The sequence below is a fragment of the Lampris incognitus genome, chromosome 14 (genome assembly GCF_029633865.1).
Source record: "Lampris incognitus isolate fLamInc1 chromosome 14, fLamInc1.hap2, whole genome shotgun sequence".
NCBI classification, from domain to species: domain Eukaryota; kingdom Metazoa; phylum Chordata; class Actinopteri; order Lampriformes; family Lampridae; genus Lampris; species Lampris incognitus.
The window spans coordinates 27,471,855-27,616,033 of record NC_079224.1 but is presented as its reverse complement, the minus strand read 5'-3'; the positions used below and the strand labels follow the sequence as shown (position 1 = coordinate 27,616,033).

The window sequence follows — 144,179 nt, the reverse complement described above, 5'->3', positions numbered from 1 at the left end:
AAGCAAGTCAGGTTTAACTGTCATGTGCATTTCTTTCACCTCACTGCTAATGCGCTCACACTGTGTGTGTGTGTGTGTGTGTGTGTGTGTGTGTGTGTGTGTGTGTGTGTGTGTGTGTGTGTGTGTGTGTGTCTGTGTGTTACAGCATTTATTAAAAATGTGTACGTCACAACTGCAAAATAAGCCCTGATCTTGAACATAGGAGATTGCAGTCAGTAGGTAAGTCATTTGAAATGCTTCGAGTAGCTATTGCAGTTAGAAAAGTGCTATATAAAGTACAACTTGATTGATTGATTGATTTTGAGTTTTGATTCGGATTTAGGCTGTTACCAGGCTTTGTTGGGCTGACCACTTGCTAGTTTCACTCTCTGAGCTTCAACAGGTGGGTCAGCTGACGTGGGTCGCGCCCTCTATTGCTTCCTTTGTTGGGCTGAGCACTTGTTAGTTTCACTCTGAGCTTCAATAGGTGGGTCGGTTGATGCGGGTCGCGCCCTCTATTGCTTCCTTAGTTGTGAATATTAGACAGGGGTAGTATCTTCACTAAAAGCTTTTAAGAGAGCTTGAACTAAACCCAGCAGAACAAGCTCTGATCTTGAACATAGGAGATTTCTCGGTTGGTGAGTGATTTGAAACTTGTTTTGAGTTTTGATTCGGATTTAGGCTGTAATCAGGCTTTGTTGGGCTGACCACTTGCTGGTTTCACTCTCTGAGCTTCAATAGGTGGGTCAGCTGATGTAGGTTGCTTCCTTTGTTGTGAAAATCAGACGGGGGTGGGTTCAGCTGTGGTACTTCCTGGTATTTAAACACACCGCTGTGCTGTAGCGTCAGCCCTCATTGTGTTAAGACCAAATTGGGTAAAGACCTGCGTGTCTACCTGTGCGATTCTATCGAGCAAGGACACTGACTGGTAATTCCCTTTTCTACTATTTTCTCTCATTGCCTCATTGCCTGCCTCACCCACCATGTGCTACAAAGACATCCCTGTCATTCAAGAAAAAAAAATCGAATCTTTGCAGACAATGCAATCCTGAGTACCTCTATTTACTCAGGAAAGCCTCTTCTACTCACTCCTCCTTTACTTTTGGCTTATTGAATTGCCGATTGGCTGTAAATAAAACAGAATTTATCCCAGCACGTGCGCATCTGTCAAACATTCAGGTACTAGGCCCAGACCGAAACCTGGATACATCCAGAAAACACTGCCACACCAGCCGCACTCTCTGTTGAAGCTGATTTCTCACACACAGCCCGTTCTGGTGGGCATGGAAGTGGTACAGGTGTCCTCATTTCCAAAGACTGGAAATTCACTAGGCTTTTGCCGCTAAGCAACTCCTCCTTTGAATACCATGCAATCATGGTTACTATTTGTGGTTATTATATACCACCCACCAGGGTGTGAACTGGGGAATTTTGTAGTCGAATTTGACATGTTACTCTCATCCATTCCTGATGATGACACACCACTGATTGTCATGGGAGACATGATTATCCATACTGACGAAACTAGGGATCGACCAATTATCGGTACAGCCGATTATCGGCTTAAATATTCATAATTTTTCATATTATTGTTATCGGCACATTTTTATCGGCCAGCCAATTAAAAAAAGTCTGCTATGCAACATGCGTGCTTCTGGTGCAGCCTTCACTCTCCCAAAGCACAGCATGACACTCGCTCCAACAACACACAGAAGAGAAGCATGGAGGAGTCAGACCACTTCTCTAAGGTAAGAGGAACATGGCAGATGCAGTGGTGGCTGGCCAGTACAGGGCGCTGGGGCGCCGCCCCTTTCAAATATCTAGAGATGAAAATCTACTGAAACATGTTAAATATAACTGTTGTATAATGCAAATAATTAAGAGATAAAATTGTTTTTCAGTCTGTGAGCGCCTGTCAGCAGCCATTAAATATTGGTTCCAAATGGTATTTGGTTGATTTCCATCTGAATACATATATCTCCTGGATGAGGGGTGCCGGCCAAACGATACCTTATGTAAGCCCATAAACTTTTGGCGAGCAGATGACCTGAGGCTGCTGTCTAATTAGTTTCTTCAGATTTTCTATAGGGTGCAGTTCTGTGCGCCCCAGACACTCCCACTTTTACTGGCAGCGAATTGGTATTGTTTTAATGTTTTTTGATCTAATGTGATTGGACAATTCTCGTGGCTGTCAATCATGTTCACACCTACCACGGTGCCTCGTCTTGACTGTCAATCATCCACCGTCTACAAACCCTGACAAAATCTATAGGCTACATTGTGCTTCTTAATAACTCTGTGACTGTGTGGACATTAAAACAGCTGTCAGGTGTGCTGTGCCAAGGTAAATTGCGCCCCCCCCCCCAAAAAAAAAAAAAATTAGCAGCAGCCACCACTGGCCAGATGACATAAAACCCACTCGGTTGTTAAGAAAAGCATGCCATAACGTAGTTACAAAACTCACTTAGTAACATTAGTGTCTCCGTCTCTCTCCCCCTCCCACACACATCAAAGAGCATAACGTCGGTCCGACATGAACTAGACAACAAATTCAAACAGAGAACACAATTTCCACTGCTGTGCTTAACCTTCAAATTTAACTAGGCTAAAAGGGAAAAAAAAGCTAATGTGTGATATTTTAGTTACATAGTGTTATTGTCAGTGTTTTGCATGAACGCGCTAAAAGAGTGGACATCATATGACATCATTTTGATGTCATATACAACATTGTTAATCCCAGACGACGAGGTCAGGTGGTAACGCATTGCTAAAAGAGCAGCAGTCATTGCTACCCTCAGGGATGAATAAAGTTTGACTGCCACAAATGTTATTTGTGTCACTGTTTGATGTGTTTTGTTTGTATATAATGTTTACGTAGTTTATTTTCATGAATATTGGTTCATTTTGTGTTAGAACTACGCAGGAAGTACGTTTACGTTCTATGTTGTACAGGGACACATCTAGTTGTTGCAATTTCCTCCAAGAAGAAACATGAAGCGGGAGAAGTTTTTATACTCCGCTTAAAAGTTTGAGTTTAAAAGTGATATGGCATTGCCCGTTTGAAGATTTTATGTTTGTTCAAGTGGACTGATTGCCTCTTGGTTGTGTGCAGCCAGCGAGGTATGTGTATTTAGTGTTTTAAGTTTCGTCGTGCATATTGATAGTTAGGTTTCTACAGTTTGTGTGTCACATGAAGGCGTGCTTATTCTGTACATTGTCATGTATTTGAACAGTTCAACGGTGGATTTGATGACGATGATGTTGAATGAAGTACAATTAAGATTAATAAATCCATCAGTAACAGAAGAACCATGGTGTCATATATTTCCTGGAGGGAGTGATATAAAGTATTTCTGGTTCTGATTAAATGCGGTATCATGTACAACATATTTTGATGTCATATACAACATCATTAACCCAGACGACGACATCGGGTGGTAATGCGTTGCTAAAAGAGTGGTGGTCATTAAACGTGGTATCATGTACAACATATTTTGATGTCATATACAACATCATTAATCCAAGACGACAAAGTCAGGTGTTAACGTCAAAATCCTATTAGGGATACATTGTTACTTATGCACTGGTGGCAATGATTGCAGGCTGGGGACGGATGGGTAGGAGGAGGCTCTTAAAGCTCAGAGCAGTTCATTTAAAAAAAAAAAAGAAAAAAAGAAATGAACGTGAACATAGTTTAAAATTCAAAATAATGAACGTGAACATGAACTAGTTCATTTTAATCTCCATCACGCTAGCTTCTCCGTCTTCCTCCCCCTCCCACACACACGCCAAAGAGCATAACGTCAATCCGACATGAATTCAACAACAGAGAACACAGTTTCCACTGCTGAGCTTCATCTTCAAATGTAGCTAGCCTAAAAGAAAAAAAAGCTAATGTGTGATAGTTTAGTTACATAGAGTGTTATTGTCAGTGTTGTGCATGAATGTGTCAGACGGCCCTTTCACGTGGAACTACATTGTCTCAACCGCAGAGCATCCACCTGATTCTGCTGCTCTGCGGCGTAATAACGTGCACTGCATAGGTGCACTTATGCGAAGGAATACAGACATTCTGCGGTTGAGAGAATATAGTTCCACATGAAAGGGCCATCTGATGGCAAGATAAAGCGGTGAAAATATTCAAAACATAGCGTATACTTCAATGGATTTTATTTTTTAGGTGAGCCTTTTCATAAGTGGCTAAAATGCGTTTTGCACGTGTCCCATTCCTCAACTTCTGTGCCGGCTACTACTGCTGAATCCCCAAACTGGGAGCTCACAGACTCCCATCTACTGCACTGACTATCAATAAGTACCTCATACAACCCCTCTTAAAAAAAACAAAAACCGAACTATCACTTTAAAGATAAGAGAATGGGAAAATAATGACACTAATGTACATTTTTCCATTCAGTTCAGTCGAAGCCTGCTGGGAGCGCTTTAACCAATTCATGTGTAGTTATTTTAATATTATAATTATTCAGTTTGATCAAAGTTTACTTCCTGCTTTCCATGCAATTTAGCCATTCCATTTTTATGTTTTGGAAGTTCTTTATTTTTAATCAAAAAAGAATTCAACTCAGATGTTATGTAGTGCCTTGAACATGCATGCACTTTATTTTTTTCAAATATTTCTGTTTTACACCAAATTCAATCAAACGTATGTTAATTTAAGGGCAGCCTTGTGTTGGGGTTTGTGTTAATGTAAATTTTGGCACATTTTTTACATTTACTGCAACTGAGTATCAGCCCCAAATATTGGCTATCGGCCTCCATAACTTATCAATAATCAGTATCGGCCCTGAAAAAAAAAACATATCGGTTGATCCCTAGACAAAACCCAAGCGACTGACTTCCTGTCTTTTCTGTCATCTTTGACCTCAAACAGGTCCCCACCCCTCCCACACACAAAGTGGGCAATACTCTTGATCTATTTTTGACTCATAACTGCTCCACAGCAAATCTGACTGGCACCCCCCTACATCTGTCAGACAACTTCTTTATTCAATTCACAGCCTCCTTACTGGAATACCCTCACGTTCCTCCACAAATGGTCTCCTTCCGCCGAAACATTCGGTCTCTTACACCGACCCAGCTTTCCAATGAGGTCTTGGTTTCCATACCTCCTCATAATGAATTCTCTTCATTCCCAGTCAACGAGGCTACAGACACATTCTGTTCCTCACTAGCCTCCTCTCTTAACATTTTCTGCCCTCTAGCATCCAAACCTGCTCGTAACGCCCCCCCCCCCCCAGTCCATGGCTCACTGAGGTCATCAGAGAAAAAAAGGGCGGGGCTCAGAGCGGCAGAGAGAAAATGATGTAAAACCAGAGTCCACTGACCTCAGTGATCAGTGTCTCCTATCATCATTCTACTTGAGCTTAAAAACAGCTAAGATGCCTCTTGACTCGAATCAGGAACGGCCCAACTAATACAGACTAGACTGTAAACCGCGTGTATAGGTGAACCATGCTGATTATTTATTTTTCTTGCACTTTTTTTTTGTCTTCAATTTAGTTGTATGTAATTTCATTATTTCTTTAATCTTCATTTCTCCTTGAGGATCTGGGAATGTCCAGAGAGGGGTGGGGGGAGGTGAGGGGTTTATTGTGTTAAATTATTCAATATGTAACTTGTATATACTAAAATTGTAAATGCCAATAAAAATATTTTTTTAAAAACAGCTAAGACCAATTACTATCAGAACAAGGTCTGATGCTTGAAAAATGTTTTTTGCTTTTAACTCACTCCTCAATCCGCCTCCTCCTCTGACCTCCATTCTGCTCACTCCAGACATGTTCGCCTCATACTTCCCTGATAAGGTTTCTGCCATCAGTAACCAGTTCTCTGAGCCTGACCAACTCTGTCTGCCGCTGCCAGCTAACAGTGCCTCACTCACTTCATTCTCTCACCTCACCGTGGAGCAAGTCTCCAAGCTTCTGCTAGACTCTCATCCCCACTACCTGTCTGCTGGACCCGATACCATCCAACCTCCTACAGACCATTTCCCCTGCACTTAACCCCACAGTCACCTACTTCATCAACTCTTCGCTTACAATGGGTGTGTTCCCCACTGCATTTAAGCAAGCTCAGGTCACTCTGCTGCTCAAAAAAACCTACACTCAACCCAACCCAGATTGAAAACTACAGACCGGTTTCACTCCTACCCTTTCCACAGTCTTTAACCAAGTCTCTGAATTCCTTTCTGAGAACAATCTGTACATTCCGAATCAGGCTGGCTTTAAGCAGGTTCACTCTACCGAGACTGCACTCCTGTCGGTTATAAAATCACTGCATTTGGCTAGAGCTTGGTATCTCAGGATCTGCCCTCCGCTGGTTCATGTCCTACCTCTGAGGGAGATCTTTCAGAGTATCTTGGAGGGGAGAAGTGTCCAAACTGCACAGCTTATCCACAGTGGCTACTCAAGGGTAAGTGCTTGGTCCCCCTCTCTTCTCAATATACACCACCTCACTTGGTGCAATCATCCACTCCCATGGTTTCTCATACCATTGCTATGCTGACAATACCCAGCTCTTCCTATCATTCCCATCAGGTGACCTCACAGTCTCGGCATGGATATCATCATGCCTTGCTGATATCGCTGTATGGATAAAAGAACGCCAACTTCAGCTTACCCTATCTAAGACTGAGCTCCTTGTCATCCTAGCCAGTCCATCCTTACAACAACAGACCAATATCCAGCTCAGATCAACCCAACTCATGCCAACAAAGTCTGCCCGAAACCTGGGTGTCATGATAAATGGCCAACTAACCTTTAAGGTTCACGTGGCATCGATTGCTCGGTTGTGCCGATTTGCCCTGTACAGGATCAGGAAAATTAGACCGTACCTGTCTGAGCATGCAGCACAAGTCCTGGTACAGGCTCTTGTAATATCACCCACTGACTACTGAAACTCCTTACTGGCAGGTCTCCCAACATGCACTTTCAAACCTCTGCAAATGATCCAGAACACGGCAGCGCATCTGATCTTCAACCAACCCAAAACAGCACGTCACTCCACTGTTCATATCCCCCATTGGCTCCCAGTTGCTGCTCGCATCAAATTCAAAACCTTGACGCTCGCTTACAAAACAGCAACTAAAACGGCTCCTGCCTACCTGAATTCCCTCATTCAGGTCTATGCTCAGTCCTACTCACTACGCTCTGCCAATGAAAGGCGCCTGGCACTTCCATCACAACAGGGCCCTAAGTCACTAGCCAGAATCCTCTCTTCTGTAGTTCCCCAGTGGTGGAACGAGTTACCAAACTCCACTCGATCCACTGAATCCCTCTCCATCTTTAAGAAGAGGCTAAAGACCCAACTCTTTCATGAACACCTCCACACCTGATGGCATTGATAGAAATACAACAACAACAAAATCGTTTCTATACACCCTATGCATTGCCCTTGAGCACTGCCTGTTGACACCTATGTACTATCAGACTTGAACCTAGTTTTTTGGCACTTACTTGCATTGTTGTCCCCTGACTAGATCCTTGCTTATGTTGTATTAACACTCAGATGTAGGTTGCTTTGGATAAAAGTGTCTGCTAAATAAAATTGTAACATTGTAACTGGAATCCAACAATGCTGGCCAACTACTGTTGGACACTGACACGAGAGGCACCAGATGTACAAACAAAAATCAGCTGCAAAACATTTTAAGATCAGTTGAACAAACACAATGTGTCAGCAGCACCATGCGAATAAACATGCTAAATTCAATAAGTTATTTTAATATTTCTCAAAATTTCTACATGATACAGCAAATCTGACATTATTTTTTGTGTCCAGCTTGACATTGTCTATCATAATCTCTGCCTTTTTTTTTCAGGAAACAAAACGTCTGAAAAAAATTGTTGTCCAGTGATTTGTGTATAATTATAACTATACACACATCACGTAGGTGCAAGGCTATAAGAACATCACCAATGTGCGCAGGAGTTGTCCCTTTCTAATAATGAGGGGCAGTCCATTATATTGGGGGTCCCTGGGAAGCTTTTGAAGTATCGCTGGTGTTGACAGCTTTATGTTCAGATAATATGAATTAATGATTAGTTCATGAAATTATTTTTGAAGGATCTGGAAAGGCAAATAATGATAAAAAATTAGGGCTACTTTGAATCAACAATTTTAAACACTGTGCCTTACTTGTAGCTGTTGTCAGACTATTCTCTACTGCAAATAAGCATTCTAAACCAAGTGGTGTTGTATGGGGGACAAGGGTTGGCTAATCAGAATCTAAATTGCACACAAACATCAGGATGTATAGCCCAGGTTTAATATTTCTGAAATAAATAGTATGTATCTGTTGGTTGAAACAGGGAATGAAATTAGCACGTGCCAAATAAAGGGTAACGTTAAATGTCCGTGGCAAGTAAAATTTTCAGGTAACCTGCCTGTCATCACGGCAGACAGGTTTTTCTTATACTAATAATATTTTAAAAAGAATGCTTAAGTTAAGAATAGTCAGGGATAGTCAGATTCTGAAAACTGAAAAAAACGTGGTGTAAACAAAGCTAGCAAACCAGTCGACATCACATTAACTTACCTGTTTCTGTGACATGATGAGTCCTGATGAGTCGGCGTCTCTTTTACTCAGGTGCCCTCTCGTAACCCAGAAAACGTGTTGGGTAAGGGTTACCCAGCGTTGGCTTCTTGTCAACAAAGTGAAAAGAGCAAACATAAAGAGTTTGAGGGGGCTAATTTTAAGTTTAAGTTCTTTAGCCAGTTTCTTTTTGCCTCGTCGTCTTGTGGGGGGGCGATGGAAAGTGTACCATCGCTGACAGGAACAGTCTGGTGTAGCTTTAGGCTTATGGTCCAAGCACTCCCGTTGAAGCCACTCATTAAGGTTTGTCTGGTTGTACGTACAACCACGAACAGCACATGTTGTCCCCGAGCTCCGTAATATCATTTTATATGCAGGTTAGCAACTTTTATCGTCTTTTTTTAAACACGAACAGCAATAGCTAACACTTCCTCAGCCAAATCTGCCGCTGATCTGTGATAGTGCTTCCGCCGAACACCGGAAGTATTACCCATAATCGTCCCCCCCCCCCCGGGAAACTCGAGGATATAGTCCCTCGCATGCGTGTCCCCGTGACAAATCAACTCTCATTACCTCAAAGAATCCGTCGAGGATCCAACAGCTGAACATCTCCGGAGACTCGACAACAGTTTAATAATCACTCACGACGGTAACCGTGAGTCGGCGACAGCCGGCCGGGTGACCCTTTGTTGTAATATTCTCTAGAACAGTGATTCTCAATCTTTTTGGGGTCCTGGACCCCCTGCGTATTTTTGATCTACCCTGAGGACCCCTCCACCTGATCTTGGGGGAGGGGGGTTGCAATTTGATTGAAACAGTAGAAACTGCATTTTAAATTGCATTATAGCATTTATTCACTCTTTGGGGCAAAAATAAGAGCTTTCAGTTGTAACTTAGATATAGTTAACAAAACAGGATTCTTATGCAGTAACTTTCAGATATATGTAACAACAGAATTTTTATGCAGTAACTTTTAACAATGCAAACGGGAGCGAGATCTCTTATTAAAATACAATAGATTACACTTGTGAAACAGATGTAATTAGAGAAAAAAGTCCTGTTACCCTTTATAGTTTAGGTAGATAAAGGTCTCAGTCACATTTGAGTAAAATCATCCTATTTCTATAAATGTCATAGGGTCTTTTTTTTAAAGATATTTTATTTTCACGGACCCCTTGCAATTACACCACGGACCACTAGGGGTCCGCGGACCCCCAGATGAGAAACACTGCTCTAGAATATAATAGCCCGTTTGGCTATAAGGATGTGATACAAGCACTCCTATTGGCTGTTAAGTTAGCTGCAAGCTGATTGGTCCATCTGACGCATGAGGACGCAGGTGAACCACATAATCGTCAGTCTATGTTTAGCACTCAGACGAGTTACTAATGCGGAGCTAGCTACTGTATGAATATAACCGTCACTGTTGAAATAAAGACACTGAACTATAAAGTCGTCGTCGGATTCCTCCAAACTGACAGAAAGTCAGACATGGTGTCAGAGTAAAAGCGTGAAAAGGAGAAGAAAGAAGAAACAGAAAAGTCAGAATGGACGTCGCTGGAGTTCCTGCACCCCGCATGGACTGGGAAGCCAGCAGTCTGCCCGAAGCATGGCGCAAGTTTAAACTGCACGTCGAGTTGATGTTTTCTGGCTCTTTAAAGAGGAAATCGGAGGAAGAAAAATGAAGCTACCTACTGATTTGGGTAGGAGAAAATGGACGGGACATTTACAATACATGGACGCTCTCAGAAGCGGAAGGAAAGTTGCTGGAAACATACTACGGTCGTTTTGAACGGTATGTAAAACCCAAAGCAAATGTGATCTTCGCGCGCTATAAGTTCCATGGAAGGGCACAGGCAGCTAGCGAGCCTTTCGAACAGTTTGTGACTGATTTGAGACTGCTTGTGAAGGACTGTAATTATAGAGAGAGTGAAGAGGAGATCAGAGACCGTATCGTTGTCGGAGTTCATTCACCGAGAGTGAGAGAAAAACTGCTGAACATTGGTTCCGAGCTAACATTGGAAAAAGCAATAGACGTTGCTAGGTCTCATGAACTATCACAAGCACAGCTCAAAACCATTGCTAGCACCAGCACGGGCACGCGCGAACAGGCTGTGCATGCAATCGGTCGGAATGCAACAAAGAAGAAGCATTGGAAAAGGCGCGAGGACGACACAAAATGGCGCGCAGCGTCAGACAATGCCTCATGGAGAGCGAGAGACAACAACCGCAGTAAAGGATGCAAATACTGTGGGAACAAGACTCACAGTGGAAACGAAACCTGCCCACAAAAGGCAAGCAATGCAACAGCTGCAGCAAATGGAACCATTTCACTAAAGTGTGTCTCTCCAGACCAGGAAAAGGCGTACACACTGTGGAGAAAAATGAGTCTGACAGATGCTCAGACAATGAAGAACTGTTCATCGACGCATTGACACAAGGTAAAGACAGTAAAAATATGGATCAAGTTTTCGCTGATATGCAAGTAGGTCCAAACAAAAACACAGTCAGTTTTAAAGTAGACACTGGGTCCTCAGCTAATGTCATTCCCACACAAGCTTTCAGAAGACTGGGAATACAGAGTGCATTGCAGCCCTCCACTCGCTCACTATATGGCTATGGTGGTGAGCAGCTCGACATTCCAGGTAAATGTGACCTGAAATGCCAGTACAAAGGCACCCAGTCAATGTTGAAGTTCTATGTTGTTGACACACAGGCACCACCTGTGCTAGGATTAAAAGCATGCCTAGACTTTGGACTGATCAAGCTCATACTGTCTGTATCCAACACACCCGAGGTATCACTCATTGAGGAGTACTCAGATGTTTTCAAAGGAATAGGACTATTTCCTGGTGAATGCATAATCCACGTTGACCCAAATGTAACACCTGTGGTCCACCCACCGAGGCGCGTTCCAGTAGCCTTATGCGACCGTCTCAAAGAGGAGCTACAGAACATGGAGAAGCAACAGATTATTGTGAAAGTCACCGAACCGACTGAATGGGTCAACTCAATGGTGGCAGCAGAAAAGCCACGCACAGGAAAGCTCAGAGTGTGCCTCGACCCGAAGGACCTGAACAAGGCTGTGAAACGACCTCATTATCCTCTACCTACCCTCGACGGCATCACCTCCAAACTGGCAGGGGCCTGCTATTTCAGTGTCATGGATGCTCGCTCAGGGTACTGGGCAATAAAACTCGCAGAAGAGTCGTCCAAGTTGACAACATTCAACACGGTGTTCGGAAGATACCGTTTCCTTCGTCTACCTTTTGGGTTGATCTCCGCCCAGGACGAGTTTCAACGGAAGGTTGATGAGACTATGAAGGTCTACATGGAGTCACAGCCATAGTGGATGATGTCCTCGTATATGGAAAGAGCAAGGAGGAGCATGACAGCAATCTCCGAGCCATGTTGCAGCGCTCCAGAGAGCGAGGAGAGGAACTCAACCCGGAGAAGAGCACGATCTGTGCCAACGAGGTCAGCTATTTTGGGCATCGCATCACAAAGGATGGAGTCAAGCCTGACCCAGCCAAGATTGCAGCTGTGAAAGACAGGAAGCCACCCAAGGACAAGGGTGAGTTGGAGACAATCCTCAGTATGGTTAACTATCTGTCCAAGTTTGCCCCGATGCTCTCAGACATCAACGCACCCATGCGTCACCTGCTGAAGGAGTCAAGTGAATTCAGATGGGATGCGCAGCATGACGAAGCTTTCAGGAAGATGAAAGAAGTGATCACACGTGAACCAGGACCAGTCTTAGCCTACTATGACCCTGGTAAAGAGCTCAGACTACAAGTCGACGCATCGAAGTACGGACTAGGTGCAGCCCTGCTACAGGAAGAAAAGCCCATCGGATATGCATCCAAATCGCTAAATGACAGTGAAGTCAATTACGCACAAATAGAGAAAGAGCTATATGCTATTCTGTTCGGATGCAAGCGTTTTCACCAATACATCTATGGTCGTCATGTCATCGTGGAGAGTGACCACAAACCGCTTGATTCCATTATGAGAAAACCACTCGCAGCAGTGCCTCCGAGACTACAGCGGATGATCCTCCAGCTACAGCGGTATGACTTCACCATCGTGCACAGACCAGGCAAGGAGATCCATGTGGTAGACACACTGTCCCGCAAGTCGCTCACAGACCAAGATGACAGCCTCAGAGAAGGCATGGGCATGCAGGTACGTACAGTGGCCTGCCGGTCAGTGACACAAAACTGACAAAGATCAGAGCTGCAACTGCCGCAGACACACAGCTCACAATGCTGAGAGAGACAATCAGAGAAGGATGGCCTGAGGAGAGGAGAAGATGCCCTCAGAGAGTTGCAGAATACTGGAACCACTGAGATGAACTGTCAGAGATGAATAACTTTTTGTTTAAAGGCGAGAAAATCATCATACCTACCTCGCTCCACGCAGAGATGTTATCCCGGATACACACAGGACACAGGGGCATGGAGAAATGCAAGCAGAGAGCCCGTGACATAGTGTTCTGGCCTGGTATGAACAAGCAGATCGAGGAGATGGTTGGACAGTGCCCCACCTGTCTCACCAACAGACCGTCAAACACTAAAAAGCCCATGATCAGCCACAAGATCCCGGACAGGCCATGGCAAGTAGTCGCTACTGACTTGTTCACCTGGAATCATGACAATTACATTGTCACAGTGGACTATTACAGCAGATACTCCGAACTTGACAAGCTACACAGCACAACATCCTCAGCTGTGATACGCAAGCTGAAGGCAACCTTCGCCAGACACGGCGTACCTGAGACTATTATTTCGGATAATGGACCTCAGTACTCAAGTATGGAGTTTGAGACCTTTGCGAAGACTTGGGAGTTCACCCACACGACTACCAGTCCGCATTATCCCCCAAAGCAACGGCCTTGCCGAAAAAGCAGTACAGATCGCCAAGTTGCTGATGGAAAAGGCCAAGGCTGACCAGAGAGACCCCTACCTGAGTCTGCTTGAGTATCGGAACACACCTGTCGACAGCTTCAGATCACCAGCCCAGCTGCTCATGAGTCGTCGTCTACGCTCAATTCTACCCAACACACACCAGCAGCTTCAGCCCAAGGTCGTCAGTCACAGAGACACGCACACCAGGAGAGTCCAACGTCAGCTGCAGCAGAAAAGGTACTACGACAGGTCAGCGAAGCCGATGTCACAGCTGCACAACAGACAACACATCAGACTCCAGGAGCACGGCTGTTGGAAACCAGCAGTTGTCATCCAGCCAGCGGATACCAACAGATCCTACCACGTTCGCACAGCTGAAGGACAGGAGTACAGACGAAACAGACGTCACCTCCTGGACACAAAAGAAACACACACTGACACTTACACCAACACAGGCACTGACGAGAACTATGGTCAACTCACAATTCACAACACACCACACGTCTCACATGCAGCGGCTGAGACAGCCTCAGAGACTGTCCCCTACCAGACAAGGTATGGACGAGCAGTGAAGCCCAGAGAGGTTCTGGACCTGTAATGTACAAGGGTGTAGGCGGACCGCTGCCCTTATCTAAAAAAAATATATATATTGTAAAATGTTCTTGTGATTTGTAGTACCTCTTAAGTGTTTGATATAGGACATGTGCTACTAATGTTGGGAGTCTAACGTTTGATTTCAATTTCTTAAGAAGGGGGATGTAATATTCTCTAGAATATAATAGCCCGTTTAGCTATAAGGATGTGATACAAGCACTCCTATTGGCTGTTAAGTTAGCTGCAAGCTGATTGGTCCATCTGACGCATGAGGACGCAGGGGAACCACATAATCGTCAGTCTATGTTTAGCACTCAGACGAGTCACTAATGCGGAGCTAGCTGCTGTATGAATATAACCGTCACTGTTGAAATAAAGACACTGAATTATAAAGTCGTCATCGGATCCCTCCATAGAGACAGAAAGTCAGACATTTGTCGTCTTCTTTCTTTTTTGCTTTTTTTTTTTTGCTTTTTTTTTTGGTGCCCTTTTTCCTCTTGACTAAAGGGTGGGGGGTTGCGAATGTTTTGTTTTTGGGCTAACTGAATTGAGAGGTACGGCGGTTGGGAATACGTCCTCGTTTTGAATTTGTTGGATAACCGTGAAATCCCGAAGTGGAGCATTTTTGTTAAGTGAACTGAGCTAAATTAAACTGATATTGATAACCAGGAAATCACATATTTCTGCAAAGAAATATTATACTGAAAATAAAATATAAACTAAACTGAATTATGTGGAATTTTTTGCTTTCTCTTTTGCTCTTTTATAACTTTTGAAAGCCCTGTGATGGACCGGCGGCCTGTCCAGGGTGTCTCCCTGCCGGTCGCCCAGTGACTGCTGGGATAGACTCCAACATCCCGCGACCCTACATAGGATAAGCGGTTTGGATAATGGATGGATGGCTAACCTATGAAATTGACTGATGGTGTGGTTGAGTTTATTTAAATTGAGGGTTTTATTTCCCGGCCTTGCAATTAATTATAGATTCATTTGTGTTGTAAAAATATAACCAGGGATCATGTGTATTCTGAAGGCATGTATAATTTGTGGAGTCTGACATTGACTCAGAGTGGTTTAAACTTGGCCAAAAGCTACACTAGCACTAGCTAGCTACTACCGCGGTGCGTGGCTACTACTGCCGCGCAAAAAAAAATTTTTCATGACAAATGAAGAGGAAATTTTTATGTAAGGACATGGGTCAGTGGACATTAAATCACTGTATATCAGAGTGGTTAGTTGTCAGCTTGTTGTCTCACATGCAAACTCTCTTTCTGCTGCTCCCCACAAGTGATTTTGTATAAGTGAATACTTCCATTGGTCACCATCCCTTGTGCAAAAAAAGGTTAATCTATATAAGGAGGAATAATTATGAATGAAGTTAGTGAGAAGCCACTCCCATGTTGCCATGTTAAAGATTTGTTCAGAAAACCTCAGCATGCTGAGGAGGTCGTCAGAAATTACTGTGAATCATTTTCTCCTCACATTTTTCCACTGCCATGAGCTCATTTAAATCTGTCATGGTCAAATCAACATTCATATTGACTTTGGTCTCATGCATTAATAACCTGTGATGATGGTAGCCCGTGGCCTGCAGGAGAACAGAGAAATGTAGACTTTTTCTCCATTTATTACAAATCTATGGCTGCTGCCTTGTCTATTTCCTGGCCAGCTGGTTTCTCCATTAAATAGGCATTAACAATGTTGATTACTATGCATTGGGCATGCTACAGGGCATATTTGACAAGGCCAGCTTTTGTTATTAGGATTTTAGTAGAGCTTAGGTCTTGTTGCTGAACTTGTAACCACTTTCTCTTAAGAAGGACAGTTTTGTGAAATAGTTTCAATTGCTTCCATTTAAGCCACACTGGAGCCTTCATCCTGTTTAACCTGTTTCCACTACAGGGCTACAGCCTTCTAAAAGGGTTGGGTCTTCTTTTTTTTTTTTTAACCAAAAACATGGATCTCTTTATACTTACCACAGGATACCTTTTGCCATCTAGCCTTTTAACTACTATGGCTACAAACATACTATACTTAATATTATTCTAAAACTTATAATTTGGGGGTGTCTGGGTGGCGTGGTAGTCTATCCCGTTGCCTACCAACATGGGGATCTCCAGTTTGAATCCCCGTGTTTCTTCCGGCTTGGTTGGGCGTCCCTACAGACATAATTGGCTGTGTCTGCGGGTGGGAAGCCGGAAGTGGGTATGTGTCTTGGTCGCTGCACTAGCGCCTACTCTGGTCGGTCAGGGCACCTGTTCGGGAGGGAGGGGGGACTGGGGGGAATAGCGTGATCCTCCCACGCGCTACGTCCCCCTGGCGAAACTACTCACTGTCAGGTGAAAAAAAGCGACTGGTGACTCCACATGTATCGGAAGCGTTATTATGAATCCTACGGCACTTCTAGGCGCTAGGATTCTAGGAAGACCCCACCCCTACTCTGCCTCTGATTAGCTAACTTCGGAGCCCTAGAAAGAGAGAGTTGCGTCAACTCCGTAGACGTCAGTGGGCCAATTATTTAACAGCAATGGTGGATCATGGGAGCCCCGGATAGTTCCAAACAGTGCGACCCGGGGCAATAGGATTTCTATGGCGAAGGTATGTTTCTCGCATTAATCAAATGTTAATTTACAGGTAAGAAGCTACAGTTGACATTTTAATGATGACCATTTTACAAGCACGTTTGAATCAAATTAACGATGTAATTTAAAGCGTGACAGCTCGTCAATTCCTACACATGCGCATAGAATATGTGTCACGTTGGAATATATCTATATATAAATGTAAAAATCTGAAAATATTGGTTACTAGTTACCAGAAATCGCGGCTAAGCAGTTCATTTAAATGACCCGCCAAGCTTCGTTTGGAACTATTCGGCGGCTACATGAACCACGTGACCCTCTCGCGTTCTGACCCCTCATTGACGCACCTCTCTCTTTCTAGGGCTCTGACGGAGACAACAAGTACTGGCCAATCCTAGCGCTTGAATGCTACGCGGGGCGTGTCTTGCCCAGAAGTGCCGTGGGATTCATAATAACGCATATCAGGGGACATGTGGTAGTCTGCAGCCCTCCCCAGATCGGCAGAGGGGGTGGAGCAGCGACCGGGACAGCTCGAAAGAGGGGGGTAATTGGCCGGATACCATTGAGGAGAAAAAGGGGGGGATTATAATGAAAAGCATAATTTCGTGGAAAGATCGCCAAATAATTGATATTTCAGGCTTAAAAAACATCATATGGCAGTGACTGTGAGCTTATTTTGCGCCTAAAGTAAATGCTGTTTGGTTTCATGAAATAAAATCAAGTCAGACTTTTTGAACCTTTGAACCGTTTGTTGGGGTACAGTGAACTCAACCAACCCACCTGTGAAGGCGATGTTTCTGCCATATAATCATATACAGTGCATCCGGAAAGTATTCACACCCCTTCACTTTCCCCACATTTTGTTATGTTACAGCCTTATTCCAAAATGGATTAAATTCCTTTTTTCTCATCAATCTACATACAATACCCCATAATGGCAAAGTGAAAAAGGTTTTGTAGAATTTTTGCAAATTTATTAAAAATGAAAAACTGAAATATTGCATGTACGTAAGTATTCACACCTTTTGCTATGACACTCAAAATTGAGCTCAGGTTCATCCTGTTTCCACTGATCATCCTCGAGATGTTTCTACATCTTGATTGGAGTCCACCTGTAGTAAATTCAATTGATTGGACATGATTTGGAAAGGCACACACCTGTCTATATAAGGTCCCACTGTTGACAGTGCATGTCACAGCAGAAACCAAGCCATGAAATCAAAGGAATTGTCTGTGGACCTCCGAGACAGGATTGTATCGAGGCACAGATCTGGGGAAGGGTACAAAAAAAATTCTACAGCCTTGAAGGTCCCGAAGAGCACAGTGGTCTCCATCATTCGTAAATGGAAGAAGTTTGGATCTACCAGGACTCTTCCTAGAGCTGTCCGCCCAGCCAAACTGAGCAATCGGGGGAGAAGGGCCTCGGTCAGGGAGGTGACCAAGAACCCGATGGTCACTCTGACAGAGCTCCACCGTTTCTCTGTGGAGATGGGAGAACCTTCCAGAAGGGCAACCATCTCTGCAGCACTCCACCAATCAGGCCTTTATGGTAAAGTGGCCAGACGGAAACCTCTACTCAGTAAAAGGCACATGACAGCCCGCTTGGAGTTTGCCAGAAAGCACCTAAAGGACTCTCAGACCATGAGAAGCAAGATTCTCTGGTCTGATGAAACCAAGATGTAACTCTTTGGCCTGAATGCCAAACGTCACGTTTGGAAGAAACCAGGCACCTCTCATCACCTTGTTAATACCATCCCTACAGTGAAGCATGGTGGTGGCAGCATCATGCTGTGGGGATGTTCTTCAGCGGCAGGAACTGGGAGACTAGTCAGGATCGAGGGAAAGATGAATGGAGCAAAGTACAGAGAGATCCTTGATGAAAACCTGCTCCAGAGAGCTCAGGACCTCAGACTGGGGCGAAGGTTTACCTTTGAACACGACAATGACCCTCAGCACACAGCCAAGACAATGAAGGAGTGGCTTCGGGACAAGTCTGTGAATGTCCTTGAGTGGCCCAGCCAGAGCCCAGACTTGAACCCCATTGAACATCTCTGGAAAGACCTGAAAATAGCTGCTCAGCAACGCTCCCCATCTAACCTTACAGAGCTCGAGAGGATCTGCAGAGAAGAATGGGAGGAATACCCCAAATATAGGTGTGCCAAGCTTGTAGCTTCATACCAAAGAAGACTTGAGGCTGTAATCGCTGCCAAGGGTGCCTCAACCAAGTACTGAGTAAAGGGTGTGAATACTTATGTACATGCAATATTTCAGTTTTTTATTTTTAATAAATTTCCAAAATTTCTACAAAACCTTTTTCACTTTGTCATTGTGGGGTATTGTGTGTAGATTGCTGAGAAAACAAAGGAATTTAATCCATTTTGGAATAAGGCTGTAACATAACAAAATGTGGGGAAAGTGAAGGGGTGTGAATACTTTCCGGATGCACTGTATATGTTTGCTTAATTTTAATCTTTGACCATGTTTAACTTTAGCCTATATTGCTTAGAGAGATGCTTAAAGTTCGTGTGTAACAGAAAAAAAGGTAGTGTTATAAAAGTGTTTTCTCCATGTGAACAAAAAAGGCCTATTGTTAACTGTACTGATCAGCACACTAGACTATGCTTTGTGTGTCTGGTCATGAGCATATTAGTGTTACAATACTGTAAGAGATTTTTATCTTGCTCCTCATTTATTGTCAGAGTAGAATTAAGTAATTGCCATGACACCACCCTTACCTACAAAATTTGTTGATGGTGTGGAAGTTATGAAACTGACTGAGATAGAGACACTGAGAGGGAAAATGAGACAAAATAGAGTCGACCACACTTATCTTCTTCCATCTAGTGAGAGGTGCCAGCAGGTCCCTGCAGAGAAAGGAGCAGGGAACCGGAGAGGTCCCTGTAGAGTCCGAGACAGTTAGTCAGTCGGACTGTTTCACGCCTCCTCATGGCTTGGCTCTCTGCCAGCCCAGGACCCATTCTCCTCCTTCAGACCTCTTTATTCTGCAGCTCGGAGGAAGAAGACTATCGCTTACATCAGTGGATACCTATTCAGCTTGATACCCAGAGTCACCTGAGCAGCCCTCCCAGTCTCCACAACTCTCTAACAAACTGGCAGAGCAGAGAAGAGTACCGTCAGCCCAAGTCCTAGCTCCAATAACAAACTTAAGACAATGATTCCTTATCATTCTTTTGACATCGAAGTCACATAACAGTTGTGCGTCACATCTATGACATAATGTGTCCTGGTTAAAAACAAGTTATTTCTTATTCTCTTACCCTGGCAGGCAGAACATTGCTGACTTGTAGTTTACACTTGAGGTATTTAGCTGACATGCTTTCCCAGAGCGTCTGATATTACCCAAATTAAACCAACCAAAAATCCAGAGGTAGAAGAGTTGAGACAAGGTGGAGGATGAACAGGCCAGCATGAAGAAAGGGAGAGCCAAGTGTCTGATAGAGGCAGCACTCAGTCTGATGTTTAAGTGCAGACCTTGTCCTGGAGCTACTGCAGTGCTAATCCCTTGGTTAGCTATGCCCAGAGTCTTTCTTTTCCTTCTTTATCTAGAAATGTCTCTTTAAACAATATTCTGACCTTAAAGATAAAAACAGGCTGATTTTTTTTTTGAGGTGCCAATGTCATGGCACCGTTTATTTCAGAAAAAGAAGATGAGGTTATGTTCCAGTACTGGTGCTTTTTTGGCCTGGCCCGGCTGTGAGGTGTCTGGCTGACACCTGAAATGAAGGCTGAGTACCAGATTTGGGCCACAGTGGAGACAGGACCAGTCTCGGACACAGTGCTCCTGGTTTCAGTCTATTGGCCTTCATCTTGGGGCCAGCTTCCTGTCTATTGGTCCCAGCATTCGGACTGACCCGTCAGTGTTGCTCTAACTGTGGCTTAGTTGGGGTGCTCTTATATGCATTATGCAAGGTGCAGGAAAACAAAAGTGACATTTAAAAAAAAAAACTTATCTTATCGACACTGCAGACAAAGACTTGAGGTAAAGGCTTCTCTTCCATCTTACCACTCCTCTTCCTGGCTCATGAGATGAATCCTCCAGCAGACCTCTTCCCTTTTCCCAGTCCCTCACCCTTTCTTTCTTTCACTCTTCAGCGTTGACCGCTGGGTTTGGCTGGTTAGTTGAGGCTGGCCGGGTGGTGTGTGAGGTCGGTGGAGGCATTGTGGTACCACTGAGAATAACACATAGAAAAAGCTTGTTTCACCCACTATTTTCCTATGTATGTGAATGGTGTGATGTGAGTCTCCCCTGTGTGCATGTGTAGTCTGTCCTCCTGTCAGGTCTACATGGTGATGGTGGTCACATGGCTCAGGTCCTAGGCTGTTCTGGTAGCATCTGGACACTGTTTGGCATCCTTCTCATCATATTCTTCAAATATCTTATAATTCCATTGTAATTCTGTTATCCTCTTTCAATGTGGTTTTTAATGTTGTATTCTGTAAATTGTGTACACACAACATCCACTGCATGTTGTCTGTCTTGGAAGAGATCTCTCTCCTCTGTTGCTTTCCTTGAGGTTTCTTCCTATGTTTTCTCTCTGTTAAAGGATGTTTTTAGGGAGTTGTTCCTTATCTGATGTGAGGGTCTAAGGACACGATGTTATATTGCTGTAAAGCCCCCTCAGGCAAATTTTTATATGTGATAATGGGCTACACAAATAAAATTGACTTGAATATGAGACATCAACCTTCCAGTTTCAATCTACCCAAAATCTAAACCTGAAAATTATCATCTAAGGTTAGGACAATAAACTTTTCTTAAACAAAAGAAAGGGCATCCGGGTAGCGTAGTCATCTACTCCGTTGCCTACCAACATGGGGATCACTGGTTCGAATCCGGGTGTTACCTCCGGCTTGGTGGGGTGTCCCTACAAACACAATTGGCTGGGTAAAGGTATATGTCCTGGTCGCTGCACTTGCGCCTCCTCTGCTCAGTCAGGTGTCTGTTCGGGGGGGGGAGGGGGAACTGGGGGGAATAGCGTGATCCCCCATGTGCTATGTCGTCCTGGTAAAACTCCTCACTGTCAGGTGAAAAGAAGTGGCTGGCGATTCCACATGTATCAGAGGAGGCATGTGATAGTCTGCAGCCCTTCCCGGGTCGGTAAAGGTGGTGGAGCAGCGACTGGGACGACTCGGAAGAGTGAGTTAATTGGCCGGGTACGACTGGGGAGAAAAGGGGGGGTGGGGAAATTCAAAAAAAATATATATATATATGTGTGTGTGTGTTGAAACTGCATTTCACATAATGATAAAGATGGAATTTAAAATGACTTTTTTTTCCTAAAAATTTTAATTCCCAAACCTTAAAAATTCCCTTCTTGTACTGATTGCATAGTGAATTGTCTCCCACAGTGAGGTGAGCGACAGGCGGCCCTTACCTGTGCCTGTCCTCACTATGGCCGATCCTGGACCTGATCCCCTGGACTGGTCTCTGCAGGGCTGCTCCTGTGATCAAATGTTATTTAAAGGTTACTCAAAGTTATCAAAGTAACAAGGTTACTCTCTTGATTTTCAACAATGCAAAACAAAGAGAGGATACAACACAACACCTACCTGTTGCCAACCTCTCCAGGCTTATCCTCATCCCTCTCCCTCTCCACAGACCTGACCTGGGCCACGTCCCTGTTCACGGGTCTATTATTACTCCTTTGTGATGGAGGCCGGTCAGCAGAAACCAACACAAGCTCTGCAGATTTCCCGGCTGGCAGTGGCTTTGATGCGCCCTTGTTGATGGCAGAGGGTTGTGGGTTGGTCCCCTGGTGGAGAGGCTGTCTCTAGGTACTCTAACCTCTTTCTGAGCTCTATCAAACCCCTGCTGGGCCCAGCTGGGAGTGCTGGAGGGAACACTCTGCTGGTGGGTGGATGGAGGCACGTCCCTGCCAGTGTGAGAGGCCGGGCTCTGCCTTCTGTGGACGTCAGTCTGAGAGCAGGTCTGGACACTGAGGATGATCAAAGAATTAAGATGTCGAGCTCATTTACACAGCTTAGTATCATAGAGACACACAGCACCAGGCGTTTCAGAGACACACAGGAGACTGCTCAGCATAATGACTGATAATTATACAGTGGATATAAAAAGTCGACACACCCGTTAAAATGGCAGGTTTTTGTGATGTAAAAGAAAAAATCAAGATAAATCATGTCAGAATTTTTTCCACCGTGTAAAATTGTTTTTCCTCTTGAACTTTACAGGCTGCAATCAGAAACATTTTAGGGGAAAAAACGTACAATGACCTGGTTGCATAAATGTGCACACCCCTTCACTAATACTTTGTTGAAGCACCTTTTGATTTTATTACAACACTCAGTCTTTTTGGGAAGAGTCTTTCAGCTTGACTTGATTTTCTGTTGGATTCACGCCTGGGCTCTGGCTGGGCCTTTCCAAAACGCTGATCTTCTTCTGGTGAAGCCATCCCTTTGTTAATTTTGATGTATGGTTTGGGTCGTTGTTACACTGAAAGGTGAAATTCCTCTTCATCTTCAGCCTCCTACCAGATGCCTGAAGGTTTTGCACCAAAATCTACTGGTACATGGAGCTACTTGTGATTCCCTCCACCTTGACTAAAGCCCCAGTTCCGGCTGAAGAAAAGCAGCCCCAAAGCCTGATGCTGCCACCACCATGCTTCACCTTGGGTTTGATGTGCTTTTGGTGATGTGCTGTGTTGCTTTTGTGCCAAACAAACCTTTTTGGAATCATGGCCAAAAAGTTCAGCGTTGGTCTCGTCAGACCAAAACACATTTTCCACATGATTTTGGGTGACTGGATGTATTTTTTTTCGCGCAAAATTTAGCCAGGCTTGGATGGTTTTTTTGTTTTTATTTTCATGTGAAAAGGCTTGCCACCCTACCCCATGCATATGAAAAGTACAGGAGATTGTTGTCATGTACGGTGCAAACAGTACTTGGCAGAAACTCCTGCAGCTCCTTTAAAGTTGCCACAGGCAAAAAAAACCCCCAAAAAACAAAACTCCAGCCCCAGCCCGATAAAGTCAGCCCAAGACCGACACCAATATCGATTTAAGGTCTCTGTATTTATCCAATTACCCCACTCCCGAGCCGTCCCGGTCACTGCTCCTTCACCCCCTCTGCCGATCTGGGGAGGGCTGCAGACTGACGTCTCCTACGATACATGAGGAGTCGCCAGACGCTTCTTTTCACCTGATAGTGAGGAGGTTCGCCAGGGGGACGTAGGGCGTGGGAGGATCACGCTACCCCCCCCCCCCCCCCCGTTTCCAGCGCTGTGTTAACTCCGGCTTGGTCGGGCGTCTCTATAGACACTTGGCTGTATCTGCGGGAGGGAAGCCGGATGCAGGTATGTGTCCTGGTCGCTGCACTAGCGCCTCCTCTGGTCGGTTGGGGCACCTGTTAAGGGGGGAGGGGGAACTGGCAGAAATAGCGTTATCTTCCCCTGGCGAAACTCCCCCCTGCCCGGTGTAAAGAAGCGGCTGACGACTCCGCATGTGGCATGTGTCGGAGGAGGCATGTCCCATGTGGTGGTCTGCAACCCTCCCTGGATCGGCAGAGGGGGTGGAACAGCGACCGGGACGGCTCGGAAAAATAGGGTAATTGGCCAAGTACAACTGGGGAGAAAAGGGGGGGATCAAAAAAAAGAGAGAAGTTAATATTGCTGGTGTTAGAAGACTAGACTAATACTTTATGTCTATCTCTGCGCAGATGAAGTGGATTATTAAACCGTTATAAAGAATCGTACTGACTACCGAACTTCTGCCGGAGGAAAAAAATGCAGCCTTCGTTTATTCGGTCGTTTTGGGAGAAGAAGAAAATGAACAGCGTCTCAGTGACGTAATCAATCCGCGCATGCAAGCGCAACACCGCCCACTTGTGGACAAACAAAGTCGTAAACAAAATAATAGTACACTAACACAGCCATACAAATACACTGGTGTCATATCTCAACACTCCCACTTATGAATCATGTGCTTACTGTATACCTTTTCATATTCATAGAACAAAATAAAAAAAAAACTTGGTATAACCCATACCACTCACATTTCACATACCAAACATTGCCTTAGCAAATGTCTTCAGTTTTACCTTGGATGCAGGCTTCGTCATTACATCCGCAACCATTTCGTCTGTAGGGCAATACACCAATGACATCCTTTCCTCTCTTATGGTAGACCTTATAAAGTGGTATTTGATATCCACATGTTTGCAGCGTTGTCTACACACCGGGTTCTTCGCTAAAGCTATTGTCCCCTGGTTGTCCTCATAAACCACTGTTCTCTTGTATTCATATGAATCAATACCTCCCAGTAACTGTTCAACATAAATACATTCCTGGATGGCTAAAGCCAGAGCCATATACTCCGCCTCGCACATAGAAAGTGCCACAGTAGCTTGTTTCTTGGCTTTCCAAGAGATAAGTGCACTTCCCCTGCTCATGCTCACACAGTAACCTGATGTGCTGCGTCTATCCACAGTATCTGAAGCCCAGTCGGCATCACTATATGCCTGTAAGCCAAGCTTCTCGTCGCTCTTCCTGTAACAGAGCTGTTTGTCTGTGGTGCCCTTAAGGTAACGAAACACATGTTTTACTGTCACCCATTGCTCTTCAGTAGGCTCTGCAAAATGCTGAGATAGCTTGCTCACAACAAAACATAAATCTGGACGTGTGCATGTAGCTAAGTATATTAGACTCCCGACCACCTCGCTGTACTTTTTCACATCTAACATTTTTGGTGCATCTTCTGAGTAGTCTAATTTCTGCTCACATGGGGTTTCTCTTACCCTCCACTCCTGCATATCAAAACGCTCCGATATTTTCTCAGAGTACCTTTGTTGTGAAACTGTTACACAGTTGGCGGACTGAGTGAAGTCCATCCCAAGAAAGCACTTTAACCTGCCCAGATCTTTCATCCTGAATTTTGTGGACAGCATCTTTTTCACTTTACTCAGCATCTCTGTGCTGCTTGATGCTATGATAAGATCATCTACCCAGGTTATAATGATTGTTTTCCCTTCCTTTGACTCCTTCGAGTACACACAATGGTCTGATTGGTTTTGTGTAAAACCATCACCTGTCAAACACTCGTGTAACAGTAAGTTCCAATTGAAGCCAGACTGCTTGAGGCCGTAGATTGACTTCTCTAGTTTACACACTAGTTTTTCTCCCTTCTCAATATAACCCTCAGGTTGTTGCATGTATATGTCATAGTCTATGGGGGCATGAAGATAGGCCGTCTTTACATCCATCTGGTGTAAAATCAAGTCATATTGAGCCGCCTTCTGTAGAAGCACTCGAACACTTGTTAGGTTGGCTGTTGGCGAAAATGTCTCCCCATAATCCACCCCAGCTCTCTGGCTATATCCCTTTGCGACAAATCTAGCCTTGTACTTGTCGTGTCCGTCTATATCTGTCTTTATCGCATACACCCACCTTCCTCCCACTGTTTTCTTGCCCTCTGGCAATTTCGTAAGGGTGAATGTTTTGTTGTCTCTTAGAGACTCCATTTCCTCGTCCATTGCCCTGGACCACTTTTCTGATTCTGGCGATTCCATGGCCTCTTTAAAGGTCAGAGGGACACCGCACACTGCCCTGTATGCATAATCTATAGTAGTGAGTGAGCTGTCATCACTGTCGCCCTGACTATAGTCAATCAGGTATCTTGGAGGGTTGCGTTCCCTTTCGGGGTACCTCCCACTGGCTGAGGCTTGTGACGTCACCCTTGGGTGCTCCTCGTCATCATCCTCGGGTGCTGACTGTTTTCCGTCAGTCTGTACATTTTTCTGTACTCTAGGCTGAGTTGCAGCTGTCTCAACAGACTTTCTCTCTCTTACCCAGTCTTCTGGGTGTAGACCTGGTGTCTGAGTCTCATTTTCACTAGTTGCCTTGTGTACAAACTTAACTAGTCTGTGTTTCTGTACTTTCTCTTGGTCAGGGTAGTAGACTAGGTAGGCCGAGCTGTTCTTGTCGTGTCCTACAAAACGCCCCCTCTCACATCTAGAATCTAACTTTCCCTTGTCCTGCTGGTAAGCATAGCATTCTGTCCCGAACTTTTGCATTCTAGCCATGTTGCACTTTTTTCCTGTCATTGCCGTGTATGGCGTAGTGCCTGTGTGCTTGTTGAAGCATCTGTTTCTGGTGTGGGCTGCCTCCTGTACAGCATAATGCCAGAGGCTCTTTGGTAGACCACTATCTATTAGCATACACCTTGCCATCTCGAATAGTGTGCGTCCTTCTCTCTCTGCAACACCATTTTGATGGGGAGAGTATGGGCAGGACGTCTAATGTCTTATTTTGTTCCGTCTCAACAGGGTTTGAAACTCCTTGCCTGTAAACTCAGTTCCATTATCCGACCTTATGCATTTCACTGGCCCATAGGGAGCTACATCTGCCAGAAATTTCTCGGTCGCTTGCACTGTGTCACTCTTTGTTTTTAAGAAATAAACACACACAGCCCCTGTGCACACATCTGTAAATGATTGCATGTACTAGAGCTGTGAACGAATGCCAAAAATAGGCCTCGAACGAATAACGAATATTACACACTGAGGTTCGAATGGCATTCGAATACCTTGAATTTGCATATCACCCCCAAAAATCAATACAGAGAGAGTAAGTCTATTGTAGCCCGTGTTTTTATTAACAGCATATTTATGACAACATACAACTCCAGCACATTGTCCGCACATATTAGTCCAAAAACTGTTGTTGAGCACCCCTAAACATAAAATAAATCTGACTAGGAAAAGGCCAGATGATGTTAACTAGGGCCTACTCTAAGTAACATACAAGTAAAATAAATCTGACTAGGAAAAGGCCAGATGGTGTTAACGAATTTACCGTAAGTAACATAGGCATAGTAAATTATCCATGACCCACGGGGCTTAAAAAAATAAAATCAAGAGTCCTACTCACTGTAGTAGTATAAGAAGTTGTGCTAATAGTGGTTTGCGAGAAAAACCAAAGCGTCCACGTGTTCAGACTCGAGAGCGCTCCTTTTTTTGGTGACTATGTTTCCCGCATCAGAAAAGACACGCTCAGAGCGCACGGATGTCCCTGGCACGGCGAGGTATCTCTGAGCCATCTTCCCGAGGTGTGGATATATTCTCTCTTCGATTTTCCCATTAACAGCCCAAAACCCAAAGAATTTCCATACGTAACTTCTCAGATGTTGTGGAGTATGAATGACTCTCGCAGGAGATGTGCTAGTGCTAGTGCTAGCGCTTGGGTCACAGCCAACGTTCTTCTCGGATTCCGCCATTTCCTGTGTTCTATGAGCCCGCCCGCTCGGCGTGGGAACTGACAAGAGCTTTTTAATTTCCGGTTTTACTACGGATGTAGGCTATGCTTATTTTCATAAAATACGTTTCACGAAACCATCATTTATTTCCATTTAAACGTGTGTGCATTAATAATAATAATATTAATAAGGGGGAAAAATATATTAAAAAAATATATTACAAAAAATCGAATTTCATATTTTCATATTCAAATTCGAATATTATTACCATAATTCGAATGTACATTCGAATTTCAAATGCTATCTGACAGGCCTAGCATGTACCTGAAACCATTAATGGACTCGTTTGCCACAGGACCGGCTAAATCAGTGTTTACCAACTCCAGTGGTGTCTTGGCTTTGTCTGTAGATTTCCTGTTCCTGTTTTGGGTAAACTTCCCTTCTATGCATACTGCACACTCTTTGTCAGGTTTACACACTTTACCCTTTATATGTATACCATCAGTGATATCCTGCAGCTTTGTGATATCATCATAGTTGCAGTGGCCCATTATCTCATGCCAAGTTTCTATATCATGGCTCACATGGCACTTTTCAACAACACATTCAGTTTGCAAATAGTACATTTTCCCCTGTACAAAAATGTCAAACCTGGTACCATCCGGTAACATCAGGGCATCTCTGCCCTCTTCGAAGAACACACTGGCTCCGTGTGCTGTCGCAGACTTCACAGAGAAGAGCTCTTAGGGGTACGATGGAATATATAGTGCGTTCCGCAGTGTCACTCTACACCGTCGCCCCTCACTGTCGAGCAGACATACCGTAGCATCTCCCCTGCCCTGCACCACACCAAAGGTGCGCTTACCGTCCGCCAGCTCCATGCAGTGTGTGGTGTAGTTTCTCTGGCTCGAACGAGCTGTCAAAGCTCTTCAACTTCTTCTTATCATTGACTATGTGGGAAGAAGCCCCACAGTCCACAATCAATCCTGGTTTGAACTGTTGCCGTCGTCCTGGTCCTGCTGAGCTGGTCTCTCCAGCCTGCACTCTGAAGATGTAGTTCTCTTCTTCCGCAGCATTCCCCGGTCCCTGACCTCGACCTGCTCCGTGACCACCACCTTGCTCGCGTGCACACCTGGCTCCATCAGCGCGGTCCTTCTTCTTGCACACTTTGTCCGTGTGACCCTTGACCCGGCAGAAGCTGCACCACACGCTGCGTGAACAGTCCGTTTTCCGATGGCCTTTGTCACCGCATCGCCAGCGCACCGTTTGTTCATCATCTCCCTCACAGCGTTTCACTGGCTTTTTCTTAGGCGCTGCGTGGGCCTTCATCACCCTCTCGGACGTCTCGTCCGATGCTGTAGCATTAGCTACATCTTCAGCCGCCTCAACGTTTCTCAATTTGGCCTTAAATTGTCCCAATGTCAACTCACTGTCGCCATGTGTCACCATTAGAGTGAATGGCTTACATCTCTCGGGCAACCCCCTCATCACCATGGCCATCATTAGTCCCTCACTCAGTGCTTCTCCCGCCCCTTTGAGAGCCGTAATGATTTGTTCAACTCGGATAATGTATTCGGTTATCGTCTCATTATCAGCTTTCTTTAGCCCAGTCAATGTTACATACAGAGTGACAATCCGGGGTCTGCCCTTACCAATGTAATGTTCCCGCAACACCCGTAGACTCTCTCTACCGTTGTTCTTCGTTTCTCTAAAGATCAATCCCAAGCTTGTGTTGTCCAATAAAGGCGCCAATGCGCAGTAGGCGTCCGCGTTCCGCTCCTCGTCTAGGGCCTGCTCTTCTTCCACTGTCAAAGGTCCCACGGGCTCGGTAAGAATGGTGGTTTTCAGCCCCACACCATGCATGCAACAGAGCATTCGCTCTTCCCAGTTCATACTCATCGGCCTGTCCGTTGAATGTGGGCCACCTGCTCTTCTTCCGCTCCATCTCCCTAGGTAGCGTTAGCTTAGCTTAGCGTTCCGTTAGCCTGCCGATAGTCTCTCTCGATGCTAACTAGCTTCACACTTGCTAACTTGCTACTCCGTGCTAACCTGCGCGCATCCCGCCATCCGAGGTTATCACACTTCGTGTACTTCTTTTATCAAACTACTAAATAATCCAACGTTATCTGGGCCCATAACCTGTTAGAAGACTAGACTAATACTTTATGTCTATCTCTGCGCAGATGAAGTGGATTATTAAACCGTTATAAAGAATCGTACTGACAACCGAACTTCTGCTGGAGGGAAAAAAATGCAGCCTTCGTTTATTCGGTCGTTTTGGGAGAAGAAGAAAATGAATAGCGTCTCAGTGACGTAATCAATCCGCGCATGCAAGCGCAACACCGCCCACTTGTGGACAAACAAAGTCGTAAACAAAATAATAGTACACAGTAACACATAGTCATACAAATACACTGGTGTCATATCTCAACAGCCGGTCCTTGGGTATCAATGTCTGCACCAGATGACCCCGGACTACCACAATATGAACAATAATTTTTGGAGGAACATTTCGTTCGCCATGGGCCTATCAGGTACTCTGGCTTATGCCGACATTTTTTTACATTCAGTAGTCCCATTTGTTGATAACACAAACTATGTGCGAAATTAGGTACTTGCAATACATAATATTTATAATATAATTAAGATAACAATATTTTATACAGTGGCCTATGAGTGCTCTGTACGTATATGGGAAGTCAAATGGCCCGAACCCGGCCCAAATCCAGTCAGCGTGTCGCCTGCAGACCTTTACTTCCTAACCCGTTTTCTCCCCCATCCCCAATAAAAGGATGTGTACACTTATGCAACCAGGTTAATGTACGTTTGTATTTTTCATTTTCCCACCCTCTAAAATGTTTGATTGCAACTTATAAAAATATAGTGGAAAACAATGTCACATTAAAGGTGGGACAAGTTCTGACATGACTTATCAATCAATCAATCAAGTTGCATTTTATATAGCACTTTTCTGGCTGCAACAACCACTCAAAGTGATTTATCTTGGGTTCATTTTTTCCATCTAAAAAACCTGCCAGTTTAACAGGGGTGTGTAGACTTTCATATCCACTGTCATACGTAGCACTATTGAGAGGCTAGCGAATCACCACTGACAAAAGTTAAGGTAAATCCTAAAAATCCTATCTATCTGTCTATCTGTCTATCTATCCAACATGTGAATGGACCACTGACATGCATATGTGGTCGGTTATTTTTTAATCAATCAATCAATCAATCAATCAATCAATCAATCAATCAATCAATCAATCAATCAATCAAGTTGCATTTTATATAGCGCTTTTCAAGCTGCAACAGCCAGTCAAAGCGCTTTACAACTCTCTCTCTCTCACGCGCGCGCGCACACACACACACACACACACACGTAATCTGCTTTTCGCAGAAGCTCCTGAATTTGTTCGTCGTTTATCTCTATTTATTTTTTTTAGCGATCGCTTCGTTTTTTAAATTTCCCTGACATTCCAGTCCGGTTTAATTAACATTTTTCACCGAGTGACGTAAAGGAATTAAGTATATGTAGGAGTGATGCCATGATAATAAAAACAAATCAAATAATTTAGGTTGAAGGGAGTAAAAAGTCAGTCGAGGTAAAGCTGTAAACTGACCATAAAGTGCCAGACTTGGACCTGAACAGACTGGTGATCGAAGTGGTCTTTTGAGGTGCGCACTTCGCGGAGGAAAACAATGCAATGACAAAAAATAAAATAAAATAATAATAATAATGTAAACTACTAATAAAACACGTTAGTCCCTAGTATTGTATTTTCAAATCACTTCAGGACACAGCGCTGTCGCTCGACACAACCTCTCCGTGGCATTCTTTATTTAGACTGACACAGCATTAAAGGCAGACCCGATCAAACAACCCAGAGCCCGCAGGCATCACCAATCGATCCCAGCACAATAGAACAGCACCAAATCAAATGCAGCACTGTCGATGTGTGCAGACATAACATTCCCCCCCCCCCTGGCAGGATTTCAAACATGAAAGGTTGACACAAAGTCCTCTAGGTGGCCAGGGCGTAAACGTGTGCGAACAGGTCGCGGGGCGGCCTGAGGCTGGGCAGGCCGAGGTGGGGAGGGAGAAGGCAGGGGAAGCTGAGGCCCAGGAATGTCTGGGGCCCGTGTAGGAGCTGCATGAAGCCCCGGGGCGTCTCGCCATGCTGAGGGAATGGCTATGGTTGTGTCACCAGCTGTGTGTGGCGGAGCTGACACCTTCCGTAGACGACTGGAGTGCCACCGAGTGCCATCGCTGAGGAGGTAAGTGGCTGGGCCCAGCTGACGGGTGACTTGGAGAGGAGAGGACCAGTATGAAGCCATTTTATTGTCCCTGTGGGGCCTGCGGACCCTGACCCAGTCTGACACATTGATGTCTGGCACCCTGGTTCGTTTTGACTGGTCAAACCGTTGCTTCATCCGCGTCTGCTGACGAGTGACTGAGGCTCTGACCCCAGAGGGAGGTGCCTGAGGTGTGGAGGGGCGGAGCCTGTCAAGGGGCATGCACAGTCCCCGGCCTAGCATGAGAGAGGCTGGGGAGACGCCTGTGGTCGAGTGCTGTGTGGCCCGATAGTGCAGCAGAGTGTGACGGATGGCCTGCGTGAAAGAGCACCCTTGGGCCATGTGTGCTCTGAGGCCGTTCTTCAGTGACTGGTGAAAACGTTCAACGCCGCCATTGGCCTGGGGGTGGTAGTACGCAGTGCGTATATGATGGATACCCTTGCTTTCGAGATAAGCAGTGAACTCAGCAGAGACCAGCTGAGGGCCGTTGTCAGTGGTGATGGTCTTTGGGAGGCCCCAGCGAGAGAAAAGAGAGTCCAGGAAGTCGATGATGATCTGTGAGGTCACAGTGCCGGAAGTGGTGAGTTCAGGCCATTTTGAGTGTAGATCGTAGGCGACCACCATGAAGCGTTGGTGGTGGGGAACTCCATGGATCTCACCACAAATGTCCAACTGCAGGTGTTCCCAGGGCTGAGAGGGCCAGGCGAGAGGTTGCAGGGGTGGGGGAGCCTGGTGGCCAGTCTTGCCACTCACAAGGCAGGCAGAACAGTCCTTCACCAGAGCCTCAATATCTCTGTCTATCCCCGGCCACCACACCAGGTCTCGGCAGCGCTGTTTCAGTTTCACAATGCCCAGGTGGCCTTCATGCGCCGTATTCAAAACACGTGCACGGAGAGCAGCTGGGACCACTGTGCAAAACCCACGTGCCACGCAGGTGTCGTTCCAGCAGGAGAGCTCCTGTCTGACTCGGGCGAACGCAGCCAGCTCCTCTGGGACCTTGTGAGGCCAGCCGTTCTGGATGTAGGTGCGGAGCTGGGAGAGGACAGGGTCCTGTTCGGAGGCTGCCCTCAGCTCCTGCAGAGAGACAGTGGCCTGGAGGGGTGTGTGTAGCATTTGGACAATGTCCTTTTCCACACAGTCAGTGTCCGTCTGTGGAGCTGGGGTGGAGACAGAGCGAGAGAGCAGGTCGGCGACAACATTGTCTCTGCCTGGGGTGAACTGCAGGCTGAAGTTGTACTGGCGGAGGCGGTCAGACCAGCGGTGCAGCCTCAGGGGTTTGTGGCCTGTCCCAGATGTGGACAGCAGCGCTGTAAGGGCCTGGTGATCTGTCCTGAGGGTGAAGGAGCGGCCATAGAGGTAGAGGTGCCACCTTTCACAAGCCCAGATACAGGCTAACACCTCACGCTCACCCACGGAGTACCGCTGCTCGGTCAGGTTGAGGGCACGGGAGGCGAAGGCAATGGGCTTCTCCACACCGTTCTGGGTTTGAGACAGCACAGCCCCTATCGCTGTGGCTGATGCGTCACAGGTCACAAAGGTGGAGCTGGAGATGTCGAAGTGATCCAACACTGGTGGTGAAGTCAGTTGAGTCTTGAGATCACGCACAGCGTCACTGCATGCCTTTGACCACACCCATGGCTCGTCCTTACGCAGCAGCTGGCGCAGGGGGGCTGTGGTCGCAGAGTACTGGGGAAGAAACCTCAGGTGGTAACTTGTCATACCCAGGAAGGAGGCGACCTGGGCGGCCGAGCTGGGCTCAGGGATGGCCTGAATGGCGTCCACGTTGGATTGTAGTGGAGTTACACCGCTCGCTGACAGCCGGAACCCCACGAATTCGATGGCTGGCACAGAGAGGACACATTTCTCAGCATTGAGAGTTAGCTTGTGCTTGGACAGGGCTACGAAGACCATGTTGAGGCGCTTGTCGTGGATTTCACTGGTGGGCCCGTGTACCACTATATCGTCCAGATAAATGGCCACGCCCAGTATGCCAGCCAGCACGGAGACCATGATTTTCTGGAAGCAGCTAGGGGCGGAGCTGAGACCGAAAGGCATCCTGGTGTAGCGAAACACTCCTGCATGTGTCACAAAGGCTGTGAGGTTTCGGCTGCTGGGGTGGAGGGGCACCTGTAAGTACCCCTGTCTGAGGTCGAGCTTGGAGAACACCTCAGAGCCATAGAACTGAGCAGTGAGTTCTTCTGAGGTGGGCAGTGGATACTTATCAGGGACCACTGCCTTATTTACTGCACGTAGATCGACGCAGACACGCAGGCCCCCCGACTTCTTCTTAGCCACCACGAGGTTTGAGACCCAAGGTGACGCGTCCACCGGTTCAATGATGCCAGCTTCCAGCAGTTGTTGCAGCTCGGCGGAGACCCCATCACGGAGAGCCAACGGGATGCGGCGCAGTGGTTGGATGACAGATTTCACAGCAGGGTTGAGGAGAGGTTGATGGGCGAAGGCGGAGAGGCAGCCCAGCCCCATAAACAGCGATGGCCACTTCTGCTGCCAAGGTGTGGCGACAGTCAGGATTGCTGCCCCCCTTGTGTCTAAGAGGGAGAACCCCAGAGCGGAGAACAGGTCCAGGCCCATCAGGTTGGCCCCACGGCGTGCCACATGAAAAACTGCATTGGGCACCAGCTTGGTTCCATAGCGGACAGTCACTTGGAGAGAGCCAACCAGATCGATTTTGGAGTCACCATACCCACAGAGGACAGCTGAGGGTGCGGACAGTGGCAGTGAACCGAAAAATTGACTGTAGGTATCAACATTCAGGAGAGACACACTTGCACCGGTGTCCAACAGCAGGGGGATGCACACATCATTAATGTTGACTGTGCATGATTTGAATGACACTGGCCCAGAGCTCACCTTGTGAATGACGGCGGTTGAAGACTGGGGGGTGTGGCCCTCTGACCCAGCCGGGGAAGATCGACAGACGTTGGCAAAATGATTGTGCTTACCGCAGCTACGGCATGTCTGGCCACGGGCAGGGCAGTTCCGAGCCCTTGAAACATGAGAGCGAGACCCACAGTTACCACAGGACTGTTGAGGGCGGGGCCGAGAACGCCGTCGTTGCAGTTGCAATACGTCCCCAGTGGAGTCGGCGCCCGCCTCGCTCTGGTCGGGTTGCGTCCCGAGGGGCAGCCGTGAGTAGAGGGAGGAGTCGTTGGCAGCTTGACTGGAGGTGGCCACTTGCTGTGTATTTAGCATAGCAGCACACTCAGCTGCTCCCTCAACCTGTAGTGCGATGGTAATTGCTCTGGACAGCAGCAGATCGTCTTTTTCCAGCAGGAGAGTCTCACGCACCTTTGCGTTGTTGGTGTGTTCGATTAGCTGGTCGCGAACCATCTCGTCCTGAAGCGCGCCAAACTTGCATGAGCTAGCTAGCCCTCGCAAATTAGCTACATACTGCCGCACAGACTCACCAGGCAGTTGGTGTCGCTGACGGAAAATAAATCGCCGAAGGAGGGCACTCTGTGGAGCAGCGAAATGGGTGCTCATAAGTCCCACAGCTTCGGCAAAGCTTGTGACGTTCCCCAGAGACCCGAGCACACGATGACCCTCTGCTCCCAAGCAGTGTAGCAACAGAGCCGTCTTCCTAGCCTGGCTCACGTCGTCGAGCCCGGAGGCGATGATGTAATTTTCAAAACTATGTAGCCAGCGAGTCCATGGTACCGGAGGCTCGCCAGGTAATGCCAGGAAGGGGGCAGGTGGTGGGAGAGAGATATCAGCCATCCTCGTCGCCAATATTGTATTTTTAAATCACTTCAGGACACAGCGCTGTCGCTCGACACAACCTCTCTGTGGCATTATTTATTTAGACTGACGCAGCATCAAAGGCAGACCCGATCAAACAACCCAGAGCCCGCAGGCATCACCAATCGATCCCAGCACAATAGAACAGCACCAAATCAAATGCAGCACTGTCGATGTGTGCAGACATAACACCTAGTTAACGGGTCTGACCCTTTGGCCGAGCGGTTAGTGATGTCGCCTTGTGGTGCAGTACACCTCGTATCGAATCCCGCACCGGGCAAGAAATAACCGGTTATAATAATAATGATTGCGCTCAAAGACAACGCCACAAAAACAAGTCTATTAGAGACACGTCATTCTGTCATTGCCCAGTAGGAGCAGAAGTGAGTTTCTATCCCGGCAGAGCAGATAAGTAAAGTCCCTCCCTGCCCCCCGTGAAGGGGCGCCTAAAATGAGTCACGATTCAGCGCCAAGGATTCAAACAGTGGCGGGGCGGTTCGCGGAGCGTGTAAACGAGGTATATATCATTTGTCTTTATACTCTGAAAGGTAGCTGTCGCCTCACAGCAACAAGGTTCTGGGTTCGATTCCGGCCGGGCCAGGGTCCTTCCTGTGCGACGTTTGCATGTTCTCCCCGTGTCTGCTTTACACCGGAAGCTCCCTCCCACGGTCCAGTCCGGTGAATCGGACATAACAGATGACCTCCGGGTTATACAAATGTCTGCCCAGCCATGGACTGGCGACCTGTCCACTGTGCGCGCTGGGATAGGCTGCCAGCACCCCGCGACCTCAATTAGGATGAGCAGTTTGCAACATTAATGAATTAATGAATTTACACTCGGCAAAGTAAGCTTATTTGATTTAAAAAAAAAATTTACTTTTTATGTTATGATTCACAAATGTAACCTCCCCATACCTCATGACCAAGCGCTGCCCATGTCTACTGTATCTCTGAAAGAACAAAAAAGTTTAACATCCATTTTCGATATTAACATTACCTGAGAAAAAACTATTGTAAGGTTACTTTAAGACATTTTGGGGGAAAAAAAGTGGCTGTGACAATCTACTGTTATCCTCTACTGTTATCCTCCTTCCATGTTGTATTGTGTAAATTGTGTAAACACAACATCCATTGAACATCTGTCCGTCTTGGGAGAGAGATCCCTCCTCTGGTGCTCTCCCTGAGGTTTCTAACTATTTTTTCTCCCTGTTAAAGTTTTTTTTTTTAGGGAGTTGTTCCTTATCCGATGGGAGGGTCTAAGGACAGGATGTTGTGTTGCTGTAAAGCCCACTGAGGCAAATTTGTAATTTGTGATATTAGCCTATACAAATAAAACTGATTTGACTTGACTCTAGGCTACAGACTAAACTGTAAACATTCCTCTTTATAAATTAAATTTGTTGCTGGAGCCACTTGGGAAGCTATTTGGCAAATTGTGCAGAAGAGGCGTCGGAAACAAACAAAATAAAAACCCTTCATATAGATTATTTAAAGTTCCTTACAGATGCAGTGCCTGATGGTTTGGAAAATGGCTCAGCGGTTGGCCCCATGTATTTCCTGTTAGTTTTACTCCATATCAAATGTGAACCTGCTGTGTATTCAGTGAACTCATGTATTAACTGTAGTAGCACTGAATAAAACATGTGTTTCATATATAAAATTAATGCATGTTATTTCAGCGGCGGTTGGCCCCATTGGAAACCAAAACCTAATGCTCCTCAACGTGCATGCTCGACCTGTTGGCTTTGCGGTGAGGTTGGGATGTAAATGTCAATACATTTCAAATCGCTCACATCAGAGGTCTTTATTCCAATCTGACAAAGCCAACAGCAGTTTTTTTTATTTATTATTTATTTAACATTCAGGATGTTTCAGTTTCAAAACTGTTAGGTAACACACAAAAAGCCCATTTCAGAACTTTATTAGTCAATTCATCTGTAGTAGAATCGTTGTACATTAGTGATTGCTTCCCCATATTTCTAACACGCAAGGCATCTACGCTCATATTTACTGTTTGTACAAGATGCCATTTAATTCATTCATCCGTCCACCCATTCATCCAACCCCCATCCACACACTCTTTAATGCTGTACAAATTTATCAAGAGAAGATAGATTCTCAAAGGCTTTGTCTAAATATGAACTAGCTATTAGCCAAGGAAATACACAGCAGAGTGCTGTTGTTTTTCCAAGTTGATATTTCGAGCGACATGAGATGATCTGTTCTAAAAGTTAAATGGCGTATATTTGTGTATATTTGTTTTTACAGATTACAGCTGTAGTGTGGAAGTTGTAGTTTAGACCATTTGAGTGACTACAGAGGACTAGTCTGCCTCCAGTATTTCAGAACTAGAAAAAATGGTACAGACAGAGAAGGGGATGGGGGGGAAGCTGATATTCATGAATGTTCATCAATATGGATTAGCTCCTGAACCATAGTAGATAAGAGACTTCCATATCGGTCCCTGTTCTCCTCGCTTGTATCCCAGTCGGGCATGCTCTCCAAGGAAAAACATCAGAGACAAAACTAAGCCTTTCTATTTACAGCCTTCCCTTTCACAGAATGGAGCTGAGGGGAGTTTAAAAGTAAACTAGTCTGGCTTTGTCTGTTGGATTGGATCCCTGCCCTGATATAGGGTAGAAAGGATTTCAGAGACAACACTAAGAACTGACAGACAACCGACCAGAAACGGCTGGTGTACATACAGGTTAGTCTGCTGTCTTAAATGCTAATACAGTACATTACAGGGTGCAGTCAGCATCATCGAAACTAGAATGATCTCCAATACTGTAGGAGCCAGATCCAGTAAATGTCATCCAGTTCATTCCACCGCCATCCTGAATAGAAACCTCCAGCAGGTTCTTGGTCTGACCCTGTCTATCCAGTAGGCTTGTTTTGCCCATTTATCAGCCATAGGAATCCAGTGTAAGGACAAGAGTGGATGTCACCTTTGCAGTCAAGTGGCATAAACACATCTGTGGAGTTAATGAGATTTGAGTACTGACAAGCGCAAAGAGTCTAATTGGTCACTGACATGTCTATCTTCATCTGACTCATTTTTTTGGTCCAAAGGTTGTGTTTTTGGAGAAGCCAGTGACCACGGGTTGGTTTGAGATGAAAAGAAGCTGTACTGGGCCCGGACCAAGCAAGGCTGTTCTGGGCAGGGCCAAAGCTGGGTGAAGAAGAGCTCTGCATTGGGAGAGGAAGAAAAGAAACCTCTCCTGCTCCGGTTTCTCCGTCTACCTGCCGAAGATGCCCTCATACTCTAACAGAACAAGCTCTACTATCTGGTTCTGATAGACCATGTGAACTGCCATGTTCCAGGTCTCTGTCTCAGGGCGCAGCAGGGTGGGACCAAACACAATGGCCACACTCTGGGTTGTCATACGGTTCTCCTCGCCCCAGTCGATCACCCTGCATTATAGACAGACAGCGAGAGAGAGAAGATGGTAGAAGGAAAAATGGGAGCAGGATTGGGGGACATCACGAGGGGGGGGATCAAAGGGGAGAGGAAGGTGAAGGGTTAGATGTTCACCAAAACTGACCGGGTGATGATGAACTGAATGAAATCCAAGGCCTTGAGAGGATACACACAGTTAATTATAAAACTCTGAGTCTTAAATTAATCTTAAAAGGTCTACAAAATGTTGCAGTTGGGCAGTGTTTGTCGAGTGGTAAATTAGCTTGGTCACTCAGGAACACATTCTAATGAATATACATTTTTCCCCCCATGTTTAATTTGATTGTAAAACTGGGTTGTTAATTCCTTTGGCCTCATATTAAAAAAAGAGGTAATAAAAACCTTTAACTTACATTCATTAAACTTTAAGAGACCATGTTGAACAGAAAGTAATTTAGTTTAAGTGTCAACCTTTATCTTAAGATTGATGCCATTTTATTAAAAAAAAGAAGAAGAGGGGGGTGGGGGTTTACTGCGTCCAGTGAAATAAAGACAACACTGAAACAAGCTTTCGAGATTGTGTCCCAACTGTAACGGCACATGCAGAGTTTAGCTTACTTTCTGAGGTGTTTGAAGAGGACCTGCATGGTGTCATGGTTGGGGATTGGCAACTGTTTGATCAACTCTTTGATGGACTGGACTCGCTGCTTGTAGTCTGGAATCTCTGCATTGTGGAGAGAAAAATAAACTTGTCATGATATGCCGCATGTCAAAAGGACAGGCGGCATATCATGCAGCATTAGAAAATACCAGAATCTGGGGAAAATGTTGGGATGGGCTATGAAACCGCACCCTGCAGTTTTTTTGTTGTTTTTTTTTTTACTTTTGGGAATAACTCAGTGAGTCAACAGCAACCATGGAGGGAAGCGAGAGCACTAATTCCAGTGACTGCAAAAATATATAACTTTGGTCTGTCTCTCTATAGAACTATACCCGCTGTGATGTCACAGGGGGTTGTGACCGTCTCAATGCTCTGTAGTGTGGATGAATTCAGGAACAAAGGAGGCATGATAAGGTTTCTTCCAAAATAAAACGGTCAGGGATTTATTCTTCCAACAACAGAAAAAAGACTTCCATTAAAATGACTAAAAAGGCCAACTTAAATTACCGTTCATTGGTATCGAAACTCAGCTCAAAATCAGTTTAAGCCCATCTATAAGGCAAACTTCTTCTAGAGCTGTGTCTCGCCTCTGTTTTTCAGCCTTCTGACTCAAAGCTTCTGCAATCTGTCCCTGCTCTCATCATTCTTTTATTGGGACACCTGCCATGTGCTGCCCACTGGCCTGGCTGCTTGTGGGGACTGAAGTTCTTCATGGTGGCCATCTTGATATGTATGATATCCAGACTTCGAAAACAACTGAATCAGTCGACTTTATCACAAACCTGCCCCTCAACCTAATCCCCCGCACTTTTCTTTTAAAAAATAACCAACACTACAATCGTTTTATGGAAGTTGGGAGCAAGTTTATCAACATGGTAAATCTGATGTTGTGTCCAGTACGTACTGATCGCACTGACAAAGTCGTGGAAGAGGCCGTAGGTGAAGAGAGGCTCAGGTAGCTCTCTGAAGTACATCTTGAGTGCTCCCGTGGTCACATGGATGTCCTCCCATTTCGCATCAGATAGGTTCACCTTCTCATCTGGACACATATCAACAGGTACACACATCAGAGAGCACACACCAGAGAGCACATAATACACACACAAACACGCACGCACACACAGAAAACACAAATCCACACAAACATATATAGTAGATGTACAAACACAGACTCACAAACAAAATAAGCCAACAAGGCACTGTCAATCTACCCCTGACATCAACTCTTCCTCAGACTTCCTATGTGACAGTATCCTGAGTCCACGTGTTAATATATACATGAAGCAGTGTTGGTGACAGTAGGAGTCTCAGCTCACCATGATTGACAGCAAAGCGAAGTTTCTGTATGACAGCCAGATTCCCACTGACTCTGTACAATCCATCTACACACAGGCCTGCAGGAGAACATGGATGCAAAAAAAAAAATTTTAACCACAGACTACAGACAAGTCCAACAATATGTGCAAATTCCTCATGTATGTTTTCCACTACTTGGGAGTACCAGATAGGTGGAGTGACAAAGATTGGACAAGCAATTCCAGAAAATTAGGGTTGAAAATCACAGCTAAATATTTACGAATCATTGTAGTATACGGTTCTGTTATCATGGACTTATCTACCAGATAACCTCAACGCCCTTAACCCCACTAATCCGGTCTTCCAAACAAAAACAAAGGATCGAAACTCACCATTGCTCTCGACGTGGTCTATGCACAGCTTGACAAAGCTTGGCACGGTACTTTTCTCCTGGTGACACAGGCTGCTCAGGCTGCAACCAAACACCTGATCTGAGGTCAGATAAGAACAGAACCATGGTCATAACTCCAGTCTGCCACTCTTCAGTTCTGTACGTGTCCTCACAGCCACTGATAATAGTTAACTCATATGGTTAACTTTGCACTGCCAATTAAAAACCACCAGATTTTATGAGTTAATGAAACAGTTGTGTTCATCAGCATAGTGGGCAGAACGTGTACGTCAAGACAGAGGGTCAAACCTCCAAACATAATCATCACATTAATATATCAACAATTTTATTATCTCAGAGAGCAAGTAGTTTTTATGATGCCCAGTAAAATTCTTGTGTCTAATGTTGATTAGCACCAGAGGCTCTACGCAATTGAAACTAGATTTGGAGCCTCAGGGACCAACTAAACCTGAACTCTGCATGAGAGGATGGAACATGCTCCCTATCAAACACAAAGTCCAACAGTAAACTTATCACATATAAACAGACAAGAAGAAAAGAACAATATAAAATAGACATATAATACCAATAAAGCTTGTGATTTAATTTGCAGTTTGTACTTCATTCCCCCGCCTATCAGAGCATATAAAAGAGAAAATACGTTTTGAGAGCTCTTAAAAGTTGTCTAAACCAAAAGTTTTTAACAAATATTGACTTTGCCATTCTTTCTAACAAGGGATTTGTACCTCTACCCATTGCCAGTCACTAAAAACGCGTGTGTGTGTGTGTGTGTGTGTGTGCGTGCATCTTTCTCCACCCACACCACACCCATCTATGCACACACACACACAAACAGAGTAACTTTCTGCTTTCCCCAACAAAAGTTTGTATCCCATCAGCTGTGTAGGTGCTCTACACGTTTTCACTGCTCTTCTTCATGTCTAACCTTGTCTCTGTGACTTTTGTTGGTCTTGGGTGCAAAGCACTTCATAAACTTTTATTAGGAAACTGCAGTACAAGTAGTTATTTTTATCGCAATAAAAAAAATGTTATGAAGTAACCCACGTGATTAGATTTGTTCTGACCCCATTTTCCAGCATCTTCACCCACCTTTGATGTAGCCCTTGTCTCTGACGGCCTGCAGGGTGGGGCGGCGGGTGAGGAACTTCTTCAGCTTGTGTCTGGTCTTCTTGTTGTCCGAGGCATCCATGCTGGTGGAGCTCTTCATGGCTGCAGGGGGGAAAGAGGATGAGACAAAGCTGTCCACCAAACGTCTCATAACATTGACCGGCATCATGCTCAACCATGCTTTGGCTGAACAAGTCTGACAAGTGGTTGTTTTATAGCTGTCAGGGGTTTATTGACAACTGGTTCTTTTTTAGTGGCCGCTGAATTGAAACTGATATCTACAGTACACAGATCAAAGTCCAGACAAACAATTTGATAATCATTACATTTATATAGCACTTTTCTAGACACCCAAAGCGCTTCACATTGAAGGGGGTAACTCACTTCAACCACCACCAATGTGTAGCACCCACCTGGGTGATGCACGGCAGCCATTTTGCGTCAGAACGCTCACCACACATCAGCTTGAGGTGGAGAGGGAGGAATCATTGAGCCAATTACATGGGGGGATGATGAGGTGGCCAGATAGAGGGAACGAGGTTGAAATTTTGCCAGGACACCGGATAACCCCCTACTCTTTGCGATAAGTGCCATGGGATCTTTAATGACCACAGTGAGTCAGGACCGCGTTTAATGTCTCATCCAAAGGACGGCATCTCCTACAGCACAGTGTCCCCGTCACTGCACTGTGATTTTTTAAAAATTAGGACCAGAGAGAATACTGCCCCCTACTGGCCCACCAACATCACTTCCAGCAACAACTCATTTTCCTACGAGGTCTCCCATCCAAGTACTAACCAAGCCCATATTTGCTTAGCTTCCGTCATTTGGCAGAACCAGGGTATAAGTGAGTATGGTTGTTGGCAAACAGCTACACACAGATGTGAATGTATACAAACACAATGTAATATTTACACTCTTAACTGATTCCATTCTCTGTTTTCTTGTTGTGATGTAACAATTTGCTGTTTTCACAGAATCAGTTCTTGCAGCTCTTTGATGTGTCATCATGTGTTGACAGTTAACATGGTCATCTTTTCACTTTAAGTTTCTTACCAATTTCCTTTATCTTATAAGGTTACCTTGACAGATGGGTTTGTCATTTCATTTAATTTGTGTCAGCCATTACAATCTCACATACCTCTCCCCTTCTTGGAATCTCTGAGGTCTTTCTCTCTGTCATTTTTCTCAACACCAGGGGACTCAGGCATGTCCTCCTCTATGGCTTCATCAGACTCCCAGGCCTGGAGTCCGCACGCACACACGCACACACGCATACACACACACACAACAGTGGCAAACAAATACCTGAATCTCTACCTTTGCACCCACAGGAACTGGTAACAACATTTACAATCTGTGCAGAGGTCTAAGTCAAAGACCAAAGAAATTCAGGCCTCTGTCATCTGGATCTTAAGCAATGGCACACCTTGCCAGAGGAAATTAAGATGGTCACATTAACATCATCTTTCAAAACCTCTCATAAAACACATTTTTTCCCCAACAGACTTTTAAAGTTTTGTGCTTACCCCATGTATTCTTTTCTAACTCTGTTTTGAAGAAGAATTCCCTAAACCTTCATCCTTCACTGAGCTAAACACATTGTGGCATCAGCAGGAACAGTGCCATCAATCTTTTTCCTCACCACATGGCAGGACAAACAATCAACGGACCTCACTGATATTGTACAACAGCACTTTACTCTTTTAACACTTTTTTTGTTTGATGCATTTTTGTGGAATTATTGGTACAGTCAGAGATGTTGTGTCCTCACTGTTGACAGTGACATTTTAATGCTAAACAGATAGCCTCATTGAGAGTAAGTGATAACATTTCCAGGCAAATCCTCATTTAGTGAGATGGGGAGGAAGGATAGTGGGAGTTCTTACGTGGGTACTGATGGTGTCTTGCAGTGCTCGGTACCAGTCGTTGATGATGCTGTCATTCTCAGACTGGATCAGCAGCTCTGTGCCCTGCCGGGTCTTCAACTGGAACCAGAAAAGACAGACAGACAGACAGACAGACAGACAGACAGACAGACAGACAGACAGACAGACAGACAGACAGACAGACAAGACCCTGTAAGACCACAGTCAATGAACAGCCTACAGCTATCCAACAGTTTTATGGATGAATTGAAAGGTGAAAGCAATATTCATTCATTATCCAAATCGCTTTTCCTGCTCTCAGGGTCACGGGACACTGGAGCCTATCCCAGCAGTCATTGGGCGGCAGGCAGGGAAACACCCTGGACAGGCCGCCAGGCCATCACAGGACCATATTGTGTCTGAGATATTGCCTTTGTGAGTATGTACACCTAAACTGATTTCAATTTAAATGACACATACATCAGTTTTCCCCACACATATAATACAAAATGGGCATGGCTTTGCATTTTAAGACAATTCAGATAGTAATGGATAAATTATGTTACAGAAAGAAAGACTACATTCGATTCTAAATTATAATAATAATAGTCATTTGTATTTAATAGCACAAGTAAAAAGTAGAATAGATAGCGGTAGAACAAAATGAAAAACACAAGAGAACAATTGAAGAATGGCACAAGTTGTTGTCGCATAGAATAACAGGAGGGAGTAAGAGTTTTTAGTTTTGATTTAAAAACAGTGTGGTAGCTGCCCTCTGGGAGAGAGGTAAGTCCGTAAAACAGAATGCTCAGTCACTCATGAGGAAACCAGTTGGCACTTGGGATGGGTAGGATAGGCGCAACCTCAAAGGAACAGAGAATAGCTGGTGGGAGTAAATGTACATACGTAAAAGATCAGCTATAATAAGGTGGAGACAGGCCATTTAGGACCTTAAAGGCCAGAAGCAAAATATTATAATCAATTTCAGAAAATCTCTAGAAAATTCTACCTCTGACCCGTCTAATCCAGGGGTGGCTAACCATGTACCATGGAGAGCCATGTATATGCAGGTTTTCATTCCAACCAGACTCCACACCAGCAGCCTGTTGCACCAGGTATGACTTTTTTTTGGGGGGGGGGGGGGTTCTCCCCAATTGTACTTGGCCAATCACCCTATTTTCTGAGCCATCCCAGTCGCTGTTCCACCCCCTATGCTGATCTGGGGAGGGCTGCAGACTACCATATGCCTCCTGCCGATACATGTGGAGTCGCCAGCTGCTTCTTTTCATCTGACAGTAAGGAGTTTCGCCAGGGGACATAGCACGTGAGAGGATCACACTATTCCCCCCAACCCCCCCCCCCCGAACAGGTGCCCTGACCAACCAGAGGAGGTGCTAGTGATTGAAAAGGGGGAACAGAACTCCAAGTTATTTCTTCAAGTTGGAGATACAAAGGCCAAACAAAGTAAGAAGAAAGCAGACCACTTTATTTTGTCATTGTATTCTTACAACGAATTGCACTCTTTCAGTGACAACAACATTGCTAACCACTGGGCCACCATTCCGAATAAATGGCATAACAAGACTTTCCCTAAATGGCATAGTTGTTGACAATCCAAAAGACATTGCTAAAATTTGCGAAAATCATTCTAAAACTAAAACTTTTATTTAGGTGATATTAAAACAATCAGAGATGTTAACTAAACAATATGTGATACGCCAATCACTATTGTAGAAATTAAGGATGCTATTAAGAAACCTGAATTGAACAAATCCTCTGGAATAGATGGGCTGACTTCTAAAATGTTCTCAGCAGAGCCTACCCCTTTTTACCTAGTGTTTTTATCGAGAATATCAACAATGAAGAACTCCCTCCCTCACTATGCCAAGGTTTCATTACTAATCCCAAAGCGACAGAAAGATGTCTTAATGTTGGATAATTGGCATCTGCTTAACAATGATTATAAAACTATTGAATTATGTGTCGCTAATAAATTAAAGACAATCCCAAATTATATTATTGATGAATCCCAGAATGGATTTATGTCTGGTAGATACATAATTGACAATACAAGACTTGTCCTTGATATCTCAGACTATTCAGATTTAATAATAGATAAGTTTCGTTGTTTTTCTAGATTTTTGCAAGGCTGTTAACTCTAGAGAGCATCAATTTGTTTTTAAAGCTCTGTTTTTTGTTTTTTAATTTGGAGAACACAATAAAAAAATCAATATGCAAAATGCTTTTGGGGATAGTTTCATTAAATTGCCCCATGGAACTACAAAGAAATTTAGACTGGAACGCGGGATCAGTCAGGGCTGTCGCGTCCCCTCATATTTATTTTCACTTCCCATAGAAATTTTAGCCAATTACATTAAAAAAAAAGTAGATTAAAAGGTGTTTCAATAGCAGGGAAGGTAATCACTCCGAGTCAGCTAGCGGATACAACTCTTTTTACAAGATAGATATCAAATTGATATTGTAGTTAAACTATTAGAAATGTTTTCAGCAGCCTCTGGTCTCAAACTTGACCTATCCAAATGTGAGTTGCTTCTCATCAAGGCCTGCAGTGATTTTGACATTGCAGGAATTCCTGTGAAATTTAAAGTTAAATACCTTACTGTTATCATCGTTAAAGACCAGATTTAATCCACTATTTTCTTCACTAGTGCAGAGATTTAATTTAACCCAGCCACTGAGGATGCACAAGCCAGTGCATCCTTAGCGCCGGTCCCAAGCCCGGACAAATGGGGAGGGTTGCATCAGGAAGGGCATCCGGCGTAAAATCTTTGCCAAATCAAATATGCGGATCATAAATAAGACTTACATACCGGATCGGTCGAGGCCTGGGTTACCAACGACCGCCACCGGTACTGTTAACCAGCAGGGTGTTGGTGGAAACTATGCTACTGTTGGGCGAAGGAGAAGGAGAGGGGGAAAGCATGTCCAGAGGCAGCTAGAGAGGAGGAAGGGTAGACATGTGGAGGTGAGAGTTGGAACTTTGAATGTTGGCACTATGACTGGTAAAAGGAGAGAGCTGGCAGACATGATGGAAAGAAGAAAGGTAGGCATACTGTGTGTGCAAGAGAACAGGTGGAAGGGGAGTAAGGCCAAGAGTATCGGCGATGGGTTCAAACTCTTTTACCATGGTGTGAATGGAGGAGAAATGGGGTAGGGGTAATTCTGAAGGAAGAGTATGTCAAGAGCGTGCTGGAGGTGAAGAGAGTGTCAGACAGAGTGATGAGTATGAAGCTGGAAATTGAAGGTTTATTGCTGAATGTTATCAGCGCATATGCCCCGCAAGTTGGGTGTGAGATGGATGAAAAAGAAGAATTCTGGAGTGAGTTGGACGACATGGTGGAGAGGGTACCCAAGGAGGAGAGAGTGGTGATTGGAGTGGACTTCAATGGACATGTTGGTGAAGGGAACAGAGGTGATGAGGAGGTGATGGGAAGGTATGGAGTCAAGAAGAGAAATGTGGAAGGACAGATGGTGGTCGATTTTGCGAAAAGGATGGAAATGGCTGTGGTGAATACATATTTCAAGAAGAGGGAGGAACACAGGGTGACGTACTAGAGTGGAGGAAAGTGCACACAGGTGGACTATATCTTATGTAGAAGGCGCCATCTAAAAGGGATTGGAGACTGCAAGGTGGTGACAGGGGAGAACGTAGCTAGGCAGCATAGGATGGTGGTCTGTAGGATGACTTTGGAGACCAAGAAGAGGAAGCGAGTGAAGACACAGCCGAAGATCAAATGGTGGAAGTTGAAGAAGGAAGACTGTTGTGTGGAGTTCAGGCAGGAGTTAAGACAGGCACTGGGTGATAGTGAAGAGTTGCCAGATGGCTGGACAACCACTGCAGAAATAGTGAGGGAGACAGCTAGGAAGGCACTTGGTGTCATCAGGACAGAGGAAGGAAGACAAGGAGACTTGGTGGTGGAATGAGGAAGTACAGCAAATTATACAGAGGAAAAGGTTGGCAAAGAAGAAGTGGGATAGTAAGAGAGATGAAGAAAGTAGACAGGAGTACAAGGAGATGCAGCGTAAAGCAAAGAGAGAGGTGACAAAGGCAAAGGAAAAGGCGTATGGTGAGTTGTATGACAGGTTAGACACTAAGGAAGGAGAAAAGGACTTGTACCGATTGGCTAGACAGAGAGACCAAGCTGCAAAGGATGTGCAGCAAGTTAGGGCGATCAAGGATAGAGATGGAAATGTGCTGACAAGCGAGGAGAGTGTGCTAAGAAGGTGGAAGGAATACTTTGAGGGGCTGATGAATGAAGAAAATGAGAGAGAGAGAAGGTTGGATGATGTAGGGATAGTGAATCAGGAAGTTCAGCGGATTAACAAGGAGGAAGTGAGGGCAGCTATGAAGAGGATGAAGAGTGGAAAGGCAGTTGGTCCTGATGACATACCTGTGGAGGCATGGAGATGTTTAGGAGAGATGGCAATGGAGTTTTTAACTAGATTGTTTAACACAATCCTGGAAAGTGAGAGGATGCCTGAGGAGTGGAGAAGAAGCATACTGGTACCGATTTTCAAGAACAAGGGCGATGTGCAGAACTGTAACAACTACAGAGGTATAAAGTTGATCAGCCACAGCATGAAGATTTGGGAAAGAGTAATAGAAGCTAGGTTAAGAGGAGAGGTGATGATCAGCGAGCAGCAGTATGGTTCCATGCCATGAAAGAGCACCACAGATGCGATGTTTGCTTTGAGAATGTTGATTGAGAAGTATAGAGAAGGCCAGAAAGAGTTGCATTGTGTCTTTGTAGATTTAGAGAAAGCTTATGACAGAGTGCCGAGAGAGGAGGTGTGGTATTGTATGAGGAAGTCAGGAGTTGCAGAGAAGTATGTAGGAGTGGTGCAGGATACGTATGAGGGAAGTGTGACAATGGTGAGGTGTGCGGTTGGAATGACAGATGGGTTCAAGGTGGAGGTGGGATTACATCAAGGATCGGCTCTTAGCCCTTTCTTGTTTGCAATGGTGATGGACAGGTTGACGGACAAGATCAGGCAGGAGTCTCCATGGACGATGATGTTCGCGGATGACATTGTGATCTGTAGCGAGAGTAGGGTGCAGGTGGAGGAGAGCCTGGAGAGGTGGAGGTATGCACTGGAGAGAAGAGGAATGAAAGTCAGTAGGAGCAAGACGGAATACCTATGCGTGAATGAGAGAGAGGACAGTGGAATGGTCAGGATGCAAGGAGTGGAGGTGACAAAGGCATTTGAGTTTAAATACTTGGGGTCAACCGTCCAAAGTAACGGGGAGTGCAGTAGAGAGGTGAAAAAGAGAGTGCAGGCAGGGTGGAGTGGGTGGAGAAGTGTGTCAGGAGTGACTTGCGACAGAAGGGTACCAGCAAGAGTTAAAGGGAAAGTTTACAAGATGGTTGTGAGACCAGCTATGTTATATGGTTTGGAGACGGTGGCACTGACGAAAAGACAGGAGGCAGAGCTGGAGGTGGCAGAGTTGAAGATGCTAAGATTTTCACTGGAAGTAACGAAGAAGGACAGGATTAGGAATGATTATATTAGAGGGACCGCTCAGGCTGGACGGTTTGGAGACAAAGCAAGAGAGGCAAGATTGAGATGGCTTGGACATGTGTGGAGGAGAGATGCTGAGTATATTGGGAGAAGGATGCTGAATATGGAGCTGCCAGGGAAGAGGAGAAGAGGAAGGCCAAAGAGGAGGTTTATGGATGTGGTGAGGGAAGACATGCAGGTAGCTGGTGTGACAGAGGAAGACGCAGAAGACAGGAAGAAATGGAAACGGATGAGCCGCTGTGGCGACCCCTAATGGGAGCAGCCGAAAGTAGTAGTAGTAGTAGTGCAGAGATTTAATTTATGGATTCAAAGAGACTTAACCATAAGTGGTCCAGTCCTGCTCTCCAAAGCTGAGGGCCTATTAAGACTTGTTTATGCTAGCTCAGCTCTCAATATCTCAAAAGATGTCTACACAAAAACTGTAAAGACCTTGTTTGATTTTATGATTATGATTAACAAGCTTAGTATTGGTGGATTCAATGTTTTAGACTTTCGCACTCTACATTCCACTTTTAAAATTAAGTGGCTCAAAAGCTACTTGACAAATCCAAATTATTTATGGAACTTTATTTCAACATATGTACTTGAAGCCTTAGGAGGATTTACATTTTTATTAAGATACAATTACAATATAGAAAAGCTTCTTGTAAAATACTCTTATTTTCATAAAGTTACTCTTATGCTGGTCCTTGGTATATAAACATAATTTTTCCTTTCACAAATACTACATTTGGAAAAACCAGGATATGTTTCAAACGCAAATCATTGTTATTAAAGAAATGGGTGGCACAATACTTGTCTGTCAATTGTTTAATAAGGAGGGTCATATGTTGACTTATAATGAATTCTTATCAGAACATAACATTCCTGTACTTCCTAATGAATTTGCTATTGTCTTTGATGCTATTCCACCAGGTATTAAAATTCTGATGTCATCTGCAACCAGAGATATTATCCATCAAACTACTCCACCAGAATTACACATAGGGAATTCAGATCTTTTTTTTTGAGTATAAAAACTAATGATAAATGTATTAGGGAAATAATCCAGCGGTCAACAATTAGTAAACCTGATTCTGTGTGTCTTGATGTGTGCTCAATAATCCAGGTAAGAAAATGAAAGAAAGTTGAATCAGTTCATCTGGATACAACGTTTATTGACAGATATGTTTCATCACTCATCTAAGTGACCTCTTCAGTCTAAACTGACTACAGGTATCCCCACCTTTATAAACAACAGTGGCATAATGACCGAAACCAACGACCAGTTTTATATGCAAATATGGGTGTGACAATTAACTAGAGCTTCAATGGCCATGTGTACTATTGACGGAGGATTTGGGAATGTTTGCAAGCACAGCACTGTAAGATGGCGTCAGATGTACTCTAGCTCTCCCCGTTCAGGGATGGCCGTTCCCTCTTAACATAGTTGCCATCTTTGACTCCCCATTCAAAATGGGGGGGAAAAATTGTTATTACCCAGGATTTTTTTTGTTTGTTTCAAGTAAGGTGTGAGAGGTATCTCGAAAAATATTGCACAGGTGTTATCCAGTTAATTCAGTTATTGTGAAATCTAGGCTAAATGTTGACCCTCTTTGTTCCTTCTGTCACCACACAGATGAAATGACAACTCATCTTTTTGGGGACTATACCTTTTTTTCTGGATTTCCCCCCCCTTTTCTCCCCAATTGTACCTGGCCAATTACCCCACTCTTCCGAGCTGTCCCAGTTGTTGCTCCACCCCCTTTGCTGATCCGGGGAGGGCTGCAGACTAACACATGCCTCCTCCAATACATGTGGAGTAGTCAACCACTTCTTTTCACCTGACAGTGAGGAGTTTCACCAGGAGGACGTAGTGCGTGAGACGATTACGTTATTCCCCCCAGTTTCCCCTCCCCCCCGAACAGGTGCCCCAACTGACCAGAGGAGGTGCTAGTGCAGTGACTAGGACACACACCCACATCCAGCTTCCTGTAGACATGGCCAGTTGTGTCTGTAGGGATGCCTGACCAAGCCGGAGTTAACACGGGGATTCGAACTGGCGATCCCCATGTTGGTAGGCAATGGAATAGACCGCTAGTACCGCTACACTACCCGGACTCCCCCCTGGGACTGTACCTTTAGTCAGACTTTTTGGCATAACCTTAATCTTTTTTAAACAGGATTTTTTTTCCCAGTCAGTTCTTCGTTTAAGCAATCACTTCTTCCATCCAGCTGTCCAACACTGAACCTGACTTATTGACAAGTTTGGTTTACACATCATTCACAAGGAGACAGGGAGAAAGACGGGGCTGATGTTGACAGTGTAGTGTAGTTACAGTATGTACAACGTATCCATGTGTGTGTGCAAGTGGGTAGACTGCATTGCATGTCTCTGTCAAGAGAGTTTGGCTTTTTGGATATTGCATGTGTACAATGATGCAGCTTTGATGTGGCATGTATTTACAGAGAAAGAACAGAAGAAAGGGGGTAAAGAGGCACGTACACCGATCAGCAAAAACATTAAAACCACTGACAGATTAGACAGATTAGGTTAAACAGGAAATGAGATAGTCAACTGAAACTCAAAACTGAACTTATTTTATGTTTTTTTTTTTGCTGATGAAATGCTTGTCAATAAAATTAATGTTATCAATCTTATTTCTTTTTTGGGGGGATTTTTTCCCTCCCTTTTTCTCCCCAATTGTATTTTGCCAATTAACCCACTCTTCCGAGCAGTCCTGGTCACTGCTCCACCCCCTCTGCCGATCTGGGGAGGGCTGCAGACTACCACATGTCTCCTCTGATGCATATGGAGTTGCCAGCCACTTCTTTTCACCTGACAGTGAGGAGTTTCACCAGGGGGCATAGCACGTGGGAGGATCAGGCTATTCCCCAAGTTCCCCCTCTCCCCTGAACAAGTGTCCCGACCGACCAGAGGAGGCGCTAGTGCAGCGACCACAACACATACCCACATCTGACTTCCCACCCGCAGACACGGCCAATTGTGTCTGTAGGGATGCCCGACCAAGCCGGAGGTAACACGGGGATTTGAACTGCCGATCCCTGTGTTGGTAGGCAACGGAACAGACCGCCACGCCACCTGGATGCCCCTCAATCTTATTTCTTTATTAGGAAAATTCCATATAAACACCAGCAAATTTACAAAACAGAAACCCAACCTTAGTGTCTTCATGTCCTACTTAAAATCTTACCTGAACATACGAAAATGCTGAAAAAACTCTAAAGCTGTGAAGACTAGAGCCTTATGTAGTGAATTTGATTTGTAATTTATTTATGTTTACTCTTTTTATTTTTATTTCTTAATCTGCATGTTTTTTTATGTATTATCTGTGCACTACCTCGAGCATACATTGCCTTGTCACTATTGTTGGAATGGTAAACCTGTTATAAGTTGCATTGAGTAAATAGTTTCTTAAAAAAATCACACACACAAAAAAAAACTGCACGTTTTATTGTTTAATTGTTCCAGCCTCCCAAGTCAGGGGGGAATAGGCCTACGTCTGGCAAGTTTGTAATATTTATCAGACAATTTTTCTTCTTTTAATCTTTCATACAAGCTTGTTGATTGCTGCCCGGCTGTCCTACATGAATTTGTGTGTATTTATTTTGCACCGCTGTGCATTTGCTCATTCACTATGATTGTGGAGTGCGCTTTCTCCCGAGGTGCTGAAGATTGTATAGCAACATATTTTAGCTGAATTAACAGAATAACTTTCGCTGAAACGCAAACCACGTCCTCCTCCAATTTCTTAATTTTGCAGCAGGTTTTCCACTTGCTCAAACCGAAAAGCCATATTAAAGTTTCTTTTTTTTATGGTGGATGTTGCACCTACTTAGTGTTAGTTGTAAGTTTTAAGATATAACATAAGTCTATGTTGAACAAATGTGATTTAGTGCAATGGTATAACTTTTAGTTGCCCGTAAAATCGAACACAGGGCCAATTTACATTTGAACTAGGTAAAGATCGAACTTACACTGTGCTAGTGCAACTGGCTGACGGTGTGGAGTCAGGCTGGAATGAAAACCTGCATACACATAGCTCTCTATGGCACATGGTTAGCCACCCCTGGTCTCATCTTTTTGGCACTCAGTGGGTAGACCTTTCTTACAAACCCCACCCATGTGGCTCAATTAATTAACCAGGTAGTTAATCAAATTCTCCTGTTGTCATTAGATGGCGGGGAATACCTGACATAACAGGTGAATGTAATTAACTACCTCATGGACCAGAAAACAAGCAGTACAGGGGGTCCCTGAGGACTGGATTGAGAACCACTGCTCTAAGAAAAGCATAAATTACAAATGATTCAATTAATAGTAAATAAATGCATAGTATGATTTGCAAATACTATTTAATAGTCAAGTTTATTTGTATAGCCCAAAATCACAAGGTAGACCTGAAAGGCTTTGCAATCAGTACAATATACAGCAATATACAGCAATAATCCTCTACAACATCCTCTATCCTTGGACTCTAGACCCAAATATAATACGGGTCTGATGTGTAAACAAGTTCAATTCTAATCAAATTTATTTAGGTCTGGACTGGTTTGTTTTTGATAGTCCACATACAGCTCAGGAGCTGTACATGTGATGCTGCGCACCTTTAAAGGGAATAAACTGGAAAAGGCTTTGAAATGAGAGTACTTTATTCTCCCTGTGGATTTTAAAGCTTTAATCTCTGATGTTTTTAAGTTTGTTTTATGTCTTTGTAGTGTTGTAGTACTCGAGTCCAGGGCTCGGACTCGAGTCCAGCTCGAGTCCTGAGTTTTAGAACTCATGACTTGACTTGAGCACCGGTGACTCGGACTCGAACATTGACTGCATTTGGACTCGGAAGTGGGAGATGAGGACTCGGACTTGTTAATTGATGAAGACTTTTTTTTGTGTGTTTTTGTTAGTTTTTTGTAATAGGCCCTAATAATTTGGCATAAGATATTGATAGCTATATCAAATTTTACTTATAATAATTATTTGTATGTCAGCTTTTTTTACGGTGCCAGAGTGGAGCACTGGTGCCCATCTTGGAACTCGACCCAGACTCAACCTTGATGACTCGACTCGGACTCTTCTTGGGGACTCGGACTCAGACTCAAACACTGGGGACTCGAGACTCGGCTCGAACACTGGGGACTCGAGACTCGACTCGAGGTTTAGTGACTCGACTACAACACTGTCTTTGTGTGTTTTATGCTCGTTGGTTGAACATCATGTGTCAGGCTATGCAACAAGACTCTACTCATCTGTTATTTTCAAATGTTTGAAATGTGTTTTTAAAGGTACATTTGTTCTCAGATTTCTCTTAAGAAGGATATCTGGATCTCAATGGGACTACCTGTTTAAAAAACAATATAAATGAATAATGCTGTGATATGCAGCTGAAGCACAGCCTTGATGAAACTTGGAGAGAATTCATCTTTAGGGAGTCTTGCATCCAGTTGTCGGTCATGCAGATATGGGGTATACTCCAAACCAATTTTGAGATTGTAAGAAAAAAACTACAATATCAGTTTCACACAGAGAGGAAAAAACATTTCTATGTATGAGAGCGAGAGAGAGCAGTCTCCAAGGTATGAGATTCATCCTCTCTTATTCCAACTAAGATTCATCACAGGGCTGCTTCCAAAGGACAGAAATATGGATGCAAACAAGAGATAAGAGTTGGTCACGTAGAAGCTCCTCACCTCAATGACGTGCTTCTTGCTGGATTTGTCCTTGGAGGCCCACTCCACTGAACCCCCCCTCAGGTCTACTGTGAACTCGGGTGACTGGCTGGCTCCAAACTGAATGGTGAAAAGAGAAGAAACAGCAGGCATCACAAGAGGGGCAGATTAACACAGACAGGGTTTGTTTGTTGGTTTTTAAAAACTATTTGTTTAATTAGATAACCTTTACTACTCCCCTGGGGCCGGGGGGGAGGTTTCTTTAGCTAGATACATGCTTAAAGGTCCCATAAAACATAATTTAGAGCACTACAAACTTCTTCAATTTAACCTATCGAACAGAACCATAGGGCAGGATTTTGTAAGGGGAACGAGTGTGATTTGACTGACAGCCAAACACGACCGGACATTTTTAGAAGAATGAAGACATCGATACGCTAGTTTCAAGTTGGTGGTAAAAGATGACTCATCTTCTCTCAGTCTTGCACCCCATTCATTGGACATTTTTCTGGTGTATGCCCACAAGTACAGGATAACATAACTAAACATTTAGTGTACTTTTCAGGAAGAGAAGAGCATTAATCTTACATACACAAAAATAAAACAATGAAACAAAATACCTTTTGAGGAATGTCTAGGAAATAGCGTTAAATAGATGTAGTTAAAAGAGGTAAGTAACAAGACCGAAAATCCTTTTAAAATTCCACAGGACCTTTAAGGAAACGTCTATGGCGGCGAGGGATCCAGGGCCCTCCAGATGGAGGATGAGCATACTAACCACTAGATTATCCCACCACCCAACACTGGGAATATTTCACAGTGCAACTATTTCAGTGCTGTAAACGCTCATAAACACATTTATGGTCCTCAGAGATTTGACAAAGAAACACTTGAAGAAATTAGAGTTTCAGTCTTTTAAAGGACTTTTCTGTTCCCATGATTTTTTAAATTAGACATATGCTCTTTGGAAAAATGTCACAATGGAGACCTGCCTCGCTTCCTGACTTTTGCTGGCAAGGTCAAAGACAGAACATGGAAATTTAGCATTTTTTACAATAACTGCATACAGGACACAGTCAGTGGTATTCTTGAAAAGGTCATTCAGTCAGCTATTAATAAGAGCCATCCACGAAATGTCCATGTCTCTGGTCGATGACTCCTTTGAAATTCAGCAGATAATACCCCTCAGTAAATGCATTTCCAGAGGAGGTTAGGGAATAGGTATATCTTACCCCAGGACCACATAAATTTCATTTTGTCTATGAAGAAGATGCCAGGAAATTTCTCCTGCTATTCTCATTAAAAAACACGATTAAAAAAAACAGCCATATTTTGATCAGTTGTTAATGTCCCAAGTTAAATTAATGATTTCCATATTCAAATGCTGAAATTACCACTGTCCAAAATCAAATTTAATGACCTCCCCTTGCAAGATGACTAGATGTTTTTTTTTAAATTCAGCCAAAGTAGATATTTTCATAAAAATGCCCTTTCGATTTTTTTTTGTTTTTGGGATTTCCCCCCCTTTTTCTCCCCAGTTGTATCCAGCCAATCACCCCACTATTCTGAGCCATCCTGGTCGCTGCTCCATCCCCTCTGCCGATCTGGGGAGTGCTGCAGACTACCACATGCCTCCTCCGATACATGTGGAATCGCCAGTCGCTTCTTTTCACCTGACAGTGAGGACTTTCGCCAGGGGGACGTAGCACATGGGAGGATCACGCTATTCCCCCCAGATCTCCCTTTCCCCTGAACAGGTGCCCCAACTGACCAGAGGAGGCGCTAGTGCAGCAACCAGGACACATACCCACATCCAGCTTCCCACCTGCAGACACGGCCAATTGTGTCTGTAGGGACGCCCGACCAAGCCGGAGATAACACGGGGATTCGAACTGGCCATCCCCATGTTGGTAGGCAATGGAATAAACCGCCATGCTACCCGGATACCCAGCCCATTTGATTTTCCAGTAGATACTTGATTACAGGTTTAATCAAGATCAGGACAAGTATAGCCCTATAACACTGTCAAGCTCCATTAAGTGGTATGATTGAATAGTTTCGTCTTGAGAACTCTTTAACTCAGAACTCACAACACAGAAAAACTGACAAATTTTTAGGGAAATAATGGATTTGCAATTTTGCAGAAAAACACCCCCAAAACACGTATTTTGATGGAACTATCCTTCAGCAGCAAAAGTTGTTTTATTTACTGTGACACCATGTGACCTGTCAAAACTGCACAGCTTTCTAAAGTCTTTCTTGTATGTTATAACCTGTCCATGTAATGGCCTGTCTGCATATGACACTGCACTACTGGCATGGGAAAGACATTGGATATTATATACCTTTTCAGATTCTTTAAAAAGCCTTTGATTGAGATGTGTCGAGCAACATCCTAAACCCACTTGGCTAGGCAACACATTGCCAATGTCCCTTATCCCCACCCCCATGCTTCTCTCTGAACACAGAGAGGTTGGGACCAGAGCATGACAGACAGGTGGGAGGTGGCATGCGAAAGGAGGACACAGAGAAGGACATACAGAAGGGTTGTGGCCAGGCTTAGAGCAGCTATAGGAGACAGTGGGACACCATGTGGCCGGGGGCCTCCAGCCGGTTAACAGCAACAGGAGCAGCTTGGGAAAGGAACCACTGTGGGGGTCTGGCTTGATGGAGAAAGATGTTGGTGGTGGAATGGAAGTTTTAAAGAGTGGAAAGAAGATATGTGGGTGAAGCGAGGGATAAACGGATGGAGTGAGAGACATGAAAAGAGAAAGTAAAGGATGTATCCAAGAAAGGGAGAAATTAGACCCCTCCCCCCCATCCATGACCTCACAAGCAACATTTTAAACACATATTGCAAACATGTTATCAGCAGTGGCCTTCTCTCCTGGAGGCCAAGGGAAGCATGGTTCCCCGTTTTTTTTTAAAAACACTTTAACAGTTTCGGTAATTCCTCTGTGCCGCTGCTGTCACCTCTTCCCATTTCTCACCGAGTATTTTACAAAGTGTGAAACAGTGCCTCTCTAAACATTAACATGTGGTGAATGTCAGTTGATGTGTTTGGTGAAACCCTGTATTGCACTCCTACTGTAGACGTAGTCATGTCGAGGATGCCTGGCCAGAGTTGGGTTCTCTTGGTGAAAAAAAACTGAAGGATTAATCAATCAGATGAGGCTACCGTCATCATGCCACTGCCAAACTGCAATTAGTCAGGGCTATGCCAAGGGAAGCCAGCCGACAATCAAATCATAGCATGTTATCAATGTGACTGCAATGGGAAAAAAAGAAAAATGGGAGACTTATCACTGTTAGTAAGTAGTGGCTAGCAGTTATGGAGAGTGGAGATTTTGAGTTTTTAGTGAAAAAAACAACTTTACTAAACGACTACTAGGAGCAACTTAAATTAAAATTAGGAGTGACAGCAGGCTAACACCAAAACTGACTTACTGACCACTTCACCACCATGAAAGACAGGAGAATGGCCTTCCTCTTCAAATAGGATGAGTGAATGAGTGAAATGCACACCCCCTTCTCTCTCTGGCTTCACTGTTGATGGAACTGCCCATGTAGGTATGTGTACAATTCTTGATGTAGTTATATTGCTTAGATTTATTGTGCCTTGCTTGACTGTATTTACCTGCATGTTTTAGTCGGTCCACTGAAGCAGTTGTTTTATTGCAGTTGTTTACACAAAAAATAAGCACCACAAACAGCACCCATAGGGGCAGGTCACCTGTTTAGATGAGACGGTGATTGCTTATAGCCTCTGCAGGTCTGGGGTTGTTAGTCTTTTAGGTCATGTTTTATAATGAACATTTGGCGTAGTTTTAAATGATAAGTATGGAAAGTATTTGTGTATGTCAAGCCCATACAGCAGGGTTTATAAGTCATGTGTTTGATACATGTAACCTACTGATACTTTATGATGTGAACATAAAACTTTAAACGTCATCTAACTGAGTTTGTGAATGAATGCTTCTTATATTCATTATTGAATCTGTACTGTGCATTTGAGTAACTGAGCAATATTGAATAGCCTATATTTTGTACAGCAAGAACGTAGATAACTAGCGTGTGCAAGTCCTGCATCTGTATGGTACAACTGTGTAAAATGATACCAGGCGCTCTAATAGCTCACTGGGTTACATCACATGGCGACATACTCCTATCAATAAAGAGCCCCCCCTCTAAAAAAAAAAGGACATAGATTAGAGGTCTTGTCTCACTTGGCTTCCTCAATCTTGCCACTGGTTATCAGTTTACAAAGCAGAGAGGTGTAAGAACTAGTGCCTGCCCATTAAGAACTGCAAATGCCTGTCCTGATTCACTACTTCAGCCACCTGGACCTCATTATGACAGGGATTAGGAGTTCTGGAAGTTAGAAAGTGGCACCAACTGAGACAGCCTGAATCTTCATTGAACATGTCACATCTCATCTATGCTCATCTCTATCCACTGGATGCCTCAGGATCGTTTCAGCTGGATAGACTGTTGTTAACTCACCCAGCTGGTCCCACCTCCCTGGCCTTTGGCGAATAGAAGTGAAGAACCTTGCAGCACGGTCCATGAGGAGGTCCAGTTTTTCCTGTTGAACATGATTCAAAAACATCACAGACATAGTAAATCACCCTGTCAAAAAGATAGTTTAAAAGGGTTCCTTTGTAATCATTTTGCCACGGGGGAATGAAAATATAAAACAAAAATAAAATGTAACTTGCAGCTCCTGTAAATTTGTTGTTGTAATGTTTAGGATTACTAATTTTAATATAATAAATTAGCAAAAGAACAATGTGTTTAACCCCACATGCTGAAGCAGAAGTAATCATTGGATATAAGAAGGAATGGATGTGTGAGCAAAGATAACATGAAAAAGCACCTTTAAAACATCTACTTTCGGGGAAAACATACAATAGCCATATGCTGGCCATAAACTACTGTGTTGTGCAGCACTGTACTCACATATAACATCGTTCCAGCCTGACTTAGTTCTACTCACCGTACTTTCTTGCCTTGATCAGTGATCTTTGTGACATTCAGGACACCACACTTTTCAGAGGGCTGCAAAGAAGCAAATAGTAGAGAAGTGGGTAAACACACACACAGCAACACACAAAGGAAGACACACAAATCCATGGCTTTTTTTTAATTTTCTTAACACCCAAAACAGAATCACAGATAAGGAGAAACCAGCTGTCAGCTTTCTAAACCCAGATATTAAACATCAAGCATGAAACCCAAAGTGGCCTGCCAGAGAAAGCTCTGAAAGGAAGACATTTATAAAATAAAAACACCAAAACAACACTGGTCCCCAGCCACCAAAACAATCACCACTTCAGCTCAGAAAAAAATCCTGTCATTGTTCCCACTCAGAGAAATAGAGCATGCAGACATCTGAGAGCGATAGCAGAATGGACCAGAGAGGATAAAGGTACAAAACTGGCCAACCGGCCCAAGATGTGAAGTTGCCTTGACAGTTTATGTTTTTATCCATCATTAGTCACTGTTAAGATTGTGATAAACAGGAGGATTACAGGGGAAGCATAAAAGATAAAGCTCAGTGTCAAGCGACAGGGTCAAAAAACACTTTGGATCTTCTGTGGGTAAAACAAGCTCTAATACCAGTATCAGACTACACGAATTCAGCCTGATTATGACACGATTTTGTCTTTGCCGACAAATTTCCAGCATCGGGCTCGATTATGAATGTTGAGAATGACGAACAGGTGTCTTTACCCCGTGTAGTGTGACATAATTAAATAACAGCAATGTGGTGTCTGGGACGCCCTGTGACACCATGATGAAAAGTCTAGCATGTCAGAATCTTTTGTGTTTTCCTGCCTAGTCTGATATCTCCTGTGACGTGTTCCTTGACCAATAGGATGACAGAGTGCTCTCTGGTGCACATATGTAAACATGGCAGAGAGAAAGCAATGCTGCTGCTGTCAGGTGGAACAACCAAACCGAGGAAAGGTTTGTTGAGCAGTGGCAACAATACCTCTGCCATTTTGACATTTCCTTTAGGGAGTACCATGACAGAGTAAAAAAGCTGGGCTAAATGTTGGCGAGAAATAGCGGAGGCACTTCAGCAACCTAATGAGTAGCTGATTGAGCTATACTAGGTTATCATTCCCCAGTAGCGCTAGCCGCAACAGTGTACACGATCTTTTTTTTTAATTTCTTTTTGCTTTGCGGAACAAAAGACTGACAGCTTCACACACATAGTACTTCTGTAGCCATGACTGACAATTTCTTGACCCTCCTCCCTGATGACCTATGAACTTGCGAAAGTTCATGAAAGGCAGCATGTGATGATTGGTTGGGGTAATACTTGTAGTGTTGCTAGTCTCCAAGCCAAAACACGGAAGAATGTATGACACTGTGATTGCCTAATCTGACATGGTGACCATCATTTAAGACAAAAATATTGTGTAGTCTGATCCTGGCATAATGTGATTAAAACCACAAAACTGAGGCAATGCCTTGGGCCAAGTTGCTTATGAGTATTGCCCAATTCATTGCCCTGTGTCTAACTGCTTATAGCCATGGACTAATTACCCCTCGGTGGGTGTGCAGGGAGAGAGGAGAGAGGGGGCATACTAACAGAGGCGGGGGGCTTGGGAGATGAGGGGCAGGAATCTGAGTCAGGAGAGGAGGGCTTGGGGCCCAGTTGAGCATCCTATTGAGGAGACATGGAGGATACAGGACACTGTCACAAAAAACAAAACCACTGACCAGAAGACATTACTGAGAACAGGTGAGGGATTAATGAGACAGAGAGTGGAGAACAGAGTCACTGAAGGAGTTTGACACTCCATTAGAGCCAGAGATTTCAATTATCAATGAAAGTGCGATCATGTTAATTATGCAACATCTGTGAGCCACGTATTGAACAGCAGTGTGCGAAGGCAAATATTCTTTGTGCGTCTAGATAACCACTGAACCTAAATGCTCCTGATTATTTTTACTGTGGTATTACAGTTGCCTAATTCTCAAATACACACTTTAATGTGATTAAATATCCTCATTCTTGTGCAGCAATTTTCAAATGATCCAAACGAGATCAATCAACTTGGAGAATTAGGATTGAAAAAAGGTGCAACTACTGCTTAAAAACAGGTGACATGTAAGCATCATTCTTGTTTGTCTGATCATTTTCAAGCAATGTGATTAGCCACTCGGATTTGGGGACAAGGCACTTGATTGGCTGCAGTGGTGGTGAAGGAGATGCAACTGACTTGGTGTTTGTATGGGTGTAGGCGGGCAGAGCCTGTACGGAAACGCCTGGTTTTGAAGAGCCGCTGCAACACAACCAATCAGTCTACAACTGTCACTCTGGATTCAAATCACAGTTTATCACTGAACACTGCAATATATTACAGGTAACAGTCCTCACCAGAACCACGCCTCGATCTGGAAAAGGTTCAGTCTTAATACATGAGAAACATTTTCAAAATCATACAAATGTAAACGGAATATCTAGTGATCATAAATACCAGTAATGTAACAATTAATTAATTGTTACAATTAACACCAATTACTGCAATGTAGTAGTAATGCTATTGACAAAAATTGGTGTAATCAGAGTTCTTTTCAATGAAAAGTGTCGTTTCCATTAAATGTTATTTGAGGTTGATTTGTTTGTGCAGCTGACAGACCTTGTCGCTAGGTTCCAGCACATAGGTGCTGTGTCTCCACTTGGTCAGGACGATGGGCTCTACCTGCTTCCTGTCCAGGCTGCGGGTCTTTGGAGCCTCTCCAGACAACTGGGGAGGGGAATGGTTGTACTGGCAGAAGGGAAACAAAGGTCTTGTGTTGATGCACTCTAAATTCTACCAATTCAAAATGCAGACAGATAGTGATGAATTCCTTTGAGATTTTTGTCTTTATAGGTTGAATACAACTAACAAATTATACCAAAAATGAGTTTTGAAAATGTGTATGTATTTTTAATTTTTATTTTTTAAATTGTTTGGCTGGAATTCTGCACAAAGTCCATTAGCTGAATTGCTGGAATTAACGGGTCCCAAACCTGGTAAACACTACACAACTTGTTATAATACAAGTCGATAATAATTTGTGTTCTTTATCTCAGTAAAATTAGTTGGATTAGAATATTTAGGAGGATCAGACTAGTCACAGGAACAGAGGAGGGACACAGGATCTCACCTTGGGTAACTCCCATTCTGACCTGGAGCCATCTGCACTGTAGTAGTAAGGTCTGCCCTGGTCATCAACATGCTTTATCCACTGGGAACAAACACACACAAGCACGCACACACACAGACACACACACAAACACACGCACGCACATCAGTAAATATATGTATACGCTCAAATGTATGCACATACTTAGAAAGGAGAAAGGTCAGACTCTCTGGTGTGTATACTGACCTACCTACCATATGGACAAGATATTTGTTCTTGAGGATTAAACCTTCTGACCATCACACAACCGGTTGTTTTCAATTGTTATGCCACTGTATTGTTTATAAGAGTGGGGATACCTGCAGTCGGTTAAGACTGAAGAGGTCACTTAGATGAGTGATGAAACGTTTCTCTCAATAAACGTTGAGTCCAGATGAACTGATTCAACTCTCTGTCTTTGAGTCTCCTCTCTACGATCAGCTGGTGCACTGTTTGGGCATCTTCCTGGCTTTGACAAACGCCCATTGAATAGTACACATGGCCACTGTAACTCTAGTTAACGGTCATGATAATTTACATAGGAAACCAATTGTTGTTTTTCGGTTGTTATGCCACTGTATTGTTTATAAGGGTGGGGATACCTGCAGTCAGTTGAGACTGAAGAGGTCATTTAGATGAGTGATGAAACGTTTCAATAAACGTGTCAGGACGAACTGTATCAACTCTCTGTGAATTGGGGTTATGATTAGACTTAGGTCTAGCATTTATCATATCTAGTAACATTAGGGGTAAAGGATAGGTTTAAATTTGGGTTGTTAACATTGCTTGTTATTGTTTGGAATATGCATTCCATTGCATTTGCATTTTATATATTTTATTCATTTATTTGTATTATTTTTCCCTTTTCTTTCATTGTGATGCACTTTGTGACTGACTGTGAAAAGTGCTACATAAAAATCACTTACGTGTTTTGGATCATAATGTTAGGGTTCATTTTAGGGTTTTGGTTAAGGGAAATAGTATTTTGAAAATTATTGTCCCCACAAGGATGTATAAACAAGTGTGTATTTGTGTATGATTGCGTGTTTGATTTTGGTAAAAAAAAGTCTGTCTGTTTAGGTTCCAACTCGAGCGATTTCAGCTCTAAGCCTCATTACACTATGATTTTACAACTATCTTTTTTAAACTCATTTAACTATTCTTGCTGGATTCATTAGAACCTTTTTGGATTCATAAATATATCAAAACATACTTAACTAAGTACAGGTCATATCACTGTTTGTGCATTTTGAGGCAAATTAGAGATGACAATGAATTTGACATATTCTCAGCCAGCGGTAATTGCTCCCCTGCCGTGATGGCTCACAACTGCTGTATTAGCATAGTGGAAACCCTGAGTACTGCAACCAAGCAGGGAATTCACTCCAAAACTATCCAGAGACTTGAAGTCTCACCCAAGCAGCCCAAAAGCACAGCACAGATACCAGAGAGCAAGTTGGTCCCCATGCAGCCAGTACCTTCTCATTGGTATAGTCGCTGACATACAGCGTGTGACCGTGTTCATCCATCTCTTCTGACCAACCACGCGGCGGGGAGCCATACTGGCTGTCTGATTGGCTAGAGTAGGTACTGAGGCAGGTATCCTCCGATGACAGAGGCTGGAGACGAGCAATTGAAAGTGAGAGAAGGGGGAGGAAAGATGGCGAGAGCGAGAGAGGAGTGGTCTACCATGAGTGTCAAAAGAGAAAAAGGAGGAGAGAAAGAATGAGAGATGGAGAGAGGGCCTTTTTACCACAGGTACAGACAACAAAGGAATAGAGTGTACCCACAGCCAATCATAGAGGAATAATATGCCCAACACCACTAACATTTTAGCAAAGCACAAAACTGAAAACCAAAGACCCAATAGGAAGCCAGAAGTCACTAATAACTGTCTGTTGGACAGCGAAATGAAATGCCAACCCAGGACTCAACTGCTGCAGTTTACATTAGGAGCAAATGTATTAATAGAGTTCATAGTTGGGCAGGCAGTGACTTATTTTGAGCTGTAGGGGGAAGTGTGGTATAGCTAAAGTATTTCCATGGACATGACTCAAAAGCAGTTTCAAAATAAGTCAGTTTCACAAGTCCATATAAATCTGGGATAGATGTGATTGTGCGAGTGTGTGTGTGTGTATGCACGCGCATGCGTGCTCCTCTGTACCTCGGTGCTCTCCCCTGTGCTGTGGCTTTCTCCTCGGGTGCTCCCACTGCTGGTGTCCCTGGCACGGGGAGGCTTCCAGGTCCTCTCCTGGGTGGAGCGGTTGTGGTAGAAATGCCTGCCACTCTGGTTCTTGTAGGTCTCCCAGTCCCCCAGCACGTGGAGCGGGGAGCCTGAGGGCAAAGGGGGCAGGTTGGACTGGGAAATCTTCAGTTCCTGAAGGTTGGTGTAGACGGGCGACTCGGAGCGGCCCTGACCTGATGGAGACACCGTCTGATGGGAGGAGAAATCGGGAGGGGGCGAGATGGGGATGGATCTGTGAATCACCTTTGAGTGGATATAAGTTTGTTCTGTAATTGAGGGGGGGAAGTTACTAGTCAGTGAGAGATGAGTGTTGATGAAACACTAACATTCTCAGCCTTATAACACAGAACATATTCATGGCTTTCACAGGTAACAGAAACTGCATCATGTATTAGGATGATATTTCTATCCAAAGCACAATAATATCGATATGTACATTTTCATTATAAGCAGAACCCCAAACCCTGGACATGTGCCCAGATACAGTAGATAACCCCAACTGTCCTGGGCTGCAATCCATATAGAGCTTTGTCTCCCTTAAGCTGTCTCCCTTTCAACTTTTATTGATGTCTAAATAAAAATAACAAGAATTAATACCATGGTCTACCCACTAAACAACCACAGGAAATTGAGCCCTTAACCCTGAATTTGTCAGTGCCATACTGCACTGACTGAGCTAGACATGGGCCGCAGAGGAAATCACTGAAAGGTCAGGAAAGAAACAAGCTCAAGCTCAGGCTGCTGTACCTACCCACGCCTGTGGCAGAGTGGCACACCAAGCTGAACACAAGATGAAGAAAAGAGGAAGGGAAGGTGAACCACAGAGCAGGAAGTGAAAAAGCAGGACAGACTGGGTTAAAGTGAATATCAGGAGCTGCTGTTACAAAAGTATCAGAGGCAGGGTGGCCATGTGAGACACAAACAGAATTGAAAACAAACTATGGAGATGTAGTCTAAGCACTGGTAGAACAGTCTGTACAAACCCGTCTTTAAAACAATGAACAAAGACTGTGACACAACACAGATTTAGCAGCACAGGGAAACAAATCCAGGCAGAATTAAATTACAGCACATGGGCAACTGATATCAATTTGAAGTTTCACAGTTGCTTCAGCCAACATGTTAAACATCTTCAGTGCTTTAGAGCAAGCTGCACACCCCACTGTAATAAGAGCCACTTCTCTTCCAAAGGATGACAATCTACAAAGCCAGTCAATGGGCTGTTCATCACCATTATTTGATGTTGGCATTACAAAGAAGCTAACAGAACTGAAGTGGCTTACAGGAGGTCATAAATAATGCTAGTGCCCTGGAGGATTCCTAACACAGTGCCTGTGATGTTTTTATTGCATGATCAATACACATGAAATATGCAGGCGCTAGGCAAATGACTGGGGGTGGGAGAAGGCAAGTACCACCGACAGCTCAGCCTGAAATGGTGAGATGTACAGAGCTATCATACAACACAACAAATGAGACTACCTGTAAGTTTTAAGACTGGAAAAGCTTGCTTATGACTAAGGGTCATAGGTTTAAAATTCCCAACAGCTGGGAAAACAAGTGATAAACGTTTTAAACAAAGCACTTGAATTCAGTAGCCAAATATAAGACTATAAGCAGCTACTAGGTGCAGACTGTCTGTATGTAAATAAGGGCATTACTGAAGATAATGGAATAATTCTGGATTATTTATTTATTTACCCCCCCCCCTTTTTTTTTCTCCCTATGTGTACTTCGCCAATTACCCTATTTTCCGAGCTGTCCCAGTCGCTGCTCCACCCCCTCTGCCAATCCGGGGAGGGCTGCAGACTACCACATGCTCCTCTGATACATGTGGAGTCGCCAGCCACTTCTTTTCACCTGACAGTGAGGAGTTTCACCAGGGGGACGTAGCACATGGGAGGATCATGCTATCCACCCCAGCCCCCCCCCCCCGAACAGGCACCCCAACCCACCAGAAGAGGCGCTAGTGCAGTGACCAGGACACATACCCACATCCGGTTTCCCACCCGCAGACACAGTCAATTGTGTCTGTAGGGATGCCCGACCAAGCTGGAGGTAACATGGGGATTCAACCCAGCGATCTCCTTGTTGGTAGGCAAATTATAAACAGAATGATAGAATACGTTGGGCGGCGAGCTACAAAGTGAAAATGTCATCTTCTCCCTGTGTTGTAAGTTAATGGAGCAAACTTCAGAAATGGATCATGGTTGGTGACACTTGGTGTCCAGACCAAGTGCTGTAAACTACAGGTTGTTAATCTAGTCTATTGCAGACTAGAGTGAGCACTGCTCAAGGGGCTTTACAGCATTACCCTATGATGTGAAGTGCATATGTAATCGTGTGTGCACATTTGTCAAAGGGTAAAGTCCAGGAAGTCAGTTGAACTTTAGAGAGTTGAACAGGATCCCATTTCAATGGCAACCACAAAACCACAATTTTCCCCAGGGGCTCACAGCGTTCCAAACTCAACCTCACTTAAGTACTAGCAAACTGTAGAAACTGACACACATTGGAGAGACAAAGGGTCAATTGTTTTTTGCTTTTACCATGGGAAGTGTCATTTAAAGTGTACACTGCTGCTTTGCACCAAGTTAATCACAGCCACATGGTTAGCAGATTCTACAGTGGCACAGCCCCTTTTACCCATTTACTGTAAAAGGTGAAGAAAAAAATGTTACATTTTAGAGGTACACTCCTTAATTCAAATGTCAACAAAAGAGTAGCCTCGCTACCAAAATACAAAACATAGGACTGGAACCTGCTATCACTCCCAGATTAATTGACAAGTCTTTTAATAAAAGGACTAAAACTAATAAACAACTAAATTTGAGGTATTCATCTTTTCTGATGTTATAAATATTTTGTTTACATTGGTAAACATTGGAATAAAACAAGCCCACTCGTATTTTCGATTGAAATCAGTTGAGAAAGACACAAAGTGCTAATTTTTGGTAACACCAACTGTTATGTATGTTAAGATACCTTTATATGATCAAATAAATCACAGATTGGACTTTTAAATAACCTAAAATGGCTTAGAGAAACTTAGCAGCCATTGACAAACTTAACTGGCTTGGCGGGTCCCTCCCTGTTACCTAATAGTGATGATCAAATCTGTGTTATGGCAATGACTAAAACAGAGCTCCTGATCAGTAGTTTTTGTTATCAAAACGGCTACTCAGATTACACAGGCTGTACCAAGCATCAATCCAATAAAATCTTTGCAATAAAGTTAACAGGTAAATGGAGCAGAAGGGGGAACAGGCTGAAGGAGGAATTTTATCCTACATCTTCAGACAACCGGGTCAGGGATTGTCTAAAAAGCTGCGGCTCAATATTAGGAAAATGTCCCGAGTCAAAACATATAACATTTAGAAAAAACAGCCTAAATGTCTGATTGGGAACCAGTTTCTATTTTTATCTAGTCATTATCATCACATAAAACTTTCCATTCTGCAAAAAAATTGAAGAAAAAAAAATTGAAAAAAGACCAAAATCTGTAATTGCAGGGGTTTGCTGTAAGAGCAGAAATATGTGCCTAGTCAATACCTGGCAACCCCTTAGGCTATACTTCACAAGGCCCTGTGTTGCCAGGGTGGCTCATTAAAAATGCATGATGTATTTCTTCAGCTCATTACAGCAGTGGTATTAAGCTGAGCGTCTGGTGTTGGACATCTGGTGTGAACAGACTGACCATCAGAGGGGAAACTAGAGTAGTCGTCACAGGGAGACCACTGAACCACACCAAGACCTAAAGCGGGTGACTTTGTGCACTGCGGGAGAGACATTCGTTTTGAAACGTTATGAAAATACATCCTTTCCAATCATTTAGCAGCAGTGACCAACCACAGCTCTGAAACTGCCCTGACAGCAAACTAAATAAATAAATAAATCACCACCGGGACTCAAAGAAAAATAACAAAATCATGACAAATAAGAACATCTTTATGCATGCTCAGTAATCTAGGTAAGGAAATTGCTGAAAAGTTGAATCAGTTCATCCGGATACAATGTTTAGATGAGTGATGATGAAACGTTTCTCTCAATAAACATTGTATCCAGATGAACTGACTCAATGTTCTGTGACAAATAAGAATAGTGCTTTAACCCAACTTTCCATGTTATTACAAAAATATCCTATCAGAACCACTCCTTAAAGGCAATTTACGGAAGTCCTGAGAGGCAAGTGATTTTTTTTCCTTTTTTGTCTGAATCATTTTTCCAAGTGTTTGTAATACTCATTTCGGTCACAAGATTTTTTTCTTTTATCTGTGACACCCTGAGAGGAATGTAAAAAGATTATTTTTTTCCAGCATCCAGCTTCCACCTTTGTGAGATTTGCCTTCGTGAGCTTACTACTACTACTACTACTACTACTACTACTACTACTACTACTACTACTACTACTACTACTACTACTACTACTACTACTACTACTACTACTACTACTACTACTACTACTAGGGTGTCCAGGTAGCGTAGCGGTCTATTCCGTTGCCTACCAACACGGGATCACCGGGTCGAATCCCCATGTTACCTCCGGCTTGGTTGGACGTCCCTACAGACACAATTGGCGATGTCTGCGGGTGGGAAGTCGGATGTGGGTATTTGTCCTGGTTGCTGCACTAGCGCCTCCTCTGGTCAGTCGGGGCACCCCCGCCCCCCTGGATCGGCAGAGAGGGGGTGGGGCAGTGACCGGGACGGCTCAAAAAGAGCGGGGTAATTGACCAGATACAATTGGGGAGAAAAAGGGAGAAAATTGAGAAGAAAAAAACTACTACTACTATTACTTTTGGCTGCTCCCGTTAGGGGTTGCCACAGTGTGACACTGATAACTGCTGTTTATTCTCTTACTCTCTGTGAAATAAGCACTCACTGTGCTTAGTTCACTTATCACTAGATTTGTTAGTTTTCTTTCTCTAATAACTCTTGTGTTAGTGAGCCTTTCATTCCTAGTCTGTGTACTAGCTTTGAGCCTAGCTTAGCAGTAAGCTTTAATGCATTTGCAGTCAAAGCAGCCTTGTTAAAACGATGGTGTGTGGTGACTGTTATGGAGTTACAGATAGGTTGTGTCTATGAGAGACACGTCGTCATGAGTTAGAGAAGCTTCTTTCAGTTAGGATTACGTTAGATGTGATGGGCACTCCAGATAGCATTAGCCCCGGGCCTGACAACAGATCTGCTATTGTTAGCACTAGCTTAGCCTCGTCGGCAGATGTGGCGGAGTTTGTCTCTTTTTTTTTGCCAGCGTGGGAAGGCTCGCAAAAGCAAGCCACCGGTCATGTGGCCTGGTCTGCAGCCACCTCTCCCGACTGCAAACAGGTTTTTGCCCCTTACCAGCCCTGTTGGTAGTCCTACCTACCAGCATGCCTCTCCCACTCCTGCTGACAGAGTAAAGCAACTACTGATAGGAGACTCCATTAACCACAATATAAGATTAGCTTTGTCAGCCTTGGTTCACTGTTTACCTGGGCCAGAGTCTCGGACATAAAGGATACTCTTAGGGTGCTGGCATCATAGAGGGAGAATCAGGGAACCCAGGCACACAGCACCACTCTTTTCAGCAACATTTTTATTCATGTCAGCACCAATAATGCTAGGATGAAGCAATCAGAGATCACAAAAGCTAGCCTAGTGAGGATGCGTGGATTTTTTTATTTTTTTATTTTGAGATACTTCATTGATCCCTATTGGGAAATTACACTCTGCATTTAACAGCGGGCAGCCACTGTGCAGCATCTGGGGACCAACTCCAGTTCGTCTTGCCATACCTCGGTCAGGGACACAGACAGGACTACTAACCCTAACATGCATGTCTTTTTTGATGGTGGGGAAAACCGGAACACCCAGAAAAAACCGTGTGATTCCTACAGAAACTTCATAATTAGCCTGGATAAAGGCTTTGTATTTCAGACCGGAAACTATGACCAGTGGTCAGGGACCATTGTAGCAGTGATCTTAAAAGGGCAGCACTGCACTACAGCAGCTAATTATAGCACTTTGATAGTGGCTCAGTCTACAGTTTATGCCCCCTCTCAGTCCACAGCAAGGGGTTAATGGCTAGAGAAAAGGAGGGGGAAAGCAGTGAGCTAAGGCATTGCAGCCTAATCAACTGCACCATTGCTTTTCAACTGTGGATGAATTACATCAACACAGAAAGGATGACACAAAGAAAGGGAAACAGAGACACACAAAGAGAGGCAGACAGACAAAAACGTAAAAGTGGAGAAACAGAAAGAAAAACACAGATGGAGAGACAGACAAAATGAGAGAAAGAGCTATGGCTATTACGGAGATAATAATGCACCACTGATAGTGATGCACATTAGGCACATATACAAGAAGAGAGTCTTAGTAAAGCAATTACATATAGAAAAATATATTCAAACATGACTCATGAATACTGAATAAGCTGCATCTTAAACCAGTATGACAGTGAACATGCTTCAGCTACAGAGCATCTATCAGTGTAAGCTACCCAACAAACTGGAAAATTTGAAAGTGAGTGTCTCTGTGTTAAATGCTTTGCTAACCTTTTCCTGGGTGGCACAAGTTACATGGGAAAGGTCCGTAAGTGACCAGTGAAACAGGTAACAGTTTCCTTTAGATGGCAGTCTCAACGCAGACTTTTGCTTAGTGTGGGAGGGAGGGGCCAGCGACACTCCTCCCTCTTCTCATTCCCCTGTCCTTTTTTCTGTGGAACGCAGATTAACCAGCTCTCCCGCGTGCCAAAGGGAGCAGGAGCATGCAAACACAAAACACAAGCACATGCATTAAGACTGCTGGAACTTAGATGTGATCTCCATGTTTGTAAGCTAAGTTATGCAATGCATGTTTACACATGTAGAAACATGCACACATGTATTACTTCCTTGCCCACTCAGGCTGGGATTTAGTTAATGCGTTGCCTGTTGAAAACCATGACAAATTAAACATGTAACCACACAGGCCTGATTTAGTGACTGTTAATGTGTAACCTACACAAGCTGTGGGAGGGGGAATGGGGGTGGGGTGGGGAGAAGTGCTGTGATAGCTGCAATTCCTGCTGGGCAACATGCCCCGTTCTTCACTTATATACTTTAGGCGCACCTTAAGCCTCCATATTATCAATGGAGCTGACCAGACACATGCATGCACTGCATTGCTGCGATCACATGCATGACATTGGGGCTTATTTTCATGAACCAAAGCGCATGGTGCAAAACAGTCAACTTCAAAGTGCACAGTGTGCTCAGGGTGTGGTGAGCAAATTTTTTGTGCTCACCAGTTGTGTCCGGTCAATTACCCCACTCTTCCGAGCTGTCCCGGTCACTGCTCCACCCCCCTCTGCCAATCCGGGGAGGGCTGCAAATTACCATATGCCTCCACCGATACATGTGGTGTCGCCAGCTGCTTCTTTTCACCTGACAATGAGGAGTTTCACCAGGGGATCAGCACATGGGAGGATCATGCTATTTCCCCCAGGTCCCCCTCCCCCCCTAAACAGGCACACCAACCAACCAGAGGAGGCGCTAGTGCAGCGACCAGGACACACACCCACATCCGGCTTCCCACCCGCAGACACGGCCAATTATTTCTGTAGGGACGCCCGACCAAGCCGGAGGCAACACGGGGATTTGAACTGGCGATCCCCGTGTTGGTAGGCAATGGAATAGACCGCTATGCTACCCGGACACCCTGGTGAGCACAATTTTGCCATTTTTGTGGCAAAGGTGCATAGTGCACCTGTGGTGCTTTTGGGAAAAGGAAGGAATGTATATTCAGTGGAACAGATCTACATTTGATGCCTGTACGTAAATAGGGCCCCGTGTGTCTGCCCACAAGCAGGCAGACAAAACATTGTGTTGCTCACATACAGGGTCTCTTTCTTCACAATGGTTAAAACAATAGAATACAGCCATCAAATCCAATCCCAAGAAATTCAGTCTATCAAGGTGCAGCAGGCTTATTGACAGACAGCTGGACGAGGGACAAATGACCATTGAGATCAGCCAGAGGGCAGGGCAAGGAAACAGGAAGACAGGGCCTTCTGTTGGGAAAGCGTTAATGTAAAGGGCCAGTCTATCTTTCCTGATACGATTAGATGACAGAAAAGAGCTCTGGTCTTGCAGAAAGGAGGTGAGCTGGGTTTGTAGTAATTATACTATAGTGAGGAGGAGAGGACTGTTAACTGGAACAATACAAAAAACAAACACCCTCTCACACACACACGTTACATCTATCATTGCTATATTTATTTGTCATCGTGTGCAATTCCTTGTATTGTTTTGGTGTCATTGTGTTTGCCATTTCTCAGTGGCCTTCACTTCTTTTTTTTTGCATGTTAGTTACCAGTTTCATTCTTAAAGTGAGATGCTTGATAGCTCCTTTATTTCCAAACTCACCTGAATGTCAAAATTGCAATATTCTTATATTTCTGTCCATGTTATATTTGAATATAACTTACATAACTCCTTTAATATCACAGGGAAAAGCAGTGAGGGAGTGAAAGAGGGTGAGCCAAAAGGAAAGAGAAAACCAGTGTTTCCCACAGATAGACTTTACTTGGGCGGGCTGCCCAGATATATTAATGGCCACCAAAGTATATTCGGCGACCCATTTTGCAAATTTTTTTATTTTCATTTTTTTATCAGTATGAAAGACCAACACCTTTCGTGATTGATTTAACTACTGGACAAGCTCCCCTCACTCTCGTACCTGTTCATTCTGCTATCGCGAGAAGGGTCTACTAACAATCTGCTCTGCAGGGAAACACAGAGAGACAGAGATAGTCTCTAGTATTACATTAATACGGGCCTCCTGAGTGGTCACATCATATTTTTGTCTGGACCGCAACAGCAGGGCCAGCCCTACAAATGTGGGTGTCCCTGAGTGATGGAGTTACATCATTGGTCGGATGGCCAACTTGGAGTTTCCCCATTGGCTGTTTCCTTTCAAAAGGAATTGGCATGAACCGTTTTCTATGACATCATCAGCTGTTCACGGAACTGATGTCAAAACAGCCGCTTTTAAAACATAGTTATGCAAACACAGCCGTTTAATAAATATAGTCGCGGTCCAGCTATATACTAGGTTTTAACCTAGTCTTTTGTTTCTAGTTCGTGTGCTCATTGTACTAAATTGTCCAACTCATTTTAGCGCACGTTTTACTCATTATGAGCGTAGTCACATTTTTTTTCACTATATTGTGCACTCATTTTACTAAATCACATGTCCTCGGAGCTGGGCAAAGTTGGAAATAGAGTCACAGATTTGATGTTTCTAGAGCAATAACTCATAAGCAAAACGTTGTTAAAACACAAACAACATTTCTTTCCTACCATATTAAGGTAGACAATGAGCTACAACCTAATTTTCACCAAAATGAGCCATCCTGTGAGCTGGACTAATAACTCTGGTCTCTATGCACAGCTGGCTTTGAGATTAATGCACAGGGACCGTCTAAAACGTGCAGCACCAAAAAGAGATACTACAAAAATATTCAATAACGTCACTCTTATACAGTGTAGAGTCCCCGAAAATCACTTCACACATCAATGGTCCCCTGTTGGTTATACTATAACACCTGGTTTGTAAAAATGTGCTTTTGCATAATTTTGAGGAATTTTTATTGGGAAAAATATTCAATAACTTCACTCTTATACAAAAGAATTAGAAGTGTCATTGTGTTTTAACAATGTTTCGCTTATGAGTTATTGATACAGGAAGTTTGAATCTGTGAATATATTTCCAACTTCATCAAACTCCAAGGACAAGAGATTTAGTAAAACAAGGGCACAAACTAGGGGGGGAAAAAAATCACACGAATGTGACCACCCAGGGCCTCGGACACGGTGGATATTTTACAAGCACAGACGAGGTAACGCAACTCCTTTTCTCCTTATTGTTTAATTGTTCTCTGACTTTGGTAGTAGCTTCCAATTCTATGAAAAAGCAGCAACCATGATGCGTTGGTAGCTACAAGACTCAAGAGTGTATTCAAGCACACAATCGGATCATTGCACAACATGCAACAAAGGTGTCCTGGCTAAATACAAGAAAGATTAAAATTTGTTTTCTCTTTGTGCGATGGCAGTTAGAAACACAGAGACTAACTTTGGCTACTGCTGATTCATAATTTTCCATGCATTTACTCAGCAGGGCACTTACATTTTATCTTTCTTTCAGCACTAAATATATTTACATCTAATTTCTGTATAGTTTATTTAAAGTCTGTTTTTCATCTATTTTTCAAGTCAAACTGACCCGAGAAATAAACTCGAAGGAAAGCAACTGGCTGCATGTCTGCGAACATTGATAAATGAACCAACACCAGAGGCGTTTCTATATGCAGGCGTTGGAGCGCTTTGAAAAACCTAGAAAGATAAGTGCTCCGACAAACAGTGCCATCTTTGTACATGCTAAAGAGTGTTTTATTCTTTTTATTTATTTATTTTTTTACTTTGTCTTACTCTTACCATGTGGGTAGATGGAGGGGAGGGTTGGAATTGTGAAATACATTATTTGAGATCAACAGATATATTCAATGAGTCAAAATATTGTGTTAAAGGTCACACATATTTGTTGTTTGTCACGTAGTAGACCATTTTTGTGTCAGTAGGTAATGCCAGCCCTTTCTGCCAGCTACCACAAGTGTATTTCAGACCTGTAGGAAGCAATGGAAACACATCACAGAGAAATGGGAAATGGAGCATAAAAAGATTATTTGAGAGAGATGTAACCAGTGGACGATTCATATCTCTTTAGAAGTGAATGGGAGCTAAATTCCTTTATAAAACGCAAACATAAAAAAGCACAGTGGAGGGGCATTCGCGTAGCGTGTCACTCTAGTTTGTTGCCTACCAACATGGGGATTGACAGTTCAAATTCCCGCGTTACCTCCGCCTTGGTCGGGCGTCCCTACAGACACAATTGACTGTGTCTGCGGGTGGGAAGCCAGATGTGGGTATGTGTCCTGGTCGCTGCACTACTAGTTGCTCCTCTGGTCAGTCAGGATGCCTGTTCGGGGGGGAGGGGGAATTGGGGGGGAATAGCGTGATCCTCCTACGCGCTATGTACCCCTGGCAAAACTCCTCACTGTCAGGTGAAAAGAAGTGGCTGGTGATGCCGCATGTATCGGAGGAGGCATGTGTTAGTCTGCAGCCCTCCCCGGATCAGCAGAGGGGGTGGAGCAGAGATCGGGGCGGCTTGGAAGAGCGGGGTAATTGGCCGGATACAATTGGGGAGAAACCCCCCCCCCAAAAAAAAGAAAGCACAGAAGAGTAGTACAGCCTGTTCCCTCATTCAGTCCGGTCTGAGATCATCCCAGTTGTTGAGACCTGGCTGAGAAATGAGGAAAACTCAGCCAATACTGATGAACACAAAACAGCTTTCAAACAGCCTTCAAATGGTATTCAGACACTTTACGCCACCTAAGGTAGTTACGAAACAACAGTTACAACAATTATATCAATAGCGGAAAAGAACACAATGTGATGTAGGGAAGGCACTGACTTCAGTGAATAGCCTTGGGCGTTTGTGTTCCGAGTGACTTTATAAGGCTCAGATCAAAAGGCAGTCAAGGCAGGAGGCATTCAGCAGATTAAAAACAACCTAACAAGAGCCTACTCACACCCCTTCCCCAGACCTTGAGAAAGCTTAATAAAACTGACTTTTGTTTATGTCTAGTGAGGTTCAACAGATGGAGCATGCCGCTCACATGGCCAAGGCAAGGGGTTCCATTCTCTATATACCTTGATGGGTAGAGCGAGATGCTAACACTTCAAGAGTTAGGAATTTGTATTCCACCAATGACATCCATACATGAGTTTATGCCTTCTGTAAGGTGCATCTGATAATAGCTAACAAAAATTGCTGTTTTTTCAGCTTCTTAGACTGTAACCCTCACAACAAACTGTGACACATACATCAGAAGGGACGTAAACACAAACATTGAACAGACATAAAGATATATGTGCGCTGTTGACTGATTATTATTATTATTTACCAGAAAAATACCGTACTATACCGTAATAAACTATTGCACAAGCAATAATATACCATGCTAGAAAAAAGGAATGTAATGATACTTCGCGAGACACTAAATTCCCGATACAAATACGTAACAATTTAAATCTGTGAGGGGAAAAATGAATCGTGACACTTTTTAAACAGCATAGGGCGCTATCTACTTTTGAGGTCGCGTTTTCGACGTCGTATGTCATCACTCGCGTCCGTAGCTGTATCAAGGCACAACAGAAATTCTGGCATTGTAAACTGTAATCTTTTTTTGTTTATTTTTGTCTCCTTTTTATTTTTATTTTCTATTGTCTATGTCTTTGTTTGTACCGTTGTATATGAAAATGTGTTCAATAAATAATGGGAAAAAGGCACAAAGATGTGGCGGACGCAGGTGGGTTAGGCCTGAAAATGTAGATATGCTGATATCCCTTAAAAAAAAGAAAAAAATATATATATATATACAGTGCTGCTTGAAAGTTTGTGAACCCTCCAGACATGGTCACTGTTTTTGTAAAAAACATTAAAATAAGCTTATTACACATACATCCAAATCCCAATTTGTAAAGCACACCTTCCAAATAATGGACACACACACAAAAAGAGATATATTTTCATTATTTAATTCAACAAAGGTAGTTTATTTCACAAAAACTGAAAATGTAACATGTGCAAAAGTATGTGAACCCTTGTATTAGTAGCTTGTGGCTCCTCCTTTTGCAGCCATTACTTCAACCAAACGTCTTCTGTAACCACTAACCAGTCTCTCGCATCTGCTTATGGGGCTTTTTGCCCACTCCTCCTTGCAGAACTCAGCCAGTTGAGAGAGGTTGGAGGGACATCTGGTATGTACCAACTTCTTCAGGTCTCGCCACAACATTTCAATTGGATTAAGGTCCGGACTTTGACTGGGCCTATCCAGAGTACGAATCCTCTTTCTCTGAAGCCATTCCTTTGTAGTTTTGCTGGAATGCTTTGGGTCATTGTCTTGTTGCATAATCCATTTTCGTCCCAGCTTCAACTCCCTGACTGATGGCAGGAGATTCTGGTCAAGAATTTGTTGATATGCCAGAGAATTCATGGTTCCTTGGATAATATGGAGTCGTCCAGGTCCAGAAGCAGAAAAGCAGCCCCAGACCTTCACATTTCCACCACCATGCTTCACTGTTGGGAGGAGGTTCTTTTCTTCATATGCAGTGTTGGCTTTTCTCCAAACATGTTGGTTTTGATTGTGACCAAATAATTCTATTTTGGACTCGTCTGTTCAGAGAATGGACTTCCAGAAGCTCTCTGGTTTGTCCAAGTGCTCTCTGGCAAAGTTGAAATGGGCAGCTTTGTTCTTTTTTGAAAGCAGAGGCTTCCTTCTAGCAACCCTCCCATGAATGTCATGGCTATTCCATTTTCGTCTGATTGTAGACGCATGCACATTTGTCCCAGATGCTACCAGAGAGGTCTGCAACTCTCTAGAGGTGATGTGTGGGTTGGCCTTTACCTGATTTATTATTTTTCTGGTGCTTCTGGGTGATAGTTTTGATGGGCGTCCACTTCTAGGCAGAGTTGCTGTCATGTTGAAGGCCCTCCATTTGTAAATTATTTGTCTTACAGTGGATGGATGGAGCTGGAATCTTTTGGAGATGGTCTTATATCCCTCCCCAGACTGATGGGCTATCACTACCCTCTTCTTCATGTCCTCAGATATCTCCTTTGCTCTCGGCATTGTTGATTTGTATGGGACCACAGTGGTTTGGTTGGTTTCCTCTCTCTTTTAATTAGTGCAGGCTAAACCCTTTCCCAAGGATGTCTCATTTCATTGGTCTGCTTAAATGATTAATTAAGCACCCAAATGTGTTTCACCCGAGTCTGTTACCTGCTTGACTTAACCAATGCAGCTGGGGGTTCACTTACTTTTGCACATACACTAATTCCATGTTTCATGTAGTTTTTGGGCTACTTAAACAAGTCCCACTAAACAAGTACATGCAACTGATAAACATACATCTGACATTTCATACATAAAAACTGGTGATGATAGAATAAGAAAATCATGGTAAAACAACAGAAAAATCTAAACTGCTCAAGGGGTTCACATACTTTCAAGCAGCACTGTAGATATAAATTCCACGCTAGGAACATGGGCTGAGCCTTAGTTTGTTTATTTGAAAAGGTTTTCTTTATTTGTATTATTCATTTATTTATTTGGGATGTGTTTTGAAAATCAATTTAGTTTTTTGTTTAAGAGAAAATACATTTTCAGTTTCACTTTTACAAATAAAGTTAAATATGCATTGTTTTACATAGTTTGTACCATAACTCAGAAATAAAACTACTACTACTACTTTCGGCTGCTCCCGTTAGGGGTCGCCACAGCGGATCATCCGTTTCCATCTCTTCCTGTCCTCTGCATCTTCCTCTGTCACACCAGCCACCTGCATGTCCTCCCACACCACATCCATAAACCTCCTCTCTGGCCTTCCTCTTTTCCTCTCCCCTGGCGGCTCCTTATTCAGCATCCTTCTCCCAATATACCCAGCATCTCTCCTCCACACATGTCCAAGCCATCTCAATCTTGCCCCTCTTGCTTTGTCTCCAAACCGTCCAACCTGAGCTGTCCCACTGATATAATTGTTCCTAATCCTGTCCTTCTTCATCACTTCCAATGCAAATCTTAGCATCGTCAACTCTGCCTCCTGTCTTTTTGTCAGTGCCACTGTCTCTTTGATGAAGAATTTGATGAAGATATATTTTGTATATTTTTGTCTGAAAAATAAAATAGTATTTTTCAGTCAATTTGTCTTCAATCTCATTTTGTTAAAAAAAATCGTGAGAAAATCACATCATGGACCTAGTACAGATTTATGGAGAGCCTGTGATATGGTTGACTCACGCACATTTACTCCAGTTTCAGTTTCAGCCACTGACCTCCGGAGCTCTTTCAAAGTGATTGCAGGGTCATCTGTGGCTTTCCTCACCAGCCCACGTCTTGCTCGGACACTTAACTTTGAGGGACAGCCTGTCCTACAAAGTGTCTGGGTGGTGTGATACCGCTTCCACTTTCTGACAATGGATCCAACAGTGTTCTGTGGGACACCCAAACACTTGGATATTGTTTTGTATCTCTTTCCAGCCTTCTGCATTTTAATCACTTTGTCTCTTACTTCAGTATTATGCTCCTTTGTCTTCATTTTCTGATGGAGTTCACGCCCGGCTAATGAAATTTACACAGAGTGAGTTTTATACCCATAAATGAGACCGTTACTTTAATATCTTACAGGTGCACACTAATTATGTCCAGTTGTGTTTACTTGAGTTTGTTTTAGCAGTAATTTGTCATTTGTGTAAACTTGGAGCTTTCCGAGCACAAGGGGTTGAATACTTATGCAAGCACCATATTTTAGCTATTAATTTATTAATAAAAAGTCAGTGAAACACAACTTATTTTTGCTTTGGTAACATGCTGTTAGAGCTTATGGGTTCACAAAAATAATATTGTCCAGGAACAGATGTGTGAGTATCCTTTATAATCCAGAAATTAGTGATGACTGTTAAGGGGGTTGAATACTTCTGCAAGGCACTGACTGTAATTGTAGCAATTCTCAATAGTCGGCTCTTACAGTGGTTAGACATTAGAACCAAAGGAAACCAAACAATCTTAAACTACTGTTAAATTCAGTCTCCCATCTTCCACACTCAATAAACAGGAATTTTATTAAGGATTCGGCCCATTAACAAACTGGCAGGCAGTAATTCATCAGTGCGCTATTAGACCAATTAACTGTGCTTTGTGTGTTTAAAGATACAAAGCTAAGTGGTGCTGTGTCCCAGACAGCTGTGTACTTTATTATCCAGAGCACTATGTTCCACATCTGAACGTTCCTCCCTCTCTCCCTCCTTCTCCCTCTTGTACACAAACTCACACAGGAGTTGGTGCATACGGACACAGCTGCCACTGACTAGTGTGTGTGCGCGTGTGTGTGTGTGTGTGTGTGTGTGTGTGTGTGTGTGTGTGTGTGTGTGTGTGTGTGTGTGTGTGTGTGTGTGTGAATAACCACTCTGTACTTGAGGCTGGTTGAGGATTCATATACTGGTTTCACACTGGCCAAAAAACCCCACTAACATCCGCCTTTTTACACTGACCAAAGGCGGACATTAGTGGGTTTTTTGCGGGTTTTTTGGCCAGTGTGAAAGGGGTAATAGTCACTTCTTCCCTAGCGGGAATTTCATTTTGAAACCAATTCTTCTTCTACAAGGTATTCACTCTTGATCAGGTTTGACCACTGCTCTAATCCTTCTTCTTTTCAATTAGAAAAGTTGATCTAAGACTGAAATTACAGTACAATACATGAGGTTATATGTATTTCAAAAATCATCAAGATTTGAGTAATGTAATGTTTAATAGTATAAAAGATGTGGCAGCACTGATAACTACAAAAAAAATGACAGATTTTAGGAAAAGACACCCATCAAAAGTACATCACATGAAATCAATATTACAGCTAAATAAATCCCCGAATGGCCAATTTGCCAAAACAAAACTTAAGTTACCCAGTGCTTTTAAATTTGCTAAATTTTGAATTAACTCAACATGTGACAATTTCAAAACTTAAAAAAGGGACTGTTTGTCAATCTCAGTATTGACAGCATAGGAAAATACTCTGAGTATAGTGCTGTGCTGGCATCATTAGACGCCATAGAGAAGAACAGCCTGTAGGGATGCTAGGCACGCAAGGCATCTTACTGCCTCAACCTAACAATTAATCCTCTTTAATATCTGTGACCTGATTGGTCGGTCCTAATGATGTTAATTCTTAAACACAGCAGTTGGCTGATGGCCTGAGGGGTCCATTAGGGTCAAGCTAGGGAAGGGTGTGTAGTCTTTTCCTGCAACAGGGGAGCAGGTTGATGGTAGAGGTCACTGCTCAGGACTCACAACACTACTGGATGGGACCTGGAAGGGTGCTGGTGTACACTTTCCACCTCCATCAGCTGGACTGTCAATAATTTAGTTGAATGCACTAACAGTATTTCAACACTACTAACAAACACTGGTTCAGAAGTTACAGCATTCACTTGCCCAAAATCTCGATGTGAAGGCTAATGATTTTGTCAAGATATTCACATTGCACTGCTCCGGGGTTGTTTCTAGCCCCAAAATACTTGGCCTGTCACATCATAACAGGGTTTAAGACCGTATTTAATCACCACTGATGGTAGTTTACATCTTAAGGCCTGTTATCTTAATCCAGCAGCTCAGAGTTGAGCCAACACTGCTGAGCAGGATGCAGATATGAGGCAGATATATTAGGGGACAACACTGTGGATCCTCTCGTCATGCTGAGTTAAAGCCAGCCCTGGTCTCAGCATCCTCCTGTAGGATTACACAACCCTAATCTGCCTCCTGTGATAGTGTACTGACAGCCAGACTGCCTAATAAAGAATGCTTTTGAAAAGCTTGAACGGACACACCTAATTTATCTCACGTCATCATGTAAAACTATTTCATCAGAGATGGTTTTACTGAGCACACAAGCTCTTTTTCAGTAGTGCCGCACTTCAAATTCATTTGAGTCACACTCTCTCACAATTGGGGGCTTCCGAGTCCCTTCACTGTCTTTTACTGTAGGCCACTGGGGCAGTGTGGGTGTTATAGAGACTACCTCTTTAAGTCTCTGAAGTTATTTCAGAAAAAAATAAGCTGTTATTTACTTTTTCTAACCACATTTCTTGTCTTTGTAGTCATAAAATTTGAATCAATGACTTTGCGATCACAAACACTATATATATATATATATCCCCCTCTTTTTCTCCCCAATTGTATTCGGCCAATTATCCCACTCTTCCGAGCCATCCTGGTCTCTGCTCCACCCCCTCTGCTGATCCAGGGAGGGCTGCAGACTACCACATGCCTCCCCCGATACATGTGGAGTTGCCAGATGCTTCTTTTCACCTGACAGTGTGGCATTTCACCAGGGGGATGTAGCGCGTGGGAGGATCATGTTATTCCCCCCAGTTCCCCCTACCCCCCGAACAGGCGCCCTGACCAACCAGAGGACGCACTACTGCAGCAACCATGACACATACCCAGATCCGGCTTCCCACCCTCAGACACAGCCAATTGTGTCTGTAGGGACGCCCGACCAAGCCTGAGGTAACATGGGGATTCGAACCAGGATCCCCATGTTGGTAGGCAACGGACTAGACCACCACGCTACCAGGACACCAGGGATGTCCCAAATAGATGTCAAAGATCAGTATTGGGGCTCATCAAGGCATTTTTTTAACTGATCTGTATTGGCTATATTGAGCACGAACCTAAGCCTGATCCAGCTGTCACACAGGTGTCGTAAACAGAGAGCACAGTTTGTGGCAGGACACAGACGCACACTCTGGCATACCTCAGGCTAAAATGTTTGCAGTGTGGAAATATTTTAAATTGGAAACAGAAAGCAGTCCAATATCCACTTGTAATATCTGCAATGAGAGCGTTTCGCGAGGCGGTAGTAACTGAGCTGCATTCAATACTACCAATTTGATACAGCACCTAAAGAATAAGCAGTAAACATAATACGGCGAGTTCACTCAGGTAACTCAGGTAAAGACTACACCTTAGCACCAAACACTGGAGGATACTTTTAAAAGGGGAGAGAAATTTCCTCACGACAGCGAAAAGGCCAAAAAGACTAGATAATCCTTTTCCACCAAGGCAGTTCGAGGGCTGGTTCAGAGCCGGTGCCTAATCTCTGACCAATTCTTCGCATTTCGACAGCCAAAGAACCGGCTCTCGGCCAGGAAAACTGGTTCCAGAGCGGCACCGACTCTTTGCTGGGCCAGAAGAAAGAACTGCCTACGTCATGGGCTGAGGGCGGGACTATTGTGACCAACAAGACCAATAGGGGATGCATTACTCGGCAGCAACAATCAGTTCTGCCAAATAATGCATGCACATGAAAATTCAAATCAGTCTGACAGGAATCAAATGGCTTTATCAGCACATCCTTTATTTAATCACCTTTGACAGAGTAGATTTGAAACCCCACATTAATTGTTCCACATTTAAAAACATAACTTTAGCAAAACTAGCTGAAATCCTATGCTTGAAAAACACATTGACAAAAAACACCGAAGGGTTCGCCCTAAGAAATACTGAGAGATTAATAAAAGAAACCTTGTAAATTTCAGACCTATCACCCCACCGGAAAACAAGGCAGATAATCACAAGTTGTGTTAATTTCATAATGGACATTTGTGTCATGATATTTAAACAAACCATCAACTGGGAAATAAAAGCCTCTTGTCTATGAGACCGGTCTCTTGTTCACCTCAAAAATTCTCAGACGTGACTTTAAGGATGAAATAGCATATGAAAATTGTAAAAACTTTAAAATCTACAGTTGATTTCTCATCTTCGGAGACATATACAGTGACGTAATGGCGTGGCTCTCTAGCCAGCTCTAGCTCATGCAAAAGCAAACTGGTTCTTGAACTGGCACCAGCACCAGCCCACAGTTAGAACTATGTTCTCGTTGGTGGAAAGAAGGAAAGACACGGTAACTGAATTCATCACTTTGGATGACTAGCCCATCACTGTGGCAGAGAATGTAGGTTTTCGTCGTCTTCTGGAGCCACGGTACATCCTTCCCTCTCAACACTACATTTCTTAACGCATTGCAGAGCTATTCAATTGTCGAGCATATACATTGGATTGACTTTGATAACTTTAATGTACTTGACATGTGCGCTGTGCAGCTGTATTACCTAGGAAAATACAACAAGTATCAGATTGGGACTCGGCATCGGCAGATATTCAGTATTAAATGACTCGGATCGGGGGGAAAACAAAAAACTTGATCGGTACATCCCTAGCACAGTATCACTACTCGTCTGTGTTGGAGTAACAGCCATACTAACCTTGCTGCCCCACAAACCCAACAGCTGTGTGAACACAGCTTATTTCAAATCTATTTCCAGTTCTGACTCAAGTTTTTTTTCATATCATTTATAACAATTACATTGATAAGCGCTTGTCTATTTGATGTGGTATATGGAATCTAAACCCAATTGATGACCTTTGACATTTAAAAATCACACAAAAATTACTTTCTGCTGTTTGTTTTTGGGGGTTTGGAAAGACAGATGGCTGGACAGGTAGACAGAAAGAGAGGGGCTAGTTTTAGTACATCATTCAGTGAGAGAAGACTCCTCTAGGCTTGATGTCAGCAGACAGATGGAGGTCCCAGGCAGAGAGATCACCCAGAGACCGAGGCTGATTACATACTGTGATCTGATGCCCGCCTGCTCTCTCTAGGCCTACAATCTATTATGTAATACACTGACATAACTCTGACAAAGGATGCTGCATACCAGTCCTGTGACTACTTAAATCAATCCAACAGTTTTTAAATTAGGTATAAAGATGTGAGTGTGTGTGTGTATGTGTGTGCCGGGGGGGGGGGGGACTGTCAATGATTTAGCAGATAGTGGCTTGTCTGATGAAACAGCCCTATCAACAACCATATCTACAAGCTACAGCTGGGTGCAGCAGGCTTTTTACAACAAACATTTAAGGGTATTTAAAATTACTTTAGAGCTGGACAATCATACGATATCAATATTATGATGCGAGATTAAATTCATCTGGGATTTTGGTTATCAGAATACCATGATATAACTTCAGTGCTTTCATTCCCTGGTCTTAAAGGCTGCACTGAAGTAAAGTGATACAATTTTCTGAAATTATTAGATTTTATTAGCTGAGTGAAAAGAACAATTAATGCCTCGACCTGCTTAGTCGTCATATCCAAATTACAGTTCATCATTTCTAAAAAAGTTCTTGTGTGTACATATCTTAAGGTCCAGTAATCAAAACATCATCATATAAGTACACGTATTCAGTCAAAAAACAGTGATATCTGCTTTTGTCAATACTGCCCAGCCTCTTTAGATACTATTCCACTACAATCTGAATACAGTACAAACAGCTAATACAACACACACACACACACACACACACACACACACACACACACACACACACACACACACACACACACACACACACACACCTTAGACATTTTGAGAGTGTTAGAGTGATGAAGAACCAGAAGGCTGTGTGTGTGTGTGTGTGTGTGTGTGTGTGTTCTAATGCCCCTGTGGAAACCAGAGAACAAGGAACAAGTTTGTATCCCATTCAGCAGTCAAACCCATTAGACAGCACTAAAGGGACATGGTATGGCTTTCACTGAGGACTACTTATAAACCATTAATTACCCATCATTCACTACTAGTTCTTGTGTAGGTATCTGTTCCATTAAATAGAACACAGTGATCCATACAGGAAGTATCGGTCAATCAAACAGACAGTGCTAACATTTGGCTGTGGCTAGCAAGTTCCTCTACTAAAATTTTTGTAAGGCATTTTATTGTTCTAGTCTAAATAAAAGGCAGAAACTCAGCAAAATGTGAAGTTTGGGACTTACCAGGTACACTGACTGAAAGATTTAAGTTATTTTTCTGTCTGGTGTGCTTTAAAGAGCCCCCCGTGTCCTGCTTCAGTGAACATCCTCCTGAACCTTACGAAGTACAAATTTGAGCGCTTGTTGTTTCAGAAATGTTAAAGTACCTCTCCATTTAAAAACGTGTCTATTTTATGTTTGTGTCCCCTAAAATGTCTGGCCTTGACTATACTGACCTGTAACCGTGCAAAGTTTGTCACTAGAGCAGTGTTTTCACATTCCTTTACTGGAGGAGGAGCTGTCTGAGCACTTCCCTAAAATCTGAGCTACAAAAGTACCCCAGGCAAGCTAGATTTGGTACAGCACAAATCCAAAAGCCAATCACTGTCTAATATGCCAATGTTGGGCGGGCAAAGAAACGTGAAACCTCCTGCGCAGAGCGGACTTGTCAGTACAGAGTGGGATTTAGCATTAGCATAGTGAAAGTTTTGCAGCAAACATGGTAGAGTGTGCAGTTTTTGGATGTAATCCGGACTCTGGAGCTTCCTTCCACTATCTCCCCAAAAAAATCCCACTATACTGCTGAAATGGATTTACAAACATCGGGCTCACATGCCTACTAGGGCTGTCACAATATTAGATTTTCACTACACTATTATGGTGGCAAAAACAATTCACAACAACGATATTATCTCAATATCTATATAATTTTTTTTTTAAAAAGACAATAATAATGCTATTGGTTAAATTCATCTTTAACTTTGTTTATTGTGCGTTTTGTCTCTTTTTTTGGCAAATGACTTACACCCAAAATACAAATGTAGGGAGGTGGAGTGAGTCTGTACCCGTAACTGTACAAAAGCGTACAAAAATAACAATTACACTTAATGGATAGTAAAAAGGCAAACAGATGAACTGATGAACAAACTCATTTGCGGAGAGCAGGGGACAGAGAGTTTGAGTGTGAGACCACAGACTGACAACTAACCACTCTGATATACTGTGATTTAATATCCACTGACCATGTGCTTACATAATTTTTTTCCACTTTCCATTTTTCATGACGTGATTTTGCACGGCAGTAGTAGCCACACACCGTGCTAGTAGCTAGCTAGTGTAGCGTTTGACCAGGTTTAAACCAGTCTGAGTCAATGCCAAACTCCACAAAGGACACATGCGTTCAAAATACATACGACCCCTTATATTTTTACAACACAAACGAAATTATAATTAACTGCGAGGCAGGGAAATAAATCACTCAATTTAAATAAACTCAGCCGCACCATCATTCAATTTTCAAAGGTTATATTAGTGCAAAAGTGAAAGAGAAAAAGTTCCATATAATTCAGTTCAGTTTATAAAGTAAATATACTCCACTTCCGGATTTCCCGGTTATCACTATCAGTTCAATCAGTTCAGAGTTCACTCAGCATAAATACTTCACTTCCGGAATTCCAGGTTATCCAACAAATAAATCTCAAAACAAGGAAGTATTCCCCACAGCAGTTCAGCAATGTATAAAGAAGGAGACTGAAGGGCAGCAAGGTAGATATGGGAAGGGAGTGGAGCATCAAAGGTCTGTTAGAGACACGGGACAAACAATTAGAGGTGCAAAGGGCTTTATTTAAATACTTAAATGAAACAGGTTTACTTTCCAGAATATAACGTCTTTATAAAGTCATGATGTTACAGGCTCCAGTATAGTAGGTGGCGCCATGCACCTTTAATGTTGGTTTGTAGTCAGGCAGTAAAGCAGCAGCAACAGCAGGAGGAGGAGGAGGAGGAGTTGTTCAGGTAACGCATAAACAAAAATCCACTAACCCCCAAGCTTTAGTCAAGAGGAAAAATAGCAACAACAAAAAAGACAAATGGCCACCCAGCATTTGCCAACTCAGTTATCATGATGAGCAATGCTGTTGTCGAGTCTCCGGAGATGTTTAGCTGTCGGATCCTTGACAGATTCCTTGAGATGATGAGAGGAGATGATTTTTCAAGGGGACATATGATTATAACAGACGTGGACTTAACATGGCACAAAGGCTGGGTAGGCTAGTGGAGGTGCTCTTTACTCGCCAATGTCTGTCGCCATACTGATTCGTGCGACTTGTCCTAAAGCAGTGTTTCTCAACCCAGTCCTCAAGGAACCCCTATCCTGCACATTTTCATTGTAACCCTGCATAGGTAGCCCTGCTTGTACTTACTCGACCAATCATCTCACAGCACTTAATTATGCAAGGTGTGCAACATCTGACAAAATTCATTGCTGATTGGTTGAATAACTACAAACAGGTACCTATTAAGGGTTGCAAAGAAAATATGCAGGATAGGGGTTCCTTGAGGACTGGGTTGAGAAACACTGTCCTAAAGGAACATAAGGGGCCGACCTTTCCAAAAGCAGGTAACTCACAGCCATATCACTGGTTGTAAGGACTGGTGAGTATGTGGAGGTGAATGAAAGCAGACTGACAGCCGGAAACACATTTCTTATTATTTATAACAACATAATTTGAGTGATCGCCACACTAGCTAGTTACTGCGTCACGGCATCACGTCAGGTGTGTATGTGAGTGGGACATTGGGCAAGGGAGACAGCGAGAACGTAAAGAAACGGAAATGATTTAAGAGGCAGTGGACCATTTACATGATATTGTCATGCGTATTATTAACATGATATAAATATTTCATTTTTCAAATATCACGGTTATCGTCAATACCGGTATATTGTGACACCCCCAAACCAAACTAAACAAGGCATCTCCCAGAGGATACATCTCTTCTTACAAAACTTGACAAATTCACCAGGACCCCATTCTGTTTCAATATCCATCTAAATACGGGGAGTAAACTATGAAAGAAACCACCAGGCACAGTGTGGTGTGAATGAGAACATTAGTTTTTAGCCCTGTCCATGCAATCAGATCACATTACAAAACACACAGCACCACTGTGTCGCAGCATACGCCAGCTGGGTCTATTGAACAGGATGAGCCTACAGTCTGTGAAAAAAAGGATATGACTGCGCCTTATTCATTCAATTATAGACACAGTAACTTCAAGGCCACTGGTGTTAAGCATCCTAAATGTCCATTCACTAACTAGAATGAAGCTATATGCCCATTAAAAACGACACTAAGAAAGCACTGACACAGCTGAGACCAAGGCCTGCGGGGAGGGGGTATATATCCAAGTAGTGCTCGTTCATTCATAGCATCATGGTAGACTTGGGGCCACTGGTTAAAGAACAGGGTCTGTTAATAAAGAGTATTTATTTGATTAACTAGGGAACAGAGACTATATAGTTCAGGTGGAGCCATTGACTCTGCAATACAGAGAAAGAATGATGCAGTAAACTTTGAAAGCCAAGATGAATGTTATTGATTCTCGAGGGGCTATTGGGTCATTTAAGCGGCTAGAAATAACCCATTGGTAACAAACAAATAAATAACATTAAATAAAATATATGGAGCCTTTGTAGTTACTCATTTTAACCATTATTGTCAGGACATTCCCAGGAAAAATGATCCTATACAGCACACAGCATCGTATGTCTTCACCATGGTAGTCAAATGCAAAAGAATGAGGCAAAGACTGGTGAGTTTGAATAGGCTAAGTTGTGGCTAACATGCAGTCGTAGCAGAACTAGCTCATATAACACCTATACCAACAGATACAGGAATAACTAAAACTAAGATTCAACCATGTTTTCATGATCAGTGGTGGGGAATTTACTGACACAACAGCACCGGTTATTCTTTCATTCGTCAAACGGATCTCTGGAATTTGTATTGGTCAAACACCAGTGCTGTTACCAGTACCAGTATCCCTACAGGTGTCCATAGGAGTTAAAGTAAAACAAGAATCAGAGCCTAAAAGTCCTGCTAGCGGGTGCTCACACCATGTCTATGTCTCACTACCCAGATCGACTCCACACTACATTAGTACTGTCCCAATACTTGGATAAATAGTCGCTGGAAAGTTTTTTTGCCCACATGCATTGATTAGATTATCAGCTACAACACATCTCACACTCACCGCTTGATGAAGGCAGCAGCGCATTGGTCATAGTGATAATAACAATAATACATCAAACTTATATAGTGCTTTTCTAACACCCAAAGTTGCTTTACAATAAATGGCAGTGAAACAAGACAACAGATAAACATAACACAGACATACAGGGGTGGATGGGAAGGGGGGCTACGGGAGGGAGAAGCGGCAGCCACACACGACGCCAGCAGTACTCTCCCACTTAGACAGATACAAAAGGGCAAGAAAAAAAAACAAAAAAAACAACAGCACTGTAGACGTTGATTTTCTGTAGGGGTTTACTCCCGTAGCCTATTCCTCTCCCGAGGTAACCACTAGGCAGTGGCACTATTTAACCCATAGCTGGGGGGCTGGTTTGTGGGCATCAGGGAATATCCACACAGCGGTGGGCCTGCGTACTGCAGGTCTAGGGGCCAGACCTCCTCCGAGTCCCTTGTAGTTCAGCCAGGGTCCAAGGTGTACCCAGTTACCATGTGTCGCCACGAGGAGGCAGTACATAGGGCTTGCTGTTGGGAAGGCTATGTACTGACAGGGAGAGACTTACGTGCTTGGCTCTCCTATTCGCATTTCTGCTAGCCAGTGGTGAAGGTTGAGAGTGAGACGTGACAGGCACAGAACACTACACCAACACACTAGACGCTTCACAACGACCCGACTGATCTGAATAAATACCTCACCTATAAATACAGAACTACTTCAAAAGAATAAGATTGCTGTAACTAAGATTTTCTGGCATTTCTTGGTTGTACAGAGAAGGAACAACTCATATGTAAGCAATGTACATAGGAGTGACTGTGAAGCCTGAGTCAAGCCCTATGATGTCCGTTATAGGTATAGCTCCTTAAACTCTAAGTGACCAAAGTGGTGAACAGAACTGATTTACAGACAGACAATGCCATCCTTAGAGCCTTGTGCTGTCACTAGTGAGGTTAAAAACAACATTCAGGATTGTAGCTTTAAAGACACAGCATACTCATAATGCAAATGCGAATTTCCTATCAGCTACAATAAAATCTTTCCATGTTGGATAATGTGCTATTAAATGAGGTATGTCGTCGATTCCAAAATAAATGTCCTATACAAGCCAATGTGGTATAGAATGGATAACAAACATCAACCGAACATCATAAAAACTCATCTTAAAGAACTCACAATAACATCTTGTAATGCAGTTTCTTCAAAGCCCTTAGATATAAGATAATGGTAAATTATTTGATGCCAAAGCAGTGACCTGTCCCCTGGACTATAACACAATGTCTGCATTCTCAGAGGATAAATGTACATAAAAATATAAAATACGTCGCAAATCAAAAAGCTGGACTGGTGAATTTATGTATTTTGCATTATTTTTGTGCATGATTTCCTCAAGTACTCTTCTACATATTAATGGAGGGTTCAACAGGACCCCTTGAGCAGCCTGGATCCAACTTTTGGGAACCATTGCTGTAATCCTTAGTAATACTCCGTATCAGTCTTGTCATGCTAACCTAACGTTGCAGCTTTAGCCTTCTATGAGGATTTCTAGGATCAATGGGCTGTTTGTTACCCTACTACGGGAACCAAACCATTAGGAACATTTAGTCTCTGTTTACAGTCCTCATGAAAATATACAGTATTGTCCCTTGTGCATTAATGTTGGCGGCAAAGGCAAATGAACAGTTTACAGGTCAAAGTTCAGCAGTGCTTGTGGAAAAAGCAGCCTGAAGGACTGTGGGTACCTCAGAGGCTTACAGATGATAACTAAGCGCTGCCACTGAAGTTGTGTATTGAAGTGAGATCAGAGGACACCCTGGTTGTAAAAGGAATAAAGACAGTGAATCCAGGCAATGCAGAGCTGGGAACAAAGGGTGAAGGAGAGAAGAGAGTATGTGGGTGCTCTGAAAGACAGCAGAACAGAAGGTCTCCCATCAGAAATAAGTGGGAGTTTGCTATTGGGAAAAAGCACCTTAAATCCATGAAAATAACTGACAAAGCACGTCTGTGATTTTAGTGGCTACACAGTAGAAACAGTTTAACTTAATTTGGACTAGTGTTAAAATTAGACAGTCACGGCACAGATGTGAAAGTGGTCTCTGATAGACATAAAGATGATCTCATAAATGAGCAGAAAATGGAAAACATAGTGAGTCATGACAAAGAAAGACACAAAAGGCCTGTTCAATTCCAGTCCACAGCATGTGAGAGCCCTCAATTTAACAGATTATTGACACTGAGATGAATACATAATCCAACACTACAGGCAGGATATGGTACACCAGCTCCACCCATTGGAGCAACTAGGTTCTAATGTAATTTTCTCCAATACTAGGCTTAGACAGGCTAACGGGTCAGAAATCTAGAGACTCCCAAAGAAATGTCAACTGACTCAAAAAAAAAGTGCTTTTTTTTTTTTTGGTCTTCAGGCTATAACTGGTAAACTGCTATGCAAAGTTGCATTCTCAATGTCCCAGCTGCATTCCAAAACTCCTTTAGATTATTTTACCAGGAAATTGGGACCAGTTTAGTCTAGACTAGTTTACCGGCCTAGATGTTCCTGGCCCTGGGACAGAAGACCATGCTCACGGATAGTCTCTGTCATTATGTTTAAAGTCAATGGGTCTTTATTCAGAACGTCAACAGTCTGGTATGTAAAGGGAGAAACAACTTGTGCCAGCCTTTCATTACTTATACCTAATTCCTTTTTTTTTTAATCTTTTCCCCTTTTTTCTCCCCAATTGTACCCAGCCAATTACCCCACTCTTCCAAACTGTCCCGGTTGTTGCTCCACTCCCCTCTGCCGATCCGGGGAGGGCTGCAAACCACCACATGCCTCCTCCGATACAAGTGGAGTCACCAGCCACTTCTTTTCACCTGACAGTGAGGCGTTTCGCCAGAGGGCCGTAGCACATGGGAGGATCACGCTATTCCTCCCAGTTCCCCCTCCCCTCTGAACAGGCAACCCGACTGCCCAGAGGAGGCGCTAGTGCAGTGACCAGGACACACACCCATATCCAGCTTCCCACCCCCAGACACGGCCAATTGTGTCTGTAGGGACGCTCGACCAAAGCCGGAGGTAATGCGGGGATTCGAATCGGTGATCCCCATGTTGGTAGGCAATGGAATAGACCGCTACACTACCCAGATGCCCCTTATCCCTAATTCCTAAACAAGACTAGGTCAAAACCTAGTATATGGCTGGACCGTGTATGGTCAATATTTGAAATTGTGGCCAGTTTGTTAGAGGGATAGTCAGTGGTAGTGTATATAATGTGAACTCCTGGATATTCAATGTTCATCTGCAATTTTTTGTGGTGGTCCCAGTAATACTTGTTGTTATGTCATAAATGCAGGTGCAAGAATAATACTTTCCACCCATATCTTGGGATATTTGATTTGAGAGCTATCTTAATTTAATTGGTAAGTATACCTATTCTAATTACCTGTTAACTCCCCCTCCTCTTTCATCCATTTCTATCTGCGGATGTCTCTTGTTTTTGGCCCAATCATGTCAAACATGATCACTCCAAACATGATCACACAGTCAGTCACTCTAAATACGATCACTCAGTCAGGGACATTCTCCTTTGTAGGGCTGGTCCGCCGGCTGGTCCAGCCAAAAAAAACTAAACTATTTCAGGGGAAATAATGTCAGTACAAACTGGTACAGCCAATAATAAGATTGGACAATTTCCCCTCTGTCCTGAGCTAAACCACATAGTGTGAAAGAAGTATGAGTCTGCTAAGTTAACAGAATCTGGTTTATAACAAAACCTGTTACCCAAAGTTGCAGTACTGTCACCACTTTACCTGTAGGCCTTTCAGTTGCTCAAGTAAAACTAACATTGAGTGTATTGGTTTTACATAACAGGAAAAGAAGAGATATTTTGTAAACACATCTTCGCCAGGGTACCAGAGACACCGGTTACTTTCCACATGATAGGAGAGGCAGTAGCCTTATTTACATTGTCTTTAATTTTGAACAATATCCTCATAATCTGAGAGAAAATACAGATAAGAAAACCATGGGATAAGAATACATTTCTGCAGCTCCTGTGAACTCATATAATCAGTATCTGGATTTAAGCAACTGCTGCGGAACAATGCTACTGTGCAAAAAACTTGGTACAAGTATCCAATGAAAAAGAGACAGAGCAATTACAGGACCTCAGAATATAATTACACATGACAAAGTGCCCACACACACTCTCCAATGTCAGAGACAAGGTTGGTGAGAGACCAGGAAATGATGATTGTCAAATAGACCAAGAATAAAAGAGAAACGCAGAGAGCGAGTGAGCAAGTGAGAGAGAGAGAGAGAGAGAGAGAGAGAGAGCGAGAGCGAGAGCGAGAGCGAGAGAGAGAGAGAGAGAGAGAGAGAGAGAGAGAGAGAACATGTGTGTTAAAGAGAGTGAGAGAAATACAGGAAGAGAAAGAGTCTAATTGGTTTAAGTAAAAGCTGTTGGTGTTCAGGGTCCCTGATCTTCTGCTTGTTGATCCATGAAAGTGAAATTAAACCTTAAACTCTGGGCCAAAATAACAGTGCTAACCCCTGAGGTTCTAGGATCTATCAGCCCTGAACAGAGAAGACATGTTCTCTTTGAGGACATTTGCTATGTTTCCATCAAGGTGTTTTATGCGACTTCTGAAGAAAGACAGACAGACAGACAGACAGACAGACAGACAGACAGGCAGATAGATTGACAGACAGATAGACGTAAGTGGAAAAATAAAAAGAATAAAAATAACTTAAATCCCAAAAAAAGCTTTTTACAGCTGCATGAGCTAAAAAATATGGCTTTTTCTAGAGAATGTCACAACACACTGCTTCACATCCGATTTTTTTTTCAACTTTTGAAAAAGTCTTGAACTTTGCCAGCCACTTGGATGGAAACATGGTTTTAGTGCACTTCTGAATAAGGGGCAGCACTGTTTTTAGGTGACAAGGTACGTTTTCAGATTGTCCTCTGGCTCTCCATGAAAATAAACAAACAAAACAGAAACTAAAGACTACACAAGCCAATTTGTGGAAAAATAGGAACATGATTTTACCAGCGATCAAACAATATGGTGGGACGGTGGCCCAGTGGTTAGTGCTGTTGCCTCACAGCAAGAAGGTCCTGGGTTAGAACCCCGGGGTTGGCCAACCTTCGGGGTCAACCCAGGTCATCCTCTGTGTGGAGTTTGCATGTTCTCCCCGTGTCTGTGGTGGGTTTTCTCCAGGTTCTGGTTTCCTCCACCATCAAAAAGACATGCACGTTAGGGTTAATACTCCTATCTGTGCTACTGACCGAGGTAAAGGAAAGAAGAACTGGAGTTGGTCCGCAGGTGCTGCATGGCAGCTGCCCTCTGCTCCTAGCTACACAGCTAGGATGGGTTAAATGTAGAGCATAATTTTCCTACAGGATTAATAAAGTATATAAAAACAAAAATTAAAAAAAAGAATACCTCGGGGTGACTTGGTCCAATAGAGTTGCTTATGAAATTTGACCTATTTTTCCTGAATCTAATAAAAAGTGAACAAGAAGAACTGCTTAAACAAACAACCATTTCACTTAACTGGCAAATACTGATGAGAAGATGGTAGAATAGCAGGGACTCCATTTTGATTGTGATCTAAACAAATGTGTTTTTCAGTGCCAAGGTCAATTTAGAGGTGCGACAGGAGGAATCTTTTCAGCATTAAAACAAAGCCTAATTATTAATATATTGGCTCTCAAAGACAATTTCCCTCCTTGCTGTATCAGTTTGTGTTAGTGAGATTATGACATAAAATGCCCAGGAAAAAAAGAATCTTCCAACTATCCAACGAACTACAGTGGAACCGCATTCACACATTTCCTAGAGGGAAAAAAAAAATTCCAATGCTCTATTCATGCTCCCATATCAAAAATAAACACAGGAGAGTTCATGATTCTGGAAGGGCTTGGCTTTCACATCTCCTTGCTGGCTGGCTTTTCATTGGCAGTGTGTATAAGATGGCTGCACCTCAGCCCAAGTGGGTTAGGCTTGCTTTTTCTTCTTTGAGAGCCCCATTGATTAACATGTACCCCAGTTAAACAACCACAGGATACACTAAAGCAAGTTGCATCCTAAAGCAGACCAGCAATACTACTGTGCCACTTCAAAACTCACACATGGACCACTGCAGATCCCTTTAATTTATACATCAGCCCAGCACATCTGCGTACTTTGCCTTACAATACATCCCCATCTGCATCTTCCTCTGTCACACCAACCACCTGTATGTCCTCCCTCACCGCATCCATAAACCTCATCTTTGGCCTTCCTCTTTTCCTCTCGCCTGGCAGCTCCATCTTCAGCATCTTGTTCCCTGCATCTCTCCTCCGCACATGTCCAAAGCATCTCAATCTCGCCTCTCTTGCTTTGTCTCCAAACCATCCAACCTGAGTAGACCTTCTAATATATTCGTTCCTAAGCCTGTCCTTCTTCATCACGCCCTACAAAAATCTTAGTATCATCAACTCTGCCACCTCCAGCTCTGCCTCCTCTCTTTCCGTCAGTGCCACTGTCTCCAAACCATACAACATAGCTGGTCTCACTACCATCTTGTAAACATTCCCTTTCACTCTTGCTGGTACCCTTCCATCGCACATCACTCCTGACACTCTTCTCCACCCACTCCACCCTGCCTGCACTTACGTCTCCACCTCTCTTCCGCACTCCGTTACTTTCTACAGTTGACCCCAAGTATTTAAACTAATCCACCTTTGCCACCTCTGCTCCTTGCATCCTCACCATTCTGCTGTCCTCCCTCTCGTTCCTGCATATGTATTCCATATGCTCCTACTGACTTTCATTCCTCTTCTCTCCAGTGCATACCTCCACCTTTCCAGGCCCTCCTCAACCTGCTCCCTACTCTCACTACAGATCAGAATGTCATCTGCGAACATCATAGTCCACGGAGACTCCTGCCTGATCTCCTCTGTCAACCTGTCTATTACCATTGCAAACAAGAAAGGGCTCAGAGCCAATCCTTGATGTAATCCCACCTCCACCTTGAACCCATCCGTCACTCCTACCACCGACCTCACCATTGCCACAATACCCTCATGCATATCCTGCACCATTCTTACATACTTCTCTGCCACTCCTGACTTCCTCATACATCCCTGCCTGTTATAGGTGGAAAACAACTGACACTCACCATAGACTCTAAGGTAAAATAGCAGTATAAGCGTCACGAATACACTGCCACCAAATTTAGTTTGTCAAAGACTAAGACACTATGGCTATATAAGTTTGATTTATTATTATTATTATAATAAGTGTCCACCTGCCATAGAATGTGCATGATATATTGAAAAGACTAATTTTATCCATCTTCAGTCATGACCCTCAGTCTCCCAGCGTCAAGTGGGATAATGCAGTTGAAAGCCCCAGTAAACTTCTCAAATCAATCTGCACCTTCAACAACAATGTCCTGCAACAATAACTTAAATTTGACAAAAAAAAATAAAGCCAACTTAATATCTGTTGTGATGAATAACAAATCCCACGCATCTTTCAAGATTTTCACACCATACCTAAATTAATGAAACCAATGGATTCCTGGAAGGTAGGAAAAACCCTTTCAAAAAAAAAAATCTAAAACATGCCTTGGACATGGCTTGCTTCGATTTTCGTATGTTTTTGAAATGGTCAGGCATAACATTAAGAATGTACAATTTGTAGTAAATTGCCTAAAACATGTTGCTTTAACAGCAGTAGCAGGGCAAAGCAAAGCCCACAACTACAATATTTTGTACGACAACTGCTATTTAGTCACCAAATTCACATCTGCGAAAATTTGTGTCAAAAATGAATCAGTGTAGATTTCAATTTAGCCATGTTAATGACTAATCATTAACAGATTCATTGTCGTTGAGAATTTAACCAATTAAAAATGTACTGACCGACAATATATGTTCTGTGTACTATTTCTATGGAGCTCACATATATTAACTTTCATACCAGAGGGCGTACTTCACCTTTGCAGTTCAGGAAAAACTAGCACAACAAAGGAAGAAGCGGTCCTGACCATGTAGATAATATGTTCATTTTCTTATATACAAAGCAGTAAGATTATAGTTTATTGTGGAGAAGTCCGGAGTATTTTTTATTTTCCCTTTATACATCATCCATCCATCCATTATCCAAACCGCTTATCCTGTTCTCAGGGTCGCGGGATGCTGGAGCCTATCCCAGCAGTCATTGGGTGGCAGGCGGGGAGACACCCTAAACAGGCCGCCAGGCCACCACACGGCCAAATCTTATCTTAAATTCCCTTTGCCTCAAAAACTCTTAACACGATGTTTGGCTAACACTTACAGATACACAAGTGGGTTTGGTTTGGTCTGCCTTGTTAGTCTAGAAATGGCAGCAGTTGCGCCCCGTTTGACTTTGACATTGTTTTGTTTGGCGGCGCCATTTATTGAATAAGGACAGGTGGATAAGAGCAGCCATTGAGAGCCTTGTTGTTTTATTGTTCTGTTCATTTAAATTGTGCTTCATGAATTAGTTTTTCACATAACTTATGTGCCGCTAGAATTGTTTAAATAAAATGTAAACTGAGAAAAAAGAGCATTTTGTATCTTATTAATTATTAATGATTAATCGATTATTGATTGTTAACATATTCAACTATTGGTTATGGAAAATGCACAACATTTTCAACCCTATTTCAAACATTTGCCCTTTTTGGAAAAGCTTTTTTTTTTTTTTTTGGAGACAGGAGTCCCCATTAACACAGGGTATTGCACAATACCGGCAACTCCTTCTCATCTCAAACTGTACATCGAGTTTTCTACATGCTTGTGATCTGATGAGTTTGTACTTCCAAGATCAATTTGCCAAGTGTGTACTCCTCCAGAACAAGAGCTGGTACTTGGAATATTCGGTACTGAGAAACGCCTTGGGTTCACTAACTTCCTGTCTTTGTCTCACTGTCATATAGCTTGAAGCAATGAAGCATTTCTTTCAGGATTTCTTTTTGGGACACAGCAGGGGAACAAACCTGAGACCCGAGTTTTTGCATTTATTGTTGCTGCAACCATCTACACAGAAACTCCTCAGCTTAATGTTAATTTCATCCAATTTGGAAAGATTCAATTCATTACATATCAACAGCATGCCTACTAATTACAGATGTGCTCAAATTTGTTGGTACCCTTACAGATCATTGAAATAATGCTTCAGTCTTCTTAAAAACTGATGAAATTAAAAGCTATTTTGTCATGTATACTTGCATGCCTTTGGCATGTCATACAATAAAGCAAAGAATCTGTGAAAACTGCTTATTCTACAAAGATATTCTAAAATGGCCTGGACACACTTGTTGGTACCCCTTAGAAAAGATAATAATTAAATTATAGTGGTATTTAAAACGAATTAGTTTCTTTAATTAGTATCACACATCTCCAATCTTGTAATCAGTCATTCAGCCTATTTAAATGGAGAAAAGCAGTGACTGTGCTGTTTGGTATCATTGCGTGCACCACACTAAACATGGACCAGAGAAAGCAAAGAACAGAGTTGTCTGAAGAGATCGGAAAGAAAACATTAGACAAGTATGGTAAAGGCTACAAGACCATCTCCAAGCAGCTTGATGTTCCTGTGAAAATAGTTGCAAATATTATTAAGATGTTTAAGGTCCATGAAACTAGCCAACTTCCCTGGGCATAGCCGCAAGAGGAAAATCGACCCCAGATTACACAGAAGGATAGTGCGAATGGTAGAAGAACCAAGGATAACTGCCAAAGAGATACAAGTTGAACTCCAAAGTGAAGGTACGTCAGTCTCTGGTCACACAATCCATTGCTTTTTGAGCGAAAGTGAGCTTCATGGAAGAAGACCCAGGAAGACTCCACTTTTGAAAGAAAAACATAAAACGCCAGACTGGAATTTGCTAAAAATGCATATTGACAAGCCACAATCCTTCTGGGAGAATGTCCTTTGGACAGATGATTCAAAACTGGAGTTTTTTGGCAAGTCACATCAGCGCTATGTTCACAGATGAAAAAGGGAAACTTTCAAAGAAAAGAACACCATACCTACAGTGAAACATGGAGGAGGCTTGGTTATGTTTTGGAGCTGCTTTGCTGCACCTGGTACAGGGTGCATTGAATCTGTGCAGGGCACAATGAAATCTCAAAGACTATCAAGGCATTCTGGAGCGAAATGTACTGCCCAGTGTCAGAAAGCTCTGTCTCAGTCGCAGAGCATGGGTCCTCCAACAGGATAATGACCCAAAATACACAGCTAAAAGCACCCATGAATGGATAAGAACAAAACACTGGATTATTCTGAAGTGGCCTTTCTATGAATCCTGATCTCAATCCTAACGAATATCTATGGAAAGAGCTGAAACTTAGTCTGGAGAAAACACTTATCAAACTTGAAACAGCTGCAGCAGTATGCTCAGGGAGAGTGGGCCAAAATACCTGTTAACAGGTGCAGGTGTCTCATTAAGAGCTACAGAAAATGTTTGATTTTAGTGATTGCCTCTAAAGGTTGTGCAACAAAATGTTGGGTTATGGGTTCCATAATTTTTGTCCATGCCATTTTCATTTGTTTTATTATTTCCAACATTCTTCTTCTTTCACCTTGTCCCTGTTACTAAGGACTCGCCACAGTTTCCATCGGTACCCTGTGATGGCACAGCACCAATGGCAGCCATTGTTAACCCTGGCCTTAGCCAATCCCGTATGGAGCCTCGACCGATCCAGTATGGTCTTGTCAATCTGCATAATGATTTGGCAAAATTTTATGTCAGATGCCCTTTCTGACACAACCACTAACCCTATGGACGGGGCCACAGGTAAAGTGCTGGATGCCATCCAAGTATTCATGGACTGGCGTCCATGCCTGTCGCTCAATTATTTTATTTTTACATTATTATCTAATTATTTACAATATATGTTGAACAACAAAAAAAAATCAAACGCAAAGTCGGATTTCTATGAAAAATTATATACAATGGTGGATGCCATTACTTTTGTCAGTTTCAAGTTATTTCAGAGAAAACTGCACTCTTCAGTTTTTGTGAAGGGATACCAACACATTTGGGCATGTCTGTATATGTGAGGATGTGGGATTGTTCTCCCTGAAAAACAGGCGTGGTGATGAAATTTTACTTTGGATGACATATTGCTAGAGGTATATAAAGGTAAATACTAAATTCCTTTACTGTCAGATGAATTGTAGTTCGTTATGACAATTTCATTAATTTCATATCATCCAACTCACTGGTTGTTATCATATCTTGAGGGTTTAAGCTTGGTGTCTGTGAGCACTTTTTCTTTAATCCCACTCATATAATCTGTGCATTTATGTCTTCTTTTTGTGATGTATCATTTCCTATGTGAGAAAATATAAACAGCAGATTCTCTGTCTCACTCATTTCATCTTTTTTCTTCAGCCACTCCACATCAAGCTCTTTCTTTTTTTGCGGATTTTTTCTCCCCAATTGTATCTGGCCAATTACCACACTCTTCTGAGCCACCCCAATCTCTGCTCCACCCCCTCTGCTGATCCGGGGAGGGCTGCAGACTACCACATGCCTCATCCGATACATGTGGCGTCACCAGCCGTTTCTTTTCACCTGACAATGAAGAGTTTTGCCAGGAGGATGTACCATGTGGGAGGATCACACTATTCCCCCCAGTTCCCCGTCCCCTCTGAACAGGTGCCCCGCTTCCCACCCGCAGACACGGCCAATTGTGTCTGTAGGGACACCCGACCAAGATGGAGATAACACAGGGATTTGAACCAGCGATCCACATGTTGGTAGGCAATGGAATAGACTGCCACACCACGCGGATGCCGACATCAAGCTCTTTAATTTCTGGTTTCAATTTCTTTTTCCACATATCATCACCGATTTTTTTTAAAATTCAATTGAAAGCTCATTCCCCAGCGCTCTTTTTGTTGGTTGTCATGTTTCAACTCGTCTCTGCTCATCTCAAAGACTGTACACACAGAGGATAATCTGGGGGGGAGGGGTGGTGAAAATTTTTTCACCTCCTCCAGCTATGGAGAAGATGCCACATGTCCTAGACTTTGTGGTGATGCGTGCCTAAACAGCACACCTCTATATGGAGGAGGAAGAGAAGAGTCAAGGGCAAGTATGAGGAACAGACAGCCAGGGATACAGATCCAGAGAAAAACTGCACAGCTTGTGCCATGTCATGACCTCTCCTTGTAATAAAAAAATTTAAAAATTAAAAAAAAAACTGAAAGAGTCAAAAGTTGAGGTAAATTGTAAGGCTGAAAAGGTGAGCTATGTTGCGTGATGTACTTAAAACAAGGTTCAGGATCAGACTGCGATCTTATCATAGCCACCGCCGCTTTATAAATGAGTTTTGCCTTGCACGGCCATCTGTCTCACTGAAAGAGTTTAAAGTGGGAGGGATAATAAATGGGAGAGTGCAGCATAAAAGTGAGTGAAAAAAATGAGAGAAAATAAATCGAAGAGATTTTCTGCAGTGATATCTGGGAGGGTTCCTGGCAGTGGTCCACCCATTAGAAGACCTGAAGAGATGACATGGGAGCTGCTGGTGAGGATCGCTACAATGATCACACAAATACTGCAAGTTCAACAAACTGAGAAGCAAGCAGGCAGGCAGGTAGAGAGGTATATGGAAGAACTGTGCTGTCCAAACTAGTAGCAACAGCAGGGTTTCAACACTGCACAGAGAGAAAATTTACTTGCTGCTTCCGCTAAACCTGTTCCAACCTGTTGAACTAAATTCGGTGGAATCTGGCCACACAACACTCAATTTCTGTTCAGGCGTGCTGTCTGGTGGTACGGCTGTAGAAGAAATGATGAAATAATGTTGCATTTGAAATAAAGCTGCTTGACCATAGAAATCCAAGAACGCAAAGAAATACTCATCAGAAACTGTGTACACACTAACGCTGTATATGTCATCAATTATAATTTTATTTTATTTTTTTCAATTTATTTATTTGGCTGGCCTGAAAATGGACAGGAAAAGGATAGTCAACCTTCACGCATTTCAGTGTACTTGGGGTTGAGTGATGAAAACAAGAGGAATTATCAGTTTGTCAAATTGCAACACACCAGGCTAACAGCATCATATTTGGAAACATTTTTCCTCTGAGCCAGAGTAGACCTGAAAAGGGCAGCTATTACATCACAATACCAGGCCTGTTTGTTTTTGTTTTTTTGGCCAGGCTACCATCAAAAGCCATGAAGAAAGATGGGAACATGGGGCAAAGCTGACTCTATTCCACAGCAGCTGATGGGTGTTTGTTTTTCCCAGGGCAGAGTAAATGGCATGTGGCTGGACTGAACACTACCAGAGGGAGAGAAAAAAAAAACACTTAATATAGCCCAAGTTTCCCCAAAACTCCTTCTGAGGCAGCTTTCCTGAAGGCCTGAAGAGTACTACAGATATCAAAAATTGCTTTGAAGGACAAGAAAAACCTTGCATATATAGATGATGCTGTCTGGAATGGAAAGGCACCACAGCTGAGAAAGGACAGAACCTTTCTCAAAACCATTTGAAGGAAAATGGAGCAGGACAACACATGGGTAGGGAACCAATACCATCCACCAGCCAAATGCTGGTCAATTTAAAAGGTGCAGTGTTAAATATTTTTGCTGTCTTAAAGCAAACATGACTGGTAAATATCAGCAGAGGTTGCTGAATTATGGTGATTGCTACACGGTTAACAACTCATTGTCCCCCAATACCCTGATTTCTGCATTCAAAACGTGCAAGAGTGTTTTTGTTGTTGTTTGAAGGCCATCTTGAGGAGGTGCCAAGCTGTGTGTCTGTCTTGATTTTATAGTCATTATTCACAATGCTAAATGACAGAGATATGCATACAAATTGAGCATTGAACTTTTAACCTATGGATGGTAAATGGGAAACCAACAAACATTTGTCTTCTCAAAAAAAATGTGTGGTAGGATGGAGAAAGTACCTTGTGAGAGATCTAATAGTTACTGCAGTTCGTAACTAAATGTCAACTCCCTGTTCTGACTGTGTCAGTCAGCGGTAAAACTGGACCCAATCTCTCTCAGCAGCCTCCACTTCCCTTGCGCAATCCCCCTTATCTACACAAGACTGATAAATCACAGAGCCAGTGCTGAGCACAATTGGAGATATGGATGAATTAACTGCCTGGTCTCTTCTCATCACTAAAACAATAACTCATGCTGTGCAGGAGGAAGATGTGCAAGACCTTCAGATGTACCACCACTTTCATAACATCAGAACTGTCAGCTCACAAGAAAGAAGCAGCAGCAGAAAGGTTTGGGGCAATTTGTTTACGTCACTATCCATGCATACTGAAATCCAACAATCCTTGGAAAAAAAAAACACGTTTATTCCCCATTCAGAACACGTGCCAATCACTGGGCCTAAACCTTTATTTCTGGTCCTGTATGCAAATCCACAAACACATGCAACAATCACTATGGAGTGTGAGACAGCAACCCTGACCATGGCACACAAAACTGTCTTGTTAAACCAATTCAGTAAGACAAAGGAGGAAAGCTTGGTTTTCTCTGTGGGGTTAAACTGCAGTTCACTGAGAGCTATGAGAGTAGAGTATTAGAAGTTCAATGAAATGTTATATAGAGGACTGCAGAAACAGTGGACAGACATGCTCAGACACCCAGGACATCAAAGTCAGCGAAATGAAAAGCATAGCAGCATGCTGATCATGACAGCTCATGAACTGTTCATGGCTGCATATGATGCTTGTCTCTGTCATGTGAACACAAGTGTATACATTTGATAGTGCAAGAGAGTACATCTGAACTAACTGAAGCAGGTGCCCTCTATCTCAGATGGCCCAGGTCATCGACAGGGGCTGAAATAAATGGTTTACACGATCACCAATGGCAGTGTCACAAACTGACACAGAAGCTAGGCTCAAAGTCAAATATGGTCTCCTCCCTACTTTCTGAAGAAGTCAGAGTGGGCTGAAGCAGGCTGAATACAGCTTAGTCACAGTAGAGAGTATGGGAAAACCATCTTAGTCCCAGACAGTGCCCTTGGTGCTTCACAGCTCTCTGCATAATTAGCACATAGAGGATGAGACTACAGGGCTGTGTTCACTGAACTGACACATTGATGGGCAGGACTATGCATGGAAACCATGCTAAAAGGGTACACACAAGAGAGTCCCGTCCAAACTGTGTTTATTTGCCGTCTTTGCAAAATCAATTCTTAATAGTTTTTTTGCATTTTGTTAGCCTGTCATTGTTACACATATTCATGTATCTGCTGTCAACAGACTGCAAAATGGTGAGAAAACCTTGCTTTGTAACAGGCATATTGCAGACTGGCAGCAATTCTAGAATGTTAGCTGTACTCAGAGTACCGGGACTATTCATGTCAATCTATGGTCCTCTAGAAACTCAAAAGGCAACAAAATCTAACAGTGAAACAACTCAACAGTTTACATCCATTGCATTTATTATCAACAGAGGCATGGAGCCTTTATTCATGCTTAAGGATGTTCTTAATAGTAGCCAGGCTTGAATTTAACAGCTCATTGTCTGCACTTATTCAGTGATCATAAACCAACATGGATCATTACAAGACAATGAGGAGATAAACACAATGAGGAGAGATTGTTAACTAGAGACCAATGGAGTTCATAACGCTTCACAGTGCAGGGAGATGAAATGTACACTGTGGGGTGCACAAGCTCTGCCAGACTGTAAAATCATGGAAGCAGGAGGATGAAGAGGAGGGGGGGGGGGAAGGTGCACTCAGGTCTGCTAGAATAATCTCCTTATCCAATCTGAGATTGAATTATCCTGGAGGAAGAGTCCAAAAATGGGGTTAAGGAGCTTTCAGCCTACAGGACAGCATATGACACTAAACCTATGAAAGGCAGAAGGCAGCCATCTTCCAGCATCTCTCACAAGTCCATCTTCTCATGCTACTGTTATTTTCAACACTACTTAAATCATCAAAGTAGCCAATTAACCAGTGTATTTTAACAATATAATACGTTACACATGCAGATGTACACACACTCAATGGCTACTTTATTAGGTACACTTGCTCGTCAACATAAATAGCAAAACAGCAAATCATGTAGGTGCGAATTAACTCAATATTTAAAGCACGCTGACATGGTCAAAAGGCTCAGTGGTTGTTCAACCATACAGCAGAATGGAGAGATGTGTGGTCTTAGCAAATCTGACCATGGAATGATTTTTGATTCCAGGGGCATTGTGGTTTCATTTCAACATCTCAGAATCTGCTGACCTCCTGGGAATTTCATGCAATACTGTCTCTAGTGTTTACGGAGAATGTTGGGAAAAGAAAAAACATTGAAAAAAAAAGATTGAAAACAACCACTTTACTTTTTATAGAGACCAATGCATCCCCGGAAATATCCCATTGCACCAGATGGGAGGCACTAAAAGCATACTTACGAGGACAGATTATTGGCAATGCGTCAAATACCCAAAAAAAAAAGTGACCAAATTAAAAGCGCTCACAGCTGAAATTTCGCAACTAGACAGCCAACATACCTTGTCTCCTTCCCCAGAATTATACCAAAAGTGAATTCGTCTCGATAGAGAATTTGATTTGGCCTCTACCTCAACAGCGGAACAATTGTTATTAAAATCTAAGCATACATTTTACGAATTTGGTGACAAAGCAGGCAGGTTTCTTGCTCACCAAGCCCGCCAAATGGCAGATTCATGCCAAATAACCCACATTAAGACCGCCACAGGCTCTGTGACCACAGACCACAAGGGTATTAATGATGTCTTTGCAGCGTTCTGTGCTAACTTATACTCATCTGAATATGACAATGATGTTTCTAAGCTCAACGTCTCATCCTCCTCAATTGGAAGACAGCGGTGCCACCATCCAATACAAAATGGCTTAGAGAGATTATGTTTTACCTGAAGCTTGAAAAAATGAAATTTACATTGAAGGTGAATGCAAATAAATTTGAAAGAGTCTGGAGGCCTTTCTTACCTACTATGATAACCTAACCCAAATAACAGACTGGGATAGTTCATAACCTAATCATTTCTTGGTTGGAGCATAACTGTAGCAGTCTAATTAAGAATTAGTTTAAAAAGATAAAAACGAGTGCGTTTTTTATGATTAATTTTCTTAATTTTTTTTCTTTTCTCCTTTGTCTGTGTTAATGTTAATGAGGTCGTTGTACATCTGTCGTATATTTATTTGTACTTGATGTCATTTCGGAGGATGTTGGGGGGGGGGGTTGGAGACATGTTAGGGAGCAGGGGAGGGATGAGAATAATACTGGATATATTCATATGTTAGTTCTATGATTTGTAAAATGCAAATTCCAATAAATATAAGTTTTAGAAAAACCGGTCACTTGAATCTGGACTTCTGCAACAACATAGTAAACAATAGGGTCTGAATTTAGCATGAAAAGGATGCACTGATACAGATACTGGTATCGGATATTGGGCTGATACCAGGCTAAAATGGAGTAATGGTATAAAAACTAATGGTCTAATTTTGCACTGTAAAGCAAAAGTGATGGATTTGATCGGTAATCTATACTGGAAGATACATAAGGATTCATACTCGGAATTAGCACCAGCAATGAAAAAGTGGTATCAGTTCATCCCTTATAAACAGCATGAATCCATCCTGCCCAATTTTAATGGCACAGGCTTGTGGTGGTGTAATAGTGTGGGAAATGTTTTGTTGGCACTCATTAGGCCCCTCGAGGGTAACAAATGTAGTTTTGCCACCAGTGACGTTACAAAGCAGCAGGTGCCAATACTGTTTGTATCACGTGTTCTTCCAGCAGGTGCACAAGGATGAACATGCCTGCCATGAGCATGGGTAACGTATTACACATATCTGCAGAAAAAAAAACAAAGAGGGATTACCAAAATGGGAATTGAGCCACATCAATACGCATCCACGAAATAATAAGAAATAGAAGGAGAACACCAACGACAATTACATCGACTGGCGAAAGCAAAGCTGCTACCGCAAAGGCAAAGAAGCAAAAACCTGACTACTGTAGAGCGAAAAAAATAGAAGGATAAAGGAGTAGATAGGTGAAGTACTGGCTGAAAACTAAATTATTCCTTGATTTCAGTCTCAGGCATCCTCAAGACCATATCATGGGTGCAAAAAGGGAATTGTCTTAGAAACCAATGTCTATAAATATCTAAATTCTGCATGTGGATGTGAGGACAAATAATGTGTAAAGGCAACTAAAATCAAACTTTATATGATAAATTTGTTAGACACCTATATGATGCACATGTTCATGTTGTCTAAACGATCATTAGCACAGAAAACCAGAATTTAGATAATATCACAAAAATCTGTCATTAGCATAGATTATCAAACAGATTTCTTTACTTTCCATTCATTATGCGAGTGCATAGGACTGGTAAATCCTATATTTAGATTTTGTTGAGCACCATAAAACCAACATAGAATAACGTCACAAATGTTTGGGTTGTGAAAATAATTAACAGTAACACTAAATTGGCTAAATTACATCCTTTGAACAATAAACAGCAGCTGGCATTATCACTAACTTTTCACGATATTGCCTTGGCTGAACACATCTTGTTGCTAGCCACATGACAAATTGCCTGACAGCCAACCAAGAAAAAGCGTATTTTCCTCAAAGTCTTGATGTCAGTCAAACGAAAGGTGAATGAGATTTTACACTCATTTCACTAGGTCACACTCAATTCAGCAGTTGGTGGCAGTAGTGTGCCGATGTAGCATGACAATCCAACAATAAAAAGGACTACACCAGTCATAAATAATCCATCCATCCAGGTCCACGGTGGTGTAGCGGTCTAAGCATTGCCTTTGTGTCGATGCAGTTGCCCACCGGGGACCGGAGTTCGCGCCCCAGTCTCATCAGATCCGACTATGGCCGGACTCAATGAAGCAGCAATAATTGGCAACGTTGTCTTCAGCAGGGGGGCGGAGTCGGCTTGTGTTCGTCACATGAATGTGTTTCGGTGTGTGTCGGAAAAAGCAGTGGTTTGGCCTGGATTCACCTTGTCACGAAAGTGGCGAGGCATCTCCTTTGAGACTGCCGGCCGGAGAGATGCAGTTGGCAAACACATGCAGTACGAGGGTGGGTGTTTGAACTAAAATAGGGATCGATTGGCCACTAAATTAGGAGAAAAAGGGAAAAATCAGAAATAAATGTATATTAAAAAAAAATAATCCATCCATCCATTATCCAAACCGTTTATCCTGCTCCCAGAATCATGGGGATGCTGGAGCCTATCCCAGCAGTCATTGGGCGGCAGGCGGGGAGACACCCTGGATACGCCGCCAGGCCATCACAAATAATGTTGCTTTCAAAACATTACAAATAAGCCTTTGGAAAAAACTTGTGAGGTAGGCAATACATTTAACTGTTTATTAGGCTTCAAGGATACACACAATGTGTTTTAGTGAGAAATTTGAAAGAAAACAAAACTGAATGTGTTTGCAAGGAAAACTACATTGGGTGGCCTGACCTGCAGTCAGCTGAGACTGACGAAGTCACTTAGATGAGCGACGAAACATTTCTCCCACTAAACGTTGTGTCCAGAGGAACTGATTCAACTTTCTGGGATACACAAGGTACCTTTAATACCATCAGAGCATCACTTGAATGCCACAGGGTACTTGAACATTGCTGCTAACAATGTACACTCCTTTATGGTCGCAGTCTACCTCTTTTCCAGTGTCTATAATGCACGATGTAACAATGCACACGTCCTCTCCAACTGGTTCCATAAACATGACAGTGACTGTGATCCATTGGCCTACACAGTCCCCAGATCTCAATCCAACACAGCACCTTCTGGATGAGGTGGAGAGAGAGATTAACAGCATGTACATGTTGCTCACAAATCTGCAGGCATTCTTTGTTGGTATCGAGCCAGCATGGACCAAAATCCCTAAGGAATATTTTCAGCACCTTATTGAATCTATACTGCAAATACCTCAGTCTGTTCTAGAGCCAAAGGGAGGCCCTATCCAGTACTAGATAGGTGTACTTAATAAAGTGGCCAATGAGTATACATGCTTTGCCAGCAAGGACCCTTTCACTTGTTTCACTTGAGCTAAACAAGAATGTGAACCCTTAACCGTGGTGATATTAGTGTAACAATGCTCTCCACACATCGAGACATTAAGAATCACAAGGTCCGTGTACAAGAAAACCCCAGAGATAGGATTTATACAATATCCCAAAGATTTTTAATACACCCTACACCCTGACAAACAGCAAATGATATTAAAGAACATAAAAGCACAACATACACAATAAACTGTGCTGCACACGAATTATCCAGCGGGTGATCACCTCCCATTTAGTTTGCACAGACTGGTTTCTTTACCCAATGACCTCTGACCTGTATGATTGTGTTAACCGTGAGCTCCCTGACACCAAACTGTATAAAAAAAGAAAACTCTTGTGGATGTTGCGCTGCCTCGCTGACATCAAACCTAGTAATGGACAATGGTGATGTCTGTAAAACCACTCTGACCTCTGGAAAGAAAGTAGGTCTTTTTAATTGAAGGGTAAAACCAACCTAGCCATCATTCATCCTCAATTATGTGTGAGCTGCAGCTGCCCACAGAGCTCTATTGAGCCATGACAATATAAGCAGGGCTCGTACACATTGATCCATTTCTTCATTTCCCAGACCTTAGGGTCTTGAATGGATTGAAGATTTAGCTCAATGTTCAGTGTGATTTATGTTGACAGTGGCTGGACAGCACTACTAAACCTCATCAGCTAAAAAGAGCTGAAAAGGGAAAATGATTCTTTACAAATCATTACCAAAGGTGAACTGACTGTATACGCAATAATATATATGAGATGTATAGTCACGTGTTAAGTGAGATAAAACATTTTAGTTTTTTTTCCCACATTGTGTCACAGGTTTTCAGTGCATTTTCTAAACTTTACAATCTGGAAATAATCAGGCATTTTTACATTCTTTTCCAAAATTTCTAAGTGGGATAGCTTTTTTTTTTTTGTTGAAAATGTGTCACCCAGAAATGCCCATTTACAAGTGTCAGTAAGCTGTTTGAAAATGTAATCTCAGCTTCTTTCAGCTATCAATTTTGGAGTGCAAAATATTCAAATCAGATCCATATATCACCTATACTAAGCCAAGACTCCATATTTATCTGTGACTAAAAACTTGACTGGGATCAAAGCGCAGACAGACAGTCCTTCCTACTGTAGAGTGAGAAATTATAGCATACAATGTCATCACACAGACAGCTGTGAGTACACATGGGCAGGGCCCCAGTAAACCTTTATTTATAGTGGACTGGGAGATTATATGATGCTGATTGCTCCCTGTCATTTAATGGGTGGTCAGAAATGCATGGCGGTTTGGGGTGGGAGGTGTGGGGCTGGAGGTCAGAAGTCACTTCAGGTCTGAAAATGCAAGATGTTCCAACTGAACTGTATTTAAAATGGGAACTTTCACTGCCTTCTGTGGTTTGACTTACAAATTTACTGACTGTAAAAAGCTGATGTAGTAAATAAGGTATACGGACTGAATCTGACTTTAACCATAACCGTAGGCCATCTCTGGCCTTATAACATGAGGCACTTGCTACATGAAAATGTATTTTTGTCAATATGTTTTGTAGAGAATCTGTCCCTCTATATAATAAAAAGCTTTATTCTAAATCCACAAAAATATAGAGTATTCTGTCCAGCCTAACATAAATAGACCCACCCCTGCCCATCTCTATCCATCACCACTGCTGCCCCAGGCTCCTCTCACCAGCCAGCTGTCCAAACAAATGTTACGTGGCCAGTGCTTATGTAATGTAGCGTGGTAAATGCTTAGCGTATCCTCTTAGCCGTCCCAGTGCCATGCCATCATCCCTCTGAAATGCCTGTGTATATCTGTGCTGCTTGTTTGTTGCCCTGTGGCTTCTGATGTTATGGATTCAATAGGGAAGTAGCTGGATTTTTGTTCTGTCAATCTGTGAGTACTCGCACAGAACCAATGGTTGATTAACGCAAATCAGCATTAAGCCCTCGGAACAAAGACAACAAGATTAGGTTTTGTGTGTGTGCATGCGTATGTGCATTTTAGCCTGTGCACTGTGGCACACGTGTGTTTCTAACTGAGAGAGATCAGGTGAGAGAGAGAAAGAGAGAGAGAGTGGGGGGGGGGGGGTGAGAGATGAGTAAATAATTTTCCCACATAGGCTTTGCATGCATATGTGAGAGTATACATAGTACTGCATCAATGCAGTACTATAATTTCTACATCAAGAGTTATTCTTACCTGGCTGGTATCAGAATAACTAACTTGACGATGCTGCATGGCATACTATGCCTGAGTCAGAGGGTATCTCAATTAAAAAACAAAAAGGTAATTCAGAGTGCATGAAATACTTGAACACAGGGGTGCCAGCTGGCGTGTGTGCATTTTGAGCGCTAAAGTGCTGCATGTAGCCCAAAAGGCATGCTGCATTCTAATGTGTAAGGCTCACTGTGTTGAATATACTGACCTGATATGCCTGAGTCACTCTGCATCAGTTTACCTTCATGTATTTAGATAGACTTCTGACTGTCAGTCACCAAGAAAATGCTGTGTCTGGTTTAGTAATTTTCTGATAAAGATGTTGAGAAGTATCTGAAGAGTGTTGTGTGCTTTGCCCATTTGTGCTTTGTGTATGAAAGAGAGAGAGAAATGGAGAAAAGGACAGCGAGACGGATGAAAGGAACAGATGGATGAGAATGTACCTGTGCTAGTGCTGTATGGAAGTATTGTCTAGAAATATAAGAGTCAACGTCTTACCATCTCATTCTCATCTGGGTACATGCTGTCCTGTTGGTGTTCTGCTGCTGCCACTGCAGTGAAATAAGTCTTCTAGCCTGCGGTGCTGATCAGAGCGACGGTGCAGAGGCAGCGGATCCTAAATACGCAGCGGCTCCCTTCTATGCACAACCCCGCTGTCTCGGTAAAGTCTCCCTCTCTTCCTCCAACTCTTTCTGACTGACTGACTCACCAGATAAAGTCCTTCTGAGACTCGCTCGAACCACATACATAACAGTCTCGCACTCACTCAAACACTTATATAAACAGAGGCGAGAGAGAGAGTGTGAGAGAGAGAGAGAGAGAGAGAGAGAGAGAGAGAGAGAGAGAGAGAGAGAGAGAGAGAGAGAGAGAGAGAGAGAGAGAGAGAGAGAGAGAGAGAGAGAGTGACTGATGAGAAAACCAGAATGATCAGCAAACTGGCAGAGAGTGACAGATATATATACAGACAAGCAGAGAGAATGATGGAAAGAGAAAGTTGAGTCACATTCCTGCCAAAAGAGGATGAAAGATATTGGGCTATACAAATAAAACTGACTTGACTTGAGGGAGCACAAGAGCTCAGTGGCACTAGGTCTTCCCAAGCTGCCACAACAGTCACCGTTACTACTGGCCCTGCCTTGCCATAATGCCACCTTGCACGGTGGACAATACAGGCCATCCGAGCTGACAATAGCCCCATGATGCACACACACATACAAACACACATGCAGATATACCCAATTGAAACTCCCAAACGGATTACGAAAAGCTCCATAAATGAGCCGACAGCTTGTCCCCTCATCTCCAGAGACCGCTCTCCTCGTCTGGGTGTCAGCAAAAGACCCACAGGCAGGCTACCAAGGGGTCATATGCACCAAATCGCTATTCAAGACTTGTGGTGTACTCTATTCTTTTTTTCTTTTCTTTTTTTTTGTTCCTGAACGCAAACTCCCTCAAGTCCCTCCCTGTGTGTTTTTTTCTTCCAAAGTTTTGTTACCTTTATTATCACGAGGCGGTCGTGCGGGAGCGATCCTGCATCAATTAAAAGACTATGCAACGATGATGGGATTGGTCTTAGCACATAAAGCACAAAATTAATGATGCCAACAATATCCTAATGTTACTATTACCAACATTCTACAGGAGTCCAAGACAGAAAATTCAGTCAACAAAGTGGGATTTTTTACTAAGTGTTCTTATTGTTTAGCTACAGCTGCTGGGGTTTTTTTTTTTTTTTTTTTTTAGATTTTCCCCCCTTTTTCTCCCCAGTTGTATCCAGCCAATTACCCCCACTCTCCCAAGCCATCCCGGTCGCTGCTCCACCCCCTCTGCTGATCCGGGGGAGGGCTGCAGACTACCACACGTCTCCTCCGATACATGTGGAGTCGCCAGCTGCTTCTTTTCACCTGACAGTGAGGAGTTTCACCAGGGGGATGTAGCGCGTGGGAAGATCGCGCTATTCCCCCCCGTTCCCCCTCCCCCGCAAAAAGGCGCACGCCGACCGACTTGAGGAGGTGCTGGTGCAGCGACCAGGATACATACCCACATCTGGCTTCCCACCTGCAGACACGGCCAAACGTGTCTGTAGGGGCATCCTTAACTGACTTAAAAATTAAATCGGCCATATTTGCTTGCATCTATTTTTAACAAGCCGCGTCAGTGTAGTAGCCTAGTCTATTATATGACAGACTTTATGTTAGAGCCATCCTTGAGAAATCCACCCACAACTCACAATTGCTGCATTTTTATTTCATCCCAACAACAGTTGGGAAATAAAATTTGCACACTGAAGTACAATGATAAAGCAAACACACATTCAGTAATCCACGATGAGGACAAATAAAAGACAATCATGGCTTGCCTGTTGACAGTGTAGCGCGAGACCTAGCATCACAGGATTAATGAGTACGCGATGTTAATGTAGTAGCAACTTGAGAATTGATGTAGCTGCCCGAGTACTCGAATGCTCGAGTACCCACAGCAAATCAGGACCCCTTGAGTTTCTGCTATTATCAATTCAAATAGTCATCTAAAATTTTCCATTCAGATTTAGGAGGAGCATAAACATTAAAGGTATCAATGATTCACCCAAATTTCCTCTTATCAAAACATGTATCTTTTTTTGTGTTTAGTGGTGTGTGTGCGTGTGTGTGTATATGAGAGAGCATGTTTGTGTAACTGAAGATGCAAGGATGTGTGACTATGCTGACAAAAGTAATGTGCACTTCTTATGTTAGTGTGTGTGTGTGTGTGTGTGTGTGTGTGTGTGTGTGTATGTGCACGCACACACGCACGCGTCTGTCTGTCTGTCTGTCTGTCTGTCTGTCTGTCTGTCTGTCTGTCTGTGAGCAGGGCGAGGTTTGAGCTTTGGTCAGCAGGCAGAGAAAGTAAGGCATGAACCAAAGGGTCAACAAGACACACCCACATGTAATTACCCCCCCCCACACACACACAAGTGTCTTTGCCTCTGACAGTACAGGGAGTGTAACCCGCCAACAAGACCAGACTGTGTCCACAGGAACCTGAAAAGTTTTAGTGCTGAACTCTTGCTTACAACCCTGAAAGGGAAGCCTTTACTGCTCTCTGTCCGTCCATCTCTGACTTGCTCTAACAGGACAACTAAATAGTGAATGACGCACAGTGCTTCATGAGAGTTAATCATTTCAGCTGACGAGAGATTTGCACTGTTCGCCTGTGTGCTCCTTTCCCCCCCCCCCCCCCAAGTCTCACTCCTACACTTGCCTCAAAAGTTGCTGCCAAATGAATGGGTAAATGTGCAAAGAATGTAAATGTGAGTGTTCGGTGAGTTAATTTAAAACATGGTGGGAGAGTCAAAATATCACAGCGGTGAGTGGGAGAGCAACACACACAGTAAACATCCCTCACACCGGGTATTCAAAGCAATCAGGAAGTGCTTCATCCAATCACTCATCCCCAGTGAGTTATTTAAGGTATCGGTTAATTACAACTACCAGGACGAAAGATGGGATGAGATTTGATTAGATGTGATTTACCACGACAATCCGAGTCAGAGAGAGAGAGAGAATCAGGGAAACACACACACATACACACACACACACACATACACGCATGCACGAACACACACACACACACACACACACACACACACACACACACACACACACACACACACACACACACACACACACACACACACACACACACACACACACACACACACACGCGCACACAAAGGGGTAGAGAGATAAAACAATGTGTGAAGGACAGGGAGAAAATGACAAAGAAAAAGGTGAAATAGATGGGAGGATGAAAAAAGATGAGAGACACAGGAGGAGGTTGGCGCTGACTCATTGTGTTTACAGGCGAACAGCACTGGGTTGACATAGTGCAGAGCTAGAGGATGGACAGAGACAAATGAGAGAGGACGGAGCTACAGTAGAACTAATCTCGAGGACTGTCAGGGACAATCAATACACCCATACACAGAGCTCGAGGACACGCGCCGCAATGCTTCGTCTCTCAGAAGCCTGGTCTACACATAGCAGCATTTCAAAATGTGTACTGTACTGTCCTCGTATGTTCTATAGTCTTCCACTGCATCACTTTTTTATATATATATATATATATCTTATAAATCCATATCATTTAGTTATCCTGTTTCAATGTTGTATCCTTCTCTCACTCAGACATGTGACTAATGTTTTTTTTTCTCTTCTCCCGTGTATGTGAACAGTGTGATGCGAGTCTCCCCTGTGTGTATAGTATGTAGTCTTGTCCTCCTGCCAGGTCTACATGGTGATGGTGGTCGCGTGACTCAGGTCCTAGGCTGTTCCGGTGGCATCTGGACACTGCTTGGCATTTTCCTCATCATATTCTTCACATATTTTATAATTTCATTATAATTCTGTTATCCTCTTTCAGTGTTGTATTCTGTAAATTGTGCTTTATTCTGTACACACAACATCCATTGCATGCCGGTCCCTCTTGGGAGAGAGATTCCACCTCTGTTGCCCTCCCTGAGGTTTCTTCTTATTTTTTCTCCCTGTTAAAAGGTTGTTTTAGGGAGTTGTTCCTTATCCGATGTGAGGGTCTAAGGACAGGATGTTGTGTTGCTGTAAAGCCCCCTGAGGCAAATTTGTAATTTGTGATAATGGGCTATACAAATAAAATTGACTTGACTTAAATAGGCTGAGTATTGTTTTATCGATTCAGATTGTGCTTACTGAATCACAGTTCCAAATCTTATAAAAATTTAAAGGAAGAAACTGAATTGTTCCAAAATCAAAAATTACATTATCTCAATATATTATTTGTGATTTAATATGCTGGTCATCTCCCTGGCAAAAGTGCAATCAAAATACTACACCAAGATACTATCATTCTTCAGAATTCTAATACTACAAATCATAAAACACACACACACACATCACTCTAATATGAATAAGAGGATATAGATGATTATCCTGTAAATAGCAAGACATCAATTATGCATGTTAAAAAAGGAATTTGTTTCTCAGTTCACAACAAATCTTGTCACCGTGCAGTGACATTCATTCAGTCTTTCCGCCCACCTGCTCCCTCACTGCAACTGTGAATGGAGCATCCCTACCCTCAATGGAGATGAACTGGAGGAGGGGTCATATTGGTTTGTGAACCCATATTAGAGAAACATGGAATAGAAACATTAGTCCCTATTTTACCAATAAAAATCTAAATCACATGTCACTATTTGCGTGTTGTACCAAAGTACGACCTGAATGTGAGTGGTAAAGAAAAAATTGAAAACTGCATTCTTTCAGTTTTAAATCACAATACAATAAATGCTTCACCATACTGGAAGGGTAATCAAGAAGACATGCATGTTAGGGTTTATACGCCTGTCTGCGCCCCTGACCTGAGGTATGGCAAAGCCAACTGGAGTTGGTCCCCCGGGTGCTGCATGGTGGCTGCCCACTGCTCCTAGCTAGCTAGGATGGGTTAAATGCAGAGCATGATTTCCCCACGGGGATTAATAAAGTATATCAAAATCAAAAAAATAACAAAAAATCCTCCCTTGCATGATATTATCAAACTGCAATTACTGCAGTTTGCTGTATTGCCGTTTCCACTGGTGAAGCAAATACTTTCTTCAAACTTGAACTTATTATTTATTTATTACACAGCTTTGTTGAATCATCCACTCTGACTGTTCAATTAAGGTGTTCTATGGTGTGTTATTTCTGAATAACAGACGGCTTGAATCAAGCCTCTGTTTAACGTCCAATCTTATCACCCCACAGAGAGAAGCCTAGTCAATTTTGTTGCTTTTGTCTAATAATCTAATTAACTTGGTGACACAGTGTGTAATGTTCAGTTTAACATAAAATAATGCTTTGTCTTGGGATGCCCCGGTGGCTCAACTGGCAGAGCGTGTTCCACATCAGGCTGAGTCCTTACCGCAGTGGCCTGGGTTTGAACCCGGCCCAAGCCCTTTACTGCATGTCATCCCCTCTCTCTCTCCCCTGCCTTTCCTGTCTCTCTCTCTCTCTCTACTACCACTATCCAATAAAGGTGGAAATGCCACCAAAAAAAAAAAAAAAAAAACTTAAGAGAAAAAAAAAAGTTAAAAAAAAGGTCTGGAATAAAAAAAAATGCTGTCTTGCGGTAAGGCTGGAGTCAAAATGCCTGAAACCACTCATCGACAGGCACAGCTGGAACACAACTCGTAGTTATTTACTAGTAGCTGACAAGATGTAGTGTATTAGTTAGGGTTAGCTAGTGTTTTAATTTAGCCAGGGAATAGGGCTCTGCCGTTATATGTTGTAAGAGTCATGTTCAATAAAACCACCGGTGTGTGTAATCTTTCCCTTCTGTGCGTGCGTGTGTGTGTGTGTGCGTGCGTGCGTGTGTGTGCGTGTGTAGTTTTCAGGTGATTTGCCAAACTTGTTGTAGAGTTGTGATATGGCAGTTTCCTTTTGCATATCTGGCAAGATGTGCAATTGTTAGGCAGTTGTTGCAAATTGTGAAAGTTATTCCAGATGCATGACTTTATTGGCATCTTGCTAACCTAGCTGTAAGCCTGTCAAACGGTTCTGTCACAGGGCCTCACAGGTGAGCAACATTTTCACAGGTAGAGGAGAGCTGTGGTATAGATAAGGACTTTTTGAACTTTCAGAAAATCTGTCTGAGAAGAACTGATTTTGACTCATAATGAATGATGTCTGATCATTTCTTGGCTATTTTTGAAGGCGCAACAGGCCTTAAATAAATAAGTAAGTAAGTAAGTAAGTAAATAGGCAAGCATTTGATGACTGATTTTGGCATTGATTACTGTGGTGACATTCAACGCTTTGAAGGACTCAGGTCAGCCCTATTAATTATATTTTGTTACAAGTTATGTTAATTAAAGTTAAACTAGTCATTAAGCATTTGAATGTTGGACACATGAACTGGTTACATGTTGCATTCTATTCATTATAATTAGGAGGGAGATAAAAATGTCACTCTCCAACTTCAATATCCACTATTTGAAAAGAAAAAAAATAATACCTTACCAAAGTTATTGGTGGCAAAATGAAAAAAAAAAGAAAAGGTTGAGAGAAGTCCAAACATCTGTGCTTAAATTGTGTTTCACCTTACAAGGTTATTCCTGTTTTTGGAAAATCTGACTGACAATTTCTAATTACACAGTCTCTCAGAAATAGATACCCCTGGCATAGTGCACTCACTGGTTGTTGAAGGTTAACTTCAACAACCAGTTAACTTCCCCCTCTGTTGTTGAAGGTTAACTTCGACAACAGAGGGGGCAACTGAAGACTGTTGGAAGACAGTAATCCTTGGAGAAGGGTAATGATGCAAAGGGGAATCAATAATGCAGTGAAGCAGCAAATTAACACACTGAGTGTAGTCATTAAATGCACTGGAGAGGGGGAAAATGTCAGTGGGTAGAGTGACTAACCCACTTTGACCAGGGGTCTCAAGACATAAGCTCTAATGTATCCACTGATATCTGCTGTGCTCTGTCCTTTAATAATCAAGGATAGGAGGGTTTATGAAAAACTCAATACTTGCACTATTGAAGATTTGTGATTGTCATCAGCTCCACAAAAAGTAATCTGCATGCTACCAAATCCCTGGGCTGGCAGAGAAAATGTGGGCAGTGAAGGTCAATGACACACTGTCCTCTTCCTCAGTCTCTACTGCTATGGTGCCTTTGAGCAACACACTTATATCCCAAGTTTGTTGAAAGAGGGGTTTTTTCTATCACCAACTGTTGGAGTTAAGGTGATCAGTGTACGGTGCACATCGGTTTTGAACAGTGGTTGTGCAGGTCAGCTCCCGGTAACCATCAGAATCAGACTGGTTGTAGATGTAAATGTGTCTAACAGTAAAAGTGTAAAGGTTAAAAACAGTGTAATGAGAATGGCAGAGGGAGACTGGGACAGTGATGGGATAGTGTGGGGTTACTGAGAGAAGACTGCTCACAAAGTAGTGACAAAGCAGTTTCCAGTCTCAGCTCCAGCCCAGCAGATAAGAAAGTCAGTCTGCAGACACACTCGCCACAAGCTGATTGGCTGGCTACTTATCAAAGGGTTCTGAGAGAGCCAGCTGGCATGGAGGAACACAACACTGGCCAGAGTCTTGTAAATCACTGCAGAAGTGATATCCTAATTCATCATCCACCGTTTCCTTTCTGCCTTGGACCACCTATCCTGGCAAATGATAAATCAAATAGCATCTATCACCTTAGGGGGGGAAAAAAAAGAAAAACAATTTGTGGATGAGCATCTTTGACAGATAAAGTTGTAAAAGAGAAGAAACAAGAAGGGCTTAGAGAAACCAGGAAGCTGTGATTGACACCTGAGCTGCGATCATCAGCAGCATGCAGTCAAGACAAAGGAAAAACAAACAGCTCACAGAAACTGGGAAAGTTTCATTCCACTAAACCAGGAAGCAGTCAGCCAAGCCTGTGCAGGACATGCCCACCTTCCTACAAATGTGAACCCTGGATAATACATGGATCTAGCTGATAAAGTGATGATCAGCTAGCGAGAAACATGTCAACAACACTTCACTTAAATTCATCAAGAAATTGTCTATGACTACTTCACCACACTTACTACACTAGACCTACACTGACTCTCACCAAATATTATCTGCTTCTACTTTCTCAGTGCAACACATCAACTTGGTGTATTCATCTGAAGTTACACTACTACAAGATACATCAATCAGTTCTTATTGATTTGACCTGTTAAGTCCACCTTCATGAATGAGGGACGTAGAGGAGGTAATCGGTTAAAAGAAAGGCTGCTATTCCTTAAGGAAAGTGAGACACGTTCATTTAACATTACATGAAAGGTGAATGGTTTCACTGGTTTTAACCACTGGTTTTAGCATAACTGTTCTTGTAAAGCCCCCCCCCCAAATTGTACACACATGGTGGATTCAGTTTGTGAGTAACTGAATGAGAGTTCACGGGTGCTTTGCATCTTAAACAAGAAACACCTCACCCCCAAACAATAAATGCCAAGAAGCATGAGAATTTATCAGCCTACGCAGATGATGACAAGTAGAAAGGCAACACATCAGCGTTAGACAACTACACTCTCTGGGTAGACTTGTGAGAAGCTGGGATGTTGTGTTCTACTGTAGTTCTGCCAATTTCAGTCCAACTGACATCACAACCACTGTCCCCCTCATCTACACCCCTTTCTTCTCCTTTTTCAAAATGACAGTAGGAAAAAGGCTAAAAATGAGTTCGTAGTTTTTAAATGTAGCTTTGGGATTGGTGGCAGCACTAGACTGACGTAGTTTATGTCCTCTATCTGGCTTGTGTTCCCAAAACCAGATAGGCCAAAAATCTCAGTAACAAACCCCAGCAGTATCAACCAACTAGCAAGACTATTGCTTAACCAGAAGCCCCATCTTTGCTAGGATTCTACCAGCTGATACCTGGTCACTATGGATACATTTCCATGGAAATTATACCTAGAAATGGATTATTTACTTGGACAAGTGGGTAAATAGAGCCTTGGAACATAGGTTCTGCACAAAACCAGAGGTTACCAATCATGCATCCTCACTGTCAATCATTTATCCATACAGAGGTTGTAAGGAAACCGTCTCTGTTGTAATCTAAGTAGGGTAATAAAAAACTTGGCACGAAGGCTGAAGGGAAAGCTGCAGGTTGAGCAACACCAGTGCAGGTTTATCATCAGCAGTTCCATTTCTTTCATTCAATTGCACTGCCCATCCACAGCTGGAAACATGCCCCCCGCAAAAAAAAAAGGCTCTCTCAAGATAAGGATCTGCATTAACTGCAACATCCACTAGGACCGAATAAACCTGATTCTCAGAACCAACACACATATGTACATCCCAGACCACCAACCACACACATACCTCCAAACCATTCTACAAGAAACACTATTAATAGTCTTTAAAATCTGTTAAGCTGTCTTTACCTGGAGGTACTCTGTGGAACTGCTGCTTAGCTCATCTCCAGACTCAGAGTCGTTGGTGCGTCTCTCAGAGTTTTCCCCAGCAGAGTCACACTGCTGGGTGCTGTCCACGTCCAGGGGAGCCCTGACCAACTCTGGAGAGCGTGCACGGGCACGGGGCAGCGTGTTACACCCGCCCCTCTGGGCTGCCTGAGGGCCTCCTCCTCCATGAAGCAGGATCTCAGCCAGTGCTCGGTCGTGGTCTGAGGGGCTGCTAGGAACGTGGTGATAGTTGTTGTCTCTGGACTGGTCAAAGGGTGTGGAGGTAGAGGAGGGTGAGTGGCGGTAGCCAGAGTTGCTACGGTAAAGGTTCTCAGTGGTGTGTTCCAGGTCCAGAGTGTTGGGCTTATGCCGAACTGCGCCGCTGGTTTGAAAAGGGGCATTGATCGCACTTGCAGCAGGGAGGAGGATGGGTTTAGGTGGGGGCATGAGGGCCTTGCGGACCTCTCGCACATACTGTGCTGGTACATAGAAGGCTTTGGTCCCCTCCTCCTTCTTCACCTGCCACCAGTCCTCATTGGCCTTCTTGACTAGCATGTAACACTCCCCCTGTCGGATGGTGATAAGGCGGTCCTTGGACTTGTACTCATAGTCATACTCAACCTCGATGTAGATCTGGCCTGGGGCAATGGGCAGATCTGCCATGATGCCTCCGATTGTCCCCCTGGCAGCTCACGGCAGTAGGAGGGTCTTTGCCAGCATGGTTCACCAGGCAAGGCTGGAAAAGAAGACGGAGTGGTTTTTAAAAGTGAAGGTTTAATCAATACTCAATCCCACAAGGAATATGAAAGTACATGGATTCCCTTTTCATTCCCTGTCTCTTACAAAACACAAACACAGAGAACAATTTTATAAGCAGAGACACAAAGATGTTTGTTTTGTCTAAGGCTAATATTCTCCTAAACCAATGAACAAATGAACAAGATGCAGACTGAAAAGGTGTAATCCTATTCAACGGCTATACACAATCCAGCGCAAAGCTTCAAGGTTCAGAGGTGGTTGAGCAGAGAATAAGATTAAAAGGGAAGGAGGAGGCAGGGTTGTGACTCAACTTTTCTCTCTCAGTCATCCTCTCTCCCTGTCTGTGTATGCATCTGTCACTCTCTTCCAGTTTGCTGATCTTTGTCTGGTTTTCAATACACCGCACAATAACACCGACAGCTAGCCTAGCAGCAACTGAGGCATGCTGCTGTTGTGTGAAGAGATGACTCAAATTACTAACATACTTTCCTGCTGAGGCCACACACACACACACACATTCCTCACAATGTAAAGTGATCTCAGATACACCTTGAGCAAGCTAAGATTTCACAAGACTTCGTTTAAAGGAAAATGAACAGTGACGAAATAAATTTTGATTGATTGGTGCTTAAACCAAGCAGCATGTCATGAAGCTAAGCCAGTGTTTCATAAATTAGTGTTTGTGTATGTGTGAGTGAGTGAGTGAGTGAGTGAGTGAGTGAGTGAGTGAGTGAGTGAGTGAGTGAGTGGAGTGAGAGTGTAGTTGCTATCACTGATACCCAAGTTTCCTCCTTGGCTCATTCCCACTCATTAGCAGCAGCAGTTGTGATTTAAGAAGTGCTCTTATTTGAATGTTTGTATTAAGATGCAGAACAGCACAACCAAGAACTTCAAACATTAGAAAACCAAAATAAAAAATGCTGAAACCGAAATTTACAACCACAATGACCCTGAAAATTTACATAAATCTATCTGTCATGACAGCCAATTATGATAAATTAACAACTGACAAAGTGGCTAAAAGTGTAACGGACTAAAAATACAAACTATGATCAAGGGGAAAAAGTGGGTAAATTACTGGTCTGTAGGATAAAGAAAATGCAAGCTGAAAGAAAAGTTAATGGTCTTAAGTCACTATCTGGCAACTTAACTGTGGACTATGGACATTAGAGATAAATAATAATTTTAAAGATTTATAAATCGCTATACAAATCAGAATATACAGAAAATAGAAAAGCTCAGAACACATTTCTTGAGCAGTTGCATTTTCGGGCTATATCAGACGATGAAAAAATAACACTAAATAATCTAACAACAAAAGAACTTTGTGAAGCTATAGGGATATTAATAGCGGTAAAACGCCCACACCAGATGGGTTGAGTTTTACAAAACATCTAAAAGACAACTTGTAAGGCCACATCTTGACATGTATGAAGAATCTTTTATTGAAGGAACGCTCCCAGATTCATTAAGATTAGCAATAATAACCCTAATATCAAGGGGTCTAAGGGCATTTTCTCAATTTTGAAATATCTTCTTTAAGTCCCCTTTTAAATGGCAGTATATATGATACCCACGTGTTTCCTATCAAAATGTTCAGAACAATCTCAGTTATCTATGTGATGAGCTATAATTGACCTAGAGCATTGTGTAAAGAGATAATCTGGCCCTAAAGCTAAAAAATTTAAATTCTGATTTTAGAAATTCAAGTCTTTTGTGAAAACATACCTTTACTCATGTGGACGTATTGTTTTGGTGATTGAAATGGGTTTACCAAAGTTCACAAAAGTAGTGGAATATATGAATAAAATACATAAATGTATAATAAATGTCTAAAATGAAATTCTGTAATATCGTTTATTGACTAAAAGTGTTGTCTGTCACTCTACTTTCATCAAATGTTAGTGGGACTGAGACAAGGTGGGACTAAATAATGACTTCATATTTCATATCAAGCTTCATTGGATGTGTGCAAATAAAAAATGAGCATTACAACAGCTTCTTTTTTTTTCAAAAAAAGTGTTTTTCAAACCAAACACATTTAAAAAAAAACACACACAGCGTTCACATTATTTAGAAGAAAGCCACTTTTATTTTGTCATTGTACAGTTGTTCAGTTACAGTGACACTTGTTCTCTGTATTTACCCCATCCTATTGTACAGGAGCAGTAGGCAGCTGCAGTGCCCGGGGACCAACTCCAGTTCTTCTATCCATTGCCCAATATTTACATGTTTTCAGTTTGTCTTCTCATGTTGTAAAATAACACTAAAGCAAGCCATTATTAAATAATAAAACAATATATCTTGTATGAAACAACACAAGCCAGAACATAATGAACTGAAATACATTTAACCATTTCTGTAAGAATACAGTTTTCGATTTCCATGCCAAGCTGCAAAACAGTTTGATGCTTGCTGCAGTTCACTGGGCCTTGGCAGCTATAAATCCTCTCCGTAAAAAAGTTCCTTCAACATTCATTACAACTAATTTCATTGAAAGAAAGTTCCCACTCCCCTTCTCTCACTACTTTGCTGGCCGGGCTGGTGGTGATGGCTATTGTGGTGATGGCTTGAAAGATGTTTGCTAGGGTTCACTGTGCAGCTGTGAATCCTCTCTGTACAAAAAAAAAGAGTTTAGGACATTCACTACTACACATCACACACATAAATAAATAAAATTCAATGAAAGACCAAGTCTCATCTGTACAGAAAAGTATGACAAAATAGTCAATGGCGCCAAAACACATCCATTCATCTATGCTATTTTTAAGTGAAGCTCACTTTGACACAAGGAAATAAATTTTACACAGAGTAAACCTTTACTAATGGACAGTCAATTTTGTCAAAGTTCATGACTATTGATGCACAATTTTACGCATTACACACAGAAGCAGAATTTAGCCAAGATGGTTAAATGTGTGTGCAAAGTGCTCAATTATTGTGCTATTGCAGAACAGTTTTTGTAAAATAAATACACTTACCGATCTTCAAATGGATCCCTTTTATTTTCATGTTCCTCCTGAAAATCCAAATCAAACCCTTCAGACTCTGAAGCTGTCATCCTCGTCGCTGCTTTCCCAAATCCCTGCAAGAACTTCAACTCCTGTAAACCTCTTCACCATTTTTTTTGTCACTCTCCGATGACGACTGGATGAAAACTTGTTTTCAAGGTGATGGGTAAGTCCTTACTGGTTTCCTGAGTGTTGATTGGTTAGTTTCACACAAAATGTGGACAGACACCAGACACCGCACGGTGAGATGCAGATGACATGTGTCAAGCTAGCCTGCTAGCTCCATTTATGATTTCCTGAGTGTCAATTGGTTAGTTTCACACAAAATGTAGACGGATACATGAAACTTCCAAATATGCACAGAGAAGGCAGATGACGTGTGTGCCTACTCAACCTCCTATCTCTGGCTGTGAGTCACATACAATCTTGCAATAAGAATCACAAATGGAGACTACAGATTCTGTCAACATTTGAACCATATTTCTGTGCCGTATTATCACAAAGTTATTAATAGATTCCATTGCCTACCAACACAGGGATCACCACTTCGAATCCCTGCGTTATCTCCGGCTTGGTCGGGCATCCATGCAGACACACTTGGCCGTGTCTGCGGGTGGGAAGCCGAATGTGGGTATGTGTCCTGGTCGCTGCACTAGCACCTCCTCCGGTCAGTCGGGGCGCCTGTTTGGGGGGGGGGGGGGACTGGGGGGAGTAGTGTGATCCTCGCACACGTTAAGTCCACCTGGTGAAACTCTTCACAGTCAGGTGAAAAGAAGCGGCTGGCGACTCCACATGTATCGGTGAAGGCATGTGGTAGTCTGCAGCCCTCCGTGGATCAGCAGAGGGGGTGGAGCAGAGACCAGGATGGCTCAGAAGAGTGGGCTAATTGGCTGGATACAATTGGGGAGAAAAAGGAAAATTTTTAAAAAAAATTGATAGGAACATTAAAAAAAAAAAACACGGTACCGTATCCATTAACCCCAGAAGGTTGGTCTGTACGACAAACATTCAGTTGGTGGTTTGCTTTGTTTTAATGGGATGTGACACAAAAATACTTTGTAAAACGCTTTCTAGAAGATTAGATAAATATCTTCCTCAGCTGATACTGATTATCAAGGTTTTGTACAAAAAAGACAAAATTATTTATTATAATACTAGAAGAGTCTTGCATTTTAAATATATTACATGAGAAACAATACAAAAGACGCACCAATGGTATCAGTAGATGCATGTCAAGCATTCGGTTGACAGAATGGGGTTACCTTTTTGAAGCGCTCCCAAGATTTGGGTTATGTGAAACGTCTCTCAGATGGATTCAACTACTATACACAAACCCAACTGTTGAGATCCTAACTAATAATACCATCTAGAGACCCGTTAGTCTACAGAGAGCCACCCGACAGGGCTGCCCCTTTGTCTCCACTGCTATTCACATTGGCAATTGAACCTCTAGCCATGGCCATAAGAGCACATACAGACAGGAATATTGGGGGGACAGATAATCACATTTCTTTAAATGCGGATGATATATTTTTCCTGATAAATTTAAAAAAAATCGTATTCCCAATCTGATGAAGTTAACTGAACTTTTTGGAGGGATCTCTGGATATAAAATTAACAATTCCAAATCATCATTAATGTTTCTTAATGAGGAAGAAAGACAATCTCATAGGAAATACTCAATTTATAACAACTACTGAAGGTTTTAGGTAGTTGGGTGTTAAAAATCACTCCTGAACTCAATGAAATAATTCCAGAAAATTATGACCCCAATGAGCAACTGAAGCATGAAATCACTGGTCCAATTTGCCTATACTATCTAGTGTTGGACAAATAAATCGAATAAAAATGACTATTCTACCCAAATTTTTTATCAAGCACTCCCACCACCGACAAATTATTTGGTCGATTTATCTGAAAGGAAAGGAAACTAGACTCCACCTTAAGCTATTATATCTGCCTTATGAGAGGGGAGGGCTTCAACTTCCCAACCTTAGATGGTATTCTATAGCTGCCCAACTGACCTCAGCATCATATTATTTCTGTACAACAGCACCCCCAGCCTGAGTAAGCATTGGGCAGGAGTCGATTCCAGGTCTACCATTAAATTTGCATCTATAATCTTCGGCTATCAAGACCTTGAATAAACATACAAAAAATCCTGTTCTTAAAAACAGAATTTCAGTTCTGCATACTGCACACAAATATATACAGTGGTGTGAAAAAGTGTTTGCCCCCTTCCTCATTTCTTATTTTTTTGCATGTTTGTCACACTTAAATGTTTCAGATCATCAAACAAATTTAAATATTAGACAAAGATAACACAAGTAAACACAAAATGCAGTTTTTTAATGAAGGTTTTTATTATTAAGGGAAAAGAAAAATCCAAACCTACATGGCCCTGTGTGAAAAAGTGATTGCCCCCCCCCCCCCCCCCGGTTAAAACATAAATTAAGTGTGGTCTATCACATCTTTGGAAAGCTGAGTTCAATTTCTCTAGCCATACCCAGGCCTGATGACTGCCACGCCTCTTCTCAATCAAGAAATCACTTAAATAGGACCTGCCTGACAAAGTGAAGTAGACCAAAAGATCCTCAAAAGCTAGATATCATGCTGCGATCCAAAGAAATTCAGGAACAAATGAGAAACAAAGTAATTGAAATCTAGCAGTCTGGAAAAGGTTATAACGCCATTTCTAAAGCTTTGGGACTCCAGCGAACCACAGTGAGAGCCATTATCCACAAATAGCGAAAACATGGAACAGTGGTGAACCTTCCCAGGAGTGGCCAGCCGACCAAAATTACCCCAAGAGCGCAGCGACGACTCGTCCAAGAGGTCACAAAAGACCCCACAACAACATCCAAAGAACTGCAGGCCTCACTTGCCTTAGTTAAGGTCAGTGTTCATGACTCCACCATAAGAAAGAGACTGGGCAAAAATGGCCTGCATGGCAGAGTTCCAAGACGAAAACCACTGCCGAGCAAAAAGAACATAAAGGCTCGTCTCAGTTTTGCCAGAAAGCATCTTGATGATCCCCAAGACTTTTGGGAAAATACTCTGTGGACTGACGAGACAAAAGTTGAACTTTTTGGAAGGTGTGTGTCCCGTTACATCTGGCGTAAAAATAACACAGCATTTCAGAAAAGGAACATCATACCAACAGTAAAATATGGTGGTGGTGGTGTGATGGTCTGGGGCTGTTTTGCTGCTTCAGGACCTGGAAGACTTGCTGTGGTAAATGGAACCATGAATTCTGCTGTCTACCAAAAAATCCTGAAGAAGAATGTCCAGCCATCTGTTCATGACCTCAAGCTGAAGCGCACTTGGGTTCTGCAGTAGGACAATGATCCAAAACACACCAGCAAGTCCACCTCTGAATGGCTTAAGAAAAACAAAATGAAGACTTTGGAGTGGCCTAGTCAAAGTCCTGACCTGAATCCAATTGAGATGCTGTGGCATGACCTTAAAAAGGCAGTTCATGCTCGAAAACCATCTAATATGGCTGAATTACAACAATTCTGCAAAGATGAGTGGGCCAAAATTCCTCCACAGCGCTGTAAAAGACTTGTTGCCAGTTATCGCAAACGCTTGATTGCAGTTGTTGCTGCTAAGGGTGGCCCAACCAGTTATTAGGTTTAGGGGGCAATCACTTTTTCACACAGGGCCATGTAGGTTTGGATTTTTTTTTTCCCTTAATAATAAAAACCTTCATTTAAAAACTGCATTTTGTGTTTACTTGTGTTATCTTTGTCTAATATTTAAATTTGTTTGTTGATCTGAAACATTTAAGTGTGACAAACATGCAAAAAAATAAGAAATGAGGGAGGGGGCAAACACTTTTTCACACCACTGTAGGTGACATGTCTGTATTGTCCCAGTTTACTCCTATTTGGGGTAATGAACAGTTTACATTTGGTAGAAAGGATGGAGGATTTAGATCATGGAATATAAAAAGGTATACAGAGATAATACTTGTAAAATATAGTTGCAAGCAGCAATGAGGGAGCCAAGCAATCCAAGCACATCCCAAGAAAGGCGTCCCAAGTCTGTATACCAAGTTTGGTGTCAATACATCAAAGTGTTGCTGAGATATGCTTTCAGTTCTTGTTTGGCAGATTTGCTGCCAAATTCAATTACAGACAAACGGTTTCAAAAATCCATCTGATAACTTTTGTGAGGCTTGGTCTGAAGAATATCTGTGACAAGTTGGCCTGGCGACCTGTCCAGAGTGTCTCCCCGCCTGCCGCCCAGTGACTGCTGAGATAGGCTCCAGCATCCCCATGACCCTGAGAGCAGAAAAAGCGGTTTGGATAATGGATGGATGGATGGGCAAACGTGGCCTGGGAAATTTTTTCAAACATCTCGATAAAATCCAATATGGCTGACACATCAATTAGGTTGATATGACAAGTTGCCATGTCTCAGACTTGGGACCTCCCACAGTTATAACATAAGACATGTGAATCAGTTATTTAAAGCAAACATATCAACAGTTGTTAGCAAAAACACATGTTTGCTTATTGCAGCGCCTCCCAGTGAAAACAGAATGACAATTTCTTTTTTACACATCCTCAGGAAGGCGTCCCAAGTCCAAAGAATCCGACAGCACTTCATTTTTGAAAATCGGGCATATGGCCACTGGCGTAACATATTTATTATGGGCCCTGGTGCAAGCAACCCTCGTAGACCCCCCCCCCCCGTCTCTCTCTCACTCGCTCACACACACACACACACCACCACCACCATAGGTGGGTTTAGTAAGTAATTTTAGTAATTTATTTGTACAGCACCTTTCACAGATATACAATCACAAAGTGCTTCACAGCATAAAATATAACAAATAAAATAGAAATATCAAAGTAACAGACAAAGTTTACACAGATTAGTTATTGTAAAGGTCAGTACGTCAAAGATTGGCTACACTTCAGAACCACGGAGAGCGGAAGCAACACGGACAGAGTTCGGAAACCTAAACAGAAGGTCTCTAAATCAAATCAGTAGACAAGGCAATGAAACAAGTCAACAAAGCAACTAGGCTGTAATATAGCTAATAGCCTTGTCATTCGACAGTAACGGGAGCACACATCAGACTCAAAACCTAGTAGATTGCATGGTTTGGCACGCACGCAGCACACATTGCAGCTTTCCTTTTTTTCCTTGCTCTCCTTCATCTTTTTACATCCACTTTTATATGTGTAACTAATGCTTGCTTGCTTGATTTTATTTTTCTAACGTTACTTAGGTAGGCTAGATAGGTAAACGATATTGCGCGCGCTAAACAAGCTATCATCACATGCTCAAAACAGACACGTAACATTGGACTAGGACAATGCATACAGAAATATTGACGGGCCCCCCTAGCGACAGGCCCTGGTGCCACTGCACCGGCTGCACCACCTATATTTACGCCAGTGCATATGGCTCAAAAGTTACATGCATGAACATAACTCCAAATTTGACCTGTTAGTGGTGCTAGTGCTCTGGATGCACGGACATGTGACTTGTTAAAAAGAATCATGGGACTGTCCCCAGTAAGTGTGCCAAATTTCACAACTTTTTACCTTATGGTTCTAGGGCTGCCACAGACACCCTAGCCAGGAGAAGAAAAAGAAGAGAACATGATGATGCATAATAACAAGAAAAGGTAGAAACACGTAGGAGGCCAATTTAGAAGGGAGGGCCACGAATTTAAATATTACAGCATATTGTTACAATTGGTTTTACAATTTCACTGTCTATGGGAATGTCCAAAGATTCAAAACTTCTGGAGGGATTTTATAAAATGTTTGTCAGAGATGTTTAATATCAAAGTCCCTTTACATGTCAAACTCTGTGTGCTTGGAATATATCGGAGGGACTTTATACCAAAGTTATTTTAGTGTTGTATTTTTCCATTAGTTTTTATTTTTATTCCACTTTTAATTTTTGCTTTCAATTCAGTTTAGTTTCAGTTAGTTTCCAGTGTGAGTTTGCTCATTTCATTTTAGTTTTTTATAAATGAATAATTATAATATAAATAATTTATAAATGTTTAGTTTTAGTTTGGTTTTTATTAGACTAAGTCTTAGTTTTAGGTTTTTGGTTTTTTTTTATTATTATAATTTGGGGGATATTTTTCAGGGGCAAGATTTAATAAGTTCAGAAGAGTTATTTTTGACTTTGAGTCATGTAGACATCCCAGTCTCAAACATATGCACCAATGCTTCCTCATGCTTGCTGTGTTGACAAATTTGACCAAATTAACAAAAGACTAAAACTAAAGACATTTTCTGCGTATTTGTTTTTTACTTTATTCTAGTTAGTGCTGTAAGTACACAATATTGTCTCAGTAAGTTTTCATTTTCTCCAAAAGTCTATTTTTCATTTCAGTTAACTACATGCCCCCCCCCACACACACACCTAGTTATAGTTTAGTTTCAGTTAACTATTATAACCTTGCTATAGATAAACATCGGAACAGACTAAGCTTTTGGACTTTGGACTTCTTCGAGCCAGGAGAGCTATTGCACTATGTTGGACGAGCATGGACACTCCATCATTGAGAATATGGATAAGGGAGCGTTCGGACTGTGTTGGTCTGGAAAGACTAACATTGCTAAGAGCAGGTGGAAAGACTTTGTTCAGCTCTGGGAACCATACATGAATATCAATAAAGATGAAAATATAGGCTTTACCTGAAAGGAAATAGTAAACAATGTAAGAAATATTTTATTTGTATTCTATCCAATATCGGTGCAAGCTGGGTGTGTGTGTGTGTGTGTGTGTGTGTGTGTGTGTGTGTATTACTGGTCCCAAATTGTTGTACGTATTGTTACTGTATGTTTCTTTGACAGGATGTTATAACATAAGAAAATGTCAAGAAACATATTGTGGGGGGGGCCAACGGGGAGGGCTGTCCTCATCTAGATGAAGGGGAAGTTGTTCAAATCGTAGCAGTAAACATGACAATGCCACAACCCCACCCACCCTTCCCACATCCACTTCACCCTTCTACCCTCCGGCAGGAGGTACCAGAACAACCGTGCTGCCTCCACCAGACTATGCAACGGTTTCATTCCTCAGGCTGTGAGGTTCCTCAACAGCCTGAACACTTAGACCTTCCATAAAATGACTTTTTGACCGTCTTACTCACTGTCCAGGCCAGGTGTGCTTGTGATGTTTAGGTCTATGAAGTAATTCTTGTTTTTAATTTTTTACTATTTTTTGTGTGTTATTTATTTTTATGTGGCACTGAGGTCTTTGTGAAACGTAATTTTGTTCCCTTGTATGTATGAGACGTGTATATAAGTACGGCGGCCGAGAAGTGCAAACAAAATTACGAAGGTGAAAACAAATTTACAACGTAAAAACAAATTTACAAAGTTACAAATTAAATTTACAAAAGTAAAAACAAATTTATAAAGCAAAAAACAAATTTACTTTTGTAACTTTGTTTGTAACTTTGTAAATTTGTTTTCACTTTCGTAATTTTGTTTGCACTTCTCGGCCACCGTATATAAGGCAATGACAAATAAAAGCAGTCAAAGTCTCGCTTGCCAGTGGCCCTGTTCACACCTGGCATTAAAATGCATCTTGGGTGATCCTATAACAAGTGGGCAGCTCCAAATACGTCAGTTCACACCTGGCATAAGAATGCATCTCTACTTGCGTCTCGAGTGACCACTTGTGATTGGATCTCACTTCCCCGCTCTATATGCAAATAAACAAGCACATCATTTCCATTTGCAAAGAACAAATGTGTTGTTTTTAATCGGCGGAAGGCAGCAATGCACTTTGGTGCAGCATACTGTTGTGGCTTCGTATTGTGTCGCACATTAATGGTCTTTCAACGGGGAGCAATTTATGTGCCTAAGTAATTCATCTTCAATGAGAGCCGAGCGGGCAGATAGGGAGGTGTGGGCAATCTGTCAGGTGTAGCGACTAGGGATGGGTATCGTTAGGATTTTATCGATACTACTACTCTTATCGGTACTGCTTATCGGTTCGGTACTTTGTCGATACTCTTATCGGTTCTTTTTGATTATTATGCAAGAAAAAAAGACACTTAATTAAGAACAGAATCGACATTGCTTTATTATTCTATTATATAACTTTATATAAATATAAACAAATATTATTTATTCAGCAGCAACAGCAGCAGCAATGTTTTAAATGCGTCTGAATTATAGACTTTATAATCAACATTCAACAACAACAAATAAGATAAAAAATAAAAGTAGATAAAGATAAAGAAAAAAATATATAAATATTAAAAATAAATTTTTACAGCAAAAGGCTAACGGAAGTTCAAACAAACAAGAACCTAGAACATTATCCTAACAGTTCTTCTGCAGAAAAATCAACATATCTGCCTTCTCCGGCAGGAGTCGTGATCTCTCCTGACTTATAGTGTCCCCGGCTATTAGCCTAGCTAACTCCGTATCTATGGCTTATATATTTGTAGCTAAACAATTAGCTAAGCAATTATATTTTATTTATTAGCCTATTCGTAATAATTCGTTATTAGCCTAGTTAACTCCGTATCTATGGCTCATACATACCTGCAGTGGATGTGGATGGAACACTACGAGCAAAGCAGTCGAAAACTCCGCATTTCTGCAGATTAATACCATGTTTCGACAAAAGATGTTTCGACAGATTGCTTGTATTGCCACCCTTACTGGCAAATGATTTGTTGCACTTGTGGCAACGAGCGTTGTTGTCATTGACTTTTGAAAAATATACCCAAACTTTTGAACGTTTAGTTCTCTCCGCCATGATGAGCACTTGAGCAGAGCTGTCTGTGCGTGTGTGAGCGAGTGTGTGGAGCACAGCACAGCCCCGCCCCTCGCGCAGTAAGAGAGAGAGACAGAGAGATGGAGAAAACGGCAAACAAGATTATGTTCGCGACGTTTAAATTCCTCGAAAAACACAATTGCCACAATATAAATCTCACTCCATGATTTCTCGAGTACCTACCGACTACCGATAGCAGAACCGAAAACGTCGGATCTTAAAAATGCTCCGGTTTTTACTAATTTAGAACCGGTTCCCGTTTAGAACCGGGTTTCGGGGGGCATCCCTAGTAGCGACAAGCGGGCGCAATCCTGTGAAACTGTCACAATCATGCTCATCTCACACACATGCCTTCCACCAAATCATCACTGTCTTAATCCATGTAGACTAGGTGTATATAACAATGTATACACAAAAATAATTCTGTGTAAAGATGTTATGCATGTTTTATGTTATTATGTAACTATGGCACATAATTTTACATAATCAAGAAATAGGCTTGAATCTCCCAGTACATGCTAGTTGCCCTCTTGACATTGAGGGAGGTCTATGCTGCAAACTAGCTTGTTTAGCAGCCCTCTAAAAGCCCAAATATGTAATGAAAATCTGTAGCAAATGGTACGCTTTCATTACAGTACTCACTAGTATTTTGTAATAAAAGATATATTGGGGGATTCATGGCAAATGGTGCATCCTATCTTGGAACAAATTTTGCTATGTTTTGTAGTCATCTAGATTGCTCCGGCTGATTCAAGAAGAGGCTGTTTGTTCGGTGTCTGAACATCTGTATCCGTTTGCTCAGAGGGGACATTTGATAAGGTCATTATAGATTTGTTTTCTTCTTTTTTTTCCCTGCAGAAATATGTAATTCTTCTCCTTTCTGGGTTACATATCTGTGAAAATAAATAAATCCCACCCGCCTGTAAGGCAGCTTGAAAATTATTATTACTGGCCAACAGCATGATCATGACAAGGCTTGGCACCACATCAAGGCTGACCTTATCAACCTATGACTTCCTAATTCAGTTGTCTGACCAGACTGGAAGAAGTCTCTGCCATTTCTATTTCTATCTAATCCTCATTCTGAAGACAAGCTACCTTAAGTGAGTTAACCGGGAAGAGGGCTACACATTTTCACATGAGGTTAGAATGTGATTTAAGTTTCCACAGTTAATAATTATAGAATCAGCAACATATGTATGTGTGTGTGCATATATATATATATATATATATATATATATATATAAAACATACCCACTGTGGGTAGAAAGGGTCAGAAGGCGCAATAAAGTGCAACATGTGCAGTGAATTGCTCCTCAGATGAGATCAAGATGGTGTGACGTTCAACTGCCACAATATGTTGTGCTCATATTTTTATCTGTGTTTCATACAAGTAAACCACCAAGTCAAATTCCTTATATGTGAAAACCGACTTTGCGACAAAGACAGATGTGGATTCAAACCATCAAGATATATATACAACAACCACGATCATAGAATCAAGCAAAACACTAACTGTTATCCGTTTATGAATAACTTCGCAACCTTCCTGTAACATTTCAGCTTTCTTACACAGTTCAATGAGAGGAGTGAGACAGATACTATCTGTGCCCTCTTGTCAAGTGAATGCTCTACTGAACACAATCTGTCATGGTGCTGCACTTGGACCACATTTAACAGCTTTGTTGTGCATCTGGCAATAGCTTAGTGGTTAAGACCCACCACCTTTGCAACCACAGACACCACTTCAGGATTTCAGATAAACACTCGTCTGAGACAACTACTTTTTTTGGTAGAATGATAATGTATTTAACAAATACTCGTCCTGGTGACAACCAGGGATTGCAGCCAGCTTTGTGATGCCACAAGCTCATATCTATTGAAGCTCAGCAATAAAGCCTCATCATGCAATGCCTTCATCTGCGCACCGCAATTTTGACATTCACTGTTTCGTTTCAGTAACTACCCGCTACTAAGAAGTTGTTAAGTTCAGTGTTATTTTCATCTATTAAAACAATACAGTTCTCACCCACTAAAAACATCCTCAAAGAAAAAAACAATCTGAATATTTCTCACAAAGTAATGACAAAGACCAACAACTCTAAAGATGGAAAATTAAATGAAGAGACAGCAAAAAGACCTGAGTCAGTACTAACTCATTCTTTACAGATACGCTTGAGGACAAACACTAAAGAGTTTTTGAAAAGCAAAATGAAATCACCAGTTTTATGGTCAGTAAGGAGAAAGCTGTTTCAGCGCTTGATAAAGAACAGTGGTTGTACAACTTATATTTACTGTTTAACATAATGGAACTTCTTAAAAGACGCCAAGTGAAAATCACACATATGGATGATAATCAAAAATGAGAATATGCATTGAAAGACTTGTGAGCAAAATGTTGTATGAGGGAAACCCAGGTGCAATACATTTGTTTTCTGCACTTCTTGATTTGTCAGGGGGGGGTGGATAGTTACAACTTTCCCTTGACTAAAATACATGCACAAATTAAACAAAGATGTATACTACTGTATAACATACAGAGCCCTGAAGCTTCAACTTGGGATTCTCCTTTTTTTCCTTCAGGGTGCCTGTGTGTGATGCATGTTCAGAGGGTCCTATTTGAATGAACAAAAGTACTCTAATGATATACAGCAAATCATCCCACAGGTCAGAAATGAAAGAGAAATTTTTGAATGGTTCATTCAAAATTGGCAACTGCCCAGAACTTCATAACTGACCTTATATCAAAAAAGGGCACAAGTTGTCCAATGGGAGCCTGGGAACAATCTTCAGCTACATGCCTATGGATAAATATTATTTGATATTATACTATTCTATATAGCTACTGATATGTGTATGAACTGTTGTAACAAGGTCTTTTTTCTTTTCTTTTTTTACTTCGGGAGAAAACATTTTGGCCAATAAAGTTTTTGTTGATATTTGTTTCATTTCATTCATTACATTGCAAGCAACAGAAACATCAAAAATAACATAATGACACTGAAATGTCACAAAGCTCTTTGTATGAAGAGAGGACGACCATGATTTCTGGTAGGACAGCTAAAATGGTCCACTGACCGCTTATCTTTTTCTGTTAATCTGAAGGCGGCCTGTTAATTACAGCCACTACTGCAGGTAGACAAAAGTCCTACTCTGCTTCCTTTAAAGTCCTCTTTATGCAACAATTTCACCCACTACAATTTTGCTTGAACCAAAAAAGTACCAATCTGAGAGACGGTTTGACACTTGTTGATTCAGCGGTTCATATCAAGGTGGGACAGACCTCCCACTACACCGAGCGACAGACCACGTAAACATGAATTCTCGTTTCCAACAATGCTTGGTGGTGTAGTTAAAGAAGAAAGGGGGGGCATACCAAACACAATCACACATGCCCTCTTGGGAGATACCCAGTGCAACCAGTTTTGCACTGTCGGCCATTGGAAGATGCTCAACACATCTGCCGTCTACTGCCAGCAACTATGCAGCAGCTCCCCTGAAGCAGTTAAAAGCTACATGTCTTGCTCAAAGCTCACCTCGACATTAGCTGCTGAGGAGGGGTGAACATGGCTCATTCACTTCCCACTGCCAAGTAAACTATCATTACATATCCCACCTGCCGTAGCAACAAGTACTTACTGAAGAGCACAAACTGATAAAGACTTCAACGTGCAAATCAGAAGGCCCACTTGCATTTGCTGATAGTGATGAGACTTACAAGATGGGTGGGGTGAGAGGTCTCAGAGACAGCATGGCCAGGAATACCAACCAACTGTAATGAGAGATAGCGGACAAGAACCAAGCCAAAAGGGAGAAGCAAGTGGGAAGCAGTGCAGGCACGTGTCAGACTACATGATAATTAAAGTGATATGGAGGGTGCGCTGATGTCAGCATGTAGCCAACACACCCACCCATTTTCTCCCTCTTCAGCAATGCAGAATGCAATGCCTCAGAAGTAGATCTTGATATGCGCTTATAAAAGGTATAGGCTCTGCTGGGCCTCAGGTGTCTCGTGGTAGCAGAATTCAAACTGCTCCTTGAAAGAGCTGGAATATCAACAACTACCTTTACTTAATTTTTTTATAGACCTAGTCTACTTTAGATTAACGCCTTTTTTCATTGAGTCTTTTAGAGCAAGAGACAGACAGACAGACAGACAGACAGACATTCATTCATCCATTCATTCAACTGGAGAGATATGAAGAAAGAAGAGTCAAGCGTCTTGGGCCTGTGGGTGGGTATGAAAATATGGCCATAAATCACAGTTGTAGTGTAAAAAGGGCAACCTTATGGAGTCATTCTAACATATGGCTTAGTAAAGCAGAATGAGTCAGTAAGTATATTATAGCACAGGCACAAGTTCAGGCCCCCTTTGTGAGAATTAAACCTGTTCAAGTTCTGTTCTTCTGCATCACTCTTTTGGGTGTAGCGACACAAAATATAGGTCTCCGCTGTCCTAAACAGCTTGTTTCAAAGTAGCCTGCCCTAGTTAGGCAACTCGCACCACAAATTCCCTCAAATGTGCCCAAATAGGCCAAGCTCATCTCCCTAAGGTCCTCAGCTATTGACCGAGCCGCAATCTGTTATAGCCTATATACACATCCGACAAACTAAAGCAGGTTGTGGCTCGCTGGACAGTTACTGAAACCCCATAAAGAAGCCACAATACACACTGAAAAAGGTACAGTGTCTTTGAAAGATTAACAATTTGCAGTCACTGAAAATAACAGGTCCGGTTTAGGGACACTTGTCTAGCCACAATTCATCATCACCTCCCACACTGGACGTTTACACCAAGACAACCTCTAGATCTGACCTCATTGAGATGTACAAATTCTTGTATCTTGGCCGAGTGTCGTCTCATAAGGTTAGAGGTTACGTTGTGCCAAACCCTGCCTGTGTTGGCGACTTGTGGGATCAAGGAAATTACACAGCTGGTTGACTTCATTAAGGCAAAACGGTGTAAGAAACTTCCAAGCTTCAAAGTTTTAACTTATTTGAATAGACAGTCTGTCTCGATACTCAACAGCAACTAGCCAGTCTCTCAGTTTAAGCTGAGCGTCGAAGTAAAATCAAGGTTCAGTTAGTTACACGCTGTGGCTAACCTTAGCAAGGGAATTAGCTTTCGGCTAGGGGTTTGCCAACGTCATGGGAATACTGGGAAGTTAAGTCAAACACAAACCTCCTCCTCTACCTCCTCCAGATCCCGTCCTCCGAGGGGGGGAAACGAGACGAGTTTTCTTCACTGTAGCGAGAGAGAAAAATGTTGGTTCCCAAACTTTTTTCCCCTCTTTCTGCTGCCACCTCCACCGTCGAAGCCCTGAATTTCCCCGCTGTTTAAGTCACTTATTTGCCCAAAGGTAACCGGGCGGTATCGTCGTTCCCGGAGCTGTGCGCGCCCCCGCGGAGTCGCGCCTCCCCCAGCCCGCAGGTATGCAGGTATCCGGGACGCAGACGGGCCGTCGACTCCCCCCTGTGGCCCGGAGACGGAGCCGCACTTCTCTAACGGAGAAACCGCGTCTTTCGTCCAAAATTGATAGGTGGAAATATAAAAAGTCAAAGAGTTCATATGACTGCGCAAAAACCTGTACCTCTACTTTAATTTTATTGTTTGTATTTTTAGATCTGTTTGTTTTTCAATTCAGTTCAATTCAAAACGTTATTGCAGACTCAGGGTCCATAAGAGACAAAGACAAATAGGTAAAAGACAAACCCTAGACAATACACAGAGTAAACACAATAAAATGACATAAATGGAACAAGTCAGTGTGTTAAAAAAAGGCAGCTATACCAGTGGTCCCACTGCCGGGATCAGTAGCGTGTGGCACTGAATCTTATATTAGTTAAACTCTTGATGATTACATTATCAGAGTCATTGAGCCGGCAAATAAATTTATACATGAGCTTTCTTAGAAGAGCCTGAAAGGTATTGACTCCTGCAGCCACAAACATTTCACTTGCACTACACCATCTAGGTCTTTTTAGTAGTATTCTCATGGCATCATTATAAGCCACTCGAAGCCTCTGTAAGCTTGCGTTTTTTATAGTTTGACCACAGGGGGCAGTATAGAGTGCTGTACAATATGCTCTGAACAGAGACATCTTCACACTAACTGAACACATACCAAACTTGCATGACAGTGTTTGCTTGTGCATACGTCATGCGGCATTGCCTATAAATATCATCATCGTCTGTCTTTTGTTCAGTAATATAGTGCCCAAGATATTTCACCTTATTACATACAAGATTATTATCAGACAATTTAAAATCAGGAAATGTTAGATGATTGACCTCTTTGGTTCTGCAGATCATGACAACACTCTTACTAGCATTGTATTTGATATCATGCTCCACACCATACACAGAACATATATCAAGGAGCTGCTGCAGACCAGTGCTACAGGGACTAAGGATGACAAGGTCATCTGCATACATAATATGGTCACCAAGGTATTACCAGTCATGCACCCAGTGTTACAGGCTTTCAGCTGCTTGGACAAATCATCAATATATCAATTGTAGAGAATTGTTTATATAGATATTATTTATATTTGTATATTATTTAAGACTGTAGTTTTGTATTTACTATGTTTCCTGGATACATCAAAAGCTTTTGACCGAGTTAATCATGGTAATTTGTTTGTTAAACTACAAGAGCGAGAGGCCCCCTCTTATTTGATAACGATCTTGCATTGTTGGTATTCACATCAAACCATGCAAGCTAGATGTGGTAAGAGTATATCTGCATACTGTCCCCTGTTCTATTCAATTGTATATGGCCGATCTCTCTAAAAAGTTAAAAGAGTGTAAGTCTGGCTGTATGGTGGGGGGTAGTCTTATTAACCACCTGATGTACGCCAATGACTTAGTCGTCCTGTCTCCTTATAGTGCTTGCTGGCTTACAGCAACTGCTCAGTCTGCTCGTTATGGTGTGCAGCATGACATTGATTAAATTTAACTCAAAAAATAGTGTTATCATGATTGCTAGAAACCAAGGAGGGTCAGAAGCAACATTTTCCTCCTTTCATCTTAGCAGACCAAGCACTAAATGTGGGGAACAAAGTAAGATATCTGGGTCACGTCATCAGGAATGATTTATGTGACGACGATGATGTGCAGCGCTAGTGTTGCAAACTGTATGCACAAGCCAATATGCTGGCACGCAAATTTCATGTGTACAGATGAGGTTAAAACTGCTCTTTTTAGGGCCTACTGTACTCCACTCTATACAGCCTACTTGTGGTGCAATTACAGCAAAGCAAAAATGAAAACGCTGCAGGTAGCATGTAATGATGCTTTCAGAATGTGCTCAAGTTTTCAAGATGGACAAGTGCAAGTCATATGTTTGTGACTAGTAATGTTCCCACTTTTCATGCTGTGTTGAGGAATTTTATGTATAAATTCATGTGTCGATTAACTGACTCCGAAAATGTAATTTCCCTACGGGGATCAATAAAGTATCTCAAAATCAAAAAATGGTAATGCTCTTAACTGAGCCTACACAAAATGACACAAGGTACTCCTCGTTTCAGGAAACATTGGAACAAATGTCTTGTATAGGTTTAAATCATTGTGGACTTGTGAACTATATTTTTGTGTTGTTGTCCTGTGTTGTGTTTTTCTTTTTAATATGTACC

The 144,179-nt window shown here is 42.7% G+C and overlaps 1 protein-coding gene across 2 annotated transcripts; it reads right to left on the bottom strand.

Annotated features, from left to right (window-relative positions):
* Window positions 1-37,713: 37,713 nt before the first annotated feature.
* LOC130123449 (rho GTPase-activating protein 12-like) lies at window positions 37,714-141,877 on the bottom strand. 2 transcript variants are annotated; one of them, XM_056292616.1, is made up of 19 exons: window positions 141,724-141,877; window positions 123,979-124,732; window positions 66,194-66,463; window positions 65,508-65,714; window positions 64,012-64,092; window positions 63,501-63,629; window positions 63,081-63,143; window positions 62,447-62,521; window positions 60,842-60,903; window positions 60,349-60,430; window positions 55,867-55,965; window positions 44,659-44,757; window positions 43,911-44,013; window positions 42,752-42,871; window positions 41,643-41,741; window positions 41,271-41,348; window positions 40,859-40,993; window positions 39,912-40,017; window positions 37,714-39,307 (listed from the first exon to the last, which is right to left on the bottom strand). In XM_056292616.1, exons 2-19 carry the CDS (start codon window positions 124,657-124,659, stop codon window positions 39,133-39,135), a joined length of 2,664 nt encoding a protein of 887 aa, XP_056148591.1. In that variant the 5' UTR covers window positions 124,660-124,732; window positions 141,724-141,877; the 3' UTR covers window positions 37,714-39,132. The 2 variants fall into 2 exon arrangements, with proteins under 2 accessions (XP_056148591.1, XP_056148592.1); XM_056292617.1 differs by lacking the exon at window positions 63,081-63,143.
* Window positions 141,878-144,179: the final 2,302 nt, after the last annotated feature.

Coding starts and splice junctions, on each gene's coding strand:
- LOC130123449 (XM_056292616.1), bottom strand. CDS start 124,659: ATGGCAGATCTGCCCATTGCCCCAGGCCAGATCTACATCGAGGTTGAG. Junction 63,144..63,500: donor TGCTGGAACCTAGCGACAAG/GTCTGTCAGCTG, acceptor GTTGTGTTGCAG/CGGCTCTTCAAAACCAGGCG. Junction 42,872..43,910: donor AGATTCCAAGAAGGGGAGAG/GTATGTGAGATT, acceptor TCCCCCCTGCAG/CCATGAAGAGCTCCACCAGC.